Source organism: Pelmatolapia mariae, linkage group LG7 (assembly GCF_036321145.2).
Source record: "Pelmatolapia mariae isolate MD_Pm_ZW linkage group LG7, Pm_UMD_F_2, whole genome shotgun sequence".
Lineage (NCBI taxonomy): Eukaryota > Metazoa > Chordata > Actinopteri > Cichliformes > Cichlidae > Pelmatolapia > Pelmatolapia mariae.
In genome coordinates this window covers 23,101,672-23,245,850 of record NC_086233.1, presented here as the reverse complement: position 1 = coordinate 23,245,850, position 144,179 = coordinate 23,101,672, and the positions used below count along the sequence as shown (strand labels likewise).

The following is a 144,179-nucleotide window of genomic DNA, read 5'->3' as shown; positions in this document are numbered from 1 at the left end:
CACTATGTGTGTTATTTCTGCCAGCCTGTGGATAGGTCAGGTTGTACTCTGCCTGTATCTATCATTCTTTGCAAAAATAAACCTTTGTAATCCGCTACCACCAGGAAAATAGAAAAAGAAAATCACACGAAAAGAGCCTAGCTTTAACCAAACAAACTTGAAACTAGTGCTGGAATAGCTTGTATACAATGAAAGTGAAATACAAGGAAAATATACAAAGAAAAAATATACTAAGAAAGAACCATAAGCCTGCAGTTTTTTCTACACAGTGGTGCAAGATCTAATCACAGTTCAGCGCTGCCACCGAACAGGAGGCTTGAAGTGTTGAATTTCCAGCTGAAAACACAAGGAAATCCAAGGCCCCTGTGTGACTTTAAAGCATGGCATTATAGAACCACAAAATGATCAACACTACCAAACCACAGAAACCCCACTCTCTCCATGCATACGTACACACACACACACCAGCACTGGCACCGATCTCACCATGACCAACAGCGGCAGCCCTTAAGCCAATCTGTAGATCCAGGCGCCATGAAATTTCAAACACAGCTGCCCCGCTTGGATTAGAATTCATTGTGATCTCTGTTGAAAGAAGACAAAATTGGTATTTTTACACCAAATGCAGCTCATCATTCCATCCAGCTAAAGACATCCTTTCATAGCCGAGGCCCCAAAACAAAATCGGGCTTCACTGGCCCAGAAAGGACAGCTCCCCCTGGGCCATGTCTGAGAGGCTGGTGGCTAAGTTGCTTTGACAGCTACATGCTTTAACAGATGCAGTTCCCATCCAGCGAGGCAATCTCTTTGGGAGCAGATAAGCTACGGAGAGTTGGTGTGGCTACAGTTACATGGGTTAGGGGGAAGCAAAAGGTGACTATGGTTAGCTTGTTCCTAGCCTTACTGCTGGACAGAGCATGTCTACTGTCATTGAGTTCATTATAATTACGATTGTGACCTCATGAGCAATATAGAATAAGCAGAGGGGAATGCTGCAAACTGGATATTAGTCAGTATAAATGGCACATTGATCTATGGACAACACATTCCAGGAGCTATAAACATTGCTGCAACAGCAATCAGTTGTGCATCATGCCAAAGTACTTTGCAAAGTGTGGCAGTCTTACACCCCACCTACAGATTGGTTTACAGGGCACTTCAATCCCAAATCTAATCACAGAAGCAACAATAGCTGCAAAGGGAAACTAAGCAAGAGGCATTTCATATTCATCTCCCTTGTGTCAGGTGGACTAAGTGCCAGCAGTACTCAAAGGGCCAGCGAGGAAGCAGGTAATGCTGCTGAATGCGAAACAGGCTTAGGTTACAGAGTAAAACTGAAATCATCGATCAGCCCTGCCACACGGGGATCGTAACTGTGCTGTCTGAGATATAAAGTATAAATCTTTCTGACAAGAGGAAGTGAAAGAATTAGGAAGGGTTTTTCGTAGTGAACCTATCACACTGAAGACACATCACCTGAATGTAAGTCAGAAGAAAGACATTTTCGTTCACAAAACCTTAATCGCAGTCCTTAAAAGCTGCTTATAGAACAAACTGTGACACAGAATAAAGCTTAACTCATATGACATATGAATTCCCACAGTAAATAAAAAATGTTCTTATTTGCTTTTATTTCTTTTTTAATCCCCACCACACATTCAAGTTCAATAAATACTCAATTATGGCATAACGTCTAAGCTTATGCCCTCTATGAAAAATTCCCCCAAGTCTGACGAATAGCCTGTTCCTTTCCCAGCCCCAACAAACAGCGCCATTCACACTGGCTAAATCATGTGAAGCATTGCAGAGACATGACCAGTTCCTAACCTCATCTGTGTGGACTCCACTGTGCCTTAGGAAAAGAAATGTGAGTAAACAGAGCAAATCAGAACGCAGACCTTTTTAACATGACACTTACGGAGTCGTTGATAGCCCCAAATCCTCCCTTTCATAAATGAAAGGCAGGATTTCACTCTTTGTGGGTGTGGGAGCATTCACACACCCTCAAAGAGAAAAAAATCTGGCAAAGCAAAATATATCTGTCTGTATTGCTGATTGTAAAACATACAAACTAAACGAGAAAAGTCAAATGCTACTCTATGCGATACGAAGGCTAGAGGGAACAGGAGTTTCTGAGGCGCTTTCGCCAGCGCCTTCTTCATCAATTTTTCATCTGGTGTCACCAAAAACTTGGAATTATTTGAAAGCCTTCAGGCCCCACGCTCATGAGAGTGCCTGTATGCGTGTTTCTGGGAGAGAAAACACCAATTATTAGGCGTCGCGTCACGATAGAAGCTGTGACCTGTCAGGGCACGTCTTGCTACTTATCTGTCACCGCTAGTCTGTTCAGCGTCTGCGGGTGGCTTGGAATGGTGTCTCTCAATACACATATTTGCTGTTCAAGCATGGCTTGAACAACAGAGAGGTCAGCCATCAAGATGACCCTGATTGTCAACCTCAAAAAAGATGCTTTAGAGGCTTTTTACCCCAGAGCCAGACAGTCAGAAACTCATTCTTAGCAATTATCATGTAGCCGAAGAGCAACAGACAGTGATTTAGCACAAAATCTTTAAAAACACAGTTAGTTTTTCATAATAATGCCTAATTGTGATAATTTCATGAAAGCCAATTTTACCATTTTGAAAAAAAAAAGGTCTAAAATTGAAGGAAAAACCAAGCACTGACGCATTTCTGCAGCTATTTGCTGTTTTCCAAGCTATAAATCATGTTTGTGATAGAGCATTGAGAAACTGGAATGTGAGAGCCTGACAGTGATGGAAGTGAGCTGTCAGACAGGGCGTCGGGCAGCTGCCACACAGGGTTGATCAGCCCTATGACACACTGAGAGGCCCAGCCTGTGACATGCCGTGTGGTCCAACAGGTTATGAAAGCAGGCAGGATGGTGTTGGGGAGACAAGAACCAGGGGCTGTCGGGAAGAGAAGCAAAGACAAGATGTCATGTTCGCCATGTCGACGAGGTACCACCATCTTTGATTTTGCTGCAGTGAGACAGCTGTGAACAGGGTCTCTGTGTAGCAGTGGTAGGTGTGTAAGTAACGCATTTCAAAAGCTGAGGAGTCTGTATGCGTCTCTATACAACTGTTTTGTGTGCTTTATCAGAAAGCAGCTGATCTCACCATTTCTAACATATAACACACATTCAAATGTTATAAACTATGGAGTTTGAATTTTTTTTTGCAAGGCAGCAATTTGTTGTACATACTACAGAGTTCAGTTTATTCTGTTATCTGTTATGCGTGAAGTATTAACTGTCCTTACAAGGTAGATTTGATGGCCAACTTCTGAAAGGCCTTTAACAGATCTTTAGTCAGATTATTTGGGCAATAAAACAACAATTGTGCAAGAAGAGAAATTTATCAGGGTTGCTCAGTGGGGTTCTTGATAATGATTCTCATGATGCTGAGAAACTGAAAAACGTCTTTGTTTTGTGGGTTTCTGTTCAAAGGCAGTATTCACAGAGCTTGTTTTCCAGCATCTGTGGGGCTTGCCAATAGCTTTTTCATGGCACAACTGATTTTATGTAAGAATGGCAGGGGGAAGCAAATCGATGTCTCTATCGCGTTATTTTGTGACCAGGCTAAGTCTGGTTGCATTTAGAAAGTACTCTGAGTGACAGCCGAGTAATAAATTGGAATAGTATTGTGTTTTTGCAAGCACATTTAGAGAACTTCCTATACTCATAAATATGGAAGACAAGATATGACAGTTTTAGTCAAACTTTTACCTGTAGGTGTACAAAAAAAGAGAAAAAAGTACTTAAAGTCTTTCTCCACATCAAACAAATCAGATAAACACGGGGAGGAAAACTATTATTTCAAATAAAAAATCGAGTTTCTGTTTTGTTTAATGGACGTCTGCCCTGTCAACTTTGTTTCCTAGACAATGATGAACTTTATATGTTGACATTTTTGTCTTTTTATATTCATATTATCTCTCAGAATGATAGGATTATGAAATTATTAGGTCACTGTGTTACATTTGATGCTGTTAAAATAAAAGTTATTATTTAAATAATAAATGCTGATGTGGCGAGATAATCAGCAATCAATTAGATGATGGTAAATAAAACAGAAAATCATTGATCAATAAAACTGCCGCATCAGGAGCCATGTACAAGGCATAAAAAGCTAATAAAAAGCACTCATTTTAAAAGCAAGTACATAAACAAATTTAATACAGTGTTTTAATTCTTTGAATTATTCTATTTTACTTTATTTCAGTTTGCTTTTTGTTTTAGTAACATTGGTATGTTTTAGGGTTTCTCTTCATTTGAAAATACTATCTAATCCATGAAACTGACATTCTTATCTAAGCCATTATTATTAATTATTTATTGTGAGTTGTGTGCAAATTGAAACTATATACATATCTATATTAACTTTAATACTAATATCCACCCATCTATCCATTTTCAAAAGCCCAGACCTCCCTCTCCCTGGCCACCTTCTCCAGCCTTTCCAGGGTAACACCAAGGCGTTCCCATGCCAGCCAAGAGATATAATCTCTCCAGCGTGTTCTGGGTCTGCCCCGGGACCTCCTCCCAGTGGGACATGCCCAGAACACCTCACACAAGAGACGCCCAGGAAGCATCCTTGTCAGATGCCTGAACCACCTCACCTGGCTCATTTTGATGTGAAGGAGCAGCAGCTCTATTCTGAGCCCCTCCCAAATGGCCAAACACCTCACCCTATATCTAAGAGAGAGGCGCTTAAAAGTAATAATAAATAAAAATAATAAAGATAGCATGCCACATAGGGTTTTATGGTTATATGTGCATTAACATATGTCCATTAACATATAATATAAACTACTTATACAGGTTTATTAATTTTTTTCCATTCTTGTACAACCTCAAACTCTAAAAGAGTGTAACGGTTTTCCCAGTCTGTTTTCATCTCCACTGTGCTGTATTATAATGTTATTGATTCACGAGTCCAGAGAAGATTGATACATACATTTACAAGTTGTCATGTTAGGTGCGATTCAACTAACCCAGACCTCCAAGAGGACACCATAATGCAACACTTGGTGAAAAACAAGTGGTGTTATCAGGACCATCTGTTGGACATTTTCCAGACACAGCAGAACTAAAGTCATCAATTTTTCCAAATGATCACAGCACCTTAGGGCTATGTTTAAGGCGCCTCGTGAACTTTGCGATGGGGGCATCCTCTCCCCCACACATATTCTTGTGATACTATTATGCACGTACTGGCAAAGATCTCATACAGTTCATCTTGAGTAGATAAGTACTATACAGTGAAGTCATGCACAAACAAACAATGCTTGCTAAGATTTGGGGACAAACACAGTCAACGCTCAGACACAGACAAATCCTGGCTGTTCCTTTCATGCCCTGCGTGACTGTTTACCTAAAATCCATCCCTTGTTAAATCACAGCCTGCTGCTGACTGAAAAGTTTAATGATACCTGCAGGCTCTTATGAATTAGTATCTGCTATTAGAAGTCATTCATTTCTCCGCTCTCAGTCTTTCCTCATCCTGCCTTGGAAGGGTAAGGGTTGAAGTCGCGGTCAGGACCCCTAAATGAGGTTGCCGTTCCTGTCTTTCCACCAATCACAAGACTGGCTTTTGAGAATTGTTAGAGTAAAGTCAGATGCTGTACAGCAGAAGCATGATTATACACTGTGCCAACAGTGCAACACACACATACACACACTGTGCTCCAGATATTTTCTAATATTTAAGTACTAAAGCATCCTGTCATGTGCATCTAGATATCAGATTTCGCATTAATCTAGTCACTGACAACTCGTTGTATCCAAACCAGTTAGGCAAGTTCATCCCTAAAGCTTCCTAAATGATTTCATTGATTAGCAGAATATGCATGCTGGCAGGAATTAGTTTAACAAAAGTCCCATTTTGAGACAGTCTGATGGAGTTCTTTAATATCATTTCAACATATGAGGGTTATATGAGAACTGATCTTCACAGCAAATTTGCCATATTTGAACTGACGTCTTCATGTCAAACAACCTGAAGAATAGAATGAGGGATGAATGTGTGTGTGTGTGTGTGTGTGTGTGTGTGTGTGTGTGTGTGTGTGTGTGTGTGTGTGTGTGTGTGTGTGTGTGTGTTGGGGTGGGGGGGGGCATGTAGACTGAATTAGCTTGTGGCAGAGTGCCTCATGCAGTAACAGACAGGAGATCAATATTTACAGACACTCCCCATCTTTAGACCGCATTCATGTTAGAACGAACAAACAATCCTTACTGCAAAGGTAATGCCCAGCCCACACATTATACTACATGTTCGCACAGACAAAAGTACACTCTCTTTCTGTCCTCCCTTTCCAACCATACAGAGACACTATGCCCTGAGACAAAAGCACAGGTAAAGGTTGACAAAGGGTGTCTATGGGTTCTTTGGAGTCACACACCCACTAGCCGTTGTCTACATTCACCCTGCAATTATCTCCTCACAGACCTAATTCTGGCAGTTAAGTGGCTGGCTAAAAGCATGTGTACACAAACAGGGCCAGAGAGCAAGGCTGTGAAGGGGCTTTATCTGTCAGCTCCATCACACACCTGATAGATGGCCATCGCCATGCCTGACAGGAAGCTATTCAATCTGACCTCACAGGTGACTTGAACTACAAGCGTAATGCATGCTTGCATACGCACACAGTCACACAGATACACACGCAAAACAAACAAGAGAAATACAGGTTAAGATAACCTGCCAATTATGGATCATAACAAATGGCCAAAGACAATTTTTGCACACTGCAATTTTGTCAGTCAGTAGCAGCAGACAGATTTGTGGGTGTCAGCAGTTAATACAAATGCGAGTGTTTGTTTCTGTACTCACTTTAGCCAACTTCATTAAAATCCAAATTAATTTAGTCACTGTCTGTAGTGGAAAGGCATACTTGGATAAAGCACACACAGCATGGAAAGAAGGGACTGGAGCACACTGCTGAAATCACAGCCTTTAAGTGTGCAAACAGTCTAACTAATGTTGAAATGTTCATCTGTTTGCACAGTTAAAGGCTATGAATTAATCAATGGGGTCTCGGTCCATTCTGTACTTTCTAAAAGTGCTGTCCTTCAGCTGAGAAGCACCTGATGCAGCCACACGTAGCTGGAAGATGGAAAAGCCTAATATTATTAGAAAATGAACACAGATGATAAAAAACAGCTTATCCACAAAAAAAACTGAGAAGCATACACAAGCTGGCAGAATGGCTCCACCACGTCCAGCCTCAAATTTGTCCATGAGCCAGTCATGTTACCCTGGCTAAAGTGAGCAAAACCAGCTCTAATGGGATGGATGAGAGATGTAACTTAAGCCAGTGTGAATGGACTCATTGTTGCTTTGGCTTAATTAGGCGTGACAAGCGAGGCGTGAACAGATTCCCATCATTAGGCCCCCTAAAAAGCCCATTAGAATCAATGGTCCACGCTCCGGTCAGACTTTCTGTCTACCAGCCAGCCAGCCTCCTGCCCCTTTTGCAGAACACTGGATAAAGTTACAGCCACCCAGCCACGGCTAACTCAAACAAGGCAACTCTATAGCTGCGGCCCTAACACCCGAGATAATGCAATTGACGCCATGTTCAAGGGAAAAGGGGAGGATGATGAGAGAGGTGGAGACATGTGGTTATGGCTAAAGTGTGCAAGAAAATGTGTGTACAGGAAAGTGCATGATTAAGAGAGTGCGTGTCCAAAAAATAAGGCAGTCTGCATGACACAGAACTGTACCAGACAACTGGCAGCCAGTGTGGCTGATAAACTGCAGGGATTAGCAGGCACTTCTGGAGCCCAAGTGGCCCTATCAATACAGGACCAGGGCCATTGATCTGTTGTCTGGCCGGGTGCTGGGGCTAATTCCTGGACCTTGGCTATGAGTGCTCCTCACTAGGGAAGTGGGAGGAGGGCGGAGGTGGGAGAAAGTCTGGCTTTCTACTAGTGGCGCCATCCACAGACCCGACTGGATTTGAAGGCTCAGTGCTTACTATGTACCAACTCAATAGCCCCATTGCCACAGTGTGACTGATGTAGGCTCATTATTCTCAGTCTATAATATTAATTGTAACATTCATATTGTAAAAATAAGTTAATTTTCATTTCAGATATATTTTATGTAGACAAACCAACCCCGGTGTGCAACAAAACCACAGAAAAACTGAAACTCAAATAAAATTTAATTGGCAAGTTTTAGAATATCAATAAATTATGACTACTATTTGTCATGCAATGGTGATACTCTGTGATGTGCAATTCATTCAAAGAAGTTATATCAAATTAGAATATCAGAAAATCAGAATAAATCATTGATTTATTAACATACTCAGAAAAAAAAGATTAATTATTTGGTAAAAGTTAAATTTCCTTCAGTTTCCTGAGTGTTGTGTAGAAAGAGAATTGTGCTCAAATAAACTTAAATGACCATATTACATCAGCCACAATATCACTTAAATGCACAAAAGTACTATTATCACGATATTAGAGGTTTCTGTAAGTAAATGACTCTTTCCACCTTTTCTTGAGCAGCTGGCGGAGCAGCCTTTACCTACACCCTTAAGTAGATCCCATCCTTCAAAGGTATGGTGTGAGTGAGAAGCATGGGGTGTTTTTCGAGGTGCGACTGAAGAAAGGAAGAAAAAGAAAGAATGGAAATGGAAGTTAAGGATGGACAAAAAATAAGCAGCTGTTTCTTTCCTCATCATGTGGTGCATATATGTTACTTTCTCTTTACTGCATACTATTGTTTTCACCACTGAAAGCACACAGACAAATCTGACCAACCATGACTTGCAGCAGTAAAATGTGGTAAAGCCGATTAGTGCAACATAGATGTAGACAACATGGAAAAATATTAACAGTAAAACAAACAGAGTTGAGTGAAGCATGACTTTATTACTGTGGAAAAAGAGAAAGGGGGAAGAATGAATAATAGACTGAGTTTAATCCTGCTACCTCATTTGGTACTGCTGAAGCCAGAAGATAAGCACCCACTGCTTAATATTTAATGGCTGAAACTAAGTGACTACCTGCCTGTCTGTTTGACTGACAATTTTATTCTGCTGCTGACGTTGATGGCATAATTGTACAGCTACCTGAGATAGTGAAGCACACACGTGGCACATCATATATTCATATACGGTGCATATGCACGCACAAAAGTTATTTCATCATTTATTATACATGTATTATTATTTTATTAAGTTATTGTATTAAATTTACGTTGTGTTCGCCTTTCAGAATCTAACAAATAAGACGAGCAAGCTTTGTGAGGCTTTACTCACCCATGGTGAGGGCTTGGTAAAAAAAATACCAACATGTTCACAACACGCTGCTAAAATAATAGGTTCGGTGTGAGTCCTGGTTATCCTCCAAGTGTTGTGAAATTGGTGTAAGCACAATAATCTAATGATACTAGACTTTAGTGGCAACGTAGTAGTAGTCAGGATGGTTCACTACACTAAAAATGACAGAATGAAACAGTGGAAATGAAATTTAAAGGGTTTTTTTTGTTTTATCATTTTGTTCTTTGAAGCAGTTTTCTACATTTTACTCACCCACTGGCTCCCAAAATTAATGACCTGGTCTTCAAGACAGGAGCGGCATCATTGTTAGGTGGGAATATGACCTGACATGTTGGCCATAAATTCTCCGTTAGATGACGATCTTCAGAAGTGGATGACTGTACTTCTTGTCAATAGATCTATTCATATTTGTTACTCAGTCTCTCATGAGTGGAGAATGAGGAAAAACCTTTGTCTCGCAAAGTTCACAGGCGTTATCCTTTGGATACCATTATTGTATATCATTATATCAGTTTTGGCATGCTTAGCTGTTATACCAATAGATCAATTAATTTTACATCAGCTGATGGCTCAGCTTTAACTCTTCTAGAGCCAACTGACTAGTGGACAGTGCTATCTAAGCTGTTTCCATCTACACAGTTTCTACTTATATGCAAGCTGCTTTGCATTCCCGACTGCTTCTTTTCTTTTCTTTTTCTGACTCATTCACTGTCATGTCTTTTGTCATTGGTGCCTCCTCTGTAAAAGAAAATATTACAAAAATATTTCCAAATTAGCTCTGTGAATTTATAAGACGAAAGCTGAATGTATAATTGCCAAGGTTTAGCCCAAATGTGGCATGGGCCCCTTCAAAATTAAAGTACACAGTTAGGTCCATAATTTGTTGGACAAAGACAGTTTTTGTAGTTCTGCTTCTGTACACTAGAACAGTCAATATGTTATTAATGTGCAGACTTTAAGGTTAAATTCAAGAGGTTTTACAAAATGTTGCATTAACTGTTTAGGAATTTCATTTCCCATTATCATTCTTGTACAAGTTCATTTGGATTTCATCTGTCTAATTTTTATTTTTTATTTTTTCAGAACTCTTTCAATTGTTTTCTGGCAAAGTCTAATCTAGCCTTCCTGTTTTTCAGTATAACCAGTGGTTTGCACCTTGCAGAAAATCCTCTGCATTTACATTCATGAAGCCTTTTTTTGGATTGTAGACCCTGACAATTATACCTATATCTATTCAAGATTGCTCTTTATTTAGTTAGATGTTGTGTTTCTGAATGTTTGAAATAATTCTGTCGTTGTGCGTTGTAGCTGTGTTTTGTGGTCTTTCAGTCCTATTTGGTGTTGCTGAGCTGGTCAGTGGATTCCTTATTTTTAAGAACATGCCAGATTGTTGATTTGGCATACATCTGAAATTCAGATACCGCATGACATGAAATAAGAAGGGAACACACCACACCTGATTATGAAACTGCTGGTTAGTCAGTTGTTAATTTTGAACCTCTGAAAATAAAGGTCTTTGTCTTAAAATAGCTGTCATTCCTGAACAGCTGATGCAGTACGTTTTTAAAACCCCTTTAACTGAAGTCAGAACTTCAATCACATCTTTTTGGCCTAAAGTCCACTGTGATGGTGTACAGAAGCAAAACTGCAAAAACTGCGACTTTGCCCAATTATGGACGTAACTGCAAGAATGTTCTCCACAGCATACAACAAGTAAACTGCTTTATGTGAGGCGTCATGTATTTATGGATGTTACTCTCGATATTAACATGTGCTAACTGATATTTCAGGTGAACAACCACATCTCTCTATTGCAGACTAAATTGGTTGGATATGAAAACAGGTGGGGCTTTTAACACCTAAACTTTACAGCTGAATGCCGTTATATGGATAGTATATGGTAAGAAGAAAAGTATGTGTTTTCCTCTTATTTCAACCCCCATTCCACCTTGTCACCACTTTCCCTCTTTCCCCCCCTCACTGCCCTTACTGGGTCATCTCCATCTCTCCATCGAGTCTCATCTTTCAGTAGAACCATCTCCCTAAAATCAACTCAAAATAACTTTTCACCTCCAAATTCTTTCCAGAGACATCCGCTACCTCTCGGCGCCCTTTTGAGAGAAACCCCATTCATATTTGATTCACGTCTGAGCAGAAATGGCAGTAATGTCTCCTGTAATCGTGACGAGTGTAATCAGGCGGGCTTTTGATGGGCTAATGCTTGGACTCGCATACCACTAGTGTGTCAAGAGTGATATTTTATTTGGCAGTTGTGTCACATTTTTTCTAAAAAGCTTTTCTTTGATTTCCAGACAAAAAGCTCATAAGATTCACTTGACATTTAGATCCATTTTTCCTTTGTTTTTGGCCTTTTTTCTGTCATAGCAGGGGAAAAGAGTTGGTCTCTGAAAACAGATTTCTTTATTCTCGCAATGTATTGCTTTTTATTTTTTATCTTGGGTTGAGAATTTATTGCAATTGTTGCGTTATATTTAATGTGGCTGAAGGAATATGAAGGTATACGTATTCTACAGAATCCTTTTTGGGGCTATATTTAATTTTGAGGTTTTTCTATCAATTTGTTCTTTAAGGTACTTGTCTCCTCTGCCAGTCTGTATCACAATTAAAAATAATGGGAAAACGTTTTAACCCACCCATATACAGCCTTAGATGCTCATGAGTGCAGTAGAGAATTGCAGTGATGGATAAAATATCTCTGATTGATGGGGTTGTAACAATGCAACACACAAAAAGAGTAACCATTTCAGCCCACTTACACAGACTGCTTTATTTACTCTTTTTCTTTTATTCCTTGTAACAGTATAAGAAGGTCTAAACCATTTTCTATTTTTATTTTTTTAGATCATTTAAGGTGGTTAACTTATCCTCCAGTGGCCTTGCTGTACTGCATGCAGGAGCCCTACATTACTTTGGTATTACCAAAACCCAACAGCACATTATTAAAAAAAGGAGATCTTCTTACAGGTGAAAAAGGTCTGTGAAGACTGCGAGAGAAAGTGTGGGAAAAAAATGTCAGCGCTGAAATGGCTTTAATGTGTCGTATAATCGCAACAAGTGTGAAATCAAGCGGGTTTTGATGGGCTAACTGTTAAAGTGCTCCCCACTCACATGTCAGGAGGGATATTACATTTGGCAGCCTTGTCACGTTTTTCGTAAAAAGCTTTTTTCTGGTTTGCTGACAAAAAGGCGCTCTCGAGATCCTGACGACATTCACATCCATTTCCTTTTCACTTGAGTATTAGGGAGGCGGCTGCAGCCAAGCAGATGTTTAAGACCCAACCTGCATTGATCTGGGGAGGGGATCTGCTCTAAATCAATGGGAATGTCTTGACTGACTTTCCTTCTTCCTGCACGGGAAGAAGAATCATTTCATTGAAAAGAATCATTTCAAAAAGACCAACAGACAGTTCTGAGATGAATTTATTCCCCACAGATTGTTTCTGCCTCCGGCCACAGGCACCGTGTCATGTGCACATACCTGTATGCACATGACTTTGTACATGCAACCATTTAAGTTCTTGTCTCCATGCTGTTTGCTGTGTGTTATGAGGCCTGGGATCTTTCTAATCAAACCTGACACCAGACCAGAGGCCCCTTATGTCCCTCACTAATTTCACCAGCAAATGCACACCAGCATCCCTCCACCAGGCTGACAAGGGCCAGACTGGGGGCTCCAATCAATAGGCTCTGATGATAAATAGCTTCCAGAGCTGTGCCAAAATGATTACTTCTCAGCCATAACCCGTGCAGAGTCAGCCAACCTGGCCAAGCTGAAAAAACTGGATGGCGGTTCACCCTGAGACTAAAACAATTTCATACTTACACATTCAGAGACACACATGCTGAAGAGCCATAAACAGAAGTGCCATCATAACGATGAACGTAATGCTTTGATGTGCTCACTCATTACCTAACATTTCTGTAAAAATAACCAGTTTCTATGGCGAAAATTCTGAAACTTGCCGTAAATAAAAGCAGTGGCAAGTTTTATATTTCATGAGGATTTTTTCATTTAGAGATAAACCAGGGGGACATGAATGTTCCAGCCTAAACAAACTCAGGATGCCAGAGAGTGTGGGTCTTAAAACACATTTCCACCAGAGATCAAGTGACTTCTGATTAGTGCTAGTTGAAGTCCTGGATATCCTCCTCCTCAAGTTCATCCACATTGATTAGACAATTATGCAGGGAAGTCAACCCAGACTCTGAAAGAGATATATTACATCCGCTTTCCACGAACAAAAAATGTGCTGCTTTTTTATCCATTAACAATAAATTCAGTATTGCTAACGTTACAGGGCATCATCATTCAAGACCAGCTCTCCTTTGAAATCTTATCTACTGAATTTTCTGTGATTTTGAAAGATGCAATCCACTGCATTCGCCATATGTATTCCTGCAACACCCAAATGGACCCAGGCGTGTCTCTTCTATCCTAAATCATCAGCTTCATTGATATAAAAGAAAGACGTGTTTACAGAAAAAGGGAATGAACTCCATCTCGTAAGGCCGTAAATTTTTTTTAGCACTGACACATAGCTAACACCTGCAATGATTTCCCAAATGGGCCTTTGATTGCAAACTGGGGTTGCTCACCTTTTGCGAGACGTTTTTTTTCCTCCTTTCATTTCCCCCTGCTTTTCGCCGCCTTGTTCGACTTGTTGGGGAAGATGTTGATGAAGAATTATGTGGTGTTTGTTTTAGTTGGGAGCTAGAACATATTTCATGGTGTTAAGGTCATAAGGCAAGTCAAATTCTATGTGGTGAGGAGAGGAAATATGAGCCTTTAAAGCTCTTTAAGTGATTCCCTCACTGTCTTGGCCTTGGGGCTAGACTGAACTTGTTTCAACACACCCAAACTGAATAAGACCCAGAGCTATACATCGACAGGGAAGTGATTTGTAGGTGGTTGTTTGGGGGGTAAAATGGTGGCAAACTTGAAGCACAGCATAAAATTATTTTGGGGCACATCAGTGACTAACACTCCAGCAGTTACCTGATGTAGCGTGATCTTATTGGTTGGGTATGAACAGAACAACCCAGTACAGTGTAGATGTCTGTAAGTACAGGATGTTTTTTACATGTTAAAATCTGCTTCTCAATAGCCCTCTTTCTCCCCCCCCCCCCCCAATTAGAGTTCATTTTAGGGACATGACCTTCAGAGTGATAAACACCCACTAATCCTAAGAAAAAGACAAACAAAAGAAGCATATCTGGGAAATCAAGGTTGGGATTTTCCTGCTGCAGGCAGTCAGAATATCAAAGAAATTGGACAGGCTAGTTTAAAGAAAACCAATCCAGGGACATGATAAAGAGTGAATGCATAACAGTAGTGTAGAGACTGGTTTCTGTGTCCGTCCAGAATCCCTTGTGCCCGTTTTGGACCTCCTCCAGATCAACTCAGATGAGTTCTCAGGGAATAAAAAGGAACATCGCCCCAGTGATCACTGCATAAGGGAGATTTGGTGTTACTAAGAGAAACAAAATTACAAAACAGCCCCGATCCTTACAGCCTATCAGTTGTTCCTCTTGTGCCCCGGAGTGAGAGCCTTGTGGTCAGCTCATTAAGGGATTTCACACATGTGATCATATTGTACATGTATGAGTGATTGGAGGCCATGCATGGGAGTCTTTTTCTGTTGCTCCCCCTTCCCCTCTGGTCTGCTCTCTGTCTTCTTCACCTCATCACCTCTCAGTGTCTTTGCCACAGACAGGGAAGAAAGCCATGAAGACCATTGCAGCCTGATTTGTTTAAGAGCCTGAGTTTTCCCATGAGGTGTCTCCTTGTGTGTGTGTGTGTACGTGCACCTGTGGGGGACGATGAGTCAGTCAACAAGGAAAAGAGACCAAAGATAATACTAGATATATTTAATTGCATGGCATGTTTGGCATAAGTCCTCGGTGAAGTGGCAGCCCGGATGAGACCCACGGCAGACATAGTGCACGCATACACACACAAAATCATGTATGCACGCATTTATCCCTGGAGTGGGTACCTCCTTGTCAGGCAAGTGGTGCTACGCTTTGATCTTGACACTGTGGGTCAATCCAAGCCCACCTCTCTCTCTCTCATCTCTTTTTTTTTTCTCGCTGTCTCTCTTACACTTTCTCCCTCTCTAGCTGGCTCTGTCTCCCTCCCTCTAGCCGTCTGGATGGCTGGCCCGACGGCCTTGGGGTGTTTAGGTTCTGGAGGTATCCCAATTTCCTCTTCTAATCATGACATCATCTTGCCTAAATAGGTTAAAGATGTGGCCAGGATATTCCCCGCTTCCTCTTTCTGGCTTTGCCAGCCACACCAATAGACACTATTAATTTTTTGAAAAACAACAGCTGCTGGAACAAATGGAGGAATAATGCATGTAAGAGCTGTTCTGTTGAACGGTTAAAATCATGCACAACTGTACTCAATATGTTAACATTTTCAGAATGGGCTGTTTTTGCATTCTGTTAGTGTTGCGGGGTAAATAGGTTTTAGTGCGGTCCATATTCAGATCATGAGGTAATCCAATAGTCCATCCGTTCATCAGCAGTTTGAAGATTGTGTCCCAGCCTCAGACTTGATTAAAGGCTAAGGCTGATTAGAGGTGAAGAGTAGCCGAGGCCTGCCTGGCCTGTCAATAGCTGTTAACTTCACCTCCACCAGCTCAAGTAATCACACCAAGAGTGGTTCATCTGGCTTACTGAACATCTTCTCTTCTCTTCTCTTCTCTTCTCTTCTCTTCTCTTCTCTTCTCTTCTCTTCACTATTTTTCACCTCTTTGCTACAACACTTTACTACATTAAGTGAGTAATGAGAGAAGCCCAGATTACAATCAAACTCTTCATGCTCTGCCAGGCAAACATCTGTGCTCCTCCATCAAGCCCATTATGAAACAATGTTAGTGGAATGGTTAGATCCAAAAAATTCCAGCTGAGCAAAAAAAACCTTTAACTTTACAGGATAAGCTCGTTCATATTTTGTGTTTGTGCTTTAGCTGAATGCTTTCTTCGAATATCCACATGTTCTTTAATGTATATAATTAAAGCAAAGCAGTGGTGTGAATTGTGTAATTAAAAAACAGGGAAAGACGTGGAAAGTGAACTACTCTTTTTAGGCTCTGAATTCTAAGCCAAGTGAAGAGAAATTGTAATTTTTTCCATGCTGCACTCTGATACCTTTGTTGTACTTGCACTGTGTAAACAGAAACCTGGATGCGTCCACAGGTGTGAGATGACTGAATGCTCAAACTTGTCACAGTGTTTATTGTGATTTATTGTGGCTTCTTCTTTTGTGAATACATGCAACTGAATATGTGCAACTGGTACTGCTGGAAGTGACATGCATACTTATTGTGCTCAGGGGGAAACAAGATACAGTAACTGCCAAAACTGTGGAGTGCTATGACACAGGCTTTTATCGCAGTCTTATAGTCTTCACTCTTCTGAATAGGGGTTAAAATAGTTGGGGTATTCCCATAAATATTAATTCTACTCTAAAACATGGAATGTATTGTCTGGTATTTTCTGATAATATTTTTTCTCTAGTGGCAGCTTACTGCTTTCAGCCAAGTTTATACTAACTGTATTGCTCTAAAGTCATGCAACATAATTATAAGGAAACTCCTCCCAGATCAAAGAGGAAAAGAAAAGCACAAAGCAAAAGCACAGCAGTTAATTCCATTTCTAGATCTCTACCAGGTTATCTTTGCTGTTTAAGTACTTAGGAAAAGATTATTGGGTTTCAGGGTCATATTTTGGTTCTTTATCAAATTAAACAGGATCAACTTTGCTTGTATCCGAACATCCGGGCTTCATGAAAGTAAGGTCACCTGCATCCTTGAATCCACTGAAAGGTTTCCATCACTGTGAGCTCTTAACATTCCTATCCACCTGTTTCTGCTAATTAAAGAGGGTCTCATGGGCACGAAGTTGGGAAAGGTTCATATCACATCCTACGCTTGGAAACCTGAGCCCTGAATTTGAAGTCCACAGAGGGCAGCTTTCAACCCAAAGTAGGTCTAAAAGGATGTACAGCTCTTAAAGCGATTTCAGTCTTCAACACTTCTCTCCTGAATCCAGTGTCCTAGACTGTTCATTACCTCCCTGAAGACTTTAAATAAACTCTAGAAAGCGCAACACACACCAGGAAGCGTAAGTAACCATAGAACTCCATGTTGTCATTTCATTTATATGACAATATCAAGTATCTTTTTTTTATCTCTGAATTTCATTAGATTTTAAAAGACACACGCCCAATGATTCAGGTTAGACTTTTATCTTATGCACATGATTTTATCCACCTTAATGTTGTTTCCATTCATCTCTATACTGTATGTGAATGTGAAGATTTTGACACCAAATCCTGGAGCTGAGTCTCTCTAGAGCTGTGACAGTGTGACACGTTGCGCTGTGCTAATAAATTCTTTACAGCTCTTAACTGCAGGCAATGTGCAAACCATCTTGGAATTATTTTCAGACCATTATCTATAATTTAAACCTAATTAGTTTAGCTTCACTGGTGACTACCTTGAAAGCGTTAGACTATCTGTGATTTCATTATTTACCCTTTTTGTTGTCAATGTTGTTTAAATTAACACCTCTTTAGCATACAAGAGGCAGTAATTAGTCAACCACAAGACTAGTACAAAGGAAACTTTTGAAGATTACGTGAAAGTCCCCCCGTTGAAGGCTAGCGCTGCACTATTTCGTAGACTGGCGAGGAATATGGCACAGTGTGTTTCACATTAGGGAATAAGAGAGTGACACTGTGCTTGAACCTGGCATGTAGCAACATTTATGGTGGTATGAGAGGTGGTTAAAGTCAAACTCACACAGCCGTTTTTCATTCTTTTAACTTTTTCATCTTTCAGCAAAGCATGCTCTGTGATTGTACCTTTGTGTGTGTGTATGTGCGTGTGCGTGTGTGTGTGTGTGTGTGTGTGTGTGTGTGTGTGTGTGTGTGTGTGTGTGTGTGTGTGTGTGTGATTGCAATGAGGAAAATTGTTGGTGCCTCAGCAACACCTCTGGGATTTACTAGAACAACACAAACACTTATCCACCAAAATAAGCTCACCTGACATTTGCAAAAGACAGTTTTCTGAAGGCATTTCATTAGAACTATAAACGTACCATAGGTTTGATGACCAGTTAGCATGTGTATTTGTGCACTTACGAGCATATCTCTGCTTTTATTTGCAAAATGAGAAAGGTGGGAGACGTGGGGAATTGGATTCCTTCAAGCCTGCTGTTCCTAGTCAGTGCGGCTGCAGACAGCTGGGCGCCCACTACAGTTAAGATCAGAGGCCTTGATAACCTGGGCCCTGATTTATGGAGAGCAAGCGGCCTCTGCAATCACCTAATGAGGTAGAGAACGCAGAGTGTTTACATGTTTATTAGACAGCCAAAACCAGCTGGGGACACTATTTTCCACCTTCTCTGTTCTTCTCCTTCTCTCTGTGTCTTAACAGTTCATTAACAAACTGTTGTTGGAGAGCAAGTGATAGTTGAACTAAACAATAAGTAAGGCTAGCTGATGAAAAGAATGATGGGGGGGAAAAAACACTTCTTTTTTTATTGCTGCCAGTGAATAGTCGCCTGTGAAGAGACACTTTCTTTCTTCCAAGTTAGTGTGCCTATTTTGTTTCCACAGCGAAACTGTGCAGCACATATTTTGTTGGTAATTCAGTTCGTCTATATATATAAATTTCACCATTGCTCAGTGGAAATGAGATCTTACGATCCCTGCTGCTGGCGAGTCTGTTAAAACAAAAAGGAGGAACAAGCATGTTAAACTAAGGCAAGATATGCATGTGAATTATATGTGTTTCCACACGCACATCCTCTAAAGGTTATGGTAATAAATGATAAAATAACACACCGAGATAAACAGCAGGGCAAACAAAGACACTTTCCCATCAGCGCCTCCGTAATCCCTCAGCACCTGGGAAAAACTCATTGCTGCCCAAAAACGTTAACTCACAACAGATCTCCTTCTTTCTCCTTCACTCAATTTTTTTCCCCCCATTTGGCCTTGTAAAACACTCACAAATCAAGTTCACTTTACATCACAGTTTTGTAATTGTTGTTTTTGTTAGTGGGACATGGTTATGAGGGATTCCATTGCTCGTCTTTCACCGAGACATAATCCCTGCTGCTGCTTGATTATTATTGTTCTGGGCTGAGCACAAATGGTGAACACAAGCTACGTACGGTGTCAGAACCTAACCCGAATATAAAGGAGATCCGCAGGGGCCTGGGCTGTTCTAGAAAGGACCTGCAAGACCTGCAAGATGAAGAGGTCAGTATAATCAGACACACAGCGGCTTATGAATTAAATTTACTTAACAATACTTTTATTTCTATAGCCTCCTGACCCAGGATTATATTACTCCTCATATCTGAAAGTCTCACAACATTGCGGGAGAAGCGCTACAGAAATTCATCACTGCGTGTTTTCTGTTGGGCCAGTTTCTGTCACTTACAAGTTTTGACAAATCCATGCAGTGAAAGTTTTTTTTATTCATTTCTACAGTGAATGCTGAATGCATTGAAATCGTTAAGCAGGAACTATGTATTAAACAAAGCATGTGTATACTTAATATAAACGTAATGTCCACTTTAGACCAGCTCAAATATTCGATAGCACAATAAGCTAATCACATGGCAGCAATTTAGCGCATTTAGGCATGTAGACATGGTCAAGATGACCTGCTGAAATCTGAAACATCAGAATGGGGAAGAAAGCTGACTGAAAGTGGCATGGTTGGTGGTGCCAAATGTGCTGGCCTGAGAGTTTCAGTAACTGCTGATCTACTGATCTTCCACCAAAACCATCAATAGGTTTTCTTTAAATTTATTTATTTATTTATTTTTATGTTGGGGTTATTTTGTTGTCACATCCAACAACAAAGTAAAGAGAAGCAACAGCTGATCAGCCAGTTTGGGAAATGTCAAGAACTCTTTAAGTTTACTCATATGAACTCACAAAAATTGAACACTGAGTCTTGCGCAAAGGTAGCAAGACCACAGAAAGATACAGCACTGAAGAAACTTTATTACTCAATTAAAAATGAATAAGTGCATAATAGAAAAGTAGCTCCTTAAAGGAAAACTCTACCTACCATTTTTGTACAAAGGTACCCTTTTGCTATATTAATATAATAATAAAATAATATTAGTACATGAGAATGCCAATATTATTCAAATTTAAACTCTATGAAGGACACATGCAGTGAAGGGAACTTTAAAAAAATAAACTATTTTCTGTTGCCTACATTGTAGAGGGTGACTTTGCCTCCTCACCTAAGCAAAAAACTGAGAAAAGTGGGATTCAGCATGTGGGGAAGCCCTAAGGTCTGTGTGGTGGTTCAGCACGGGGAGAAGAATCACAGCTCCCAATAATTTCTAATGTGAGCTTCAAAGTACAGGCTGTGATCAGCTGACCTGCTGCTTTTTGTGGATTTACACAACTGAACAAGATACACACAATTTCACAAGCTATTATGGTGTCCGACCCCTACAAGACACTATACTGTCTATACTGTTTTTACACTAGACAGCTGGTATAAAGTTAGAATTCAGTGAATTAATCTAATCATCATCATCTTAAATGCAAATTCATCTCTGCTACACTAACCTAACACTGACCATGAGCATCACAGCCACTGTGCAACAGTCCAACACAGTGCTTTACTGTGAATTGAAATTACCTGCCACTTTAAAAAAAAAGCCACTCCCTTCATGCTTCCTCCTATCCAATACCACTAGCTATTCTGAAGTACCGCAAACCCAACATACGGACCCTGCAGTCCTTCCAGCCCACTTCAAATCCCGAGTGTAAACACTATAGATGATACCATTTAACCAAAAGTAACAAGTCTGCTTTTAAAATGTGACAAGTAGAAAGTACAGATATTTGTTTTAAAATGTATGGAGTAAAAGTAAAAGTTTTTCAGGGAAATAAATACTCAAGTAAAATACTGATACCTGAAAAAGTGCAGTTAACTTCCAACCTCTGGTCTTATGTGTACTCCCACCATGTACACAATCGGCTCTTCTGCAGAGAAAATGGTCCTTGGCCTCAGAAGTCAGCAGTTAACAGCCTCTGAGAAGCTCATTGCTTTCTATATTTGATATAACAGACACACTCAGCTACAGTTTACAGGAAACCTGGTAAATGAAAGAAACCATTTTTAAGTTGGGTGAATAGTTGGAGTGCATACCATGTGCCGAAATGCCCTGAGCAGCGCAAGGTGAACAGATGTTACAAGTGTGTAATCGGATGATTGGGCTTTCACTAATTCATGGCTGAGACGGTTTAGGCTGAGCCAATGAAACAAACAAATGCTCGGCACATGTGAATATTCCTGCTGGAAATTGCTGGAGAACTACTTAGCCTCATTGAGTCTAATTAAAGAATGCCAAGGGTGTCCAAAACTGTTATCAAAGTAAAATAAAAAAAAAAAAAAAAGGTTTTAGGGCTTTTTCAGCAATCTAAAACTGAATACATTTTTTTGTGATTTTCCATCTAAGCCCAGCTCTCTTATTTCTCTATGATGATCAATTAGTTTTGCTCATCTCAGAAAATAGTAAAAGAATCCTCTGGATGAGTAAAAGAATGAGAAATATTATGGCAAAGATGCACAAAAATAAAACACATCTCTGAGTGATTTGAATGGTGAACCTTCACCTGAAAGAGAAACATGTAAGCAGAGCAGCTGAGTGCTTTTAGGGACTCACAAAAACTAATAGCATAATAGATACCCTCCGAGTGGTAACAAAGCTCGATCATCAAAGTCTGTTATCTCGTTTTCTATCTTATCTCTCCTCCTTTGCCCTTAGCTGTCGACCGGCCGGCGCTCCATACAGCCCCAGTCCTAACAAATCACTCATTTTTTATACAATTACCTCCCGCTCCCTTCCTGCGCATGGCTGGGTGCAAGTGTCGCTCCGTCTGCCTGCCCATTGTGTGTTAATTTTAGGCCCATTATTTTCTGTAACAAATGTGCAATGGGCAGAGTCACTTTCACATTAATAGTTTGCACCCAGAGGGGAAGTCTTCCCCCTCATCATGGATCAAAGGTCTTCTCTATTGTATCTAACTTCCTGTTTCCCTTTTTAGCTGATGTATGTTGTTTTTTCTCACTCTCCCAAACTGGACCAAAAAGACTCGAGCAGTTTTGGACATTGCTGTGAGTGAAAAGCACGAGCAGATGCCCTTTAACCCTCTTGGTGATTGCAGGAGAGCTGTCAGGTGAATTGCAGAGCTAGGAGGAGATTAGAAGAGATCATAAAGTGAAAGTTCATGCTGATACCACAGATCCATGAATAGGAGGAAAGTTTGGATGCTATTGTTGTGCTGTCAGCAGAGGTGTCTGAATTTGACAGAATGCATTGTCACCTCTGTCTTAACCCCCACAGACTTGGAGTTAGCAGAGCTGAGAAGCAAAGATTACCCTGACATTGGTTTTTACAAGGTACGCCTTTGCCAAGTAAAATGCAGGAAAATGCTTTATTTTCATAATCCATTGTTGGCAGTACCCATTCACCGCGTGGGTGTGAAGTTGAAGCCAAGTGCACTTTTAGTCAAAAGAGATCAGCCTTACATATAACCTACAGTGAGACAGCACTTTCGATTGGTGATTTACTGTGTGTCGTGTCACAGGAAGCTGTACAGTGTAGCAGAATGGAAAGACCCTTATATCGCAAGGCTAAATAAATCTAATTTCATTGTGAACCAGTAACCCAGTAGTTGTTGCCTGTGATTCACAAAGACACATTGATGGGGAAAAAACATTCAGTCATAAGTCATATTTATATGACTGTAATTTACATTGTTGGGAATAGTAGCAGGACATGCCATGACAGTCAATCAGATGATGGCACAAGTTTTAACAAACCAAGGTTAATGAAGACATTTTGTTAACAAGTCATCGTGTGGGTGTTCCAGTTCCAGTTCAGATACTTTCATTAGCACACTGCTATGGAGTCTATCTATTATTATTATGTCTGTCACATCTCCCATTATAGCTGATTTAGGCTAATTTTTGTATGGGTTATGACGTAACCTACGTAAGTGGCCTACTTAACATTCATCTTTGTGCGTGGTGTTAATTACCTTGAAATCCTGGCCTCCTGTTTTATGATTTCCAGGCACAACAGGAACTAAATTCCGTGGATCCCCACTTTTATTTTTCACTTTTTTTACTTTTTTATTCCATTGCAATAATTTCAGCAATCTCCCTCCAGGAATTTGCTGACATACATGAGTCCTTATATTGATGCTCTGATTATTATTCTGTCACTGATTCCTTCAAAAACTGCAATGACAAAGTAACCTCAGAGTAATGCATAGGAGGAATACAGTCACAACCAACATGACATCTAGTTACACTTCCAAGGTTTCACAGGGGTCTGCAATTTCAGTGTACCTACCATGTGACCTGGACTTAATGCCCTATGTATAAATTCCCTATTATTCATACAACAAGTAAATATCAACTCCATAGTTTTGCCTCAAATAATTGAAAGTTTTGTACTAAATCACAATTGAAGCTTTTGACTAAAACTTTCACATTATAAGCTGCAATTTGCAAATATTTAAAATGTCCAGGAATTTCTGTCTAATGAAAAAGTTGAGCTCTTTTAGCTCAGTGGGTAAGCAGGCAATGATATGCTACATGGCTGGAGTGCAGTGGCCTTTTTTCTGCATGTCTTCTCTCTATCTCTCCCTACTTTCCTGTCTATTTTCAGTGCTCCACTAGCCACAAAAATAAAAAAAATGACCCCCCCAAAAAACGTCTATTGTTAGCTAGCTAGCTAAACAGTACTGATTTTGCTAGGAATCCTCCTTATGCTGGCACACAAATATTTTTTTTTTTTTATGCAACCAAGGTTTTCCACACACAGCTGAGTATTATATAAAAGATGAACCGTACACAAGTCACAGCAAAACAGTCAGGCTATCTGTGTTTGTGCTAAAGAAAAATGAATATAACAAGGAAGCAACAAGGAGACATTTCTCCAGACCTAGACATCCTATGATAAAGGCCACACATGGGTAAAAGTGATTGCTGATTGCTACAGGGATGACCTCCTGTGTTACTGGGGATGAAAGCTGTGCAAGCTGCCGGGAGTTTGTCATCTGTCGCCATGTGACGTGTCCATCTTAATGCAAAATGTCCCCAGAGGAATAAGAAAGGGACTGAGCCCTGCAGACTTACAGAATCAGCGGTTTGCTTGTGATACTTTATGTCAAATAGTCTTGTCTCTGCAGTCAAGGCTGATGATTTCACAGTATCTGTGTAGCGAGTCATAGCTAACTCTCGGCTAGTGGACATTTAAAGCAGTCTCCTCTATTCAGAAGCTGCTGAATACATATTTCTCTATGTAGGCTCTCCTTCAAGGGCAGTGCCCATTACTAGGCAGGTCTCTCTGTTACTAAGCAAGTCTGTCCGTTACAAACACAGGTGCGGCACTCCATTTGTTTGAGCTTGGCAAGGTTATTTGGTCTTTGATGTGGTCAGGTGAGACAGGTAAACCCTTACACTACATAAGTACAAAATGATTTAGAGCGAAGTGAAAAAATAAAGGTTTGCTAATTTAGACGGTGGGACCTGCTTCCAGTTTTATCCTCAACAAATGGTATATATAATGGAGGTCTTAGAATATATTATAGCCCCTACTTTAATGTAGACAAACCACTCATCACCAGTGTTTAGGTGAACAATAACATATTTTTCATAGACATCTACACCGCTACTGCAATCTGTGTTTCACAGGTTCTGACTGCTTGTGACTGAGTTTTACGTACCTCAGAGAAAAGTGCTTTGCATGCAGCCATGTGAGGACTGATAGATGACCATTTCTAAGAAACGTCATGTGTAGTACAGACATTTTCTTTCTACACCTTGACACCACCCACAAGGTAGACTTTGACAAATCAATTATGCACGCAAGGTGATTCAAAGACCTTACATTTGTTTATTTAACTATAGGTAAATCCACCTGGATGTGAATTTCCTTGACAAATTCATGCAATAGAGCCGGACACTGCCTCCGTCTCAAGCCTAGGTGCACGTCTTTTTGTGTTACCCGTGAAATGATGGGTTGTTATAGCTCCGCTGGGCTCTGCCTGGAATGAGCAGACAAATTGACTTTATCCTTTCTGTAAAGTTCAGGGGTCTGACAAACAGACAGAAACACACAGATGGGGAAGAATATCTCTGAGCATCTGTATGTCATGGAGTCATGGGGCATGTTTAGAGATTATAGAGCAGGGTTGAGACACAGTGGGGGTTAGGGCTGTGTGGAACGGAGCAGACTGAGTAGGGGGGGCAGGTCATTGTGCCTTCAGGCAGGTGGGGGGGGTAGGCTCAGGAGTTAATTGGTAGTTTGGGGTTTGATGATGAATGGTGGTGACAAGTCTGCTTGGCCAGACCCAGTGAGCCCCTGCTGCATATTCACTGTGTCGCAGGGCATTGCAGCAACTGTCACAGCTCACCACGCCCGAGAGATAGAAGTAGCGAAAGGGGCAGGAAGGGAAACAAAGACAGAAATTGGTGGGAAGAAGAAGTAAAGGAAAACAAGTAGTGCAGAATAACTGCATGCTCTTACCTTTTGGATCGAAGCCATGTGCTACTACTTGAGGTTTTTTCCCAAGTCGGAGCCGTTAGAAGAAAGAGATGTGACAGTTTCAAGCTAGCTAATAAGTGTGGGTGAGTGGGTGTGAGCTTCCATAGAAGCATGACGCTTAAGTGACTCAGTGAAGCCCTGTTCCTAATTGTGGAAACTATTGTAGCTGGGGTGCAGGTCACCCCGGGCCCCAGGAAGGTTATACTGGCCCTCTTAAACCTGTTGTTGCCTGGCGCTCACATAAAAATTACACCTCGTAAATATGGACAGCTAGGGAGTGTGTGAAGCAGGACAGGGTCGATTACTTCTCTGAACCTTGCCCTTTGAACTTGCAGTCACCTTGGTCCTGCTGCCTGTTGGGTTGTGCACTCACAGCCTGCATGGCAGACTGGCAGACAAGCAGCAGCATTTTTATTGCTTAGGTAGTTGCTTTAGCACTTGAAGTAATTCTCCAGCAGAACAGCTCTGCATTATGTATCCCGTGTCCATATCTGCTTCTTCTGTGTGTCACACTTTGTGTTTCATTTACAACCAGAAAACACAAGAGCCAGACAAAATCCAACCAAAACTATGAACACAGCTGGTGATCTGATAGTTGTGACAAGAAAATCTACTGTATTGCTGCTGTTCAGTGCTTTCCAATTTTACTGTGTGATTGTGTGTGTCCTTCTACTCGTACGTGTCACTGCAGCCTGAGCATGCCAGATCTCGTCTGATCTTGGATGCTAAGCAGGCTTGGGTCTGGTTAGTACTGGGATGGGAGGCCACCTGGGAATACCAGCTGCTATAATCTCAGGTAGCCTTGCTCAGGATGAAGAGTGGAACATCCTTAAATCAGAAAGTTAGTGGTTTGATCCCTGGGTACTCCAGTCAACATGTCAGAGTGTTCTTGGGCAAGATACTAAACGCCAAGCTGATCTGGATGCAGTCGTGTGTGTGAATAAGGTGCTTGGGCGTCAAAAAAAGCAGCTTTTATGAATGAAGCTTCAAGAACTCAGAGTAAAAAAACACTATATAAGGGACATTACATTTACAATGTAAAAGATGGATGAAGCTACCATGATGTTCCTCATGTTCTGACATGATGAGGAATGGCAGGTTTGTATGGTGAGGTCAAATGTACTGCATCTTAAGAAAATACCACCAAAAAATAACACAATAAATCTCACAACACAAGTGCTTTGGGGGAGACAATAACATGACAGAGCAGCTGCAGGAGGGATAAGTTAACAGTAAAATTTACAAAATGGAGTTATTCCTTATTCAATAAGACACAAAATGAGTGACTAAGCCTATAAACTCATCACCAAAGTTTTCACAGAGGTCTGGGAGCAGAGGGTTGTTTTCCCAGAGACTTCCATAGGAACACAAGTGGTCATAAGTATCGCCCCCTGGTGGCCATTAAAGAGAATGCAGAATGCAGCTGAAAACTGCCGTTTGGGAGCAATGGAGAAAACTAGGGTAAATGCTAAAGGTTAGCTAAATGTTGTAGCAGTGAATGCTAGTGTTTGCTTCTTTGTTTCTTCAACTAAAACCACAATTGTTCACTAACCATTGTCTTAAGTTAACAAAATAGTCATTTTTGAAAAAAAAAAGTTATGTCACAATACAAAATGTTACCACTTTAAAGGAACAGACAGCAGTAAATTGAAATAGCTAGATATCCTCTTCTCACACGTGGCAATCAATTGTATGAGGTGTACATGTGCAGAATACACCTGTTCTCATATAGCCTCCTTTTTGTCATTGCAGCTGGTGTTACCTAGGGGGTATAGCCCACAGTCTTTGTTAGTCTGATATTGTTTTAGGGCATATTCATTCAGTTTCAGTCTTTTAGTTTCCATCTATCTCGCTCTTCCCATTTTCTCTTTCTTTGGTTTTCCAGGAATCTATGTGGGAACAATAGCTGTACAATTAACGTGAACCAGACACAAGAGAGCCAGCGTTTGATGTTCCTGTCGAGTGGCTTCCTCGCTGAGGGTAGGAAAGCAATGTTTGTCTGTGCTTGAGCTTCACGGTGTTGTTTTCCTTCTTTCTGAAGTGTGTTAGCTCCCAGATTATTAAAATTCAGGCCATAAATAATAGCTGATTGCCGCTGCAATATGCCAGAAATAATGTTTACAAAGCCAAAGCCCTCATTATCTCCCCAAGCCCTAAAGTAGGAAGACAAGGAGTGGGAGGAAAAAAAAGAGAAACATGCTTTTAGCCTCCTGTATGCTCACTTTTACTCTGCTCTTCTTCACTCTCATGTCCTTATGTACCACTTTCCCTCTGACTTAGTGGGAGGAGAAAGACAAAGCAAGTTAGAATCATGCAGATATCTGACTAATGGTAGCAGCAGTAATGGAAATACTTTCCACTAGTTACCCTTTAAAAGCAAAAATGAATTTATACAGTACTTTAATCTTCAAAAAGGGTTGGGGGGTTTTGTTTTGGGTTTTTTTGCAGGGGTGAATATAGTGCATAATATGAAACAGTGCTCCCAGTACACAAATTATCATTTCTAACAGTTCCATTTGTGGTCGCAGCAGTAGTCTTACTGTTTCACCCCTTAAAAAAAAGTGAGGAAAAAAATCAACAAAAGAAAAAGCGCCTCTATTGTATGTTGTCTGTTAGGTTCAAACGCTGGACCAGTAGAGTATAGCTAAAGTGATATGCTATTCTTTCATCAGCTTTCCCCATTATTATTGCCCGAGGTCAACAGCTGGATGGAGGAAATTGTGACTATGAACTGGCCTGAATGTTCATTTCAATTCTCCACCTCCAAATTCACATTCCAACCTGCAAACTCAAGGGTAAGATTTTAATCTCTTGTGTACTAATTCAGTGTGCGCTCATTTTCACCCAAATGTGCACTTTGCAGTGTCACAGCTGGCTTCAGGGAATTCAGTAATTAAGCAGAGGCAGGAATATACAAGCGGCATAATATACAGTTATAACATACCATTTTTTTTTTTAATTTATATCTATCAGCAATTAGTACTGGAGGTCAGGTTGTCTACTGAGTACTAAAATGTAAAGGATCAAATTTAAGCCAAATCTATACATAATTTTGTATCAAATGATCAAAATATGATTGCACACCAAAATACCGTGCCTCTTTCTTCTGAATTTCATGTCTTCAGACCTGTTTTTTTGCTGGCTTCTAATGGTTGGACATTCTCCAGAGACATCATTGAAAAAGAGTAACACAGTAAAACGAGTGGGGGGGGGCTCCATCCGCTGGAGTGGTTCAGCCAAATAAAACCCATGGACATGAGGAGCGCAGCCAATTTATCTTTAAATGTGGTCATGATGAGAAAGGACATTCAACTGAATGCATGCTTTGTAATTGCACAATGGCCATTCTGGGAGGAAAATATTGGTGAGCTTTTGGTTGCCTGCCCTGGCAACTCAAGAAATAAGCAGTAGCACTTACATGGGAGTGGAGGCCAAGATCATAGAACTTTTACCCCTAGAAGTGTCACAGGTTGATGTAGCACATTTACACACACAGATAAAATATTTCAGAAATATGTAATGGGCAAAGTTTTGAACATTACTTTAATTTCATAGTAATTTACCAGGATTTCTCTGAGCTGTGGCTGCTACAACAAAGAGAAGATGCAATTTGGAGCCCAGAGAAAATACAAAGCTTTTGAGAATATTGTGTATTGTGTGTGAGTATGGGTAGGAATAAGCACGTACACTACGCACACATGCACTGATAAAATATACCAGCATACACTTGCACATTCGCAAACATACAAACAGACTTAATGCATACACTTTCAGTGCAGCGGTGGCAGGTGCTTGTTCTAAATTTAGTTGTATTGTCAGCGTCTTTGATCAGTGGGGCTGCTGATGGAGGTCGGTGAGGGCCATGGTGTGTTTCCATAAGAGATGAGGGAAGTAGACAGAAAGCGTGTCACATGAAAGCTTGTTGCTTTGTTGGGAAAGCAAAGTGGAGGGAGTGTATATGGAAGTGTGAACTAATGGGCAGGATGTTGAACCCTCTCAGGCAAAACATAAACAAATGTTAATCCACACTGATACACGCAATGTCACATGTCCTTCAAACACAACGGAACCAATTAGGAGATCCACAGAATGACAGACTTCATATACTATAAATATATATATATATATATATATATATATATATATATATATATACATATATAAAATATTTATTCATTCCTCATTTTCCAAAAATATAATTTTTGCCTTTATTACATTCTTATTTTTTCAATCCAAAGAGTATAAGATTTCTATACTACAGAAAAGCTGTTTAATTGGCACCGTTGGCTGAACACAGGAGGTTTCCCTTCCTCAGGATATCAGTCTTACTCAATACCATCTAGAACAGATGTCACATAAACATGTGGAAGATACTGTTTTGCTTGAGTATGGTATTTAAAAAAGGCATCTTTGCTTAAACTTTCCTTTTCAATAAGGCTACACTGCTGAAAATGTCACTTTACAGTTAAGTGTTTCACTTATTTTACAGTCTGCTTACTGTAATCAATAACAATCAATGCTCAAAAAAATGATGGTACTATACAGCATACATGATTTACAGTACTGTTATTTGTTTGATGTCTATTATATGTTCTTTCAGTGTTCCAACCATAATCTCCTAAATAGTTTATTACTCTAAATTCTAAAAGCATTTCCTCAGCCGTGTACGCTGACTTCAATTTCTTTTCTTTCCTAAACAAGATAAACACTTCCTCTACTCGCTGGACTGCACGGTGCTGTCGTACTCCACATTTTATGAAGATGGCAAGAGGTGATTTAATGCCGTGGGAGTCTTGGGCATGTCTGCCCATTGCAAGCTAAACTTAAATATAGCAATCTCAGCCATAAACACCGGAAAGCAAATTACATATCCCACATCCACAACTATTAAAGTCAAACACAAATAACAATAACAATATTCTAAATATATGATTTCTATTTTAACATGTAAAAATTCATTTTCCCAAATATTTTATTATACTGTGAAAAAGACTTTTCACAGTATAATAAAAAAAGAGTTTTCTTTTTTTTTTTTTTGAGAAAAATAATTGTTTTTGTTAGGAATTCAGCAAATTTTGTCATCCGTTTCATCGTAATACTAAGCAGTAACAACAAACCACTTGTTGTCCCAGTTGTTAGGAAACAGTAAGAAAACTGAACTTTTCCATGGAAAATGTAACTTTTTACAATCACACGCTTTTCCTCCTTTGCCCCCAAATGAGCCACAGCGAATTTTAATGAGAAGCAATCCTGTCACTGTCCTCAGTTGTCCGCATGAAAAATGGACTTTACAGTCAAATCAGTGCTGACAAAGAGGAGAGGGATAACTGATTGAGGAAAAAAAAATGCAAAGCCATAAGCACAGATCATGGGAGCTCATGAATAGAGGTAGAAGAAGTAACTTTCAACCTGAGTGTTTTTACTCCATTTTCCGTCTCTTTAAGTGTGTCCAGGATTTTCCATTTGGCTGTCGCTTTAGATCTGCTTCTTACCTTCAAAAACTCCTCCACCCTTCGTGGCAGCTAATGGAAATGGTGTGGAGGTGTGGCACTCAGATGGGATAGGTAGGATGGTTATAGTGTCAGAGTGAAGGAGATCCTTCAAATAATGGCTTTTAGCAACAGAAAAAAATATTTCTAGCCATCTAGGTCAAAGTATTGCAACATTATTGTGGCACTTTTTTGTGTCTATAGCTACAAAGTTTATCTGTGAAAAGTGTTTTTGTGTTTCTGTCAGTGTCTTCCAGCAAGAAATTAGAAGTGAGGTTCTTTGCTTGTGTGAAATAAAGTCAGTAAACAGGTTTCGGCGAGAACTAGAGCTGAAATGCAATAGGGCAATCGCTGCCAGCTGCAGCTCTCTATTTGCAGGTGAGAGGGAGAGAGGATAAATCACAAGTCAAATGCCAATACGCCATCGGGCAAAATCTCTCAACCTGATGAAGCACACCAATAATCAGATTTGGAGACCCATTTTGGGAGCACGAGATCCGGGAAAAAGGGGTATCTTTGGGTGATGATATGAGCAGAACAGACGGAACAAGGAGCACTTTTTCCTGACTGACAAGCAGCTCCAAACAAGGCTGTTCTTTGAGGGGATAAGGGTGAGGGTGGGGGTGGTGCGTGGTCTCTTCCCCAGACGTGATCCCAGCAGCTTAGAAAAAACACAGAGGAGGAAAAATGAAGTTCTTTGTGGAAGACCGAGGATGCACTGGTTGATTTGCGGGTCAGATAAGGGTAGAGAAACTGAGAGTTTGACAGCTGAATTAGTCTTGGCAATTTTTGCAGTATCATACATTCATGTGATTGTGTGTTTGTTGTAGATGCGGTCATCTGAATGTATGTTTGTCCATATTTATGTGCACATTTTGCTTTCGTCTTTGTACCTTCTTTTACATGCTCATTTGAAAGAATTGCTCTTCTTTCTTTTTTTTAAGCAAACACAGATTGTATGCACTGAGCTTTTTCTGTTTATGAATACCCAACCGGTGACAAATGTGTGTGTGTGTGTGTGTGTGTGTGTGTGTGTGTGTGTGTGTGTGTGTGTGTGTGTGTGTGTGTGTGTGTGTGTGTGTGTGTGTGTTAGCGCAAGTATTTGATCTCCTGGTTTCTCAGTCCATACAAACGCAGGCGTAGAAGCCAGTGTAAACAGTTGCTGCTCTGTCAAGTTGAACGTAGAGCACCTCAGGTGTCATTGCATTTGCGTCAAACTCGGCCCTTCTTATCACACACTCGCCATCGCTCGGTTTGCCGCTGACTGTTTTCATACATTTTGTAGTGATGTGCATTTACCTGTAAAGACTCCATGAAACGTGAGAGTCCTCGTGAATGGGATTTGTAACAGTTTAACTCATGATCCATCCATCACAGGCAGAGTGTGTTTAGACAGAAGAATCTTTCACACGAGTCATAATATTGTAGAAATTTGCTGTAGTCTGAGCTTCATGAGCGGCTGAACGTAAACCTGGAGAGCTATGCAAATCACCCTGCACTGTCTGCTCCTTCAAGCAAAACTCAGGTAAAACAGCAAGTTCATGCAAAATTGTTGATCTCCGTCTGCCACGCTATGAGATTTCGCTGTGAGTGTGTATATGTTAAAATAGCCATAGTGTGCACAGGTAAGCACGCTTCATATGTTTTACATATAATAATGCTGTACCAGAAAAGAACATGCCACCTGAGCTATTAACATGATTAAAAGAATTTGTTTTTTATTGGGGGTTTTTGTTGTTGCTTTTTTTAATGCATGCAGGTCCATTAACTGCACAGAATAGTTGTAATTAATTTCTAATCAAACTTTCAAAATATTTGCATTCTTTTTTTTTCTTTCTTTTTTTTAACCAAAACAGGTTAGGACTGTAGTCTAGCAGCTTTTTCTGGCTTGACTATTTAGGCTATTCTACTGACCATTGCATCTGGCTTCCTGGCTCCAAATTTGAACCATTATTCTCTGAATTTGAAGTCCAGATTGAACGCGTCCTGCTACATCTCGTTTAATCTGCTGATTGCTCGTCGCTCGTTGCAGTGCTGTTTAGTGACGGGCGCCGGGAAACTGGAGGCGAAGCCGCCGTCTGAAACTGTGGTAATGCAAAGTAACTGTCCCGCACAGTGACAATGTCAAACAGAGGAAAGGCTTTCATGATGATGTCAACGGGCCGGCTGTTTTTTTGCGACTCTTGCTGATCCATTCTATTGAGCTCTGTGAATGAGAGAGCAGCAAAAGCAGGAGGAGGAGGGGGGGGGGGCAGCAGGCTACTGTAATGTGGAAAACACCGGTGCATTTACAATGAGGGACGTCAATATGCTGTGATGATTTTCCCGTCTTTCAGGCTCAAATCGCTGTAGTACTTTGATGTTATATATTTTGTTCAGGTGTTTGCAGCTGCAGCGCAGAGTGAGTGCCTTTGTGCCTGTGTGTGTGTATGGCAGTGTGTGTGGGAGTTTGTGGCAGCCGACCACTGTACAGTCATGTATCCTGCCGCAGCGGCGCCAGGTAGGGAGCAAGTACAGTCTGCACCGCGCTGGAGCAGAGAGACAGCAGGCCCGAGTCCGATAGCGTAAGCTCACTTGAACTAAGCCTCAGTCATCTAAAATGTTGTGAAGACGAGACATCAGGCATGTATTTTTTTTTTCATTCATTCATTCATCTTTATGCTTTAAAGGACTGACCAAAACTAATCGAGCAGCATAATATCCTAATATTTTTGAGTGATTTGTTGCTGTGCGCGTGCATTGTCATTTCTTGATACTGAGAGCTAAAACTTCATTTCATTTCTATTTGAAAACGATCTGGCAGTGAAAAGGCGCCTTTTGCCGTTTCTCTCCCTCTCTCTCTCTCTCTTTTTTTTTGACAATGCAAATAAGTTCGCAGATTTTTATTGACTTATTTTATTTCTTATTATTATTTCTAAAATTCTAAATTAAGTTAAATATTTGTATCGTTCTTGCATATGTTCGTTTGCTTGTGATAAGTGTCCTATTTTCTAGTGGAATGTTCACATAATATGACCTAATTTATTAAACAGACCAGTTTGAAATTATCTGCGTTATTTGTTTATTTGTTTAAAGGAGTCTGCAATGAAAGCGCGCGTGCCTTCCTGTCTCGCAGTTCCCTAGCGCCATGCAGTGGCGGGAAAATATTTTCAATTGGATTTAATTTAAGTCTAAAACTGTCTTGATGTGATTTATTGTGTCACCTTGTGAAATTCACTCCATCCTCGTTTCTCTCTCTTTCTTTCTCTCTGTCTATTAACCCACTGACAAGTCTAAAAATCCAATCATTTTTAATTCCCCCCTTTTTTTCTTAGTTGACTCGTGTTGTTGGAAGATTATAAAACAACTCTTAAAATAAGCGATTGTTCCGCGACTTTAAACTCCCGACTCTATCAATTTGACCCAACTTTGATCAAAGATTCAAAAGCGTTTCCGCGCAAAATCCGTTTCAGGCGGAAGACTCTAACAGCTTAATTGGGACTATCAAGTAAAATTGATACAACATCCTCTCGCTCTGCTTAAGATACCTACAGAAAACTGTGACACTTTTTTCTTTCCTTTCTTTTTATTTCTTTCGGTCTAATGACCCCTGCAATTTTCTTCCACCCAGACTCATTTGCCGGCAAGAGGAGGAAATATTGCATGGGACCATTTGAGGAGATGATTTTTCTTTGAAACCATTTCTCCAGGTCTCTCCAAAGGGGAGTTTGAAAACATGTCGACCCCAATTAGCGCTTCAGACTTCAGACTGCACACCAGAGTCAACGAGGTTTTTTTTTGGGGGGGGGGGGGGTTCCGCATTAGCACAGACTTACAAAATTTTAATTTACATTTTCATTGTCCGTATCGTGATTTTTTTCTACATGCTTTTTAGAGATATTGAATACGACATTACTTATTGCTATTTGTTGTATCTGTATATTTTTTAAAGTATTTGAATTAGAAAGCTAGTTTTTCTGAATTAATACTTTTTAAAAAAAATTGTGCAACAATAATACCTTTGGGAGGAATCTTAAAACCTGTGCGCTAAACTTCGCTCTTAAACGTGATTTAAAATTTTTTTTTAAAACACTCAAAGACAAAACAAAATGTAGAATTAAAAGAATTAAACATTATCACAACGTCATGGAATAAAAATAAAAATAAAATAAAATCTCATAGTTTTCCGACCGAATTTTGTTTACATATTTATTTATTTATTTATTGGGACAGACACGCACTATTAAAGTACCGTCACATTTGTTTCAAGGCATTTCTTTCTTTCATGTTGCTTTCTTTCTTCCTTGTAGGCCTTGCAAAATATTCCACAATAATGACACTAGATTTATTATTACAGGTGAAACATATATATATAATACTTTTTTTCCTGAAATTAAGATGGCATACTAGTTAAAATAAAAACCCACAAAACACACTGCAATATTGCAGCACCATTTTTGTTTGAAACAAAAGGGTAATTCAAATCACCATTCCTGCACCCTGACTTCTCACCCTGGCTTGGAATTATGTAAGCAAAAGAAATGTGATTATCCATTATGTCCATTTCAATAACGTTTCATCAGTAATGATACCAGTATCATAGCAATCATTTGCCCCAGTTGACTATTAATCACCTTCCATTAGGGTCTCTTACCAGGCTTTCAGAGCAGTTCCAGGATCCCAGTCTATGTTTCAGGATAAATTAGTCATCAAGCCAACCACAAAAATACAATAAGTCACTGTCTTTGTGTTCCTGTGTGTCACTCCTGCATACTTCTGTGCAAACGCAGGCATTGATTAAAATATGCTTCCCCACTATCAGGATAGGACATGGGACAGTATCCCAAGGGATCACAAAGGTTCGTGTGGGCAGAGCGACAGACAGGGGAGAAGGGGGGACTCATGTGCAACACTTTAAAAGAGGCGGGTTCTCCATCTTGCTTTGTCAGGAGGCCTGCTGACATGGGGAAACATCTGCTGCGTAGAAATAGAGACTGATGACTCAAATTATGTGCAGTCCGAGGGGCTGCCAGCTTCCAGAAGATGGGGAATGAAATGGCAGAGAATATGTAGACAGCAATCATTCAACTGAATGCCCCGAGATATGTTCCAACCCTACACAATTCAACTCTTCCTCATACGTGGACTGTAAAAAAAAAAAAAGAAGAAGAAGAAAAAAATAAATAAAGAGATCCAACACAGCTAAATGTTTCTGTAAAGAGTGAAAAGTCAGATGATAAGCAGGTATGTGTTCACCTAAAGTTGGAACACAAAGAATGAGGCGCACCTCAGCTCGCGTGCTTACTGGGACGACCACAACAAAACCGGGATCTGCAGAGCTGTTTGCAGTCTGTCTCCAATAATGAACCTCTCTGCTGCCATTTGATCTGGCAGCTGAGAAGTCTGCCTCTGTCTACTGCATGTTACTTGTTGTGTTGGTCCACTTGAGCAAAGATGGAATTTTTAGGGGCACGTTTCACCTCTTGGTTTAGTCTCCAGCAGCAGCATGCCGATGTTTTCATGATTAGGATGGCTAAATTAGAACCAGAAAAACCATAAACCAAGACACAAAGCAAGAGAGAAACTATTAAGTGCCAGAGAGGGGATCAGCTCTTTCTGTTACTGACACCGTGCCAATGAGCTTTTGTTTTGAAAGGATGAATATTGACATTGTTATTGTAATTATAATCACCACATACAGGGCTCATGGCACAGGGAAGGACTCTGTTCCTTGACAGCATGCCGTTGTTGTGATCATCAAGGTGACCAGGCATAATATTGGATCTAAGAGTGTTTCATCAAATTTCTCCACCATAATAGTGTTGATTTACATGCGACTGTGAATCCTCTACATGAATAACAAAAGGAAGCTGAAAAGGAGGGAAGCGGGAACGCGTGCTTATAGACTCGGTTTCAGTCATGCTAGTAAGCTGATTTATCTTACCATAAGAGGCAGATCTTAAGAAAATGCAAAGAGAGAAAGCTAATGGATCATTATTATGTGTTCCTCACTCCCTATCTTTCAAATGACTGCAGGGCTTTGCAGTTCTGGCTTTGATTCGCAGCCCATTCTCCTATATGACTTGAGTGGACTAGCTGAGCTAAGACATGATTTCCAGAAGATTGCAGTGTAAGTGCCTCTGGCAAGACCTTTTTATTTATTTGGCACTTGATTTTATCCCACTCTCTTGTTTTTGGGAGACAGGGAGTAATAGAGAGCGAGAGGACGTTTCTTTTTACTTACATTGTTTTGGTTTTAAAGGATAAAAATCACTATGAGATAAACATCACAATAAATATTAATAGCTGATAGTTTTGTGTAACCATCTTCCACATGCCCGGATTATCGAGTTACAGACATCTGGGTACAAATATCCGGTGGCCTCTAACCAGTTTGTGTAAGTTGGGCCCTTTCATTTCTTCAATAGTTAGACATATCATACAGAAACATGTGCATACTGTACATGAACAGAGAAGAGTTTTCAATAGAGAGCGCTGTGGCTTACTGGAAAAAGAAAAGTAACTTTCACAGTGCACTGTTTCACTAAAATCTTTAAAATGTGTCTGATATGAAATGGAAAATGAGCAAGCAGAGCTTTTTCACATTTTTAACAGGATAATACTGCATTTAATTTTATTGTCTTTACACACACACCTGTTGTTGTCTCCTCCCTGCCTCTCTGTCTGGTTGTCACTCTGATGATCTCCTCCTTTACTTCCTTTCGGCACCACTTGCCAGGAACACTTTGCTCTATCTGCTACACTTGTGCACAGTCCTGCTGCCAGATGATTGCTAAAAACAATGATTAATGATAAAGTAAAGCTCAGAGAGCTTTTTTGGGGAAAAGCACACTTTTGGGATGTGACCGGTTATAGAAAAAGAATACATAGAGTTTTTTTCTGATGAAATATGAAAAATAAGACGTATTTCAAGAAATATTCCCTAGAAAATTCTCCTGGTTACCTCCCTTTTCAGTTGTGAGCTGCAGGAGTTCTTTCACTGGTGGGCAAAAATGACCATTTTCATGAAAGTGACACATCCATTTTTTGGTGGAAAAAGGACCACTGCATTCTGCCGATAGAAAAGATATACATACATACATAAGAGAATAAAATTCTAGTAAGTTTATTTATGGTTTTGATCTTGCCACAGTCTACAACTGTGGTGGCCCCCTGGACACATACCCAGCATGCCCATCAGATAATCCAGCCCAGATCCTCTAAAAGAAGAAAATTTGCATTTAGTCTGGTCTAAACCAAACTTGCAAATTGTGCTGTATTTATGTTTTCCTAGAAATATGGTTGCATACATAAAGACAAAAGGTCATAGGATGAAATCATTTCCTACTAAGCATGGAATCTTCCATTTACACAGGGAGTGTTAGTGCACCTATAAATCAACAACGTTTGGATCTGAATAAAGGATTCAAAGGATTCAAAGGATTTTGTTTTCGCATGCGTGTGTACTCAGATCAGTGTGTAATGACACAGAACTGGTTCAACGTCATTTGCTGTTTGCTTGCATGTGTTTGTCCTTAAATACAATAGTCTTCATCACCGTCTGTATCGTGATTTGTTCTTAACTCCAATAACTTTGTCTGTTCTTATGTGTTTTCTTGCACGCATATTTATGTCTCTGCTTGTCATCTGCGTGTCCTAAATGCTTCCTGATGATGGGAGGTGTCATAGAGGACATATTTTGTGCCACACAGGACATGTTTTGTGCAAATGCATGAGTTGTGATCTCTTGACTAACAACTCTCCCTTGTGGGCACAGAGGACATTGCATTAGCAATGAAAGAGGTTTGAACACCTTTACCTTTCATCACTGTTTCAAATCATGCTGGTTGTGCCTTCTAGACAAGTCCCATCACATCGTCCGACTGCTCCACATATTAAACACGCACACAATTTCAAACGGATGTCTCAGTTGCAGATGTGGCATTTTGCGAGCAGTCTAATCCACATGCTCTAACAAATACAGATAAAATAGCTCTAAATGTATTAAAACACAATAAAACATATTGCTCGTGTGTGTCACTTACAAATACAAAAACTAATAATGCACGTCTTAGCTTTGGTTGAATTAAGAGCGGTGCCTTTACCATCCAATTAAAGGTTACATCATTGTACTGTATTTAACTAAATAATGATTAAAAAGCACGATACTCTACAACCAGCAGCAATGCAGTCGAAACAATAGGCTGTCGCTAAAGAAAACACTGCAGTTGCTAGGCAAAACAGGAGTGTATAATTACCAGCGTGAGTGGCAGTTTTCCATCAGCGTACCTAACATTGAAATTCACTGTGATTCAGTCCCAGGTGTGCCGTTGTTGCGTGTTTACAGCAGCTTCAAACATGTCTCAGCCAATAGCAGCTGCTGAGTGGAACCTCCTCTTAATAATTAGGTCAAATAATTAATGAAATAATGAAACAATGAGCCTGGAGAGGCCGTGTTTTACATCTCAGAGGCGTTGATAGGGCCTCATCGCCATGCCAAGTGGGGGTTGAAGTGTCCGATGGCTTATTGGTTTTAAGAATCAGCCAGATGCACTATGTCCTTTTGTGCAGAAAAAGATTTTGTAAAAGAAAAAAAATCATGAAAGCATTCGAGAAATGTTCTACTATCAGTCAATAACTGAAAAAAAAAATTAGCAACAGCAGTGCTTTCTGTGATGTGATGACTGATGACAAACATCTGTTACAAGATTACAATTTATCATCAGTGACTGTCAGATTTGTGTGGAAAATGTGACAATGCCAAATGTTTCAGCCAAACACACGAAAGTCGCACACCCACGCAAACTCTCATAGCTGTCACTCTGTTATCTGTCAGCCAACAGCTGCGTTAGTTTTGATATCGTAACCAATAAATAACCACCAAAAAAAGGGACAAAAAAGGTCGTGCACCCTTTCCTGTAATTACTGATTATAACCTGTGAATAACCAATGACTCCTCAGCTGCAGGTACATATATGCAGTCTTTATCTTTTATATTGCATAATCTTGCTTAATGGCTGTCCTCGTTTAATTATTGCAACATGGAGTGTCTTTAATTGATATTTTGTTTCCAAATATACAGAATGTCAATTTCAATTTTTGTTTGACCTGTCAATGTTGCTAATTATGAGTTATAATATATATATAATAATATCATAATAACAATGAGTTCATCTTTTCCTTACTGCCTGTCTGTGGTTTCTTTAATCCCACTTGCCATTTTTCTGCACTCACAAATCTTTAGTGCACAGTCCTTTTCCTCAGTTTTCTCCTAAGGCTACATGCCCCCCCTCCCTCAGCTTTCCTGGATTGTTTGTGGCACGCAGTTGCAAGTGGATTAATGTCCTTCAAACTTTTATGCCCGACATAAATGACAGATTGTGTCCTCTCTAGTGTTTTGATGTGTGTAAGAGGGGGCGCACACATGTACTGCTTTGAAGTCCACAGAGCTTTTATCTTCCTCTGTTTAGATTGGCTAAAGTGTTAAGTGGAGTTCTCCTTCGGCTTGAAGGATGTAATGCCCCACAGTGAGAGATTTACAGAAAGGGAAATTGCAAACTCTGTGTGCTCGTTTTGCGGCCTCTTTTTAATAAAAACTATTTATGCAAATGGAAAGTCTGGAGATGGAAAGCAAATTCAGACAAAATCAGATGTTTCCAAAGAGGCTGCTGTACTGAGTTGGCAGATGTTCTGTCGCTTCAGCGGGGACCCCATAAACAAAAGCTGTTGATGGCTCTTCGATGAGTGTGAGCTGCGCCAAAAGCTGCATTTCCTTGGAGCCATCTGGAAGATGGCTGACAATATGCTCGGCTGGAGCTGGCCGAGCACGGGAGAAAGGAAAAGTGAGGGCACTAATTAAAATGAATGCTTATGATCTAATAAAGAGCAACAGAGCTTTTCAGAAAAGCCTTCCCCATTATAATGAACTATTAATGGACAGCAGAGGTGTCAGGTTAAAAGAAAAAGAAAAAAAAGAAAAAGAAAAAACCTGCTATGTGTTCTCACCTTCATTGCATTTTTTCTGATGTCAACAGTTTATGAAGCAACATAACCTCAAAAACTAAAATAAAATTCATCAGCTGTATGTACTGTAAGTTGATGATGATCTATAGCTCATGTAGGATCGATGTCAACAGAACAGTAAAGATTTGACTTTAACAAACCTATTCAGGAACTCCCAAAAAGCCCATCCTCAGAGAATGCTTTATCAGGTTGGTAGCTTTTGCACTTATCCATCAAAAAGCAGTATTTGAGAAAGTCTCACTTTTGATACATCAGCAGATTCAGTTGTTTAATCTCATCATCAATAACCGAGCAAACCTTCACACACGCCAGCAGGATAATGATGAATAGTTCTCGGAAAGTTAACATTCCTGGAACTTTTGGTGAAAAGCATCTATAGAGATCGTATCAGTGCTCATTATCCTCACGTTGGATGGTTGCGATCCTGACCTGTACCACCCACAAGTCGTGTAGTCCTCTGAACCCTCCATGACCTGGTGGGCATATTAAAAGCCAGGCAGACATAAGACCTACCACGTTGTCCAACCCCACAAAACTACCGCCATGACAGACACCAGACAGACCAATAAGGTATCCAAGGAGTGTGTGCGCATGTGCGTGCGTGTGTGTTTGCATTTCTTTCTTCAACCATAGGAAGATCAGTAGTGTAAGTAGCAGCTACAAAGCTGCGTGAAGATACAGCCGCCAGCTGCCTCCACTTTAAAAGGAGCGAGCGTGTCAAAACAGCACATGGCTCTGCCCTGCACTCTCACGGGTCATCTCCAGTGACAGGCTGGCTGTAGCACTGGCCCCTCTGTGCACCTCTGCACTTTTTGTGCTTTTTTTCCGAGAACTGGGAAACAGAATGGTCAATTTTTTGTTAAGACACACATTCACAGGAACGTTTGAATTGCTCTAAGCGCAATAACAGTGCTCTGCAAAGTAGCTGCAGTAGACATAATGATCAGTCATTCTGGTGAACTTTAAATTGCACCCAATTTTTCGCTCATCACATGGACTACTCACATTAGTAGTATTTTCAGCTAGCACACTGTGAGTCAGCCAGCAGCATTACCTTTGTGAACTCTTTTCTTGAGCTTTCATATAAAGGAACTGGTTGCAGGCACCTATCTGCTGCTATAACTTACTGCAAATAAAGTCATGTATGTGTCGTTCTTAACACATAGCTGAATCTGTCAATTTGGGGAACTGCAGATTTTGTAATACCCCAAACATGTTTTAATGCCTGTTAGTATTCAGTAAAAAAGGGAATAAATACAAATTAAAAATGCTATTTCTGCATCCTGTTTCATGACGGCAAGCCAGAATAGGTCTTTATTAAGCAACCTTGTGATGTCATGTGGTGCACTGTTGACATAAAATGTAATTGACTTCTAATTGTGTAGCACTAATGTTATGTCAAACCAGACCCTGGCCTCCTTTGTCCAGTGTGTAGGCCATTTGGCTGCAAAAAGGCACTTGGAAAGCCAGATAACAGGTGAATGGCCATGGCCTAATAGGCCATCTGTGGAAAACACATTGCAGTCAATTAAGAGTCCACTTCCTCCAGTTGTCATGGCCATTACACAGCCCCACCACGACAAGTGACTCTTCAGTGGCTTTTACTTTTCAACTACTCGCTCTTTTTCATTCACAATGTCCTCGAGCTGCCCAGTTCCTCAAAGAGAGACTTTTTTTTCTAGTTTTGTTGTCCACTATGCTTTTCTAGCTTCTTTTGAAATGCAATTTTTTTTTTACTTAGCAATATTATGTGACCCTGATGGTCAAATACAACCTCTTTCACAATCTCTTTTTCTCTCTTGTCGGCACATATTCTCCCTTCTAGATCATACAAAAAAGCAGAGCTCTTACCTCCCTTTGAGAGGACAGCCTTTAGAATCATTACATGTATCCAATGAGCTAATTTAAAAATCCTTGTCTGGAAATGTATTTACTGTTTTTCATACGGCCTTCCCAACATTTAACACACAAGCACACACATACACGCATGCACCTTTACAGGCAGCCAACTCTCCCACAATCCTGCATTTTTCACTATTTTCGAAATGTAACTTTATAAAAGAAAGCATCAAACCTGCAGGTTTGAACAGCAACTTTCAGCAGTTCACAGCCGCATTAGCAAGTCTAATATGACACACCTCGAGTCACGGTACAGTGACATTTCCTTCGTCAGTTCATTTTTGTTTTTGAGTAACACTGACGCATGACAGTTGACGTGCAGAAAAAGCACTTCTGTAATGTGACAAAATCGTATTGACGTTAATTCCTTTTACAAAAGGAATTTAATCAGCTCTTGTGTTTGCAGGTGTGAGCTGAATACACATTATAAAACTCGACCGTCTTGTTGAACAGGAAGGGCAGACCGTGCGTGATAGTCAATCAGCACTGAGCCGTGCGTTATTTTCATTTGCTCTAATGAACCAGTCAGTAAACGTCGCTTTCTTCAAAGGTTATTTGTAATCTTATTTCCACATTCAGTTTTATTTCCAAAGAGCCTGGAGAGCTTGTTGTCATTGCGCAGCCTTAGATAATCCTTGGGTGTTGTGAAAGACGGATGCTGAAAAACAATGATTCACACCTCTTGACAGCAGCGCAATAAAAGGCTTATCGCGCTCGTCTCACAGCTTGTTATACGACGCTGTCAAATTATGATTGCTCTTACTGTGCACACACTGTTTACACCATTTCACGTTTGAGCTGTTGCTCTACGCAGACCTACAGCCAGCATTTATGTGCGTAAAAGATTTTGAATCAATGTATATCCTAGTCAGAGTCACACTTCCATTACCAATTAGTTACTGTAAATGGTGAATCCTGAATCCACTGCTTGCCTTTTTTTTTCTTTTGATACATTCTGTGCACATGTGCATTTGAATTAAACTAAGCATGATTAAAGTACTCTGTCAAGTAAATGAAGCAGACATAGTCATCAGCCATTCACATTAAATAATTTAGAAGTATATTCAGCAAGTGCAACTGTGAGTCAGCCTGTAACATGACTTTTTGAAACTCTGCCATTGAATTTCGCATTATGAATTCAGGTTGTAGTCCTGCAACAGTTTGGCAACCTGTCCAGAGTGTATCCTGCCTCACAGATAGGCTCCAGCCTCCCACAACCCTGAATTGGATGAGAAGAAGATGGATGCATGGATGAGGGTGTATATCATAGCAGATTTGGCTCTGCAATTCTTGGCACATGTTGGGGCGCTTAATACATCCTTGTCTACCTGAGTACTGTTGCTGACCATGTCCATCCCTTTCTGGTTTCTTTAACAGCTGTGTGATGCTATCATGTTAATATGGGCCAAAATCTCTGAGAAATATTTCCAGCACCTTGTTGAATCTAGTACACGAAGAATGAAGGTAGTTCTGAAGAAAAAAGGGTGTGCCTAATGAAAAGCCTCGCTAAATATCACCAGTAGAATAAAAAACAGTAGCATAACGTGTAACAACACAACTTTACTTAGATGCAGGACTTGTTTACATTTAACCATAAACTGGATAACCCAAAAACGTGTGAATAGTATGGAATAATGTTTAAAAACATGACAAAAAGTCTGTAGTTTGCAGTATTCGGTATTAAAGGACACTGAACACAACTTCATTTGCAAGAGTTTTAATAATTTACTAAAAAAAAGAGTGTAAAAGTAACAGATCTCTCCCACCAAAGTGGATCTGTTTGATATTCAAAGTGATGACAGATGTAACAAATTTTTGCAAACTTGCCTTTGTACATTTGTGTATACTTACTTGGCAATTTAACCTCTTGGCTGTAATTAAATGAGTTTTGCACTGTATATCAAAAAAAAAAAGCTCAAAGGGAAAAAAATACTTTGATATGAATTAAGTGAAAGTAAACCAACCAGCATTAAATGTACAACTTTAAGAAACTCCAAAAAACACATCTGAAAAGTGTATATACAAACATGCTAGGAATCTAACAAAGAGCAGACTGAGGGAAGCTGAAGAGAGACAGGCCTTTCTAATGGTTTTCTTGACATCATTTAGGAGAGCCAATAAAGTAAAGCATCATTCGGAAATGTTTCATAATCTCGCAATACCGTGGTTTTTTATTGCCTATTTCAAGTTTTTGTTAGGAGAATAGGAACACTTTATAAATATACAGTTCATAGCGTATCCCCTGCGTGAATTTAATTTAACTTAAATAAAAAGTTAAAATGTTCAGCATCCGTAGAAAACAAAAAGAAACTAAAATGCATCTTTAATAAATGCTCAGACTGTGCCCATCCCCAGTAACATTAAGTGCCTGCTTGAAAGAGGTAATATATATTTATGTATGTACACACATATATATATAGATATATATATGTATATATATATCAAATTCTATGACATGATATAATTTGTATAAATATGGCGTCTTTACAACTGCATTAAAATGACAAATTTTTATTTCAGATCCCAAGACGATTAATGGTCGAATGGGAACAAAAAGGCCTTGTTTAAGTTTCTCATTTTCTCGTTTTAAATATTAAAAATAAGTCTCGATTCTTTGTAAATGTATGCCATACATTATAAACAACACATGTTACTCAACTGTACAAATATTTTCCATCGTGTTCATATCTACAACACTTTGGAAGGTACGAGGGGGGAAAAAAGTGCCATTATCAAATAGTCCCCCCTTCTGGAGCGAGTGGGAGTTGCTCCTCTCAGAGTGAAGGTAAAAGTTTCAGTAACCAACCAGCAACCGAGACACAAGGAGCTCAGTTCTATACAAAAAATGTAAAAACACCTTCGATGTAACAAAGACACGCACTTGTGATCTCACGTCACTCTGCTGGTTGTAAAACACGTCATGTGGAGTCATGTGACCCTGCACAGAAGTCCCTTTTGACAGATGAGGGTGTTTAAAAAAGAACCGTACGGAGCTTCTCTGTAAATGTCATCCACAGATGCTTCAAAACACACAAAGAGATGCTGCCCATGTGGGATATAATGGTTTGTTTTTTGTTTTTTTCTTGGATAGGCATAGTTGGGATGGATCTGTCCGTGTTCCCCGAAATGTTCACAGAACCATTTCTGAAGGTACACCCTGCACTGGCTTTCCTCTGCATCGCAGCTGAGTGACGTTGCTGTTGAAAACATTTCGCTCTTCTTTTATTCGTTACATTCCAGGCATGGGATTGTCTGGCTTGTCCTGTCCTTTATTTGGCCATCAATCCATGTGTACCTAATACAACAGAGGAGCTCTGGTGCTCTCTGGTGGTCGGAAAGAGGTGTAGGCACAGGAGAAATTATGCTAACCCTCGGCCCATGACTGCTGTCCTGGAAGTCTCACAAAAGCTAAAGCATGTTTAGGATGGCATTGTACATCTGGACTAGTATGGCCAGGTGGACGGGCAGGCAGGATTGGCGATCTTGAGTGGCAGGGGTACACGTCAGCCAAGAGAGGGCATTGTACTGCTCCAGCACAAACCTATGAGTGGAAAATATACAGTTTTATCGAGGAGCAAGGTAAAAACTGTTGAAGAGGAAAAAACTCCTGTTTTGTCTATGAGATCACAACTAATTCTGAACTTATTCTTCACACTGACAAAAATATGCAAACATCTGCCAAAGGTGATAATTATGAACTTTTCAATAAATATAAGAAGAAGGCTTCATATTTTCAGGCTTTATGCAGCTTCCTTCATCTGAATTGTTGGTGCTAATATGAAACATATAAATTTCGCACGCCTGTCGATTTCATTAGCATTTAATGCACATAATGAAGTTACCTGAGCACGTCAGAAGTGGTCTTTGAATCCAAGGGGTGTGGGGCCCTCTTAGTCTTCTCTGACACGATCTCATCTGACTGTGTTATGGAGATGTGGTGGTGAAGAGAGGCCTGCGGGCAAGAAACACAAAGCAGTTTAAAGTACTGAAGTTTGACTGTAATGAGAATCTGTATGACTTTTTGAAGTTTACCTGAAGATTTTATAAACAGATCTATAAACAAATCAATACATTTCAGGTTTGTGTCTCTCTGAGTTTCTCCCTCTGTCTCCAATCCTGAAAACTTTACATTCATTCTCAGTCACACTTGCAGTGTTGTGGGTACCTTGAGGAAAAGCGGACACTGTTTCTCAGCCTGCGGGCAAGAGGCCCAGAACCAGTGAGGAAGTCCGCTCGCCTGTGCAGTGGAGACGTAGTAGCCCAGAGCCAGCGGCTGCTGCTTTAGCTCCTCCGGGGGATTGTCCCTTGACAGCAAGCGCTCTCCCTGGCTCTGCAGACAGAGAGAATGCCAGCAAATAAATATTACCTTCATTGCAATCCGGGGTCATGGCCTGTATAATTTATTCATCTGTCAACAGGCTATATTTCTGAGCATGTGCACTGACAGCTGTGGGCTGTCTTCCTTAAACGGAACTGCGTACGTTAGCATTTTATGACAGGCAACTCTTCATTTTTCAACCGAAATAAAACGGTTATGTGTAAACACAGCTCGTTTACACTTTAAAATATACGACAGTCGCTCTTTTTCTTTTGTTACAGGGTGCCACTTGTTTCAAGCCTCTGCATTTTCTTTCCACTGAACCCTGACTCACCCTGGTGTGCTGGAAATGGGATCCCATTCCCATCCCAGATGGAGACCCAGGCGAGGGCACGGGAGAGGTGTTGGGTGAAGAGTGGAGGTTCAGCATTATGCCAATGCCAATGTCATTCTCCAGTTCATCAGGAAAGGGAAGATCAAACATGTCATCTGAGGAGAAAAAGTAAAGTAAATGCATACTTTACTCATCAACAACAGCAACTATCTGTGGTCATTAAAAGCCTACTCAAAGCACACAGCAGCACATAACTGAAAACTATTTTCAATGTGACTTTCAAAGCACAAGGACGCCACCTTTTGGTACAAAAAACACCATTGTATTTATCCAACTGTTCAAGGTCTACTACTAAATAATCTTATTACTCTAGCATAACTGCTATCCTGGGAGGCATTACCATTATTGTCTTCTGTCGGGTAGGAGCTGGACGCCAGCTGGGTAGTTGAAGAAGTTGGGAAGACTAGAATGTGTGTACAGGAAGCATCCTGAGGTGTGTTTAGCTGCGAGGTCTGCAAGTTCAAAGCAGTGCTGCGGCCAAACACAGAGCCCATGGTAACCGCATCTGGATCCGCATAAACAGAAACACACAAAAGGTGAGGGGAAAACTTAGATTATGTCATGTATTTATTAGCTATTAAACTAAAGTGGTCAGCACATGTGTAATTATTTATTATAGCTGAATACAAACATTTGTTTACGCACACTTTATCTTATTTGCACACTGGTGCAATAAATTTCTGTTATTAATCTGTTACTCTGACTGTTGTGACGTCTGAACGCTCAAGTATCCGCTATTATTAGTGCCACGGCCATAAACATGACAGCTAAACTCATAATTTATTATGCTAACTGCTAAAGTGGGTGAGCTACTTACCAGGCATGACCACAAAGGAGCCCTGTGGCTCCAAGGCGACCAGGCAGGCGCTGAGGATTGTTGGAGAGTCAGCAGCTGAGATCCCACACATGCGGCACGCCTCCCTCAGCTGGCGTCCTATTGAGTGGAGGGAGTGCTCCCCAAGGAGTGAACTCCAGTCTAGTAAGAGGGAAAGAGTGGGAGATATAGAGATGTAGCATGAAAAGCAAATGTTTTAAGAGAGAGCAAGTTATGAAATGTCTTTCCATTATAAAACGTGTGTCTATGTGCGCGTGTGTGTTTGTGCACCAGTCTATGCCTACATCTGTAATCAGTACAGGTGGGTAACACGAAACTCTCCACTGAAAGGGTCAGAAAATTAAATTACGATAAAAGAATAAAAGAAGAGTTCATCAGAGAAGTCTGTGCTGACTGAATGGCCCAGTTTTCTTTGCTTAAAGCTAGAAACTGAGCAAGTCCACTGAGTCCCAGTGTCCTTTCAGTGGATTATATGGAGCTCAAAAAATTAAACACTTTTCATTCAGAGTATAGCGTCGCATCAGTTAAACTTCTGGGATATTTATGTGGTTAAGCAGCAGAGGGGGTTGTTGATCAGTTTCAGCTGATTTGCTGTTAATGAAGTTAAGAAAAGCCGCACTAGAGGGGCAAGAATGGGACAACCCCTAAAACAGGAATGGTTTTACAGGTAGAGGCCTCTGGCATTTTTTTGTCTCCTCATCTTTTCTGTTTTTTTCACTAGTTTTGCATTAGGCTAGGGTCAGTGGCACAACTGGTGGCATGAGGTGATACGTGGACCCTACAGACTTCGCATAGGTACCCTAACTTCTCCAGTTGTGTCTCCCAACACAGTCCCAGGAGCATGGAGGAGATTCCGGGAGAAAGGAAGTAATTCTAGAAGAGCTGGACAGGGTCGTAGAAGGTCCTTTACCCATCAGCAGTACTGATATCTACTACTTTGTGCAAGGAGGAACAGGATTAGCACTGCCAGAGCCAGAGCCCTACAGAATGACCTCCAGCAGACCATTGATATGAACGCCTCTGATCAAACAATCAGAAACAGACTTTCTGAGGATGGCCTGAGGGCCTGACGTTCTCTAGTGGGCCCGTGCTCACTTCCCTGTGGGGCATGATTGGCATTTCCCATAGAGTACCAGAATTGGCAGGTACACCACTGGCACCCTGTGCTTTCCAGAGAGAGCAGGTTTACCCTGAGCACATGTGACAGATGTGAAACATTGGGCTGACTATAACATCATTCAGCATGACCAGAGCTCAGTGATGTCCTGGTCCAGGTCTGGATTGTGGAGGCCTGGAACATCTTTTCATTCCTAACACATTGCCCAGTCGATATCACTATAGATATTTTAAATAGATATTTTCTCTCATTGAGATCTGATGTGTTTTCTAATTATCAATTTCATTTTTTTCAGCACTGTAATATTGATAGATGTACAGTATGAAGAGTAAAGGTCAGTTATACCCTAAATTAACCCTCAAGACTTTTTACTGCTATCTTGCAACAAACACTATTCTACTGCACACTATACTTCCTCTGCTGATAACCTCTGATAACATCAGAAAGTCACTCACCTTTAAGCTCCCCGTGGCCTAGTCGGCCTAATCGACCAATAACAATCCTCCATGGCAGCGATGTCATCTGAATGATGCCAATGCACCACTCCCACAGCTTCTGTAGTCCCATCTTCCTAGCTGACACCTTAGGACGGCGGGCTCTGAAGTGAGAAGAAATCATGAAAAATGCTAGAAACCACCATGTCACACCAAACACTATGACAGGACAGGCCTTTCACTGAAACCATTTCTCACCTGTTGGGCACATCAATGTTGATAATACAAGTCTCTAAGAGCTCTCCTTGCTGGTCAGTGCAGGAAACAAGCAGCCAACGCTGGTCATGTGACAGGCAGTATCCTACAAAGAGCACGTTGTATTTGGGAGGCAGCTCTGCCCATATTTCTCCTGGTTCTGGCTGCTTGGGACGGCTCGGACCGAGCACAAAGGGTGGAGTGTACAGCTGCAGTGGGCTGGGGTGCTACATTAAACAATTAGGATTTTATTAAAAAGGGAAGTTATGATATATACTACAGTTACTGAAACCACACATATCATTGAACTGTTGTGCTTACCTCTGGACTCTTAAGTACCGAACTGACAGTGGAAACTGGGCCAAAACCAGTCAGGGACTTTATATGTGTTTGCTGGGGTAGTAGACGCCTGCATTGAGAGTAACAAGAGAAGGCCAGGGAGCGCAGGTGTTGCAGGTACAAATGGCTCTCTCCGCTAGCTGGCTGGAGGAGATACTGGCACGGCACCACCTAAAATACAAATGATGCAAAGAAATGTTGAGGATGGCGATCAAAAGTGAATTCTGCTTTATGCCTCGCAATTATTTTCTTACCTGTAGCACCAGTGCGGGTCTTGTTGTTTCAGGCAGTGTCTGCAGCATCTCTGTGTAGCAGCGGAGAAGCCCTAGCAGCCAAATGCTACTTGACTCTACCTCGTCACCTTCTTCCTCCTCCCCTCCATCGTTTCTCGCTCCGCTTGAGCTCAGGAAAGCGTCCACTATGTAAATAACGATAGCTGGTGGGTTGGCATGGCTGTCCACTGAGTCAGCCACAGTGGGGATGCCTATTCTAGACTGCTCGGAAGAGCTGAAAAAAGAGCAGAGGAAACAAGCTTCAGTGTAAATAAGCTGGAACAACAGCTGAGATGTTAAAATTATTCTTAATCTTACAGTTCAGGGTTTTCTGCTGGTGTGTTGGCTGGTGGGGTGGAACCAGGAGGTCCTTTGGAGTCACTGGCTCCTGCTTGGGTCTCTTCTGTCTGGCCTGAAGTTGCTCCAGTTGGGGCTGAAGCATTTACTGAACTGGCACCACCTGTAGTTTGTTCTCCTTCTTGAGTGGAAGAAGAAGGCTGAGCTGAGGATGTGTTGTTCACAGGCGGCTGGGCTTTGGGAGGTAACAGAAGACTGCTGTCCAATGGCAGGGCAGAGAGCTGGGGGCCTGAAAGCGATAAAAAGAATACATGCTCATCTTCACTCACTGAAGATAAAGAAATATACAGATTCAAAAACAGAGCTAATGCAATCCAGTTAGTTTACTCTGTTCAGGGATTCTCACCAAGCTGCTGCTTGCAAGCATAAGCATAAAGTTTGAGTTTGTTGAGGTTGTCAGTGTGCTGCTGTCCAACCCAGGGTCCAGTCAACCACTGGTCCACATCCAGCTCCTCTAGCTTTTCTTTCTCCACATCTTCTCCCACGCGCACGATGCCATCTCTGGACACCTTGGCCAGTGGACGGTGCTTCCCAAGACGGCATGTCTGGAATAGGAGTTGGGAAAAGGACATGAAAGTCTCAAAGTATGTACAAATGAGTTGAAATCGGACCGTGGCTCTTACTGGGAGTTCAATCTCCTACCTCATAAACAGCACTCAGCTCCAGAAAGAAGGATCGGGCAGCAGACAAAAGCGAGGGGCTGTTGGGACAAACCACCATATAAGCAACATCTCGTTGCCCACCGTAAGGTTCCAGCAGCAACTTCTCCCAGAAAGGCAACGCCAGCGGGGACAGTGCCAAGAAGTCCCTCTCCCGGTCATAACCCAGCAGCACTGTAGGAATGGGCAGGGGCTCCGGAGACTCCTCTGAACCTAAGAAAGGAAAACATTGTGACATCCTTAAGATATATATTATGGCACAAAATATACAGGTAAAATTCAACACAAAGCGCTAGCTGTTCACGTAACCACAAAGAATGCACTGACTCACCATAAGAACCTCTCCCGGCCATCTTATGAAACTGCTGCCAGGTGAGCGGACCCTGAACATGCTGGATGTTTTCCCAGGTCCGTCCGGTTCTCTTTTTCTGGATGGCATCCTGCAGGAAAGGCTGCAAAGACAGCAGCATGCGCACCATATCCTGTGACGACAACATGCTCATATCCACCACTTTCGAGACACACGCACATATACACACATACACACACAGAAAGTGTACAGATGCACAGGCGTTAACAAGATTGTGAACACCAAAGAAAGAAAGAAATACATAAAGAAATACAAAATACATCATAGTTTACATATAAAAGCAGCCCAGCATGCATAATAAATATCTTAATTTAAGGGATTTTATCATAATTATTTATCATATTAGTCCACTCTTTAGAAGCCAGACCACAATTCTTACCATTAGTGTGAGGCCAGGAGTGGAGAGCGGTACTTCTGACAACAGATAGATCTACTTTCCCTCCTGTGGGGTTATCCACATACTGAAGTCCCTGCTCCAAAGCATTGTAGCAGGCCGTACAGGCATCACTCCCATCTGCCCACTGTTTTTCAGACATCCAGCTCTGGAGGAGTGCCCCTTTGCGGCCGTGGCAGGAGCAGCTCAGGGGGAGATGAAGTGAAGCCAGAGAAGAAATTGGGTGGGAGCACTGTTCCTGTAAAAGGACCATGACCGCAGGAGAGGCAGGCGCTGCATCCTGCGGTCGCTTGGCCTTGGAGTCTCCCATAGTCGGGTCCCGTCTGGAAAGTGCTAACCTCCTCTCAGCTGCTCGCCCTACTTCGGAGGTTCGACCAAAAATGTCGAGCTCGTCCTCCAGGAAGAGGCCTGTTCCGAGGGCCAGTCGCCTGTTCACGATGGCGCTGAAGCCACACATGCAGCGATATTGATCTTCACCAGTGGAATCTGGGATATAAACCCCCACGTCTGCTCCTTTGACATTCTGGTTGCAGGCACAAATACAGCAGCTGTCAAAGTTGCGATCCTTGAAGACACTGAGGACAGAGTCTGAGAGGAGGAGGATTGTGTACAGGCTGTGGGCCTCAGGCAGAGACGGGCCCGGCCGAGCTAGGGGCTCTACAGAGCTGAGAGGCAGGCTTGTAGAAGGGGTGGAAACTGGTGAGCTAAGCTCAGTACCATCCTGCTTTACCGAACCCTGTCCAGAGCTTGCAGTGTTAATACCCCGTGGTGTACGTGGAGTTCTTGGGGTGGGCACAGAGAAGCGTGGGGTGGCAGGAGATGGGAGGATGCCAGTAGTGGTACTGGTAGAGGCAGTAGCTCCACTCATCGGCACATAGTCCTGGTCAGCGAGGGGAACACTGGGAATATTTCTGGAAAAAGAATCGAAAAAACAAAAACAAATAGTAAGACAAACAAGATTAGTGTAACTGTCTGGAAGCATCTCTTAAAGGTCGTGCAGTTTGTTCCAAACACAAAAGGAAATCCTCAAAACTAAGTGATATCATGCTTAGAGCACTACACTCTTTCCAGTGAGGCTAAAAAGTGCCCACAAGCCATCCTTTCAGGAACTGCATGCTTTAAAAAAAACTTTAAAATGAACTCATTAATTATCCTTGGCAGATTAAAATCCTTGCCGCCAGGGGGCAGCGTTTCACCAGCGTTGAGATGTTTTGGACGTGTGCTTTTCTTTAAACTACCCATTTTCCCCAGGCTTTTTTTTTTCCCCTGGCCATCATTGCAAATAAGAATGTGTTATTAATGACCAACCTGGGTAATTAAAGGTTACAGTGACAGGAACAAGCTAAAACTACATGAAAGTAAAGCTAGGCCCTAATTCTCTCCAACACAATAAACAGATGTTCTACACATAAAGTCAAAACAGTTGTGTCTTTGCATTCTGTTGACAGCGTTAGTTAATTTCAGAAGCTTTAAACTATTTTAAACACACTGATTTATAATTACAAGACAAGCACAAGATGAAAGTCATTTCACTCTCTAATGTGATAACTGATTACTCACATGTATCCATCCTTGTTGAAGGCAGAATTCTGGGGATGCATGACCGTGGGGAAATGTTCCATCTTGGGCAACAAGGACCAGGAAGGACGGTAATAACACTGTTCAGGAATCTTGAGTGGTGGAAGATTCTGGCTGGGTAGGCAGGCTAGTGGAGCAAACATGGAGGAGCCTATCAGCGGCTGGACAAAGAGAGGAATAAATGTTTGTTATTTACAAGTATAAAGACATGTTTCATTAGGCTGAATAAGTGGTTAAAGAGCAGAAGTTGAGGAAAAGCTTCTTTCTACTGTAGGTGCAATTAAAAGGGCTATTTAGAAATCAGGCTTGCAAATAAATCAACTAAGACAGTATTTTTCCAGATTTTTGGAAAAAACAACTCAGTGGCAACATTATTGAATGTGTGTCCCCAGCATCGTTAGCAGTCCCTACCTTGAGTTTCAAAATTGTTGCTTATCTACTAATCACAGATTTTCAAATTATAAATACCTCCTGAAAATCACTGAAATGAATAAACCAGTGATTCCACAAAATTAATGCATCCATCCAGTTCAGTTCTGCTTATCCAGTTCAGGGTCACAGGAGGCAAGAGTCTACAGTCATAAATCTATATGCTAATTTTCTTGAAAAACATAAATAATTTCTTGAAAGAGCAGAGAACTGCAGTTTTTACCAAACATCCCCTGTCTGTGGTACTCTTTTGACCATTTAAAGCAACAGGATGGCTTGGGGAAACTACCCATGTTCATATTAATATGTTTTTAGAGCAAACAGAACAGTGACATTTTCTCAGCTTTAGCTGCGTAACTGACATGTTAGCAAGATATTCCTCAGTGCTCTTCTGTTTGCATTAGGGACTGCATTAGGATTCTAAGAAATTGTTAAAAGCAGATGTTCTCCTTGAATTATTCACACGTTTAAACATTCAATAACATGTCATAAAAAGCAGGATTATGACAACAGTTATCTGCTTTAGATCACTATGTATGTCAACTCATCAGGAAGTCATATTCACTAAAATCTAATATTTATGTATTTCAGTCTTCCTTCTCATATCGAAGCTGCTCTAACAATATGATTTGCTTGGAGTAACTTGCTTGTGTTGTCAAGAAGATGTACTCAGTACGGAGCAAATGCATTCATAATGCATATGATTAGCATTCCCAGCTCGTCGAACCTGCAGTCAGTACAGCTCTCTAACATTAAAAGGTATTAGTGAAACACTTCCAGTGTGATATGAGCTAGCACCAAGTCAGCCAAGTCAGACATTTAAATAATAACAAGTAAAATGGACAATTTATCTTATTTCCATCCATCTGTGCACTTTTCTAAATTGACGCCTGCTGCAAAAAGCTAATGACATGTTTTCATACTAGGGATCAATTCAGAGTGTCAGATCTAACAATCTTAACTACCGCTTTTCCTCACCTTGATATCCTCCTGCCTGGGACTACCAATGTTATCCTCCACCTCCATCCTGTGTTCAGTCAGCTGGGTGGAGGCCGCTGTAGGAAGGTGGTCAGCTGGTCCAGTGGGCGCAGGGGGCTCTTGACTCGGGGTGTCCCGATAGGTCATGATGGGTGAGAAGGCTGGGTGCTGCTCTAGAGAAGGCGGGGTGGGAAACATCCGCTGGAGATCTGCTACTGCTGAAAAGAAAAAGAGATGGACAAAGAGACACAGAGAGCAGGGGGAGGTAAATAGATGGTGAGTGGAATTAAGAATATTTAACACCAAACTAATACCTGAGGGAGCTTTTGAGAAACTAGATACTCATCAGAGTGACTCACTTGATGGATAAGGTACTGCAACTCTTCCTTCTTTTCCAATAGGACGATCTTCTGTTGACACTGGTACCTTAGTTGAGTGCTGGTTTGGGTAAACAGTCTAAAAAGTATTACAGGGTAAATTATGTGACTAAAAAACTTTATTCTTTAAAATTCTTAAATCGTTAACTAAAAAACGGTTTATTTTCTAATATGATGTTTGGAGTTTTGTTCTTTTGCTTGTTTGTTTTACATAGTGTCTTACCACTGTTAACATTGTTACAAGAATATAGATAGAACATTATATTTTACCCCCGGGTCTTCATCGTCTTCATCAAGTATGTTGTCTAGATCAGAGATGTTGACCACTAGATCTATTTCTCTGGTCAGAGAGGGATTGGTTTTAGCAGCTCCGTCGTCCTGGCCTGATTCGTCTAAAACAACACAAAACATCGTTAGACTGAACAAAAATACTCATGTGTGACATGAATTGCTGTACTGTAGAACATGTAAATTATGTTTATGTCTGTGATTAGGACCCCCACCTGATTTTGGAGCAGAGTTAAAAATGGACATAGCATCTTTTCCATCAGTTAACGCTCCATTGCTGGTGATTTCTTCTCCCTAGTGGAGGGATTCAAACAAAATGAGAACATTGGCAGGTTATGTTCAGCACAGATTCAATAAAATATGTCGAGAGCCTCTCTTCATTATTATAATGTACGCTTTGTGCTACGAAATGCCTTAGCCTGATAAAATGCCACATTCTGTAGCAAAGAGCACAAAGCATTAGCATTTTAGCATTTTCAATATTAATTGTCAGTTTCTTCCTGTTAAAAGGGAGTTTATTCTTCCCACTGTCACCAAGTGCTTGTCATGTGATTGATGGGGTTTTCTCTGTATTATTGTAGAGTCTTTGTCTTATAATTTAAAGTACCTTGAGGCAACTGTTGCTGTGATTTGGTGCTATATGAATAAAACTGTATTGGATTGAATTAAATAGAACCTACTTTGGTATGTCTCAGACAAAATGATGGGTTAAAGTTTACTGTTCACTCTCCATTTAGCTTTTTTTGACTTGTCCACCCTACTAGGGGCTTATCCAAGTCTTTAGCTGCAAAATGCTCTTTTATGTTCACCCTCTGGCTCACGGTTGTTAAATTCATTTTACTACATGAGCTGCATATATTTAAATTTGAACTTAAGTAGACTAGACTTCTAATTACCTATAAAGACTATAACCTATAAACCTTTTTTTAGTGTTAAGAAGTGTTTCAGAAGTTCATTCTGGAAAAGTTTGGATTTCGTGAACTAGTTTTCTAAAACTGGTACACATTAGTGTTTCTACATTTGACCAGCCTTAATAAATTATACAGACATGTTATTGTAGCAAATCAGCAGGGTCAGAGAGTTACAGTCTAAGATATACATCTGTAAACTTACAGAAAATGGACTTCGTGTCTAGTCATAATTATAAAAGATTTAAATGCCCTTTTTTCACCGTAGACCCATACTGAATAAAATAGCGAATTCTCTATTAATTCATTCTTAGTGAAAAGACACCCAATTTTCTGTTTGTTTGTTTTTTATGGTGTGTCTATTACTTATTTTGGTGTAGCATGGCAGGTCAGCAGTGAAGTCTATTGATACGAAGGCTGTAAAAATGACGATGATTCAGATCTCTGGACCCTCAGTTTGGACTTTCATGATGTGATCAGTTTTTAAGCTTGAAAACCAGAGGAAAATCTACATTTATACTTTACGTCTTTGCAGTAGTCACATTTTGCAAAGTGGAATGGATGGCCTGGTTTTGACCGCTGGGCTGTACCTTTGAAAGCCCAGACCTGGTTGATAACTATGTCTGCTGTTTGGGTGACTGGACAGATAAGATTGATAGCTTTATTTATTTTATTTTTTACTCTAAACAATTACCTGTTACAGTACGACCGATGGCAACTGTAAAACTAAATTAAACAACAAAGCTACTATAAGACCTCCTTGCATACAAGGATTAATTATGCAATCCATAATTAATAGATAAATATTGATTTTAACCACGTTACATTTTCCCTGAATCCAGTTTTTTTGTTTGTATTTGTATTTTCAAACTGTGTGTTGTCCTACCTTGGCCTTCTTGCTGGGTTCTCGCCCTTGACCCTTTAATCTCTTGGAAGTGGAGAAAGTGTACTCAATGTCTCCTTCCTTAAAGTCATAGGGATCATCCCCATTATCCCGAAGTGCCTCCACACCTGGCTGCTGGAACAGGCCCAAAGTTTGGATGTGTTGCCTCACTCGCTCCTCTGAGATTTTAAATCTCTTGTGCGCCTGTGCGTATAGTCTAAAGGAGACAAAAAAACAAGTTTATTCTTCTGCGTTCTCATGTACCATACAAATGCACTAAATTCCCAGTATTATATTCAGTATACTTCCAAATATTATTTCCCCAACACTGGTGCAACTCTCCCACCTTTTAAGCGAAGCTCCCTCGATGGTTGTGTCTGTTGTCACTTCCTCTAGTTTATCAATGGGGAGTTCAGAGGGTCTAAAGTCAGTCTTATCAGTCCTGGGAGTCCTGAAGCCTCTCCACCAGCCAGCCCCACTCTCCCTCTGCCTCAGCAGAGCTGCATACACAGCTGTCTCGCTAGTAATCACCCCCAATCCTGAAGCACCATCTTGACAGACGGGCATATCCACAGGCCCATCCATAGCCTCTGGGTCTTGTACCCGGGGATGCGGGCTAAGAGTGGGTGGAAGTGGAGATACTGGTGAATGGAGAAGGGACTCAGGGGCTTTTCTGCCATTGGAGTGGGGCTTGGAATACTTGCAGGTTGGCAGAGTGGCCAGGGACTCTATGGGTGGATCCAGCGCCACGAGGCCACCGAGCTGGGGCCCTCCTGGAGAGTCCTGTTCCAGAGGACTCTCCTGTGTGACAGACAGACGATGGTGGAAAGGAATAACAGCTGGCCTCTTGGACTGTTTGTCACCCTTTTCTGTCTTGTCACTGGTCTTGTGTTTGGGCAGGGAGGGAGTGTACAATGATGGGCCAGAAGACTGAGTGGGGTTGGCACTAGTTTGGGAGTTGGCAGTGGACGCAGTGGTCAGATTTGACTTCTGCTGCTTTAACCTGAAACAAAAATAAATAGCAATCTACTTAAAATTCTATGAAAAGACTTCCAACTAAATTATATACCTGAAAAGTCTGTTTTTAAACGCATCAGCATGAAAACAAGAACACCTGAATCTAACACATTTGGAACAGCTTGGGTGCAATTCTGGAGTACCTAGAGCAGCTGCAGGGTGCTCTCGCTCCCAGATCGTTGAAATCCCACGTGGTAACTCTATTTGGCACTTCCTTTCGAGGCGTTACTTCAGTTGACTGATTCGGTCTGCGGGGAACGAACAGATCCATGAGGGCGCCAGCTCAGCTGCATCACTGCACTTCAATTATAATCCAGCCAAAGTCAGGGAGTAAACTCCAGATTTACTTACACATGCTGAGGCTGGTTGAGATAGCACTCCCTCCAGGCCTGATGGACCACCTGACAAGTCAGCTTCTTCCCAGAATGCTTTGGGCTGATGCTGGTGATACTCATGCTGCTGTCTGGTGTGGGCACACTCGAGGCTGAGGTTACGAAGCCGCTGTCCGCTGAAAAAAAAAAGAAAAAAAAAAGAGTGAAACACTGTCAATGTAAAACTGTGTAGTTTTAACATTTCAGCATGTGTGTACAACGCTGCGGCATGTCTGTGTCCCTGTTACCGGAGCATGGCTGCTCTGGTGATGTTGGTGGCGTCAGTGGCACGCTGCAGTGGTTCAGCTCTTTGTTGAGGCCCTGAGCTGTGGGAACAGGTGGAGGCTGCTCCACTGGTAGGTCTCCTTGGGCAATTAGCACGAAAGCAGCTGGGTAGGTCATTCTTACTCCACCTGAGAATACAAGAAAAGAGGATCTGCTGTTATAGGATACATTTAAATGCTGGGTTAATTTTTTAAATGGGCACCATTTCTAGATATTGCTAATAATTAGCCTTACATAAATAAAGACGCTGTATAATGTCTGGTTCTTTTCTGTTAATGTAATTACCCACTTTCGTACTCACCGGTCATGAAAACATAATCAAATCTAAAATCCTTTTGTACTCACTCCTTCAGTATTATTTCTGGCTTTCCTCTTTAGATGCAAAGCAGTTTTAATTGTAATCAGGTCAAACCAAAGCTGTGGAATCAGACTGATTAGACAAAGCTGTTAGAGTAACTCCCCGGGGTTTTTTACCTCAACTTCACTTCACTATTCTTCCTTTCTGTCAGTCCTGCTCTCTCCTCCCCTGCCTTCCAGTCACTTCCTGACTTCTGCTCTTTGATAACTGACTGTAAGGATCATTGCAGTATAAGCACCTCATCCACTAATACCTCAGCTCAAACTGCCTGGGAGTCTACATGAGGACAGAGGGTAATTAATGTGATGTTGATCTCTTGGTGTTTGCTCTAGTTCCTTCTCATTCTGAAAGAACTGCAGTCCTCTTTACTAAGTACTGCTTCTTGGTAATATTGTATGCAGGATATGAGTTTCATTGCAGACTGACTGCACAGCAAAAGTTTTTTTCTTTCTTTTTTTTGCATTGATTAGGTGACCCTAAATCCTCCCTTAGTTATGCTGCAATAGGCCCAGGGTGCTGGGGGTTCCCATAATGCACTCAGTGTTTCTTCTTCACTCACCTCTTTGACTGTCTATCTGTTTATATACCACTCTGCATTTAATCATTAGTTATTATTATTTTTTGGCTCTCTTCCACACCTTCAGCAGGCCTGTCTCCCTCCCCTTACCCCCCAGACAATCAGAGCAGATGGCTGCCCCTCCTTGAGCCTGGTTCTGCTGGAGGTTACTTCCTGTTAAAAGGGAGTTTTTCCTTCCCACTGTTGCCAAGTGCTTGCTCACAGGGGGTCATCTAATTTGGGGGGTTTTCTCTATATTATTGTAGCATCTTAGCCTTACAATAAAAAAATCTTAGCCTTACAATAAAAAGCACCTTGAGGTTAGTGCTGTTGTGATTTGGTGAACTGTACTGAACTGACTTGCATACCAGTTTAAATCCAATATCTTTTTCACCACCATTGCTTTTCCATACCTACAACCACCTCCACCGCCACGTGACTGTTGCGATCGTAGGCCTGGCTCGTTTCCTCTTTTTCCTTCTCTCCACCTCCCTCTTTCTGCTGAAGTACCATGGGGTAGAAGTAGCTCCACTCCTCCATCAGCTTCCGCACTGCTGGATCACTCATCTTATAGGCCTGACCTGTAAGAGTGCCGCTCAGACCGTACGGACTCAGGATCACTGCATAGATAAATTAATAATGTAGAGAAATAAACAAAGTTCACACATCAGTAGCTCTGAACCATTTTATTATTTTTTTCTGCATTGATTTTTATTTTCTTTGCACAGCAAACCTTTAGTGATAACTGCAATGCTGAAATACTTACTCTTGGTTTGTGCTATTTATGCTTCTACCACTGGTAGAATTTGACTTTTTACACTAGCAAATCAAGTTTTTATACACATAACACACCAGAAGCAGCACCTAAAATATAAGATAGTACTTTTAACAAAGCAACCTGAAAGTACAGTATGTAAAATACTTTGTAACCAACGGGATCCTCACTAGGCTATTTAACCTCTCCCTGACTGGTGCCACTGTTCCCACCTGTCTGAAGGCCTCCACTATCATTCTTATCCCCAGAGAACTGGTATAGACAGCCTCAATGACTACAGACCTATAGCCTTTACATCTGTAGTCATGAAGTGCTTAGAGCGGATAATGTCTCAGCACATCAGAGACTGTCTACCCTCTGTCCTCAACCCCCACCAGTTTGCTTACAGAGCAAATCGGTCCATGGAGGATGCCATCACCATCACCCTTCACAGAGCGCTGAGCCATCTGGAGAACAGGAAGAGCTACATGATGATGCTCTTTGTGGACTACAGCTTCCTAACCAGCCGGCCTCAATTAGCCCAAATCTAAACGTCCTTAAAAACAAAGAACTCATAATTTACTTCAGGAGGCACAGACAGGTCCACTCCCCTCTGATTATAAAGGGAGAACAGGAATCTGTCTCCACCTTCAGGTTTCTGGGCACCCACATCTCTGCTGATCTGACCCGGACCGCAACACCAACGACCTGCTAAAGAAGGCCCAGCAGTAGCTGCACTTCTTCAGTGTCCTCAGGAAGAATAAGCCTGAGCAGAAGCTGCTGCTGGTCTTCTACCACTCCTCAGTGGAGAGCGTGCACTCCTACTGCCTGGGTGTTTTGGTACACAGGGGCTACAACAAGGAAGGTTGCTCATACAGTGATTAACACAGCCCAAAAAAATCACTGTCTGCCCTCTGTCACCCCTGGAGGCCCTCGCCAGATCCTCCTCTCTCAGGAAAACCAGGGCCATCACAGGTGACAGCACGAACCCCACTCACCACCTGTTTAACCTGCTGCCCTCTGATCGGCGCCTCAGGTCAATCAGGTCCCACACCTCCAGACCCTAACCCTAACACCCCCAACCCTTCCAATGGGCCATTTGGACTGTTAACAAACACTGTTAACAAAGCCATGGTCTGAGTAGCCCCCATCACTCAGGCAACTCTATTCAGACCAATTCTCTCTTCTGTTGTGTGCCTTTTTCTTGTTTTTGTATAAATATCCTTCCTGATTGTATATATTTCTCCCACTTGCTAGTTATTCCTGATGTCTGCTATTTATATTTTATTCCAGCACAGTTGGACCACCAACAAGAAAGGGCTAATCTATTCTATTCTTATTACATACTGATTTGTATAATGCACAAAATAGTGTCACACTCACAAGACCAAAAATAACTATTATTTGTGCATCACAACAGATTTTGCTCATTCATCCAAGCAATAAGCAGTCATGTGTCTTTGTTATTACAACTGTGCGGTAATGCTAAAAACACATGACTGAACCACACTGCTGGTCTGAGTGATGTTTCATTATTATAAACAGCATGGGCACAATTGTTTATTCAGAAACAACTCTATGGGCTACCAACAGTGATCGCTTTTATTTCACTTAACTGTGGTTTCTTGAAAGTGAAAGCAAAAGCGTTCAAGTGTGAAAGATTCAAACGCTTCCTCGCTACCTGTTGCTGACTTGACAGCTACAGTCATCTCATATTCATTAAGGAAATTAAGAGACTTCCATTTTTACATAATAATAATCACACCTCTGTTGGATATATATCGAACATGAGGATTGCTTTGTTTTACATGCATAAGCACTAGAAGAAAAAAACAAACAAACATCGGGTTTGTGGTGTTACCCTGTACTGGTGTGACGGAGGTCTGCGCGAGACGGATGTGGTGTTCTGTGATGTGGTACGCAGGCTGGTGCTGGGCAATCTCCACACTTGTGCACACGTTGCTCTCTCCATGGAGGAAGAAGGAGAAGGAACACGACAGGTGTTCGCTGAGGAGAGACGACAGTGAAGATTCAGATGATGGAATCAGGGATGAGCGTAAACAGCGTAGAAATGTGGTGGCGCGCTCACTGCATGTGAGTATGTGTGTGTGAAGTGTGCTGACTACAGAGACATGGGAGCGAGTAAAGGTACACAGCCTGAACAAATAACAACACAGTTCACGCAGTCCATTTTAATTACATGTAAATTTTTCAGTGTAACACAATTAATTTTAAATTCAATTACAAAGTCATTACGTTACTTGAGACTGAATAAACCCAAAGATTGGATCTTGTAGAAAAAATGTTTAAAAAGTAAAACATGAAGTTGCCTGCCTTTTAGGCCACAGAATAACAAATGAGAGCATTTCTGCAAATAGCAATTTAGAGAGCAGCCTCAGAATGGATCTTGGTAAAAGCCTCGCTGAGCTCCACCTTCATTGATCATCTTCATCAGTTACCAGATATGCTCCTTATTGCAGGTATAAATCCTCATTTGCTTATGAGTGATTGTGGTGACTACATGTTTACATTATGCAGCGCTCTCTTTATTACACAGCCTGGGCATAGTTCATCATATTTTTCTTTTTTTTTTAATCACAGAGGATAATTGCTGGGGTCTTATTACAATCTATGTACCAGTGGGCGGGCTGGACATCATCACAAGTACCTCGACAGCTTCACTGATGTATATTTTTAATCTTTAAACTTCCTTGCTACCTTGGTTTATAGATATCAGACTGACAATAAAGTCAGCAGGTACTGTAATCTTCTTGCGATTACCCTGCTGCCTATGCAATATCCCTTCTGCCCCGAGGGAGCTTGACCTCCATTTGAGTCGTAATGGATCATCAAATTCAATAAAATGGCCAGCTCCACAGTCACTCATTTGGGCAGAGCTTAAAACGCAGTCTAGGGAGACGGCCTCCAGATGGCGCTGAATGCACCCTAAGACAGAGCAGGCCAAATTTTTTCCGCTTCATAAACGTTCCTGATGCTCGTGGAGAAAAAAACACATACCCTCCTAACAGCAGGTGGTTTGAACACAGGTCTGTACAATCAGAGGAGAAGAGCAGAGCTGAAGCACATGCATATGCATGCACTGGGCTGCGACAAACGGGCGCACAGGCGCATGTCGCCTCCACACCTACAGGCGCTGCCCCACTGTCTCCCTCACGCACGCACACACAGACAGACAGACACACACAGTTCATCTTCTCTGCAATTCACATCTCTGCAAGACATGACTCAAAATGATTTCAATGTCACTGTCCTCCAACCTTGTCCTCACTGCATCATCCCACCATATGAAGAGCTATATATAGCTGCATGGGGAAGTTCAGGCAAACAGCTGCAAGTCATGAATACCGCTCATGCACATATGCAACTACAATTATCACAGATCTTTAGTGTCTCCACTCTTACATGCTTTGATTCTGAATGTGTTCACTCTTTCACATAGTTTCAGCACTTGGTTGGATTAGTAAGTTTTTATTTATTTATTTATTTAAATATTTTATGGTCCATCAACTGTCTGATTGGCTGATTGACTCTTGATTGGTTAACTGTACACAGTCCTGCACAAATAAAATAAGGCTGTTGAAGGCTGTTTATTGCCCTCTTATGCTTGTAATTTATTTTATATCATTATTTATATATACACAAAAATATGACTCCCTTAAGGACTCTTATAGACAGCCGAGATCTAATTGCAGGGAATCACTGTAGAGGAATATCTCTCTTTATCTGTCTGTAACTCAGACATTGATCCAGCATAATTAAGGGCTGGATCCTTCTGATATCTCAGCTCAATTTACTGTGCACTGATACCGACTTGTTCACAATGGGGCAGCCGAGTAAGTGCACTCGAAAAAAGTGAAAACGTTGCAGGGGGACGAGGAAATATTTGCTTGTGCAAAACATGCCGACCGGTAAAGCAATCAATGAAGCCAATAACTAGTGCGCAGCAATTGCAACAAAGGAACTCTCGTAACGGCAATAAACATGCGATCATATGCAAGTCAGGGAAAAGCAGAACTACAGAAAGAGCATCAAGCTGTAGGGCTGACGCAGCTGGGAGATTGATGCTCCCTGTCCTTTTACAAAGGGCATTTTCCTGCACAGTAAGCGAGTGTGAGTGTGTGTGGACGCACTGGGCTCCTTGCATCCTCTGGGGCATTTGTGCAGTCGGCAGGCATGTGTGTGCAAGAGAATGGGAGACAGAGATGCGAGGCAGCTCTCTGTGCTGGGCTGTATGAGTACAGGTATTAATAAATGAAGAGGAGTGATGGTTGAGACTTGCCTAAGGGCTGACAGTACAGGAGGAGAGATAGAGAGAGGAGACAGAGAGAGTGAGAGAGGGAAGGCTGAGAGTGGGATGAGAAGAAAGAAGCGGGAGCGTGAGGGGGAAGAAAAGGGAAGACAGAAGGAGAAGAAGATGGAGAGAGTGAATTAAAGCTGTGCATGGGTAAAACTGAGACAAAAGGGGGGGTGGGGGACGGAAGGATGGAGAGGAAATTAGGAAGACAAGGAAAAGAAAGATGGAGTTAAAATGAGGAGTGAGAGCAAAACAAGTGTGTGAGAGAAAGAGGAAGAAGTGAATAATTCAGCGCCACACTCTGCAATTGCTGCACACATATCGATGAGATCAGAGTTTTAATGGGTGGCTACTGAGCATACTTTTATGGTGAAATCAATCAGGAAATGTAGAGTCAGACAACACAAAGAGACACACTGCACACTGTTTGTGCGGTTTCATGTGCATGTTATGTGCCCACAATAAGAGGTAACGGCATAAATGTAGTTGAAGCGAATGTATTACGTATGTGCAAACATGCAAATGCCTTATGCATGCAGAAAGTGGCATTAAATGCAAGCATAGCTAATGCAACAACGACAACATACGGTCTAAATGCTGCACGCATGTTTGAAGGGATTGTGTTTTGGCTCGTGTGACAACGTGTGTCTTTTTACCCGATCACAACAGTACCAGCCAGCCAGCCAGCAGGGAAGCTGGTTAATGTCTGACATGCATCATGGACTTGACACAGACACACATCTGTGCATATAATCACATGCACACAAAATAACAATGTTTATCTCGGTTGTTGGGCTGCTCTCATGTCTAACCCAGGAGACACAAAGATAAAGCAAGATTAGATTAAAGGAGATACAAAACATTAAGCATTACAATCACAATGCGCAAGGCACACAAGGCTCCTGTTTCCACTCTTAGATGCACTCCCAAAGCCTATGATGTGATAATTATGTTTAGATATAATCAACTGTAGTTACATGCACAAAACACACATATCAGTATTTTTCTTAAGATTCTCTGAAATCTAGAGGGATTAATCTGCTTAATCTGCACTCATACTGTTTTGTCTGTTACCAGCAAAACTGAGAGTTAAACTAACAGTCACCCTGTTCCTTCTCACAGTCTAACCTTTCCCACACAGTTGCACGAGTGTACACATTCCTCTGGTGCACACAGGCCACTGTGGAGGATGTTTGCACTCCTGTGAGCTCTTGTTAGGAGCGTGTACACACATGCTCCGAAAGTCCTTTCACTGCTGAATTGCTGAAATTACGGCAAACAAATCTAACCAAGCCACCTACCACACATAACGCATAACAGACTCAGGCGTATGCTGCTGCATGTACAACACCACTATTAAAAGTAACATAGGGGCACATGCGGTAAGTTTGATGTATTATTCAGCGGCCCCTGGTGAGTGGCCTTAGCTAGTGTTGCTATCACAATCTTTGTGTTCAAACAATCCTCAAATGAAAAGGTGTGATGTAGACAAAAAAAGCACAAAGATTGAATGATTGTTTTTGGTTTTTTTTACAGAATCTCTGCAAACGCTCAATCCAATCATTACCAAGTGGCTAAAAAAACTTCAATGTGAGCCACTACAGGCTTTTACTTCATATCTATGATCAAATTAAAAACAGAGGGAAGGGGTCTGGTTTTAGGTTGTTGCTCTGATGTATCACCATCCTCTCTATTGATCTGTATGTTTTTTTTCTCTCCTCCTTCTTGAACTCTCTCACATGCTCTCTGTGGTTTCTCACCTGGTAATATAAGAAATCTGGGTTATTGCGCATTGCATGTTCTCTGCATTTTGTCCATAGGGAGGCTGAACACGCACGTGGAAAACGTTTCAAAAGGAGAAAATACAAACCTCTCAATAATCCAAATGATTAACAAGCCCTCTGATGACTGGTGCCGCGGTCAAACTTTACAACTTAATACCACACTTAATTCTGGAAATGATACTATCAGTATCATTGTCTTGTGTTAAATTAATAATTTTATGGCTCACAGTGCATTTAGTCAACCAATGAGCCATTGTATAGACTTTTAGCTAGTTCATGAAAAGAAATAGAGACAAGAACATTAACATAAAGTAGTCAAAATTCATGACTGACTGCTGAAGTTTAAGCGATTAAGCTTTAATCGCTTTTGTTGTCAATTTTCACTACAAACAGTTGTTTCAGAGTCATTTGCAAGCCAGCCATTATTTTTCTCCAGTGCAATACTGTACCGTGTAGTAAAATATAATAATTTGGCTCTAAAATAAGTATGGAAATACAGTGGCTCAGAAACAGTTGCATGAACCTTTGAGTTTTTCCTGCATACAAAAAAATAATAATAATAAACTCAAGCATTGTGGAACTTTTTTTCCCCGTATTTTCCTGGTAAATAGACTCCAAAGCTACAGGAATACTGCTGTAATTATCATCTGAACAACAGCTCTGAACTTCCCGCTTCCACAGTCCTGGTCATGTGGTCTAGCTGCTAAATCTTCAACACTCATCTCGGTCAAAAACACAAACAATCAAAGCCTAGACTAAAATTCGATTTGAAATTTTGCCGTTCATTCACTTTTTTGTGCTCGCCCGCGCAGCACTGAGAAAAATCGACAGCAAATTATTGGATGAATAAGTATGAAGGCAAAAAGTACTGAAAAACTCCCAGCAGCTAAACTTTAAAGAACTGATATAAACAAATTAAAATACACTGATTTAATTTAAGCAGCTAATTCGCCTGAAATGATCCCACATCTGGGATGCAGACTTCCTCCCAAATGCAGTTTTACATATATGATCATTTTTTAACCTTTTTTTTCTAATAGCTCAAAAAACAAAGAATATATATATGCAAAAACTTCAAAGCTGATCCTTTCCCCCACTTTCACATTAGTATTACTCTCCACACAATAATGAGGATAAAGAATGTGTTACTGCGTCTGTTGCAGTGAGGGAGGGGGTGGTTGCATACTTACAATGAAAATAAATTAGGTCATCAGATTGTTTATATTTGTTTTTGGGGGGTTTTACTAACTTGTTTGTGTTGTTTGTGAATGAATGTGACTGAATTTATTTATTTTTAAGCTAGGACTCCATAAAACCCAATTCCAGCCTCGCTCCTCTCCTGCTCATGCAGTTAACCGTGGCATCTGAACTGTGCATAAACATAAACAAAGACTGGTAAATTATTTCACAGGCTAAAACTGAGATGTAGCAAAGGTACATGGAGAGTTTTCAGAATGTGAAGGATAAGAGATGACTCCTTTCATTTCTTTATGTTATGTTTTTATTTCTGGAGATTCTGTGACCTTGTGGTGTGGCCTAACACCAGATGTCTGTTGCCTAGGAGATGGCTCATATCTCAATGTCACTTATCCCTTAGGAGAGGAGAGGAGAGGAGAGGAGAGGAGAGGAGAGGAGAGGAGAGGAAGAGGGGAGGACCTGCAGTGTGTTTTAAAAAGCTTGTTCTGTCAGGTCAGGTAAGAATTTCTGAGATTTAAAAAAATATATATTTAGGTAGGTGATGCAGCTCGTGTCTGTTTTATAGCCATGCTACACTAAAATAACCACATTATTTATGCATGAGTATATAACCATTAGTGAAATTAAAGCACCAATATTAACAAGCATACTGTGTACTGCACTTGACATGCATAGAATTGACTGAACTAATGAGAGAGACAGACTCTAATACAACCATTCAGCCGTCTATAGTAATGATTAATTTATGACCCCCTACTTTCACTGAGCCCCACCACACACACTGAGCCTCCACCCCACTCTTCCTCCCTCTCACGCTTCTCCTCTCATGCTCTCCCCTGTAACTCTCTCCCCTCAGCGTCTGATGCAATGCGTTACCAACCCAGAGTGCTTTCCTCTCATTCAGACACAAAGAGAGCAGGAGTGTTGGGTTAAGAAAGGAGGGGTTGACGTTTGTGTTGTTGTTGGTGGTGGTGGTGTTGGTGGGAGTGGGGGTGGGTGGGAGGAGTGGGTTTGGGAATGTTCTCCTGGATGCGCCGATTCCCGCTGTGCCCCAGGGACACATACGAGATAAACACCAGATAAGCCTGACAAAGGCAGCAGCGCCAAGGCGCAGGAGTTGGCACGAAGAGGCAGCATGCCATTGATATTAGCACCAAAGCGCCCCCTGTTGGGGATAAAAAGGCACAGAGTGGAAGTGAAGAGGAGACAAAGGAGGTGGTAACACAGCTGAGGCGGGAGGTCACTGTACGCCTAACTGAGCAATGTCCCCCTCATGGCACGAAAACACTGATGGCCAGAGATCTGCAGGGGTTTTTAGGACTCACACTGTCAAGTGTGGGGCAACAGTGCAATTGTGGGAACAAGGGATGGTTTCTGTGTGTGTGGAGAATGAGGGAGGGGGGAGGCTGTGTGCTGGAAGTGAGCTGTGGAGATTTGTGGCAAGTGCAGGCACAAAATGTACAGACATCTATAAAACACTTGTATTTGTTTGTGTGAGCGTTCAAGTACATTTCTCTCCGTCTCCGTCTCTGTCGTCCCTCGCAGGACTTGTAATAATTCACAGAAAGAACAAGTCAGGATTGGCATAGCAGGGGGGCGTACCAGCTGACAACATATTCAAACAGAGCTGTCGACCTCAAGAGGAATTACATGATGTGCAAAAGTCACACACACACACACGCAAACACACAAAAAGCACGGCACATGTTCAAACGCCGAATGTGTGTGTATGTCCACTTACAGTAGGACACACGTAACAGCGTCTTCACACCGCCCTACTGCCCACATATAATTTAAATAATCTCCAATAACGAGATATGTGATCACTGCTAGCTCTACTTACTAAGATGTACTGTTTGCATGGGTTGTTGATTTGTTGTATACTTGTACGTCATTTGTATATTGTGCAGTTTTATGGTGCCATCATGGGGTCTACAGAGATAAATTTATAGTTTTGCTAAAATTGGGCATCTTACATTAATATGCAAAAGTCTTGCGCAAACCGTGATTTATTTATATTCTGCGTCCAAGGAGCCACTTTCCTGTAAGTTTCTAAAGTGCTCTCTATGCCTTCTTTGGACACTCATTTGATTCATTATCGCTTGAGTTCTTGTACACGACCATTTCTAGAGGAATGTGTTTTGTTTGTGTTGTTTGCTCGTCAGTCTTTGACTCATGAATCATTTAAGCACAAAAAAAACACCTAACTCAAGAACGGAGTCATAATCAGAATTACGTTTTAACGCCAAGTTTGCCTGGTACAGAACACTGGTAGAATGTAGTGTCGAAGAGTGTCTACACATAACCCATTTTGAATTGTATGTTTTGTATTATTTGTATTTGAATAGTATATTTGTATTTTTGTACTAACAAGGTGAATCCCAAAGAGCAACTCACTGAAAATTATGCAAATCTTGGCATGGTGTGGAGTGTATTCTTAAAAAATTTGCGGAAACTGGAAATGTGAAGGATAAAAGAGGAAACAGCTGGACTGAAAAACTGTCTGCGGCAGATGAACAGAATCTGAAAGTCATGTCCTTAGGAAACAGGAATAAAAATCCAGCAAAGACCTGACACAGTACTTGAGAAATGCACCTGACCCTTCAGTTGATCCATCTACTGTTCACTTAAGCCTCATCAGAGATGATCTCAATGAAAGGGTGTCTGTCAAGAAGCCACTCTTAAGGAAGGGAAACAGGAAGAAAAGGCTGGCGTTTACCAAATTACACGAGAAATGGATTAAAAATCAACGGCAACAGGTCTTTTCACATTTTCCAAGATCAAAACTTTTGCACAGTATATATGGATTATACTGAAATCCACTCACATGAACTGTCCCTGAAAAAAATCCATATTTTTTTTAAATTTACCACATCATTACTTTGTAGTCGCCCTTTTACCAGAACAAACGCAAACGTATAGCATTTGTAAAAAACAGCTTTTACCAGATGTTTCAAATTATTACAAAGTCACACATCAAAGGCTCTGACTGGACTGGAGGATAATAACATTTGTTGGGGGGTTTCTTGTTTACAGCAAGCCATAACACATCACCAGTATAACACATGACCTCAAAAAAAGAGGAAGAAGAAAATGTTAAGAATCTATTGCCAAAGCTGCATGCCTTTATAGCTGGACTCTTCTGCCCTGAATGCATTACCCCATTGGGAGAAGTTAAACAGGCCCTTGGAAAGCAAACATCCCCTCTGAAACAAACCTGTACTACTTCCAAACATTTGAACCAGAGGCAACAAAAGGTTTGCTACACAGTATCAAAGTATCTGGTAGGACGATGGAGCCAAGTTATATGCTCGTGGAGCTCAAGCATGGCCATTTATACTTCATTAAAATGATTAACCAATAAAGAAACAATTGAATGACGAAATTGTTGCTGTTTTTTTTCCTTTTTGGTTTTTTGTTTTGTTTTTCCAGCTGAAAGTTCTGAAAACAGACATTTTTCTGTCAGTTAGCAAAATCTTTCTGTTTTATAATTACAAGACAGCCTGGCCAATCAGCTACCAGAACGTTTTCTGTAATTTTACACATTTATTTCTTACAATTTCAGCCCAAACAGTTGTGCTGACAGACTTCTATTATTAATTACAGCAGATTTTATTTATCACATAGAAAAACCGAGCAGCATTATTGAAATTGCACTTCTTTTCTTATATTAATGCATCTCAGGGATTAAATGTGTCAATAAACTTCTTTACACTGACAGAAATGGGGGATTTCAGCGCTCTGGCACATGTGAGATCAAAGAGAGCTTTATGTGCACATGATGTACAATGAGTTTGGCATCCCTGGCTTAACGTTTCTATTTCTATTTCATTTATAGTTTTTGTTTTCAATTCACTTTAGTTCATTGTCCCTCAGTTCCTATAAAAGTTACTGCTACTTTAGACTCTACCCCCTCCTCCATGCACCTCAGAAGCTGCGCCAGAAACTACTACTGAGCCAACACAAGCTGCCAGACCAGCTTCAGTGCTCATTCTAATATGTTATTTATAAGCATTTTTAAAAATATTAGAGGGACGAGCTTGTTATAGAAGTTAGAGGTTTTATCTTCATATGCACAGTGGAAATATACACAGCAACCTACACTGTGAAAATTGTATTTCGCCGATCTTTCCCTTCACAGAAAACAATTCTAAAAATTCTAATGAAAATAAAAATAAATAAGAAACTTTGGAAAAGAAAGTGGAAGTCATACATGTGCAAACAACGAAAAGAGTTCAAAAGACCTGTGCTTGAAAAACTGAGTTGTACCTCAACTTTGTGCAAGTGTGCAAACACATCTGTATAAATCAGTGGAGCAGCAGATAGCAACAGTCACAGTAATACTCAGCAGTCTCATTCAGGAGTCTGATGGCGGTGTCACAAGCATTCACATTCTCTCCATATTCATAAAATCATTCAGCGAAAAAATCAAAACATTCGCATTCCGAATTATATCTGATTCCTCCATTACTTTATCACCGATACATACAGTACATTCTACCAGGAGTGCTTTTTGGTACAAAGATGTCACCGTCGCGTCAAGCTTTCTCACAGTGTTTCACAGATATATGCAGTACAAGTGACACACACTCCTTGAGATGTCACGCGGCATGCCTCGCTGAGAGGCTTCCACCTGCTCTAAACAGCTAAACCCAAGTTTGCCTCAGCACATCACAGCAGAGTGCACTTGTGTCAGCAACTTTCTACAGGAAGAGTTTCCTGTGCATTTGTTCCTTTGCGCTACGTTTGAATGACAATGCAATTTACAACTTAACAATGTCCAAATATATTATATAAACGCATGCATGATTTGTGCGTGTGTGTGCTCATGTGTGCGTTTGCTGCAGCTATGCAATATAAAGCAGATTTCCAAAAGGAGCTGTTTGACAAAGCCACTTACTTATCCACTCAGCGTTTGAGCGCTGCTATGTTAGAAATGTAAAGAATGTTGCCTCCTCGCCAGCAGGAAAAGCTGAAGTGGGCCGACCGAGCTGTGTGAGGGAAGTGTAATGGCTGCAGCAACAAGTTGAACTACTGTCATCACACCCACCCCTCTTTTTACTCTGTTTCAGTCTCAGTGACTGTCTCCCACACTGCCTACACAGCTACACAGCGTGATCCACAACCCTTCCCTCACCCTGGGAGAGAGAGCGAGGGGGAGCTGTGAGAACTCAGCTATGCTCTCACCTTCCAACACTGCTCTAGTTTTTAATAGTCTCACACCACGGGCCAGCTGCTGAAACATCAAGGACAGACGACACTACAAAGTGTGACACAGCTATTCGCACAGCCAAGCTGTGTCACGCTTTGCACACATGCATTTCTCAGAGTCAAACATACATGAAAGAGGAAAAAAGAAGAAGAAATCCTATTAAAAGTAACCAAATGAGATGTGTGCATGCACTTTTGTGCCAAGTGTTCGACTTACGTGTTGCCTAAAGACTTCTCCTCCAGCTCGTGCGGCTTGAAGAACCATTTTCCAATCCTCACGAACCCCTTATCCGTCAAACATCTGCAGCGATGAGCAGGAGAGGAAGGAAAACCCAAGGAGAGAGAGTAAGAGAGCCGTCAGTTTTCTCTCATCATCAGCAAGCAAGTGATTGATTAGCTGCAACATCTGAATAGCACTGTGCGCTTCAATCAAAGCATCAAGTAACAAATAATATTGTTGTAAAGCTGAAAGGGTTTTTGAGTTTGTAAAAGTGATGTTCAGAATGAACTTTAAGGCTTCTGCATGATAGCGTGCAATTTTAATCATTTTCAGCCGAATAGTTTCACAGTTACAATTATAAAAAAAAAGTTATAATTAGCCAAAAAATGACCTTGCAAAATTTGTATTAGCTTTCTAATCCTCCTGTCTTGAGCCATTTTACTTTGGCTCTTTGCGTCTCAGAACTGTCTACTATTTTACTTATTACTAGTAATGCTGATATGTAGTTTGCAAGTGCAAAGGGGAAGGAAGAGTAATTTTCTGCTAATCTGTTTCCCCAACGTGATTTGCACTTTTGCACATGGCTTGCCAAAACCACTTCTTTCATCTGAACAAAATATGATCACATCAAAGTTCAGTTCAGTCATCACGCTCCCTGTTTGGCTGTGCAACCAGCTCTTTTAGAAGTTTTTGACTCGTCTCTGTGTGCAGGTGCCAGTGAATCCCCCGCTGAAATCTCTGACCTGGGTCAAGGAATTACAGAGTGATTTCAAGAAGTCCACCTCACTCACCCAGACTCAGCTATCCAAAGCTTTCAGTCTCCAGCTGTACCATCTTTGGTGCATTCTGATTAATACATTTTCTCATCTGATCGTGCCTTTCCATTACATATAAGCTATTTCTGAGTTTTACAATAATATTCATAAGGAACAGATTACTATAATGACTGTAGCGTATGTATGTCTCTTTTCTCTTCCTAGATTTATTAATCAATCTGGATGAAACTTGCTACATAAACTGGCTGGGGTACCAGGACCATCAACATCTATACAGCTTTTGGGAATTATATTTATAACACTGACATCCTCACAAATTATGCATAATATATGTAGTTACTGATCTCAAAATGAACTGTATCAACATTGCATCTCTGTGTATGTTGTTGTTTGTAAATGCATTTTGGCAAACTATTTCTTGACTGAATTGTGTTGTCACGTCACATCATCGCCATATAAAGAACATTTTAGCATACAACTGCGTGCTAAAATGTAAAATGAGGCCTTGCCTTTTTTTCCTTTAAATGTGGGGAGTTGATATTTTTCTCTCATTTCCCTTAACTCTATCTTGACACCGCTGTGTTACCCATATCTCAATTTACCTGCAACAGTGACTGCCAAAAAGTGTGCAGGAGAAAAACAGCAGGAAAAACCCCCAAACACACTTTTAGCCTTTTTTTTAATCATCTGGGAAACTAATCACTTATGATTACGCTGTACAAAGTGTCGCTATTGCATTTTATTTATGATCATATTTCTGATTCTGCCCACTGCGTTGTCTTTATTGGAGCCAACCAATACATTCATCTTCAAGTAGATCAAGGGTATGGGGATCATTTATGGTAATAAATAACAATAAAATAGCATCCATCCATTTGAGAGTCGGGCTATAAATTTAAATCTATAAATCTGGTGGTTGATGTCACACTTTGATTCTTTATTCAGCAAAACGTCTTTACTGTGATTGGCCGATTTCCTTGTGACACTCTCTTACAGCTCTTATTCTCATGCCAACTTAACGAGCGGCACAACAGAGTTATTGTAACATCTTAACTTTTACATTAACTTTAGCAAAAGTTATATTTCTGTCTTTATGCTATTTAATGCTTTAAATTAAAAAAAACTGCTTGTAAAAGAAAAAAACTGAATAGTTTTTGATGACAATAATCATAATTAAAATCAGAGCTATAATATCGGCAGCCTGAGACAGAGGTCAGCTTGATCTGCAGAATATAAAAGAGAAAGTGGAACTGATACCTTTAGTGTTGAAACAGTGAGCTATTTAAGGAGTTAGCTTCAAGGTAATAGGAAGGTTAATTCAGCATGCCCCCTATGATGATCACTGATGCTTCACTTAATAGAGAGCAAATATGTGCTGCTTCATTTAACAGATGGCTCTGACTCAGAAAGGAGAGCTTTGGGTACTTGAGCAAGTGATTCAGCACTCAGTTTATAATTCCATTAAGGTGAAGCTCATGCAGGAAAACTAACGCGCTCTGTCACTTTGACTTAAAGTTGTTTTTTTTTAATTTGTTTGTTTGTTTGTTTGGTGACTTTCACAATTCAATTCCCAAAACAGGAAGAAATACACCCCTATTTTGCATTTAGAAGTCGCTGTGTAAATATTTAGGAAATGGGAATCTGAGGACATATTGCACTATTATTTTACCCCTATCGCTTTGTTGTTGCACCTTTGAGCTGGGTGCAAAGGTAATAAAAAAATCTAATCTACATGTGTGTAAAAGGCTGAGCTGGCATGAAGCGACGCTGCTGTGTCAGACGTGAAGCCCTTCTGTGTAAACTCTGGTGGCATTACACCAGCTCGCTGTGGTTCAGCGTAAACAAGCAAAGGCGCTATAAAGCGGGGTCTCCGTGAACACCAGCATGGTGAAATCTCTGTGTTAAACAGGACTGCTCATTATTTGCCTCAACAGGCTACACTTATGGGTGCCACAGTGGAGTTATCCAGCAGTAAGCTTGTTGTTAGACACCATTTATTTACATTTATTTACAGCTCTCGCGGTGGACTGGAGAAAGCGCTGATGGTTTTACCTTTCCAGCAGGTTGTGTATGGCCTTGAACAGAAGGGTTCTGCACTCGTAGGAAAGCCCACACTCCCACAGGCCCTCCTCACCAACTGAAAGAAAAGGAAACAAAGATATTTGTCAAGATTTCTTTTCTTTTTTCTTTCTTTTTTTTACTTTTTTGTTAATGAAAATTAGTAGTTGTATCAATCAACCAGCCATGGAGCGACATCCACCAATTTCCAGCATGCTTAGCCATAACCAGTCACAGGCCTAGCTTGCAACTAGCACATCTTTTGCTCATTTGCCTCAGCTCTATCTTGGCACCGCTGTGTTACCCAAATCTCAACTCACCTACAATAGCAACTGCCAACAAGTGTGTAAAACTGCAGTAAACCCCCCCAACGCACACTTTTAGCCTTCAAACTATTCACTCATGAGTACCCTGTACATTATTATTTATTATTTATAGCCATTTTTTCGGATGCTTTGCTCTGCTGTGTCCTTATCAGAACCACTCAATGCCCTAATCTTCAAATAGATCAACGATATAGAGATAATATGTTCAATTACCAGCCACATGCTAACATGCTGTTAGTGGGGAAGCTGCTCGCTGTTGATAACAACAAACCCAATCAGACACTTAAAATCACCCTCAGCTGACTGATCTGGACATTATAAAGAAGCTAATAAAGGCAAAGTACAATAAAGCAAAGTGATTAAAGTTAAAGCTACCCAGAGCCTCGGTATGAGCATCAAAGCTGGTGAAGCTATAAACATAGTGAGAAATTATGTACACTTGACACTTGTTTTGTTATCTAAATCTGTTGCACCTCTATTTGCTTGATGTAAGGTAAAATCTCTCAAGCAAAGGCGCGTGAGCAGCAACCCATTTTCAGTTCATTTCTTTTTCCAGTAGCAGACTACTTAACTGTATATAAATGTATTCAGTTGTGTAAGTGAATATGTTTTGCAGTTACAGGCATTACAGGCGTATGCATGGAAAAAAGCAGAATTTGGTTTGTATATGCTGTCAGTCATAGAGAGGAGAAAGAAAAATCAGTATAAGGAGGTCACACTTTGCAAAAAGATCCGAAACTGGAATCAGCCAAGAAAATTGTGATGTGGCAGCCGTGAATCGGTGCATCTCTAATGAGAAAGTATTACATTACTGTTATCTCAGTAAGTAACGTCATTTACTGTGACAGTAGGACATCTGCACACGCCACCTTGACAATAATAAACAGCACATGGTCAACACGTTAATGAAATTTTGTTTATGGATAACTCTGTCAAAACATGCTGCATGTGCTGATGAGATAATTTACACATCATATTTAAAATCAAGATGATGCCCGTGTGTGTGTGTGTGTGTGTGTGTGTGTGTGTGTGTGTGTGTGTGTGTGTGAAGACAGAGAGTTTCCTCGGCTGTACAGCTGTCACATTGGCTGCAACGACGGCCCAGTCAAACCCCATGCAGTTGTCAGCCCCTGTTAGCCTGAGAGTGAGAGCATGCCTGTATCTATAAAGGCTGACACACAGGCTTCGCCCTGCTCAGGTTTTTACAGGAATAAAGAGTTTTAACTCAATTCACTTTTCCTTTAAAAACGTGTCTGAAGACAAATTAAATCAAGTTTGTCTAAGCAGCTTGGTCTGCAGTATGCTGTGAACAATCCTTCTGCCTCCTGATTTCTTTACCCCCCACTCCGGCTCCCACCCAAAACCTACCCTGGCACCAACCCCCACTGCCTTCCTCCCCAAAAAAAAAAAAAGAAAAAAAAAGGAGACACACTCTCACACACACACTGACAAATGCACACACAGCGGCCAGTTAACAGTGTTTCTCTTTGTTCTTTGCCATATACCTGCAGGGCTGCTGGAAGAACTGGAGGATTGTGGGTGGGTGTTGTGTTTGCTTATAGGGTGGTGGCAAACAAACCAAGCATCACAGAAATACACAAGGAAAAAAAAAAGGAATGAGAGACAGAAGCAGAGGCAGATCGCCGGGGGGATGGGTGGCACAAACCCCAGAAGAGGTTTCCTCTTTCTCTCCTCTGTCTCCTTTTTATCTCCTCCCTGATTTTCTTTCTTTTTTTTTTTCGCCGTGTCTGTCTTTCTCCATTTCTGTTGCTTTGTTGATATTTCCCTCCTATTTTTTTCTTCTTCTTCTTCTTCTCCATACCAGAGTGAATGAAATTTCCTTACTCGCCAGAATTACCCTGTAACCATGGAAACGCTGGCGGTGAGAGCATGGCGCCCTGGCATTCAATTTCAGCACTGGTCCCTCCCACCCCTCACCCCTCCTCCTCCTTCTCCTCCTTTTCTCTGTTCTATTGCTTCCAACACCCCTCCACCGTGCCCCCGCGTCCCCCCCACCCCTTCCGCCCTCCCACCCACCCACCCCTCATTTACTCCTGCTTCAGGGCTCAGACAGGAAGCTCGCTCATGCCAGCTCTTCTACAGAGGAGAGAGAGAGAGAGAACACCATGAGCAGAATGCCAAGTCTCCACAAAATCCAGCTCATTAGCTCTCACTGTCTCTATATCTCCCCCTCTCTCTCCCGCTATTAAAAATCCCACAATTTTTTTACCTTCCCAAACTCTGGCAGTCCTGTACAACCCATCTTCATTTACTCTCCTCATGACCAGCTCCATAACACGCTCCTGACCCCTATTACTCCAGAACTATGTCACAGACTCCTCAGCCTCACATTTTCCAGCACTTCCACCCAAAAGTCAACAAACTGAGCCACCATCTAAAAGGAAACATTGCCACATTCGCTCCCCTAATGCATGTAATTTTGTAGCTAATAAAAGAGAAGAACGTGTGTAGCAAATCCCAACGGTAGTGCCAGCGTACGCTTTAGATGCCAGAAAACACGCGATTCACACTGGACGCTCACGTTTATAGTGTAGTTGTCAAAGAGCCAGCTCACTGCGCCATATCAACACAAGGTGTGACAAATCACTGTTGCAGGGAAACAAGGTCAGGCATCCACACAAGCACATGCACACGCTATTAGTGTAAATATAGAAAAAATGGAGTGTGAAATAAACTAGCAGTGATATCAAAAAGGGGATGAAGAAAATACCATGAAACTGTCATTTCACCAACAGTCGGCCGATGACCACCGCTACCTTTCCACTTTTAACTGCCTGTTTTATTGGAGGAGAAACACGGAAGGCCTGATGAAGAAGCACACTGTCAACGCTAAATGCACAGCTAAGTGCAATACAGCTTTACAGCATCATGATCAATCATTCATCCCATCCCTTGCTACAGGGAACTGCATCACGCCTGAAAGATTTTAAAGGAGCTGGGTGCAATCGACCTCGGTCTCCATTAGATTAAACTGACTCATCAGTTTTTGTTTTACTAGGTCTGACTAATTAGCACTCAGTTTTTAAAGAAGCAGATGCAATTAAAAGCTATTTTCACATTGATTTACATCTTACACTCACTTCAAATTTATGTCGAAGTAGAAAGACAGTAAAGAAAAATGAGGGGAAATAACTGCAAAAAAAGAGTGTGTGTGCAATCTACCTAAGTAAACAGCAATAATTGAAATTATATGTTTAATGATATGATATATCATGCATGCTTCAGGATCTCTTCATTTTTCATTACGATGCATTCTTACAATAATAGAGAGAAAACCCCAACAATCAGATGACCCTCTATGAGCAAGCACTTGGTGACAGTGGAAGGAAAAACTCATTTTAACAGGAAGAAACCTCTAGCAGAACCAGGCTCAGTGAGGGGCAACCATCAGCCGAGGGTGAAAGGAGGGAGACGAGACTAAGGCTGTGTGAGAGGAACAACGAGAAAGTATTTTTGCCAGAATCAAGGCTGACTTTTTTAAACCCTTAAATTCCAATGATGACAAACTGTAAGCTCCAATATAACTATATTCCCTAAACACTTCACCCGCAGATATCATACGACGTGAACAGCATAGCCAAAGTACAAGAACTGCCCCATTTAAAGAAATGTAAACTCAACACCACTGTTCATTTGGTCCCTAGCAACAGACGTGCCAAGTGTGAAGTAGAAAAGTGAAGAGCACATAAACAAACAGCGATTCCTTCTTTTGTTAGTGAAATAAGAGATGAAAAATGGGAGTAAATTCTAACATCTGAGAAACTGGAGGAAAAAGTCAAAAATAAAAATCATGTGGAAAAATTACGCAATTAGCAAAGCAGCTGCTGTTAATCATGGCAATCAGGCAATCAGTTGCTCAACTAATACCTTTATGAGCGCGTGCGTGGGTGCAAGTCTTTGTGTACATGCATGTAACGTGAGGTAACATCCTCACAAATGCATGTTTATTTCACGCAGCCTTGCCACCCTCAATCCTCGTGCCACAATGCTCTTAACTGCTGCGCCACGTCAAACACAAACAAGCAGTGATGGAACTGGGTCGCCACTACCACTCTGAACACTTCTCCCTCTCTTTTTCTCCATTCCACCCTCCGCATCTAACCCCAGCTTTCCACCTCCATCTGTCCATCAGTCCCTCTTTTTTCTCTTTGTGTGCTCTCTCTCTCGCCTTCTCTTTCAGCTCCTCAGACTGTGTTGCCCTGGCACCACTAGAGGGACTGACCGCTCACTATAACTCTGAGCTAATAAACACAAAGACGGTATTGATCCAAAGTCTAGCGGTGACATCACGCTGCCTTTCATACGGTGACCATTTTCCACGCTTGAAAAAGTAACACGTTACTGTAATCACATTACATTTTGTCTGCAATCTTTCAAATACTGTGGGTAAAGCACATTATGGTTAATACTGAGCTCTTTAATGATCCCTCGTGCTTTGTGAAAAAAACCATGTGAGCCAACTCTGTGGCAAAGATGGGGCTAAAAATGGCAGAGCAATCTACAACTTTCTAAGGTTTGGAAATATGCTGTATAATTCAAATGTATTGTGCAAAGGGACCAAGAACGTGAAGGTTAAAGTGAAGAATGCTGGATACGCCCTTATTAGTATAGGGATTTGTGCTGATATGTAGACATAATTATTAGCACAAATGTCACTTGGCAATTATGTAACAATGCGTCTCATGACAATGCAAAAATAATGTAACGAGAAGTGTGGCAGATGACTTCCTCCAGCTGAATTACTTCATGAAAAGAAACAAAAGGTGAGGTCTAATACATGACTTTCTTAAGCATTGTTGTTTCTCCCCCTCCTGCTCTCTGTCTTGTTTTGGATCAATAGCACCAGCAGTTCTGCTGTCCACCGGTGTCTGTGCCGTGCGCACACTATGAGCTCTCACTGGGCAGCGTGTGTGTGTGTGTGTTTATGTGTGCAATTTCACACAAACCCCACTGCCACTTTACTAATTAGCTGGCCCGCTGCATGTCTGAGCAGAGGTTGGTCTCTGTTTACTCTGTGTGTATGTGTGCAAGCATCTATGTGTGTGAGTCTGCAATGCCTGGGTATGCATGGCAACACAGTGTGTGTTTTCATTAATATGAAAGAAAAGAAACATTACAAGGCTGCACAGATGGGGAGAAAGTGAAACAGAAGAAGACGTGGCACAGAGGGAAAAAGGGAGGAGGACGATAACGACACATCTCAGAAGAGGATAACAAATCTACAAATGTGGGTTGGGGATGGAGGCAGTTTTCATAATTATCCCCAAAAAAATCATTTATAACTGTTCCCATATTTACTGAGGTTTTTTTTTGTAGTTACAGAGTAAAAATTTATAACTGTTTTACTACTTTTTTTTTTAACTATTTAAACATTTTTATTAAAAGAAATAATTTGAACTTTAACTGAACTTCACCCACTCAGCGGACACTTCATTAGGTACAACTTTATTAGGTTTAACTGCTTATTAAGGCAAATATTTAATCAGCCAGTTACACGGCAGCAACACAGTACATTTAGGCATGTAGACATGATGTCCTAATGACCTGCTGAAGGTCAAGGTGAGCATCAGAATGGGGAAGAAAGATTATTCAAGTGACTTTTAATTAGGTAATATTTGTTGGAGCCTGTCAGGCTGGTGTGGATATTTCAGAACTGCTAATTTTCCCACACAACCATCTCTTGAGTTTACAGAGAATGGACCAAAGCAGAGGAAATATCCAGTGGGTGGCAGCTTTTGGACAAAAACGCCGCGCCAGAGGTCACAGGATAATGACCAGACTGCATCGAGCTGATAGGAAGGTAACAGTAACTCCAATAACCACTTGCTACAAGGGAAGAGAAAAGCATACAATGTGTTGAATGTCAAAGCAGATGTTAGGAAACTGAAGCTACAATTCACACAGGCTCTTCGAAATTAGACAATAGAAGATTGTAAAAACATTGCTGAATCTCATGAGCCTTGAGTTTTGCTGTGACATTCAGATAGCAGGGTCAGAGTTTGGTATAAACAACATGAAAGCATGGATCCTTTTACGACCACAGCGTACCCGTCTTCTGATGGATGCTTCCAGCAGGATAAGGTTACCAAAAGACTAAGAATACTGAGGGTTGCATATAGCTGTAATTGAACACAGACAACATCTACAGCGTGTATGTAAATGTGCTGATGTCATGAAATGCTCACAGTACAGTTTATGACAATGCCTGGCAGTCACACACAAGTATAAGCGCTAACGCTTGATGAGGTCTAAAGATGTCACCCAGGAAAATTAAAAGGCTGTGAAAGCAGCCCATTTCAACATGCCTGCAGTGATCTTTTAGATCAGCACAAACACAAAGTTCAATTCTTTTTTATTCATGTATTGATCGGCACATTTAGCCCATGACGCTATCCCACTTCAATTTATTTTTCTCCCCTCTCCACATAAAGGGGAATATTCCAGCTAATAATGTGTGATTTTGTGATATGACGCAGCAAACCTCTATCTTTTATATTTCTTATTTAATACTCACACAGACATCATAACAATAAAAACAACAGTGTGCAGGGAGAAGCCAGATGCCCACAGGGGATTACTAACAGCGCTTTCCAGTACAGTAACAGTAGTTTGCTGTCTTTTTGCTGGCTGGCGATATGGCACTGCTGCAGCATGAGCCAGAGTTTATGCAGCTTATACCCTAAGTATAGTCATAAACAAAGAAAGAGAACTGTCCATCACTGTTCTCCTCTTTTTCCTCTTGCGCCTTATTGAGTAACCAGATCTGTGAAAACGCAAATCACTCCCTGTCTCCCCCCTCAGCCGCTTGCTCGGAGCCAGCCCAGCCATTCCTATCATTCGCGAGCCCCATTCATTCATAAGGTCTCCTGGTAGATGAAAGGAGACGCAGCACTGGTCCACACTGCCAGAACGTGTGTTTTTTCTTAAGCTGGAGATGAAAACACAGTTCTTAATTTGTCAATTAGGAGGTCACATCTGAGGCATCCAAACCTGCTACAGCTCACAGGTGAGGCGAAGCGAGAACCTGTTGCAGTATTGGAAACTTCTCTTGTTTGTCTTTAGACATACTGTAATTTTCTTGGGAGCGATTAGCATTGCTAATTCTTGGATAATTAAAATATTAAAGGGCCTTTTTTTTTTCCTCCACAGCTTTTCTGTTTTACATGGTCAATTTTTTCCCCCCTGCATGAGTTTGACATGGTGTGGCTGTCTTACGTAACAGCAGCTAGTTCTCTTCTCCGGCCTACTCTTTCTGGTTGTAGGTGTGCAAATGTGTTAAAATTAGCTGTACAATTTAGGTAGAAAGGAATCCTGCGTGCATTTCCATGATAACTGGCTGAAAAGCAGTGCTATTTTTTTCATTGTCTTCAGTAAGCTACATGATGTGAATGACACACGAGAATAAGATGAGAGGAAATCAGTTAAACAAGCAGCAGCTGACATTAGTGGCACAAAGGCTCGGCATCGTACCATGCTTTCTTTTTATCCTTGTAATACTCACATTGGTGCTTTACTGTGAGATTTACACATTTTAAAAGTTATTATGTAATATGCTTGTAGGATCACAAGCTTCAAATCCAGCAGAGGTTGTTTAGATGTGAGGTAACAAACACAACAAGGATTTCTGAAATTAAAAGAAACTTGGTTTCTGTGCTTGCTGTTTGTTTGCAGTTGGGGTGCTTTAGAGATCAACACCAGGTTTCTACAGCCATACAGCTCACTATGTAACATTAAATTTTTTATCAACACACGCACAAAAAAGGAACATATTTCCTTTTCACCTGATTTCAGCTTCATACTGTGCCCTCAATCCCTCACACACTCTCATGATCTAGTGACACCGTTCTCCTAAACCCGTTACCGACACCTGTCACTTCAACGCAACGGACCAGATCTCTAAAACACCCCGCTAACAATGCAGGATTCAGAAGGCGGTAAACAGGAAACGCTGTGGGCTTTTGAATTTTACAGCTTGCAAATTGTTTACAACCTTTAAACTGCTGGCACAATGACTTCTGTTTCCCTTATTCCACCCTGGACAGTTTAGATTTACAACTTCTGGTTAAAGCTTTAATTGTCAGCTGTGCGCTTATCATCATATTTCACTGAATACTGATTGTTTCCCATGAACCTTCAGGTGAAAATAAATTTTAACATAGTATACGACCTGAGGAGAAACACCTTTATGATGTTTGCGTATGCAAATTCATAGGAAACAGACAAAAAGAAAAGGAATGTACACATGGAAGGCACTCAGACCCAGGAGGTTCAGAGAGAGAGCGAGGGGGCAGCAGTGACAGCGAGGAGGAGGAGGAGGCTCTGAGAGAGTGAGGGGATGAGGAGATGGGGGGAGAGAGAGATCTGGAATCAATTAGGTGACTGAGCTGAAGTTGCTTGCATAGTTGTGGTGGGGAGTCAGGCGGAGGGGAAAGAGAAGGGACCAGGGTGTGAGTGTAGTGCCATGAGCGAATGTGTCTATATAAACACAAGCTCGCAAAAATAAGTGCAGTATGCGCCCGCTTGTTTTGATTGGACGGCATATCTAAGTATGCGTGTGAGCCTTTTTACCTGCTAGCCCTGACATCATCTCTTTAACCAGTAAAGTCAAGCCGCAGTAAAGCCCCTCGTCCGCTGAGCGCTCCGGAGCTAAGGTCAGAGTGGGTCACAAGAACGGATGGCTGGCACAGACCCAGGCCATGTCAACACAGCAGCTCTCACTATTCCCTTACGCAACTTCCCCTCGTTACTTCTGCGTGCACCAGATTCACACAGTGTATTCCTGCGCTGGCTCTGACACTGGGGGAATTTGACTCGACAAAGGAGGGAAAAAAGCAGCAACACTGTGAACTTTGTAGTCCATGTTGTTAAAGAAAAAAAAAAGAAAAGCCATGGTTTGTGAATGGTTAAACATATGCAGAGGATAAAGTGAAGTCACAACCTCAAGTAACGCCAATTGAGGTTTATTCACATGATTTCAAAAGCATGTTGTGCAGCGTCACTGATGGCCGGATGTGAACCCTCTGAACAAGAAAAAAAAGAACATCTTTTTAAGGGTATTTTGCAAACCTTGGATCAAGGATAAAATGTCTTTTTTTTATTTTTTAGGAATTTGGAGGAAAGGATATGTATAAAGAAGTATGCCTTTTCTATTACACTAAACTAAAGCAAATCCTCACAATTACATATACTTTAAACTTTTTCTGTCAATAAAAGCAAAATAAATTTAAAAAACACACACTAGCGCTGTTTAAATTGGTCAAAAAGAGCCTAAGCTAGGTTGTTTGAACTTGGAGTATGATATGTATTACAGTATTAATATTTTCAAAATGTTACACAGCTACAGTTCAGCGTCTGGGGTGTTGGGATATGAAGTGCTTGTGTACATTAGGTCAGGAATAGATGGTGAAATGTTACAACTGCGGACTGAAGAGGGCTCGGAGAGCCTGGAGCACCTCCGCTGGCAAGCAAAAGGCATATTGATGAGAAGAAGGAAAGTTCAGAGAGCAGAAAGTAAGAAATGAAAGCACAAAATGTGAGGGTTACTGTGTGTGTGTTTGTTTGTTTGAAGGTTCAAAGTAGACAGTCAAGAAAGTCTGAGTGAAAATTCTCTGAGAAGTCAGCCTCAGTGTGAGCGGCACATTTTATATACTCAACAGGGGGCACGTCGGAAATGGGAAAGAAAAATAATATTAACAGAAACACAAAGAACATCTTTAAATTCACAAACTGCAACCGTACGCTAAAACTGAAAGACGCCAGCTGCTGCAGCTCAGATTTTCTCATCAGCTCAACAAAACAGACTCCAACCCATCACTCATTCAAAGTTAACCGGCGATCGGTTTCTTATGCATGTTTCTACATTTGTCGGCTTCTTGACTTTTTTTTTTCATTTATTTTTAATTCAGTAAACAAATGTGGCGCATACTGTAAGCTTCTTGATTTATTTATCATCTCACCAGTCAGCCTGGCGCTAATTTGAAGCGATGCTGTGTATGATTCTGCAGCTTTTAATCGGGAAGAGCTTGTTGACACCATAATTTATAATTTACAGGATATTTACCGTATTAATGTAGAGTCAATGGTGCAATCAGAGTGACTGAAGAGGACTAAGCCCAGGCTATTATGTCAACAACAAGAACAATATAAGATTTACCACTTTATCTCTAATATAACCTGCTAGAAAAAAAATTGGGCTGTAGATGTGCGTTTATAGGTTTAGTGCATTTGTTGGTATAGAGGACAGAGAATCAGGGGAAAAGACCGAAACACAGGCAGGAAATAGGAGATAAGGAGCTGGAAAAAAAGCGCGGTATGTAAAATGCACTTGTGTTGGTGTGTGCATACACACGCTGGCCTCTTGCCAACCCTGACAATCAAAAAAAGAAAAAAGAGCCAAGTCTGCGGAGAAAAGCCAACAGATTTATCCCACACCCTTATGTAATTTGACAGTCACTTAGTTCTCTCAAACCAGTACAACACACACACACACAAATCAACGGCACACACTAATCTTTTGATGTCTAGGATGCAGATGATGGATGGATGGATGGATGCTAAGCACTAAGTGCCAAGTGTTGTCCCATAAGTCAGTGGGAAATATATAAATGAATGAACGGGATGTGGCGTCCGAACTATTTTTCACGCGCTGCAGTGAAAACACATTTTGTCTCTGTGGACACACATAATGACAATTAGCCTGTTAGGTTTTAGCACAGAATTAAAAGCAAAAAAATAATAATGGAATTGAAAATGAATCCCAATCAAATCTGCGTGCGTCAGTGTCTCTGCTGAACCGCATTAAACGGCTATTAATCAAGACAGATAAACGCCTGTTTTCTCAAACGTCTGGATTATTCCTGTATTGACTCACAGATCTTTCATCTGCATTTCTCTAAACCTGAATGTTTACCATCAAAACTGGCCTGTTTGAGTTAGCACTTTTACACGATGTCTCTTGCATTCCTTTAGATATCCTACTGCATAAAGAGCAACGCACGGTGACTTTCTCAAGGAACTGTGTATTCAAATGAGAGGTGTTTGTACACGTAGCTCACTGTGAAGTCTTTACTCAGGGATAATTATTAGCCAAGCATATTATTACACTAATGTGTATTCCCTTCACAATTTCAAGTTTATGGACTTCAGACTGCTGCATGAATAAACTGTCAATCATCTCATCCATGCTTGCTGTCTAATGCATCCTCTAAGAATTAATCCTATTTGGCTGAATACACAGGAAGCAATAGCAACTCTTTCTATCAGCCCGCACAGCTGAATGCGGTGTTGATGCCTCATATTTACAGTTTGCTCTTCATATAAGCAGATGCTGATGAGCTATTGCACTGTTGGTCTGTGTGACTGTAGCGTTTACACCTAGATTTATGCCTGCTAGCGTTAAATAAAAGCATATAAATGTATAAAAGATACACAGTTCCACAAAAAAAGATTAAATTAAATACCGACATGAGAAGTGGACAGGGCAGAGTGTTAAAGGGGCTGCTTATAATGTTCAGCCTTCAAAGAATTATGACCTTCCTTTGCGGTTGCTCTCAGCTTTACAAAGCTGCAGAAGCTTTCTGTTCATTGCTTGGCGTGAAGTGGGTATGGATGTAGGACTGACAGGTCCTGAAGGTTACAAAGACAGTCGAATATATCCCCCTGCAACATCGTGTCAGAGAGCGAGTAGTATTCTGGCAGGTTCAGTGTCCAGAAAACCAATAAATAAATACCTAAAAAACAAGTTGAAGGTTTGATAATAAATAAATATTCAGTTCCTCAACAGAAAGCCTGCAGCAGTAATTGAAAAGCACACAACCAGATTACTAAAAAGCAGAGAGGCAAAAGTTTTGAAAGGCCTTTGAAAGTGGTTTCATTTTTTGCCTGTGCAAGACTCCACCCTCTACCACCCACCTCGCCCAGCTGCCACTGTTGTTGAGCTCCCATAATTTATTTATTTAGGTTATTAATTGTGGTGTCAATGGGAAAAGTTGTGGCAGCTCAAATACAGACAAACAAGGTAGACTTCGAGTCTCCACACCTCTACTACCACATTTACTTGCTTAATTAAGTTTCTTCTTCTTCTTCTGCTAACCAACTAATCTTTGATAGCTGCCCCTGACGGCGAAGCATGCCTGCGCTTGTCCGTGCTTGTTTTAATCCACGCAATTAGGAGAAGGTGAGCTCGCTTTGGGCTCACAGGTTATGGTGTAAAAACCACACACAGCCTGTTCACACCATATCGGGGAAAAAGATATTGGCAAACAATCAAAAACAATTTGTCTGATGTCCACGGTTTCGCTGGAAGTGTTTGTGAAGTGGGACGCTGGAGAGTGACTGCAGCTGAAGGGGTATTTGTTTGTTGTCAGTAATGCCTTCTCAAGTGCATGAGGTCTGATATTTTGAGAGTTGCTCAGGTAGAGGGAAGCACTGCCTTTTGATCCCCATTCATCCAGGGTGTATCTGCAGACTGTCAAAGTAATGTGTCAAGCGTCGAGCAGCCAGTTGTGCTGGGATTTGTATGAGTCAAGCATCGGTGCTACAGTAAAGAAAACAGTTTATCTTTTTGTTTTTTGAGACGGCTGAGGATTAAACAGAAGTAGACTTTGAATAATGTAGGCATAGTATCATGCAAGCAAGTGTTCATTTATAATGACTTAGTCTGGTGCACGGAAAATAAAGTGTGACAAGCATTTTAACTGATGCCTATTAAAATGAAACACCGGCAGATTAAAATATAAGAGCATTTAATCTTTAGCACTCGCCAGAGTGGAGAAGCTAGCGATGTAAGAGGGACCATTTCTGTGTGTTGACCCTCAAGTTAAGCCACAGACACTTGAGCACCTCATTAGAAGTGAATGGGCTTCGAGGTGGGAGGCAGGGCAGCCATGGAGAGGCTTAGCGGGCCTCCACAGAGTTTCCTAACTGCCACTAGAGGGGAGGCGAGAGAGAAAGAGTTGGAGAGAGACAGAGACCGAAGCGCTGTCTCTTTCTCTCGAGGATGTTGGAGAAATGGACTGCTCCTCCTCCCTTTCCAGGGAGCATTCATGGCAGTATTTGTGCTGGTCCCTTGTCTGGTCCACAGAGTTTAGGAACTTATGAGGAAATATTTCAGTGAAGTATTTTAAAGTACTCTCAGAGATCAATAGTTAGATGGTAAAAAAAAACAGCCCATCAGCAAATATGCCTGGTCTCTGAGATCATCACACCACTATTCATCAAACTGAATTAAACATCTCAGTGGAGCCACACGAGGGCTGCAGGGACAGAGATGCTCAAATGGGAGCCATCAGTTTACTCTAATGAGTGTCGGATACACAGGAATCAAGTCTTTATTCAGTTTTAACCATTTTCTTGCCTTCATTGCCAGGCACTGAGACGCCACCACTTATCAGCTACCTTAAGAACAGCGGCTTAATTTAGAGTTTATTAAATATATATTGCAAGAAAAAATGACAGCATTTAATCAATAGCTTTCAAAGTGGATGTGGTTCATCATGGACATCATGGCACTAAAATTACTGCAACCATCAACTTTTGCCTGAAACGGTTGTTCCAAAGACACCCGTCTTTGAAATTACCAACCAAGTCCACGACCATTCGCCGTCAGCTGCCGCTGTCTTTACACAGATTTCGGTGATTCAAGATGATAATAAAAAGGCAATAAAATGAAGTCAGTCTGCTATCAGTTAGTAACTGCAACTACATGCAATTTGTTTCTCACAATATGACAATAAACTATCATAAATTGGCGGAAATCACAAATCTGTTGTTGTCTAAATACACCGAAATTCACATTAACTACTTAGAGTCCACCCAGAAACTCATAAATCTGAAACAGAAATTCCTTCATAGCGATGTAGTTGCTGCAGGACAGCAATTTAACTACAATCAGTCGGCAACCAGTTCAGCTGAGTCCTCATTTACAAAGAGACGCATCACAGATGAGTTGTACTCATCGGCACAGACTGGCTCACAGTGACTGCAACATGTTGGCAGTCGACCTTTAGATTTTAAATGAGATCAGAAATTATTTGCAAACCTTCACAAATCTGTCTGAAAGTGATTGCAATTTTATCCAAAACAGTTTAGACATCTTTGTAGAACGTACAACATAAACTATGTAAGCGGCCGATACCATTGCCAGCATTCATGCTTATGTGTTTCACCTGGTGGTCGTGTCATGCAGTGCGAGGATTCCTTCCATGATCCTCTGCTCTTTGTTTTTGTCTTTTTTCTTTCACTTCTTTGTAAATTCACTCACATCAGTTCTTTCAATCTCTATCCAGGAAATACTAACATCTGCGAGTCCTTATATTGAGGCTAGGATTATGGTTCCTTATACTGAGGTTGACAATTATTGTGCACTTAATGATCCATTCAAAAACTGCAGCGGAAAATTAGCCATTACGTTTATTACTTAACCAGTGCTTTTTGGCCTGCAGCCTTCATCAGGGTCATCAAGAACTATATTGCAGACAGCACTTTAAATATCATGCTGTGTAGGGTATCAGAGGAGCTTGCATTTATGACATACCTACAGTTTAGATTTAGCATAGAAGCATAAATCCCCTCTGAGGCCAAATGAGATGAAAATCTCCTACAAGAGAGTTGGCCATGGCAGGAATCATGAGTCATGCATAGCTAACCTAGCACAGCCCAGTGTTAAAAATCAGGAATTGGACATGAGTATAATAGTTTTTCTTTACTGTGCCAGAATTGTGATTATAGCCAAAAAAGATGCACACATACTGATGATGAAAAACTACAGCTTCTAAGGAATCTGTGGGAATTCATTTTACAGGCAGTGACGTTATTCCCAACTGATTACAACAAAATTTAAAAAAAATGCATAACAGTAATAGCATAATATACCAAAGTAGCTAAAAATACTATTTAATTATTCTTCTGGCCGATGTGTAAGTAGCCTATGGGCATTATTGAACACATTCCTAACAAAGAGCACATGTGGAGGTGTTCAGTATCCAAAAAAATGTAGTCTCCATGATTGGTAATTGTTTTAACAAGCAGCTCTAGCCCCTGTAGGAGAATCGCAGGCTATTGTGGAGACATTGATTGTCTGTTTACTGCAACAAAATCAGCATTTCTCTGCTTGTGATAAAAACGCCAAGGGAAAAAATCAATTTGGCCATTGCAGTCACTTGATGCGGGCTGAGAGGCCTCGCAAACTGCAGATATCAAAGGCAGCTGGCTCATCTTCAGAAAGGAGGCTCGAAGGAAACAACAACAGCATTCATACCATCTATTTTAAAATATAAGCATATATAGCTTCATTTTTGAGTCATGTTTGCTGTTAAACAAATTTGGCTTTAGTCTGCACTGCATAATACTCGTGTCCTAAAGCGAAACAGAATTAATCTCAAAAGTCACAATGGAGGAAGATTTGGAGCAGTGCTATTCTTATTTATTTCTTTATTTATTCGAACAAAGCATGGTGTCTTGTTGTTGTTGTTTTCTGCCTTTTGTTAATGATGTCCCCACAGTCAAGTCAATTCTATGCATGTAGTCTAAAATAAAATAAATAAATGAAAACACAAAATTGCTTTAAAATCTGTACAACATAAAACACCACCTACTGTCTACACCAATACTTCTGACACCACAAATAAACTTTTAATGTATCATCTCAAAGCACACAGCAGAACACTGAGAGAGTGCTTTGTAGCGAGCTACATACCATCATATATGCCATTCATTTAATTTCAGATGTTACATGTCAGACAAATAAATTCACACTTGGAGTCACACTACATATATATACATATATACACATCTTTACATATACACACACACACACACATATATATATATATATATATATATATATATATATATACACACACACAGAGAGAGAGAAAGAGAGAGAGCTAGCATTAGCTAATGCTAGTTAGCTAATGCTAGCTAGCTTACCTAAATTTGGCAGCAAACTATTTCCATAATATATTAATCATATTGTATAAATTATTAAAGAAAACATCTGAGATGCTTACCATTTGTTCCAGAATAGTGTTAAATATGAACCAGGGCATTTTTTTCTTTTTCTTTTTTCCCCAAATTGCAATGCTATGACATCATGAGAACACCATTGGTCAGTTGCAATGTTGATCCTGAAGCAACATTATTATGGTCATGCAGGAACAACACAAACATATATAGATAGATTTCTTGTATCTTGTATCCATGCATGCAGAAAAGTCAAAAGTGGAGTTTAGCAACTGTTCTAAGTGCCACTGTCTCCTTTTATAGTACTGCCACATCATCAAATAAAGCGCAGCTAAAGTTCAACAACCTTCCTCAACTTAATCATAAAAAACTGATTCTCGGCACAGCTGCCTTTGCGAGGAGTACACTGGTGAAAAATACATAAACAAAGCTTTGTTGTTTTTGGGGGATTTTTATTAAATCTGCCGTATATTCCATAGCAGCAGCAAACTGTTCATGTCTTTGAGGTCAGATCGAAAAGTTATACCGTGTCCACATTTGCCCAGATTAGTTTAATCCCACAATTCCCTTACAGCCTCTCTTCTTTCTCTGTCTGCTTCTGTAAAACTCCTTCTCCCAGTCTGTCCTTCATTTTGTCTCTCAATCTCTTTTTCTATCTAAGACACACGTACCCACACAACAACACACACAGACACACACACACACACAAAGCTTTCATTCTTTCAGTTTGCGGTTTTTCTTTCAAAACTGAAAGGTTGTGAAGGAAAAGCGTACACTCCCACCCCTTCTCCGTGCAGCTGGGAAACTTCACCCCTACCGTCACATCGCTCTTTCTCACTCATACTCACACACACACACACACACACACACACACGCACACGGGGTGAGGAGGTCACGGGCCACGCCCTGAGAGCCCACAAGGGGAGGAGAGAAGAAGAGGAGGAGGGAAATCAGAGATTCTCTGTCCTTCCCCACAAATTTGCAGACAAGTAAACACGACTGTGGCAATTTTTTCCTTGTTTCCTAATTCATTTTCCCTCCTCCCTTCGTGTGGCGTGTGTGTGTGTGCCTCCATCTGTCAAGTAAAAGCCAGAGGATAAAGTTTCTCCCCCCACGAAAGCATGTTTTTCTTCTTTATGTTTGGAATTTGCAAGTAAATTTGTCCATCCTGTTAGAAACAGTCATAGCTGAAGAACAGACTGATCCTTTCTCACATATTCGAGATAAGAGAGATGTGAACAGGAGGTGTGAAGTGACCAATTTTCAAAATGAGTGTATGTTGTTGTTGCTGGCAGCACAGCAAATAAGAAACCAAAAAAGAAAAAAAAAATGGAGAAACATGTGCAGAACACCACACCAACTGCATATCTAACGGCCTAAAGAGAAATCGCAGATGTTCTGCTCTCCCTCCAAACAAACCACCTCTTTTCTTCTTTCTGAAGCATGAATTCCCGTCTCTCTCACTCTCTCACACACACACACTCACTCCCGCTGTTCCTCCCCTCTCTCACTATATGTATCTCTGCCTTGTCCTTTCCCTCCCTCTTCATCTTCCCACTCTTCCCACCCCTCCTCCTCTCTTTTTCTTGCTCATGTTTTTTTTCTCCTATGATGGAATTGCTGCTTTCCACATGTGACTCACTTTTTCACCAGCCAAAGCCAGACAGGGGAAAAAAAAAAGTCAAAATGCATGTGTCTTATTGCCTCTCTGACTCTAGTAAGTCCCTCTCACTAGGTGAAACAGCATTCCTTCAGGGGCCTCTTATAACCTCCATAGGTCTCCCTCTTTCAGCGAGGTTGTTTCCTATTGAGACATGTGTCAGCCAGCGACCTAGTTCACTATTCGAGCAAAATTTGGGAGGCTAATTATTCACCCCCTCTGTTCGAGTCTCGCTTCTGAGAGCTGCTCCTAAGACAAACCCTGAAGGAATAAAGAGAAGGAGTAGGCCCTGATTGGCAACCGTACACCCACACCTTTTATTTGCCAAGGAACTAAGCGTGCTCGCAGATATTCGCCACCTTAACATCACAGAGAGCAACCCCGAATACAAGGGAGGAGAAAGGAGGGGGGAGCACAACAAAGCTCCAAAAGGAGGAGGGTTAGCAGGAGGAGGAGAGATGGCTAGAAAAGGAGAGCGTCAGTGCATAGAGCTAATGCCAAGTAAAACTTGTTGACACAGAAAAGAGGCTACCAGGGAGTCATTTAAGATTAAAGATAGATTTAATTTCTTTTTTTATTATTTTATTGCTTTATTTTTCTCAAAATCAAACAGTTTTAGATGAAGTGACAGCAGATTTCCTCTGCTGTGAGCCAATAAAGTGAAGTTGAGCTTTTGCCTCTAAAAGGACACATTTCAGTACAGTCATATTATTGAATCTAGGGAAAAGGCTGGTTATGATAAAAGCACGCTTTGCAATGTATGAAAAATGTAGCAGGTTACTGTTCTCGCCATGAATATCTCTCTTTGAAACCGCCCCATAAAGATCTCTTTCCACACTCACAGAAGTGACTTTTATCGACTTTCTTTCATTCACTTCCTGTCTGTTTTATTTTACCCCGGCTGAACCCTGTGGCCTTTGTCTCGTTAGTCTTTAACAACTTCCACCTTCGATTTGCCAACTTCTGGCTGTAAGTCGTAAATATCAAGAATTTTCTAAAGCTACTTTTCAGACGTGAACTCCTTTCCATTAATCTGATGGCATCAGAACATGTCGCTTTCATGCCTGAATGCACATCGTAGTCACTTTACCACAAACAATCTCAACAGCAATCTTACTACAGTGAGTCTAGCCTAGTAATATTTGTGTGTCACTTTGAACTTGGCAGAAGTTTGTTTAAAGAAAGGCAGACACAAGATTGTGACTGTGCACATGTCTCTCTTACATTCTTTCATCTCCCTGAAGGCACAACTGTTTTGGAGAATACCCTAAACGGCAATAACATAAGAAAAGAGAGAAAAAAAAAACACTTTTGGCACGTGATATCCTCTTTCGGTCTTCATCTGCCCAAACTTATCTGGCAGAAAACCTCAAAGATTTACCAAAAAAGTAGCATGTTTATTTTCTACACACGGGTTAAAGTCTGAACATTTTAACATTTCGTCTCCTGCATTGGTTCATCAACATCACAAAGACAGCACAAAACAGAGAGTTTGCATTTCTTTAGTGGCCAGAAGCACACAAGCACACAAGCACACACACACAAAGTCTTCCCCAAAATCCCAGCACACCGCAAAGTTGAGCTTTCCTGGTTCACTTAACCCTGCAAGTTCACACTAAAGCTTGATTTAGACTTCTGCGGGGAATCTACGTCCTAACTTACGATGTAATTGGAAGCAGCTTTTAGCCCTACGCTGTAACCTTTCACGCCATTCAAGTCATCGCGGGCAGCATCGACGCAACATGTAGTTACATTTCTCAGGAGGTGCACTCCTGATTAAGGATTAAAAGGAGTTTCGGGTAATGTCGATTATGTCGGTTCTTTAATGCTGTGAAAGGTCAAGTTTACAGGATTCACAAGTAGCGAACTTAATCCCATTTTTGAATTTTAACTGGAGTGAGTCAGTCTTCTTGCTTCCAGCTGATTTTAGAAGTCTTTCTTTTGAGTTTCTTCGAAGGCCTGCTGCATTAGACAACAGCAGAAGCCACCTTTGAGCTCCTCCCAAAACAACAAACGAACAACAGCAAGAACTTCATGGGATTCTCATAAGCCACAGCAAGCATGACGACAGGATCAATCGACATCTAACAGCTAATCACTCTGTGTTCCTCGCGTCAGGCAGGTGTGCTGTCTCACAATGTTTATAAGCCACAGTTTAAAAACTGGTCTGTCTCTTTAAGTGTGTGGATGTCTTCTCACAACCACACACAGGATGTGGCTTATTTAATTATCATAGCAATTAAGAAAACTCTGACCTCATTCACTATATGTCACTTGAATTACCGCCAAATCTCCAGAAGAGTGCACAAGATCGAGCGAGTGCTGTAAGTTATGCTTTTAGCAGAAAAAGTATATAAAAATATACACCATTTCAAGGGGGTTTAACAAAACCTATGTGGAAAGAAAGCTCCACTTTGAAGCCCACATTATCAGGTCGGAAGCACACTCTCTGCTATGCGCACTGGCACCTGTTTTCTGCGACAGCATTCAACATTCATCCAGGGAGGACTGGTTCATCGTGTTTGCACACAGCTCTTAAAAAATGTTGCTGTGTATGCAGGGATCACTTCGGCACATTGCTGAGCAGGGAGAGCATTGTCGCGAGCTCTTCACTCCTCCTCACTTCTTTATTTTCCACTATACATTATCATTATGATGATATGGGGAACAATGGCTCGGCTAAAACAATATGCAAAGAGAAGAGACGGGAGAGCAGAGGAGAAAGAAAAGATTATATCTGCTCAATCTTTAGATTTTATATACAATAATAGATCTGAGTGCCATTGTAGCATAAGGTTATGTATTCAGCTGCTCGCTGCCGTCATTAAAATGATCAGGTGGTCACAGCTCAAGCTAAAAAGTGAAGAGGCAGCACTTTAGGATCACCACCTTGAATCCTGGCTGCAATAATCAGAGAGGTGAAACAGATTCCAGTTGGCTAACAACTGCTGCCGAGATGCACTTCAGCAAAACGCTTAATCTGTCACTGATTCGAAGAGGGTCTTTAGCCGACCGGCTACATGCTGCAGGACACAATAGTGCTATTAGGTATATGATGCAAATATCTGTCTCTGTGTTGGAATGGTGCCACAGATTGCACATCTACTCTGAACAACCTCAAAAAACAACACATAATGAAACTACTTGACAGGACACTTTAAACACAGCAGTACTTCTTATTTAATCCATGCAAAATCTTTCAAATGTTTAAAACACACACACACACAAACACCCAGAGTGGTGCAGCGCAATAAGTTTGCAAGTTCTCATTTTATCAGCGTGGGCTTCCTCCCACAGTTCAAAGACATGCTTGTTCGGTTAATTGGCGATTCTAAATTTGCCTTAGGTGTGGATATGAGCGTGTGTTGTTGTGTCTCTGTGCAGGGTGTACCTAAAGTCAGCTGGGATAGACTCCAGCTCCCCTCACCTTGCAACTCTGAAAAGCAGTTAATAAAAGCTATTCATCACACATTCTTCAGCTGATAAACAACAATTCAGAAAGAATTTTTCCTAAATTGTCAGTATTTCTTTAATGAGACGGCTTTTATGTTTAGCCGAAGAGACTGAAACTGTGCAAATACCTGCTCTGAATTAATTAAGTTATCTTATGTAGTTCCAGCAGACAGTAATCTAGTTTGCACATTAAAGAAAAATTGTAACTTTGAAGTTCACACTTGCTGTCTCTTTATTCTTCTCTAATGCAGAGAAATAACAAGTACAAATGTTAGAAATGAGGCAGAACCAGGAACTGTCAAAGTCCATCACTTTTAAAAGACGTGAGCAGTGACAGCTGGAACAAACAAAGCACGTATCTCAGTTAAGGATGACATTTGTTCCATTACCAGTCACCTCATTGTTATTTCAGGTGGGATACTGGTGGAAAAAACATGCTCCAGTTCATGCTATAGTCAATTTTGAGGTTTTGGGCTACTCTATTCTGAGACGTCTGTTGGATGTTTGTGTAAATTGGAGCATATCTGCATGTTTAAAGACGACATTTCAGAAAACTTGATGATAAAAAAATATTTAAAGTATGTGGGGAGGTTTTATGATGATTCTTGTTGCTTGCATGTTATTCTGTTCCAATCAGAACCTAGAGAGGTTTCACAGTACATAGCTTTAAAGACTTTTATGTCCAGTTTTATTACTATCAATATTTATAGAACATCTTATGGCGTAAAATCGATTTTTTTGAATTTATTCAGTACTTTTAGATTCATGAAGGTGATGAAAAGATATTAAAAACCACTGACTCCGATATGTTAACAAACCAAGAACAAGAATCTATCTGGTTTTTTATCCAGCGTTCAGATTCTTGTTCTGGAAAAGTGAGCACAGCGGTGCATATTTGGATAAATAATACGCATCATTTGCACATTAAAACATAATATTGCAGAAAACTAATCATAAAAAAAATATTTTTTTCTTATTTTATTATATTGTGCCCCGTTCACCTGCAGTGTCTCCCCGTTGAATTCCTCCAATAAAATTATGAGCTTGCTCCATGTGTAAAATGCAAATCCAGGACTGTCAGGCAGAGCTGCGAAATAACCTGGAAATTGTGTATGTATGGCACTCTAATAACTGTGCATTCCTGCCGGCAGCTCCATAACAGTAATAACCTAAATCTAACCTGTATTTCTAAAGCAGGTGGCAAGTGGTGAGGAGGGTTTGTCTCCACAGGCCAGATTATGAGTTCACAGCCAGACGTGGACAGATAGAGGCAGAGGTTAGCCCTCCTTCCTGCTCTCTTCTACGACACACACACACATTTTGGCAACCGTTTTTTCACAGGACAATTACCTTGCGACCTCTGCCAGCCCACACGCACATACACACTTGTCCAATTACGGACAGAGTAAAGGAACGATAACAGTCACAGTCGAGCAATACACACACACACAACCTGTCATGATGCGTATACACACTCCACAACCCCTCCAGCGCCACAAAATATGGCACTCTCTTTCTGAAGGGCACAGCAGCACCCAGCTGCAGCATTCAAACACACGAGACACTAAGACTATCAGACTCCCCGTACACATTTGGCACAGATTTCCCCGTTTCACCTTGTTTAAACCAACTGCCTGCAGTAATGTCCGATTCACACACACTCACACTCTTCTTTCTCTCTTTTAATTTCATTAAGTCTGATTATTTTCTCATAAGCATTTCTACTCTAATCCACTTGTTGGGTCGCACATCTTTGTAGCAGCAGCCAAACACTGAGCTGATAATGGATATGCACAATTGAGGGTGTTTTTAAAATTCACTCCTGCTGTGGCTCACACATTCACTGGTACTGCAAAAATATGCTGAATGATGCTGATGACATTTGGATGTAAGATAACGGTATGGGGGGGATGCTTTACACGTAATACCTGGAGTATATGGTGTATAATTATCTCTCTGCCGCCTTGTTTTTCTTTGCTCTTTAGTTTGTGGTCTCTTAAGATCGTTTCTGAATAAAACATGTACATAATTTCCTTGAGACAGTGCGGTTAAGACGCTCGTCTCTGGAACAACATTCACCCCCAGCTAGGATTGATTCCAGTCAGAGTCTTTTTCTGCTGGATCCCCCCCACCCCTCCACCCTCGACTCCTACTTTGTATTCCCCTCAGCTTTACTACAGTTTCAAGAAAGAAAAGGAAAATTCAGGGTGCTGGAAGTCGTCCTCTTAGTTAAAGCTTAAACAACAACATATAGATTTTCAAGTGTGAATTTCCAGCAGGAGCCTTAACGCCAGGGAAATGCAAATATCATAAATTTGCCTGATTGGGATGCACGTTATAAATATTTCAGCAGCCTCAGATGAAATTATTCCGATCATACAGCATAGATTAAATTGCAAACACCTGCTACACCCGCTTAAGTGAATATCCCTCTAACTCTTCCTCCTGCAATCACCTTGACCACATGCTGTTTTGGTGGCACACCGGAGCACCGCCTATGGTGTTATCAAAGTCATCAGCCTTTCGTTTTCCGCTGCAGAGTGTCCTAACTAGATAACGCTCCACCCACACACCCTCTTCAGCAAATCCATAATCAATCCCATTATAGGTTTCTTTGTCCGGTTGTTAACCGAACACATTTGTGGGCTGATAAAGCAAACTGACATTTTCATTTTAGTGATCAAGCTGCTGCTTTTATACGGAATAATTTGTGACCGCAGCGGCAGAATAATTTGAAATTCATAAGCCCACTGTTAGGGTTCCAAGGTTCAGTGGCTTTACAGCACATGTAACACTTGTTACCAAGTCTTTTTATAATATATATATATATATATATATATGTATATATATATATATATATATATATATATATATATATATATATATATATATATATATATATATATGAAAGCCATGTTTGATACTTTTATGTGTTTGTGCCAGGAGAATGGAAAAAACCATGAAAATGTCTCTCTATGAAAGAAATACACCTACCAGGGAATGCTCTTTTTTGATCCTAACCATCACATCTGCACTTTCTTTGAGACTGAACAGACCTTCTTTTTTTTATGCTGTAAAACATAATCAGCAGTGAAACAACGTAATTTAGGAGGTTTAATAAAAACTGGGCCATTACGCAGATACAAAGATGTGACTCAGATGCAAGTTTTTTTTAAGTCACAGTGGAGGAGAGGTAATGACTCATCCTCATCCAACTACTGTGGGAAAGTCATTCCACCACAGGAAAGGAAGGAGACTGCAAGGCCACTGCAGGGAAAGGGATAAATAATTAGACAATTGCACCAGAGCAGAAAGCGAGGTGTCTAGGTCACGACCTGAAAGTACAAGTTTTGTTTTTAAAGTCAGTATGTATAGCCACGGCCATAAATAGACACAAAGGACAATTCTGACAGCAGCTGTATGGATGAAAAGAAGGAAAAGGTTAGCAGGATGCAGGAGTGGATACAGTGTGATTTGGGAGCTGTGGCAGGCCGAGATGATTGCTGTGATTTGGGTTAGGCAGGAAGGAAGGCATGAACGTGGTGAGGCTGAGAAAAAAAGTGTCATCATTATTGACTGTACTAAAAAGATGGTTGTACACACTCGGTCTTCACCACTTTTTTTTCAATCAAATCTTTTCGACCACAAAGCAGTCATACCAACCCTGCTTTATTGTCTGAGTAATTCTAAATGTGACATTACATACATTACATAATTCTTAAAACTAATGATAGAACCATAAACTCTTTAGGAAATCTCACAACTGAAATCAAAGACCAGGTAACCCAAAGGGTCGTTTTCACATAGAAATTTATAGAATCCAACAGTCTGGCAACCTTAAGATAGCATGCACTTCCGTATCATTTATACATAGTTTATGATTAAATATCCCGTCAGCAAATATTGCTTCATCATAGCTGACTGCATCTCAAAAGGCAATATTTAGTGGTAAGAGTAAACAGTTCTCTTTGATGGAGGAAAAATGACTAAATGCATTTACCGAACACAGTCCCTGTCTTCTTATGGGAGCATAAGAAGACAGGAAATGCCATTCGTCATATCTCACGCAAATGTTTAAACTTTTCACTTGTTAGGTTTACACTTTAAAAATGAACCAATCACAATGGACACTGAACAATGACGTTGAAGGGTAGCCTATGTGTTATAAAGTGACGCCAAAGGGAAGTGACCAAGCGTCAGCATGTGATGCACTGGGAATGAGACTAGGACCTCCTTGATCAAACAAGTCTAACAGGAATGGCAGGAGGCCCACTAGTGAACCCTGGGGAACGCCTCCATGTAAAAAAAATGTACCATTGGACCAGAATAACAATATAGTCTTCTTTCAGCTGTGCTACAGTAGATCATCTGTCTCCATTTCACCCTATCCCTAGAATCCTCCTCTCTTCGTGTCCTCCTTCACTACATCTATGTCCTTCTCTCTCATTCCCTCCTAACACGCCTTCCCTCTCTTCCCTTCTTTTGTATTTGGCCAACAGAAGCATAGTTTCCACCGGCATCCTGTCGGCCAACTGGAGGCAATCATTGTTAACCCTGGGCCCCATGGTGGGGCCACAAGCCAGTATACTCCTAGTGCCAATCCCAAGCCTGGATAAATGGAGAAGGTTGCATTGGAAGGGGCATCTGGAGTAAAAGCTTTGCCTAGTTGAACATACAGATCATCAATAAATAATAATAATAAAGCAAGTGATTAAAAAGTCCGGGGAGTTATAAGAAAATGAAACCCAGGAATTCACTGTTAATATTTCCAAGACGTGTGACTCCTTGTGGAAGATAGAGCTCTGAAAAGCAATCCCACTAGTCTGAATCTTTCATACAGATTTATACCGACTGTTTAATCATGAGAAAAACTTATTCCTAAAAAGATTTTCACCCCTGCCTCTTGTGCTCTTGCTTTGACTTCAAAGCAAAACAAAACAAAACAGTAAATCTGAAAGCTTTCACTCCAAAACTAGGTTATAAGAGTATAACCACCATCAAATTATCACTTTCATGTAACAGATTTACAGCAAATATGAGCAAACCAAACCGTTTCTTTGTGTTTTGCTTCAAGAGCGATAAATCACCTCTTTAGTTTAAAGACCACATGGGGTATTAAGTTTAAGATATTATTTGATGTACTGTCTTGGTTTGGCTGAGTAATTACCGTAGTAATTACAGTGGACACAATTTTGACACATTTTTAGCCGTGCATCCTTCAGAACTGAAACATTTTAACCAGCGCCTCTATGCAGAGCAGCTCTTTACAGGTCTATGAGCCATCACCCTCACACTCACTCTCACTCAAACACACAAGAGTGGCTCGAATCATCTGTTTAACACTTGTGATTACAAGTGTGAACGTGTGACTTAAAACCCACCTACTGACTGCCAGAGATTTTAACCATTTGAACTGATCTTTTCTCACTGTGGCTGTGTAGTGACATGTTGGCTCTCTGTCATGACTTACAGGGACATTTCAAGGGAAGAGAGCCATCGTTAATGTCGAAGATTTTTCTTCCCTCGTCTGGCATATCAAAGGTGGGGAAAAAAGACCAACAGAACCAGACAGTAAAATGCATTACCTCGTTCTTGCATTATGACACTTTGACTAATGTGTTGTGGTTTCATTCAAACCAGTTCTGTCCCTAATCATCTCAAGGTATATTCAAAACACCAAGTGCTGCTGCCTCACAGCAAGTGTCTTTTGGTTCCCTGAAATGTAAGTTACACCAAAGAAACATCCACACCAGGTAGTTGATGCTGCTTCATGAAAGCTTCCTGGTTAATTCTGTTTAACCAGGAAGCTTTTCTGGTGCTATTTACAATTACGAGCAATTGTTATCGAGTAATTCATGCAACAATTCTTTTAAAGATGCGACCGCACTTTCAGCTTTTGTAATAAATTATTTCATCACCGCTGTGTCCCGCAAACAGACAAAAAAGAGAAGTGTGTGTTTGTTTGTAGCTGCTGTAAAGAGACAGTGCCACACACACACACACACACACACACACACACACACACACACACACACACACACACACACACACACACACACACACACACACACACACAGGCTTCTTTGTGGCTCTGTATGAGTATGTAAATCTCTTTGGTAGGTGTTGCTTCTGCTGGATGATCATAAGGTCCAGATTGTGTATTCAGCCACCACTTTGACCATTATGCATGTTTAAGTATGTGCATATGTGTGTGCGTGTGTACACGACAGCCTGTGTGTTTGGTTTGTGTGTATGTGTGTCACTTTCTCTTTGGCTGTGCTGGCAACACGCTGATGACTCAGCCCATTCAGCACACTAATCCTGTTTCCTCACAAACTGTACTCAGCCCACACTGGGTTTTATTATGCTGTATACATTATAGGCCAATGCCGTCTGATTTTAGGACAGCAAGTCACCATGAGTTGAACAGGATGCTTTAATGCCTGTCATTTAACCAAAGGCAATACCACAGAGTGCTGCAGTATAGTGAGGAAGTAGAAAAAGATGCAAGGCTGGATCTAACAGTAAGCTGCACATGCTGTTGGGAGTAACTCAAAGCCGCAATTAATTAAGACTAAACAGCAGGTTAAAATATCCATCACTTTGAATAGTCGGAAGCGCATATCGATATATTTTTGAATTGGGTTACTTTGTGTATATTTAAACAAATGAGCTCAGGGGAGTCGGCTAAACCTGTCCTGTTACCTTAGATCACCAGAACATTAAAAATATTAAAAACAGCTACTTGGTGCCAGCCAGTGCCTAGCAGGACAGCCAGAGCAGGAGATGTCTGTCCTGTATCAGAATGAGTTTGTAGCGCTGTCCAGCAGTGGGTTAGAAAATTTAAGTGTGAAAAGCACTTAAATCAATTCTACTTACGTAGAACATAAACGTTACAGTGTTTGCTTAGACAACAAATGAGCAAATATAATTCCATCTATTTTTCAACCCTTTAAGCCAAATGTATATATACATCAGTTTTTGAGACTTCTACCTCATCAGTGTGATTTCCCCCCCCCAAAAAAAACTAACAAAATAAATTGCACAAGACATTTTTAAGCAATAAATTACAAAAAAAAGCTAGATGTAGTAAATATGATACAAATTAGAACTAACATTATTAATATTATTATTATATCGTTTTTTATTTTATCAGATGGGTCAAGAAACACTATTTTCAAAGAATTCAGGTTTGCTGCCAATTAATTCATGGATAAAGGTTGCCTTAGATAGTCCTAAATTTAAAAAAAAAAAAAAAAAAAAGATTTTTAGGCTTTTTGAGGTAGTGCTGTACTTCTGGTGACTTGGCTCCACAAGTAAGACAGGCTGCCACTGTTTTTGGCTAGCTGACATTAGGTTTTTCTTAGCCTCAATCTGGGACTTTACAAGAAATACAATCACTTTTAGACACAAATAACTTTGTTATCCAGTTAAATTAATAACACTTATTATAATGTTACAGACGGGCTGGACTCCTACCTTAAAGTTATCATTTTATTTATAGTCATTAGCCTTTAGCCGCTACCTCAATGATAGCACACCAGACAGCTTAGGGCCTTTTCACACTGAAAGCAGCATGCACTACACCAAAATGCTCTACATCAAAATCCACTACGCGCTACCTGTACTACGTTGTTTTGTGGCCACTCATAGTCTACAGACGTAGTGTATGGATAACTAAACATGTTTGATCTGGCAAAGCGCTTGTGCCTGATGCAACCTTCCCAATACCAACACCGCCACTGGGAGTAAACGAGCTTGTGACCACCTGATGCGGGGTTTGCAGCTTTCAGGTAACTGCTAATAGTTAAATGGCTAACACTGACGTATGCACAGGCCAGGTTAATATTTATAATACCTCTTCAGTACTTCAATGTTGCTGAAACTGAAGCTTCATTGACCTTTCCAAGTGTTGCTTAGTGTTGTAAAGGTCAAAGTTCAACTGCTAGTGATGAGACAAAGACGGTAACATTGATATCAATGCTGCTGTAAACGAGTTTCTAATCGAACAGTAACTTTTAGTTTTGACAACCAGTGAGTAAGGATGCGAATGACATGTTGCTTCAGGTTTTTTTAAGCAAAAGATAACAATAAAGGTCAAATCCAATCACTGTACAATTCTGTGTCCCTAAATTATGTTTAATTACTTGACAGTGACTTTCAGGAACGTTTCACCTCAAGAAAGACAATCTGCTTTCTTCTAAATTCACTAACACCTACCAGCATGGGTACATTACACGCAAAATGCTTTAACAAGATGACTTTCCCAAGATGATGTATTTGTTTAAATGATCTAAGACTCCTAGCTCCTTGCCTGTTTTTACACTGTTTACAGGGTGCTACAGTTTAGTTCAGCTATTCCAATTAAACTCTACAGTCAGTCTCTTTTTAAGCTGCTGCGTAAGGGATGTTAAGCATCATCGTCTTCTTAACCATTACAAGTCTGATATAGCTTCTGAAAATTTGAAGGATGACAACCTCTTTGAGTGGAGCAGCCAGCTAATATAAAAACATGTCAGAGCACACTGCTTTAATATCTGCTGTATGACTCAAAACATAAATACTCTAAATAGCTCTAGCTGTTCCATCAAATGTGTATGAATCAGTCTTTTTTTTTTTTTTTAAATGAATTCTTGGATTTTAAATTTTGTTATATGAATCTGGCAATCATGTCCATTTGGTAGTATAGCCATTAAAAAAACATTTAAAAAAGAGTTTAGATTTTCTTTTCTTATCCATTCGTCCCCTTGTTCCAGATGGGAGTAAGTACGGAATGGCCACAATCTTTGTAGACTATAATGGATTAATCCCAGTGGCTCTAATTATCCCCTCACTTTTCCATTAACACCAAAATAAGTATGACATACATGGTACCCTGGAGATTCAACGTAATAACTTTTATCCCCTATTTTTATAACTGTTCTTTTCAGCTGTAGTGAACTTTTGTTTAATACTTTGGTTTACGACTAAACAGCTGCAGCACTAGTGACATTTCCACCAGCCCATATTGTTATTTGCATCTAGTTTGCATTAGCGGTAATGCAAACTAACTGCTCAACTACAAAGGTAGGCATACCAGCTTAAGCTTCATTCAGCAGTGTGTTGAATATATGAAGGTGTAAGGCTTTTAATGGGGTAAAAATGAAACTCTGTTGGATATTTTAGACTGGCTCGGTCAACTAAGAAGGAAAGCAAGGCGAGCAATGTGATGTGAGAAATCACATGACTTTCGCATGTGACAAAAGTGAGGCCAGAAGTCAGAGCAGTGAGTAAGCAAGGCAGAGAAAGAGGCGCAGAAAAGGGAGAAAGCTAAGATCAAGCTTTTCCACTGTGAACAGACATGCAGGTGTGCAGCTTTTTTAAGACTTCTTAAAACACTGATATCCCCTGTGTGTGTTACAACTGATTCTAATTTGGAAGAAATCCAGCTTCACTTTAATTAACAATTATCAACCACTTCTTACACCTCAAGTGCTATTTTCAATGCTTAATAGGAATTATACATAGGAGACCTGTGAGATTTTACAAATAAGAAGTTTTACTGCCTTTCAGCACCTTATCAATATAAAAAAATGAAATATTTATAGTTTCAGGATTCAGTTAATCACTATGAGAAGAGTGTATAGACTACAACAGGCTGATGTACAATTAAAGCTATTAACAGGCCATTTGTGAACATAAACAGCCAGCCAACACTGTCACCAAAGCAAGCCTTGCCACTTGGCAGCCATCTCTAAACAGCTCTGGGTTCTTGTTTGGGTAGTTATGTTGAATCTAATTCAACCTGAATATTTAGAAACAAGTCTACAGTTAAAAAAAGAAAAAGCAGAAATATCACCATGTGACTTTTGCTGTTGATTATTACATTAACACAATTTTTTAAAACAAAACAATGGATGTTTAAATGTGTAAATGAGGCTTTATCTTTTTTTCTTTTTACATAACAAAGATACGATCATTAGATCAATTTGTGCCTTTAAACACATGTAATGCAGAAAAAATATATTTCAGACTTAAGAAGTAAAAATGCTTCATTACAATTATTTTTTCATTTTGTTACTTACTTTTGCAAAATAAGGTTTTGTAAAAATGTAAATATGTTGTATTTTAGTACATATAAACATGTTTACACCGTATATAAAATATAACAAATGTACATTTTGGTCATTTTCTTTCTACTACTCTAAAAGAAGGCCTCCCAAAATCTCAGAATATACCAGTGCATGAAATATTACCTTGACTTTCTTTTAAAGCAACATATAAAGAAAAATGTCTAACACGTGTTAATGTGCAGGATATATCTCTGCATTGAAAAATAGACAAATAGTAATAAAATTCTTAGAACAGTGACACCACTGCAACAGGAAGAAATCAATAACCATAAAATGTAATTAAAAAGGCTTAGATTGTTATCAGCTTTATTGGACCTTAGTGTGCTAGTCAAAGAGAGTTATTATCAGTGTTTTAGGCTGCCATTAGCAGCTTGTAAATTGGTGAGGTAATGCTAAAATTTCACGCTCTACACGCTTGTTTTATGGCTTCAGGTAACTTTTTTGCTCCGAAAGCCTAAATGCTGCCACTGTTCTCACTACACTGACTCAACGTGTTTGCGTGATCGTTATCAGCTTTCATAGATCTTCTTAAATCGATGGCGATGGGGAAAAAAATACCATTTTCACAAAGGCCAGATTATATCGGAGTTGGATGATGTGAGTAGATGTAAAAGTAGAGTTTGGATGCTGGCAGTTTGGATGGGGGAGGGGAAGCAATGAAAAAAAGGTGAGTTTTCTCTGTGTCAGTGATGCAAACGTAACTCAGAATGTACAGCGTATCTTTCTCTCTTACACATGTTTGTGCAGAGTAAAGGGCTCTCCCCAGCAGCGGTAAAAACATCTGTCAAATACCTACTGCAGTGCCTGAAAGGCCTTTTCACGTCAAGTCAGCTTTAATAGATAACCAAAAAACTGAAATTTTCGCTACTGCTTCCACCTCTACATCCAATATTGTCTATCCCAGCTCCTGACTCTTGTCCTGCTGAACCAAACCCAGCATAATCCCTCTCCTGTTTCCCCGTCCCTTTCTTCCACAGGCTCGGTCGATACGTTAGACTTCCACACACGTGCACAGCGAGATAATGCAAATGTTGCTATAAATAGGGACAACAGTGCTGACAGTAGCACTCTCTCAAGTGAGATATCTCGGTGTAATTTTCACCAGCACACGCCGCCACACATAGTCACGCTGGCAAGAAAAATCTACTCGTTTGCTGCGCTTCATCATAGTGATAGTCCTGAAGCAGCATATAAACACTTGAGATGCAAAAGCAAACACAGATATGAGCTATAAGGGGCTCAGAAATAGGACTGCTCCACACAAACCGGATCAATATGCCCTAAACATCTTACACAAATGTGCAGCCGACTAAACAGCCTGAATCTGCATAATACTCAGGTCTGCTATATGAGAGCCCCTGCGGCTCTTGTATAACATACAGGCATTATGCCACACTATGAAACCCTGCGTTATTGTGTGTATTTTATCTAACACACAACACATATTTCACTACTTCTCTGACAGTTTTTCATAAAATCCACTAAAAGCACAAGAAGACTGTATTCCACATGATAACTCCCCTCTATATAAAGCAACTACAAGCCCGTAGAAGCTTACAACCTCAACTTCCAGAGCACAATGGAAGCTGAGGCGAAGACCGATGGGATGGAAAAATAATTGAGATGGATAGAACACAGGAGCGACCCTCATCCTTCATCGCTTTCATCCTCTTTCTCACCTTCCAGCTCTTGATGAATGACACCAGTAAGGTTGGGTTCTTCGCCCCACCAGAAGATCCACAGCTCCTTGGCATCGGGCTTGATTTTGCGTCGCCACACGCACAGCAGGTTGGACTGCACGCAGCGCATGAAGCTGCGCAGAACCGGGTCGTCCTGGGCCGGGGCGGATATCACGGGCCCGTACTCCCCGCCGCTGGAGAACCTGTAGCAACGCCATTTAATGCCTGTCAACTCCGCCTGGAAGAGAAGAGCAATTAAAAGAACCTTAAATCTTGTACTTGTAATGCAATGTTAATACTTAGAGTAAATAATAGAGTAATTTCCCCGTGGCTTCAGTGCAAACACAGTTAAATGCAATGTAAAATAATTAGTTCATTTATAAGTTAATTTAGCAAGTAATCTTTTTAACAATTCTTTAATCATTTCACCTTTTTTTTTCTCTTGTTCTCTGGTGCGAGCCTCACCAAAGCGAGCGGATTTGCCGTTTCACGCTTTTGTTTATACTTCTGCATTGAATATTTTTGTATTTCTGGCCAGACATTACAGGACGCTGTCTTGGCTTCAGTTAAAAAGCGACGGTTGGTTTTCTTCTTTTCTATTTTTGACACCGATATGAGTTTATATCAGGAGGAAAATTAACAATCTTGCAGTGTGTTGCACAGAGAGCAATCTACTGCTTGACAACAACAAAACCAAGAAACTGATTATTCCATGATTGAAAAAAAAAAAAAAAAAAAAAAGGAGGCAAAGACATACACGCACACAGAGCAGCAGAGCTGAGTTGGAGCATGTGAACGCTTCTAGATTCCTGGGAATCGTTAGAACACTGACATGACACATTTACACCCTTGGAAATGAATGCTCTTCCTAAATCACGCACAAGAAAAAGTCATTTGGAAACATCACAAACTTTGATAGGTTGTGCACAGCCCAGGATGGGAAGGCTCTGCTGCATGTGATTAAAAATGCTCATAGTATCATAGGTACCGATCTAGCGAACATCAGCGATATGCTAAATGACAATGCCCAACCCAGCCGCAGCCTGTTCACCCTGCTGCCATCTGGCAAGCGATATAGATGTATCCACTTCCGTGCCACAGAAAGTAGTTTCTTTCCTCGGGCTGTGAGATTACTGATTTCATCCTCCACACTTCAACACAGATAATAGCTTTACTTTTCATGACTAAATTATTTATTCATTCTTTTTCATTTACTTTTTGTTTTGTTTTGTTTCGTTTTTTTGTCGGCAGCATAAATGAACTACAGCTGAACATCTTGCAGAATGATGATTAAAATGATCCTGAGTTTAATAAATGTCATTTTTTTAATCATTTATTAACTAATAGTTAATGTGCAATACTGTTGTAGTGAGGAATTCTAAAAACATCAGCTTCTAAAAAAAACATTATTATATAGAAGATGAATTAAAACGAGCATTATGGATGAAACCATTAGGTGTGGTTTTTAACAGTGACCATATAAATTGTGTTATCACATCAGACATTACTGATTTAATCAATATCTGCACATGTGCCGTCCATTCATTTTCTATTTTCGCCGGCTTCCTGTTTACAAGGCTATGATCGTTGCATAAACAGTTAAAATTATTTAACGTCTCCCTGTTGTGTTGTTGTAACCTTATTTAATCGATGCTTTCACTCGCCGCTCTCGCCACTGCTGCTGCTGCTGTAAAGATAGCATAAAGAGTGTGTAACTACTGCAGAGAGACGAGCTGGAGAGTGACAGGGAGACGTAAAGGATGGCCTTGAGTGAAATGCATGAATGAACTACTGCAGGAGTGGCGGCACTGAAATGCAGGCCAAGCCAAAAACGAGAGAGACATGAAAAGAGGAAACAAGTGTCGGGTTCAATGGTTGGAATCTGGCCCAGCAACTGACATCTTCTCCATTGAACCTAATGAGATAAAGGGTGTTTCTGTCGCCTGCTGCAGACTTGCAACTTTGGAAACGTCTCCTCCATCAAAGCCTGACAGGAGACATAATCCTGTCATAATGCTGATTTTTTTTCTTTAGGAGCACACACATAGTGTGGGTAAAGAAACCAAAACACACAAATGTCAGTGATCCTGTGATGATCATGTGTGCTCCGGAAACTATATTCTGATCTTTGTTTGTGTTTTCGTGTTTGCATTCGAGCATGAATGAGCAGAGTGCACAAAGGCATTGTTGAACAGGACAGAGATTTGGCAGGCAGAGGGAAAATCTCTGAGTGTGCTGTGCTGCCCTCTTCTCCTCCCCTGTGTTCACCCAGCTGTGAGGATCATGTTTGGCACACTGGCCCAGGCACCAAGCCATCCAAGGCCAACGAAGGGAAGAAAAATACTGACCCACTTTAACGCAGAGACAGGTAGAAAAGAGCAGCTCAAAGGAAATTAAAGCCCGCGGTGTCTTTGAGTGGGTGAAGAAAAGCAGGCTCTACGGTTGTGATGATTGTAAAAAGAGGGGACAAGGAGGCTTATAGAAATGTTAAGTGTGTTTGCAAACTGGCGACTACTCTCTGCACCCAAATAAGAAGCTAAAAAGAGAAAGCAAGGACTCTGAGGAAGGGTGTGTATATGCTCAAGTATTCCTAACGAACATATCCACATTACCTACTGGCACACGTCCTAAAATGTGAGCGTACAATAAAGTATGCATTTGGCACACAGGAACATCCTTGCAGCAAAACGAACCCATAATTACGAGCGCGTCCCTTCTATAACGACAGCGCGTGTAATAGAAGATATAAACATTGGCGCTGTGATAAGCCGAGCCCTAAAATTAGCCGTGACAAGGTCAAAGATGCTGTTTGTCCCAAAGCAAAGAGGAAGACATCTGCTTGCACTGCCTCGTCACTCCCAGTCAATGTCAAAAGTTCCTCCACTGTTTGGCACAGCTGTCTGCTGCTTCTACTGAATCAGGAGCTCTGAGATGATGGAAGCAAAGTGTCAGAATATATATTTACAATGGCGGCATACCAGCGAAACGCACGCTCCCGTGAACGGATTCTTCAAACGGCCCCCTTCAGACATGCTCCCCTGAGAAGTCTGCACAGCAATTTATAGCAAAAGTTGGAAGAAGACACCTTAATTTCTGCCAGTATAATTCTAATCAACTCAAGGCGCTTTAGATTTTAAGGTAAAGAGCCAACAATAACACAGAGAAACCCCCAACAATCAGACAAAACCCAATCTGTGTGGAAAAGGCTTAGGTTTTATCAAATAATCAGCTTTTTTGGTTTGTTTTTTGTCTTTTTGGGCCAGAGTGCGCAAAAAAGGTGCTGTGTACTTCTTGGCCATGTGGCAAGTGCTGCTGAACTCCTGTGGAGGATTAGCTGTGGCACAGTTGAAGGAAGGGGGAACAGAGCTGCGCTCACACGCTGGCGGGCACATCCAAACACATGCCTGCGCACAAACACTGGCATGCACACACACCGCAGCTGTGATGATGTGCAGACCAGAAGTGTTCGGAATAAAAAAAAAAATTACAAAAAAATCACTGGCATGCATCGGGAGGCGGACATATTTTCCGACTGATGTCCAGTTATTTTTCAGACGTGACAGCTAAGATCTGCTCATCTATCTGTCTGTGCGCGCGTGTGTGTTTTCGTTCATTTATTGGCTACGTGCGCGTTCATCAATATTGTGTCGGTGTTTTTCTTTAATATATGAGTTGTACACGGAGGCAGTGATAGCTACACTCTTGCTGGATGATAATGATCTCTCAGCACTCTTCACCTTCACTATCAGACCTCCGAAATCAGTAGTAGTGCTAACAAACAGCTAATTCTCATATTTGTATGAATAAATTACCACTTGTAACACATAAGAGAAAATCTGTCAAGCATGTGAATTCAACTGATATCACAACTGAGTCTGGAGACAAAGAGCGGAGCTATTATTTGCTACTCCACTGACAAATCAGTGTTGCTGAATAAAATCCAGTTACAAAGGACAACAAAAAAAACGGTTATTTGACTCATTTAAGTATAATTCTGTCATCGTCGCTCTTTAAAGGAATGGGGGGTTAAGTTCCTGAAGTGCACACCAAATCAGAGAATGGATTTCAACAACAACAATGTGCTGTATGAGTAGAGCAATTTTGGTGCTAAATGAGGCAAAACTGTAAAAACATGTTATAAAAGAACGGATTACCCAATTGGGATTCCACTCTCATCAATCTGAGAGAAATTAACTAGGACAAAAATGTCCTTTTGTGCCGTCGGCGCACTTGGTTCGACTGTCAGTCTGCAAGCCGGCAAAAAGAGCACAGCAAATATGTATTTGAAAGCAGCAAATTCCTCATCACCCTTCCGAGTAGAAAAGAGCAAATCAAAGATTATTCCAGGCTGCAGTCTCTGTCTATTTTAAACACTACCACGGGGAGGGGAAAAAGGCAAAGGGGTCAAGAAAAAAGATGGGAAGATTTTGTTTCACTGTCAATAAAACCCTGCACTCCTCCGAGCCCCTTGTTCTCCAGGTTGGCTGGTTCAATTTCTGATTGAATGCAGGACCAAAAACAAGAGCTTTTCCTTCAATTGCTAAGACGGACCAAAGCCTTGACCTTACTCTCACCTCTATTATCTTTCTCGTCTTCACTCTCCCGCTCATCTCTCAGCACTTTCTCACCTCCACAGATGCCTATGTAATACATCCCGGCAGGTGTGTCTCATACTTTTTCTCTTTGCCTTTTTTTTTTAAATTTATCTTTTTATGTGTTTTTTGTTGTTGTTTTTTTTTATTTGTCTAGAAAACACAGCTTTAGCTTTAGCTATAGCTGCTTTAAAATCTTCCCACCATTCGCACAATGGGATAGATTCAATCTTTTATCTTTGAAAGCTGGTGTCGGACAGAAATCCAAACTTTAAAGCTGAGAGTTTAAAAGGTATTTCCTGGAGAAAAAAAGGGGTGGGGGGGCTCAGAATAACAGAATCTGTCTCCAAACCAGAGGTCAGCCTCAGTGCACCAGTCCCGTGCTTGTAATCACAAAAATATGGAAGTCAGTGCGTTAATCTTTAGCGCACTGTGCTTGAACACAACATAACTTAAAGAGGAAAAGAGAGAGAGAGAAGTGGATCCCATTTCTAGAGATGTTTGTCATACTGCAGCTCAAACAAACTGGAACTCGTGCGCATATGTTGTTTAAAGCCCGGGAGCTTTACAATGAACAGGAAACATTCATTACTCAGATGGCAAAGCTGAGAGGAAAACACACTTGACATAGACTTTTCAGGAACATCTCCGCAGTCTGAAAATATTTTCGCTCCCCTTATTTTTCTCTTGAAAACTTGCAGACCTTCTGAGTGGACCTCTTGAACTCCCCGAGTAGTACTTTGATGCAGGAAAACACACACACACACTCCTTTGGCCCAATCCTAGAAAAAGAAAGAGGCGTGTACTGACAAAGCATTCAGACATGACTCTGCGGAGCACTTCTTTTCACTTTCAGGACAAACGACTGCCGTGAAAAGCCATAGCACATAAAGCCGCAGAAGACAGAAGAGATCTTTGAAAACACGCGTTTACACTGAAAGTTAAGAGGAAATATATTTAGTCTTGGTCGACTAAATATATTTGGCAAATGCCTGAGCTTCTAACAGGAACGCAGCCGATGTGATCATCTGAGAGGATAAGCGCCTAATGCTCTACCAAAGCTGACAGAAAGCACACAGAGAATGTTGTCTGAGAGAGACGCCACTTCTTTAGGAATCTCAGCGCAAGAGCCTCGCAGGCTGACAAAGGAGCCACTTTAGGCGATTGAGAGACAGCTTGGCTCAGCAGTTTTACCTACTCTGGCACATGCCGAACACTTAGTCTGTCTTAGAGCAGCATAGCTTTCTCATCAATGTCAAATCTGATTAGCTGCTTGCCAAGCTGCCAATATTTGGGGTGTGTTCAGATCGCTTGTGATGCCCGTGAGTCTTTAGATAAGACTTGTTGTCTTTATCAGACAAACACAACAGCATCCATCTCCCTTTGATTGAATGTCAGAGGACTTTATTTGCTCTCTGAAAACGAGTCCTCGCTCCTTTAAGTCAAGTGTCTTTTGATTGGCTGCCTCTCGCAAGCAGAAGGTTTGATGAGCAGGTGGGCAGGACTTCTGCGCCTGAGATGATCACAAGCATATCTGCCCTCACTGACATCACACAGTAGAAAAAAGTAGGAAAAAACATACGCTGTATACGAATAAGAAGCAGTGGATTTTGGGTAATCTGGGTATTCTGGGTAAAGCCATGCGTGTCCCGTTATTTGGTAGGTGTGGGTTAAGAGAGTGTTTGGTTGTTTTAGGACCAGTGATGAACTAGAATCCTCTCCTAGGTGTGTGTAAACCGCTAGCTCTGTATCAGCTGGGACAGACTGTCGCATTCCCACAACACTAAGTTAGATAAGCTCTTAAGAAAACGTACATAACGTTGTTACATGTAAAATGTGAGATTATTTCACATCGTTTCTTACATATTGTACTTGGGAGTGTAAAGATTTTCATGAATGGTACTTGCAATAATTGGACTTTGTTTTTGTTTTCTTGACATGACAGAAATTAGCTGTGCATGCAGAATAAAATTAAGAAACTCCATCTATGGAAATCCCCTTTAATATTTACACATATTAATTCCCCTCATAGTCATTTTTATTGCATGTGGCTGTCACATTCAGGACAATGTGAACAAGATCACATCCTCTTATTCTCTTAGAACTGAAAGCATTCACGTTAAAAGCATGCAACTGGGAACGCACTGGATACGTTTGTGAAGGAGCTAAATGAAACAAAACGTAATTTTTTTTCCTTGGTTAGCCTCAAAATCAATCTTCAAATCAAGAAAGCTTTAATCTGGGGCATTATTGACAGTTACACAATACCTTAGTTTTTCCCTGCTTCAGTTCTCTCCACTTTCACGGCTCTCTTTCTCCACATGCTGCCTGGTTCTCTTCCCTGACATCGTCGGATAAAGAAATAGGTTGCCACTTCTCTGCTGTTCTGCTTGCAGAATGAAATCAGATTCCAATTTTTTTGTGCAGCCTGATGAGAAAGGTCAATTACTGATCTGTTTGGCTATGCTGCGAGCAGATGTAGTAGCTGCCATTCTTCTAGTATTTTCAGCAAAGTAACTGCTCAGTGATTGCTGCAGCATTGAGCCACACTTGGTTCTACAGTAGATGTCACAATTTAAAAAAAGGAAGTGAAATCTTACAACTTTAATGACAGTTTTTTTTTACGTGTGTGTTTGTTTGTTTATCGCTTCAGCGCTGAAATGCTGAAGCAGTCCAACGGAAAATCAAGTGCGGAAATTAAATATGAACAAAGACAACGTGAGCTCTGAGGCTGCGATTGCTAAGTCAACACCGAGAAGGCACCAGTTAGAGGAGCCAGTGGCAAAAATCAGAACAGGCAATGACTCCCCCTTCATCAATTAACCCGCTGAAATCAAATTAACCCACAAGGAGTCGCGCTCCCTTCTGGCATTTTACAACACAAATGAAGAGCGATGCACATTACTGCACTTGCGAGGAAGCGAGAGCGACACCAAAGCGCCAAACAGGTGTAGAAAAAAGGCCTCTGGGACACTAAACAGATGCCTTTCCTCTGCCTTCTGCCACCACCTTTACAAGCCCCTGCAAAACAAGGGACCGTCATTTGATCTGTGCTCTGCTGCAGCATCCAGTCCTGGGAGGTGAGCAAGCCAAGCGACCTAATTAGAGCAGTGAGAGTCCCCAGGGCTGAGTGACAGATAGACCTGCCAATCACGCCGCGGAAAGCCTCCATCAAACCCTGACTTCTCACCTGACACAAAGAGAAGTAGGAGGTAGGAGGAGCAGCGGCGGAAGACCAACAAAGACAGCTGGACACTGTGTACAGTAGCAAAGCCACATCTGAAAGACAAGATCCCCTGCCATTTGCAAAATGAAACAACACAAGCTGCAGCATTAGGCTGCTTTCAAAGCATTAAGGGACAGACTAAAGCAGTGGTCCAGCTCCGACTGAATTATTAACGTGCAAATAAATAAACCAGCCCCTGCTTTACTAGTGTCTCTGGTGTAACTTAATTAACTGTGACAAGCCACGGGGAGGGAGAAATGAGCAAAAGACACAAAAGACAGAAAAACGGAGAATCACAAGAGGAAGAGAGAGAAGTAAAAACAGTTGCTAGGCAACATACAACATCTGTAGGAATTCAGCAAGATATTCAAGTTTGGAGATTTCTGTCTCCAGGGTTACAGTGAAAATATAACATTACAGTACTGTAAAAATCTCAAAATCACAGAGCCGCATGCTGCACGTCTCTCCTGAGCACAGCTACACCTCCCAACACTTCATAACAACCACCGTTAATAAACGCTAAATACATCATTAATTAGTTTTTTTAATTTACTGTTAATTACATTTTTGTTAATAGTTATTTGGTGTTAATATGCAATAAAATGTTTACAATATTAGATATTATTAAGCTCAAACTGACATTTATGGCACTTTGTTTAAGAGTGTGTGGGGGTTATATGGCACATATACAGAATACAGTGATATGCCACCAAGGGAGTCTAATATGTGACGCTGGATCTCAGACCAGTCTCACTATTGCTGGGACAGTTGTGTCACAGCTGCAACACCAAAGGCCGCCTTGTGTGGATCTTTGGGACGCCAGTGGCTTTGACAAAACGGCGGTTTGACACCCTGGGAATGAGCTAGGCTCGCTAGTGAGTAATGACATCTTTATTTTAAAATGAGCAAAGCTATCTGCTAATCATTAACAACTAATTAGAAAATTGTTTTTCATTAAAAATATAATAAAATAAACTGTTTGTTGGCACATTTCATCTCAGTGAAAATTTTAGTCTTTTATCAGATATGATACAAGACATATTATAGGACAGCTCAGTCAAATTAGTCGAATGAATGAATGCCAAAGTCTCAGATTTTATATTGTTAATAATAATTAGCAAGTATTATTACTCATCATATCACTATTTACAGCTAAATGTTATTTACAATTTCATTAATGCTGAACTTACAATAGATTAAGAATATTTGTTATAAATTACAGCATTACTCCCCCTTACCCCCCACCCCCGCCCCGTACAGCTGGAATTCATGAGCTCCAATGTGACTGAACATTACCGTTGTACAGGATTACACACTGAGTTTTTGTGCAGCAAGAATGACTTAAATTGTATTAAAAAAAAAATTACTCAGTGCAGTAATTGTACAATTAGCACTGCATGGAGGCTTTTTGAAATGCCTACAAGTAGTTAATAGTCTGATTGTTCCTGAAATTGGGCAAATGGAGCATAAGCAGTATGAAAAATATCTAATTTGGCTTGTAATTTCCTGCATTGATTTTTTTCCCCCCCCACAGGGATGCCGTTTCAGATAAAAAGACAGCCCTCCATAAGTCAACATGACTTTCAGTTGTTTCATCACACACCAGATAAACAGAATATAAGGAAGGAACCTGGAAAGCACGAAACTGCATGTGGGTGAGTGGGTGGAGGGCTAAGGCATTGCCAGGCCATTAGTATCTCAGTAGGTCACACCTGAACAGGTTGCAACCTGCAACTCACCCGACTGCTGTCTCTGATCCATTGTTTTGCTTACTAAGTGGGCGTGGTAGCCAATCAGAGCTTTTACACTAAAAGTCCTCTGCACTCCAGCACATGCACTCACACAATCTTATGTAATCCCACTCAAGCCCTCCTCTTGCATCCATTCACTCTTTACAACCCGATACAACAACAACATGGCATGTTCGCGTCTTTGCATGAACACTTTCAGCCCCGTGTCTTCACGCTCACTCAGTCCTGTCTGGTAAATATTCCATCAAACCTCTTTGTGCTTCGCTATTACGCTGCAATGTCCATTTATTCCATAAAGCAAGCCAGGACTAAAATTGAGCTGTACAAATTTTCATTAGCATTTGAAAAATCATGAGTGTCTGCCTAATTCAAGATGAGAGAGAGCGCGCCGTTTGGCAGAGCAGGGAGAATCAATGCACAAACGGTCGTGAATCAACAGTCTGCACATAATGTGTTTGTTCTCATCAAGTACCCGTCTGATTGGTCGCAGATAATCTCTCAATGGAACATGAACACACGATAATTAGAATTTGCAACAGCGCGGCAGACAACATTAATGTTTTCTCTCTCCCCTCTTGTTTTGCAGCTCTAAGAGAAACCCTTTAACCTAAGTGCGCTCTAACAGCAATTGAATCCCAGCCAGCCATGATATTGGCAAAGCTGTCTGGCTTGCAGAAAATATTTGCCCAGTTACAAGCAGGGCAATATCTCCCTTAAAAGAAATTCTCTTTGTCAATTGGCCTGCAGTCAGGTGGAGAGATAGCAAACAGATCTCCCCGAGGAAAGCCCAGCACGCCTGTGTGATGCTACATGAGACCTGCGGCATCATAAAACAAAAGTTTGACCGGATTCTGGAATATGTCTAACAATTAGGTACCGTCCTTTGGAATTTGTGTTGAATCCAGATGTGGAGGAGCAAAGTGAAATTCATGTGTAGCGGAAAACAGCAGAAGTAGGTGGTAATGTGACTCTGCTGGGGATATCTTTATTTTTTTTAGATAACAAATAACAACTGAATTGATGGAAACTGCATTTACTTAGGATCTATAATTAACTACAACGTCAACTTGTTTTAGGAAAGTATGCATGGCTCCTTATTTTCTAAAGCATAAAACATTTAAATCATGGCTTTAATGTATATCAAGAGCTGTTTTGCATCATCCAAGTTACAACCTCCAGGGCTGAAAAATGAAGCCAACGCTGAAGTGCCAAAAACTGCAGTGCCTCCAATGTCCATTTGTGGTTGGCTCTAAAAGCAAGTCAGTCCCCACAGACTCCCATGTTAAAATGTCCAACCTTACAATAGAGTTAAACGTCTTTATAGCATGGTAAAATACAGCTTTGGTCTTTATAGCTACTTTCCCCTTCATAACAGCTGCATGAAACTGATTTTTATTTATAACTGGCCCATTTAAATTTCATTACGGCTGAAATATATGCATTACTAGAGGTGGGACCACTCTGAGTGGCAGGTAGAATAAGTCTGAACTATAGCTCACAGCTGTCTTTGTGCTCTTTTGTATTATTTTTAATGTAATTATCGTACAAATAATATAACCTACCGTGTAATACACAGTATCCATTTAGTCTAAATTGTGTATATATATATATATATATATATATATATATATATATATATATATATATATATATATATATATACATATATATATATATATATATATATATATACATACATATGTGTGTGTGTATTTTTCTTCTGTGAATAAAATATTTTCTTGTGCAAAGCTAAGAAAATGTTGTACTTTTTATCCCAGTGTGACCGGAAAATGGCAAAAGCGACACTATACAATGATGTTTTCAATACACATTTCTCTAAAAGTCTATCAGCCTGTTCGCCAACCACCTACCAAACTTTCCAGCTGTCACGGGCAGCTGATGGCACCAGCTACTGCCCATTCCTGCCAATCCTCCTTCCCCTCTCAGACTTCTGTCGCCCTACACACATGCAGGAGCACCAGCGGGCGCTAAGAATAGAACACAGCTGGCACTGCTGGGCTTACATATTTCACACTCAAGCCACCATGCTCCAAAATACTCCTGCACCATCCTGTCCCATATCCAGCTCTGGGACCGGCGGCGCTTCCTTCCCTCCCTTCCCGCCCACTCTGCCTTTGAACCGTTCTTCACCTCTGCGGCAGGTCCCTGACAAGCCCTCCGCTCAGATAAGATCCATGACTACGCTCGAGAGTATTTACGAGAAAAGGGATGTGTAGTGAAAACAGAAGTACGAGCGAGGAGATTCCCGTCTTCCTGTTTTCAACTCGTACTCTACCCTATTTCTGTAACTACTACACTGCTCATTCACAACTTATTTGAGTGCAGCATGTGTTTCTGACACAGAGCATGCCCCGTCCAGGCAGACAGGTGGGCCACTGCTTGAACAAGACCTATTGCCATGACAAAGGATTCCCTCTGCGGCGGCGGTGGCAGATTAGTGGGAGGTGTCGCACAGAGACTAGGTGAAGCCAGCGCTACCTGTCTGAACTACAAGCGAGCAGTCTGGAAGGATCACTCCTTAATGCTGTCCTGGCTTCAGTGTCGCCCTTAAAAATCTTTGTATAAAAAAAGGTGCAGCGCATTTATTTAAACAATGCCAGCATCTGATATCGAATGCCTAGATTAAGGTTTGTTTACTCATCATTTCATCTGACAGATCCTGATTTTGTGGTCGTCTTTTTCTTATTTATATACACAGAGATTTGAAAGATGCTAAATTTATACTGACAACTGTATGTGTAGACAAGCCTGGAATGACTTAATCCCTTGTGCTATACACTTGCATTATTCTATAACAAAACACACCAGTGAGCAGTTTCTTCCTTCTCTTTTATAATGTTCACCAAGGACAGCGTGGAGTGCCTTCCATTAAAAACATACACAAATCCACAGCTTAACGTAGTCTTAACCAAGTTTAACACTTCATATGTCGTGGCTAATGCTTCTTAAAGAGAACCATCTCCACAAAAAATTCATTTTCCTTTACCTTTTCTTGCTTATTGGCTAATTTATTCTTTAAAAAACACTTGTGTTTACACAAGGAAACAAGTCATTCTGCGTGCTATCACTGCATGTCTTTAGCTACAGTTTGATGGTAAAATTGTTACTAAAGACTGGTTTATGGCTACACTCCCATGATTTTGGCGGGTAAATAACTGTGACTGAGACGTTCACTGAGCAGGCCATTTACAGCAGAAGAATAAACAGCATCATGGTGACACTACATCTAAGTTATTACTCACATACTCCTGCTATTTTTGTATGTTTTGCTACTTATTAGACGTAGGGGGAACCTGATGCAGCATAGTTTCACGTAGTGATAGTGTATCGATACAGGACCGACAATCCCAAAATACTCTGGGAATACGATGAATAAGAGGGATCACCTCATGTACCACCATCCTGAGATAATGTTAGCCAAGGAAACCAAAAAAACATCCAATACCAGCACAATCGCAACCTTTCTGCAAACAGTTGCAGTCTGACTTGGACTGACTGCAACCACTCTCAGCGAGATTGTCGAAAGTTTGCAAATAGTTGCAAGTAGTTTATAAATACAGACTGCAGGCATGTTGCCCTCAGTCTGAATGAATCTTTGTCAATGAGCAGAATTCAAGGGGACTCGACTCAATTGGCTGCCAGCTGGTTGTATTCTGGTTATGTTACTATAGAACAGGAGTGTTGCTGAGTGCAATTGTAATAGTTAATAGTGAATTTCTACACAGACAGCAACGGACATGTGATTTTTGACATCACAATTAAAGTTATCACAGTTAATTGCTCTATCATCAGAAACAGATTGAATGTAACTGCCAACTTATTGTTTTATTCAGTTGTACACTGATACCAGTCTGAATGTTTTATTCATTTATAGCAGGTTCCAGTGACAGCGCTGGTATGCTTGACAATCTAATCTCATTTTGCAGCAAGAGAAAAACTGAAGTGACATAACTATCTTTTTAGTAAAACAAATACTGACAAAGTTTAACTCTGAGGACATAATTTGCAGTTTAAAAAACAAATGATAAATCTCTGAATATCTCAAAATGTTAAAAATCGCAATAATGTCTATCGTATTGAGAGGACCGACAATCTACTACTACTAATATACGTAACATTATTTACTAATAATTATTTATATATATATATATATATATATATATATATATATATATATTAAACAGCTATACATTTTTCATTCTTAGAGTGTACCAAATGCCAAAAACAGTAGTCTTGCTGTATAGTTCCAACACACAATTCAAATGATGCCCAGTTTAACAATTTCTTGGCTCAGCAGACCACGACATGCACACTATCCAACCACCCGCTCTTTTTCATCCCTAAGCAACCTTGCAATATTCTCTACCATTAATAACAAGCAGACGCAAACAGCTTAAATTAAAAAGGCACCGCTCCTGATTACCTGCTTCTTCTTACAAGCCATGGCTGCTCACCTGCCATAAATCAAGACGCCGCTGTTAATGCTATTCCCTCAGCCTCATCTCTTAGCATTTTTATGTCCACGCCAGACAGTAGCATCATCATTATACAAGCAAGATCTCTATTGGAATACAGTTTGGCTAATGAGCACCTTTTAGTTGATCACATTAGACCTCTACTTGAGGACACTTAATTACCAGTGTTACACTCCACGTGCCTCTGTCGAGGGGGACAGGAGAAGTCCTTTAATTAAGGTCTCTCCATTCCACATATGTTTGCACAAGCCTGGGATGTAGAATACATTCACACCCCGGATGAAGGCGACGAGGTGCATGGTGTGTACGCGCATGCAAGAGTGGGAGGAGGACTTTAGTGTGCCCGTGCACTTTTGCGATACATATGTTTGAGTGTGGGAATGTGGGTGTTTATTTTTCTTAACCCACCCCCCACCACCACAACCACCACCTCTCTTTTTGTGTTGCTGCTTGTGTTTGTGAAAGCATCTCCGGGTGTGTTTGTCTGCCTGTGTGTATAATATGACGGGTGTTTGAAGTTTGCCTCCAGAGTCTGCATGCTTTACAGTGTGCCCAGTGCAAACCCACACACACACACACACACACACACACACACACACACACTCACACAGGCTTCCTGTGTTGTGAGGCTCTTAACTGTCTCCTCCTTGCGTTTCATATTCAGGCTGGGACTCAGTCTTATAAGAACCTGCCCAGTCCACAGAAAGATGACTGTTCCCTCTCCCTCTCTCTCACTCACTCTCTTTCCCATTACATTCTCCCTCTTTAATTTTCTCTCGTGCTCTGTCTCACTCTTTCACTCTCAGTTTCTCGCTCAAATAGGCTGAGGCTAGCAGTCAGGAAATGCACATCAGTCATAATACTTTCCTAAAATGAAAACAGATTCTGCTTCAGTCCATCAGCCTCTCCCTCTCTCTCTGCTCGCTCCTTTAGCCCAAAACATTCCTGTTTCTCCTCTTCTCCCTTTCCTCCACCCTTCCCTGTTTCAGTGCCACTTCGACTTAGCTCACCGTGTCACCTCTTTTTCCTTTCTTTTTTTTTTTTTTTTTTTGCCTCCCACCTAAAAGGTTCTTGTTTGCTTTCTGTCACAGATGGATGATCTCCAGCACACAAGACAGTTGTTTTGTGGGTTGTGTGATTGCAGCAATCTCAAGAATCTGACACGGGCCACACGGAGCTCATGACAGTAATCCTACCGTGCCCCCATGAAGTTCCCACATTATGGGAGCTTATGCTTCCTAAGGTACCCTTGTTTTTTTACTGGTGCAGGTTGCAATAACAGTAAGCAAGTCGGTGTGAGCGACAAGGTTAATGCATGCTGGAATGCTGTTTAACAGGCTGTCAGAGCAGGAGCGCTCAGCGATTAGCCACTAGAACACAACCTAGAGGGAAAGATAAAAAAACACAAACATCCCACCTCAGAGCCAGTTTTATTGTCATGAAAAAGAAAAAAAAAACCTGATGCTGCCTTCGACTGATTCATAAAATCAGAAGAATAGGAGTAGCTGGTTCATCTAATCTACAAAGCAATAGTAACTAAGCTTCCACTCTACCTTTGTAGCTTTGTAACAGTTACCAGCTACTTTCCTCTAAATGGTTGTTTCCTGATGTGCTTATAGTTCAGACAGAAAGACCTCATCTCCAGCATGCCTGCATCTAGTGGTGAATTTAAAAGCATCATAAGGAATGAATGCACTGCAGGAGACCTGTGGATGTTAAATGTTATGAGTATTTATATATTCTACATTATGCTGTAGATCTTGTATTTTAAGTTGTATTTGTAGCTTTCTTTTTTTGAGTATATTATATATTTATTATATTGTGATTGATTACCTTGGCCAAGCCTCCCTTGTGAAACAGATGTAATTTCATTGGGACTTCCTGGTTAAATAAAGGTAATAATTACTCTCCTTGTTGATCAATACTCCATCCACTAATCGATAACCGTTTCTGTATTAAAGCGACGCCTGCAGGAAACAATAAGCGCGAATATGCTGAAGTTTTTGTTTGCTGATTCATTTCATCCCCTTCAGGTGATATTAACAGCACCTCAACCTCCACCTCTGCCGCATTTTGTCACATGAGCATCAAAATGCAACTCTTCATTGCTGTCTCTTTGTCTCCATCATCCCTTCTAACCAGGACACTCGGTGTCTCATTAGTGTTTTGTCCCGTCTTGGACTTCCCTGCATGAGTCCTGCCAGTGAGCAACCACTTAGGCACCAGCCAGTCATAAATATTCTAAACAAGCCAGCTGATGGATGGTCTCTTTCTCCCTGCATTTGAAAGGGATGTTCACGATGGCCAATAATGCCACAGCGAGTGAATGTAAGCTCTCTCCCCCGACACACACCCACGCACACACAAGGGAATATCCGCGAATGACACGGTGACAGAGAGGCAATCGATGTTTTCTTTTCTGACAGGCTGACTTCTAGCGTAATGCCAGTGTTTCTGTGCGACTGCAATCCAAACAAGCGTCTCAAATAGCTCGAGATTCCCCCCTTTGTTCCAGTTACAGACACCAATATTACTCAAGTACACAAGAAAGAAGAAGTGATGATTCATTTTGACTTTCTGTGCTAACTACAAAGTCTATTCTTCCCCTATCTCGTTTTGTGTCGTGCTTTTTAAATCATGACCATACTTTGTGACATGTGCCTCTATAACTTCTGTATGTAGTGTAACAGGGGCCCAACTGCTGTTGCAGGTCGACAACCTGCATGATCACCTAAAAAAAAGCCCCCAGGACCCATATGTTGTTGTGGTTCTCAGCGGCAGTCTGCGCCTGAGCTCAGTCTACTGCATGCCTTTCCACTTGGCTGCCTGTTGTAGTAAGACAGTTAACTCGCTGATTGCAGGATGAAAAACTGTGAACGCACCGCCGCTCGGTTCCCTTCCACCCTCTGCAAAAATGCTGCTGCCTGGAGAGTCAAAAACACCTTGTTTTCAGTGTGAAAGTGCTGCTTCCGTTGTGTGCCTAATACATGATGCTGCCTGTCAAGATCTCTCTTGCTTTAAAAAAAACCCTCTCCTGTGAGACAATTATTCCACTAATTCTCATTCTCAGATCTTCTTCTATTTCCAATTTATGAGCTAGGTAGCATTTTTTTTTCTAGCAGCGCCATGCATGAAACTATTATTTTCTGAAAATCAGAGTTTTTTTGGGGGGGTGGTTGTTTTTTTGTTTGGGTTTTTTTTTTTTTTTTTGCTTTATTGTCTGGCTGTAGAGATATCTGACAGTGGCAGCAGCAGGGCTCCTTTCCAAGTTAGTTGCTTGGCAATGCATTAGAGTTCCTGCAAGATTTCCAGTGAAATGATTATTTAAAGAGGGTGGAGGATAATGGCCACTGTGCTCTTCATAGGGAGAAAAGAAATTACTGTTTATCTATTGTTTACTTGCCAGATACATGCAAATACACAAATAATTGACCAGTCAGTTGTGGTAGCATTTGAACCCTGTGTTTTAAAGCGCCACGAGATTTGGTTTGGTTTGAAAATGTGATAGCAAAGTTGAATTATTCTCGTTAAACCCTCCTTTTATGATATCAGGCATACAGTGATGAAATATGCTGTTTATTCCGAATCACTAACCCGTGTTAATGATTGCCTAATAACAACATCAGCGATTGGTTCACCTTCGTACAGCAGACACACATTAAAGCGTGCCTCCCCACTGTCTTATGACTTGTCCATCACAGCCGCCTCGCGTGTCTGTGACGAACATGATTTATTAATACCGTACCAGAGAGAAGATGTTGGAGTGGCAGTCCTCAAGGCTTGCCCCGTTAGCCACCCAATTCGCCGATGTAGTCATAATGGTCCGCCTTTGGGGTCGTCAGCGCAGGGCATGTCGAAATCCTACATCGGTTATCAAACACCGAGCAGGGGCTGACAAATCGGTTCCCTCACGAGTCTGCCCCCCAAAAATTTAAAAAATAAAAAATAACAATATATATATAAAAAAATTAATTTAAAAAAATAAGCAGGCTTATAACCTCACAAGAGGTCCGGATAATAGGCTCGGAGTGGTCGGATGGGCGTATTCAAAAAGAAGTGCAGAATGCATTAAAAAAAATTAAAAAAAAAAAAAAAAAAAGCCTGAGTTGTAGTGTTGATATATCCAAGCGTGTGCGGGGGATCACAACATTGTTACAATCCAGGTCGGGCGATTCCAAATCTGATCACTGTCAACAGCCGGAGAGCGCACAAATGTATCCATTTCAATCCCGAGGAAGATCCGCCTGTTTCCAAATCAGTCTCTCCGCGGATAGTTTCATCATTAAATGACCGTAATCCATTTGCAGGGGGGGGGGGGGGGGGGAAACGACTCCCTTTTCTTCCTCGCTCTGGGAACAGCCTACCTCCTCTCCTCTCCTCCTCCTAAAACAAACAAAAAAAATTAAAGAGTCAAAACTTCTTGAAATATAATCGCTGCACTGCGAAACAATCAAGTTGAGGAGCACGCAGGATATCTGATTCCGTTTCCACAAGCTGATGCACCACTTGTGATAGTTTTCGAGAATCGCGTGTGCTATTTATAGCCGTCTTTCTTGTCACAACCGTTCCTCTCACAATAATGTAACCCCAGTGTGCGTGTCTCTCACAAACACGCACACACACACACACACACAAACGGGTGGTGCGGGCAGGAATGTTTAATCCCTCTGTTGCTCTTGAATTAAACGGGAGCGCAGACGGAGAGGTCTCTAAAAAAGAAAAAGCTCCCCCCTCCACACACACACAAACACACACCAACCAACCAACCAAGTGCTCCTCCGCGGCAGGACGGACAAAGTCGAGCGGGTTCCTCAGTTAGCCTGAATCATGAGTCAAAGCGTTGAGACAAGAAAAAAACTATTCTTGTAGGGCTCACTCCACCAGCAGGAAAACGACAAACAGGCGTCTGTGCAGACGGAGGTTTGAAAAAATCCTTCCTTCCTTTCAGCTTTGTATCATTACGAAACGTCCTCTCGCGACCACAACAGCCTCAGTCTTGCACACCAGAAAAAAAATACATATATCAGGTAGGATTTCTTTAAAAACGCACAGTTCAAGCAGAAGTGGCCGTCCTTGTCTGGCGCCCGTTGCTGACATAAAGAATATGTTGCATGCTGCAGATATAAAGATATTTGAAATGTCTCATAAAGCACCACCTCGGCATTTAAAAGCGCATCCTCCTGTTTCTCTTTCGCTATTGAATTAAATCCTCAAAGGCGTGTTTGGTTTCCTCGGCGGCGACTCCTTGCTCATTGTTTATCTCTCAGACGGCGTTATTATGCAGCTATGGAAGTGTATGCGTGCGCGCAGCCCCAATGTGTCACTCTCACCCTCCGTGTCTGTTTGTTTTACGCCGAGCGCTGTGGCGTTTCTTCGCGCACGATCGTCCAGCCCACCGCGCATTGTAATGTAATGGCGGTCGGAAGCGTACTACCCGAGACTCGCCTTTTCCATTTGGCCAAGTTTGTACTCACGTGATCAAAGTCCAGGATTACAGTAGTTGAGTGTATTTGATATTAGAGGCGGACGCGACAGTCGCCGAGATTCCTTTATTGTTGCCATGTGCGCTTTGTTTCTGTGATCTTTTGTTCTGCCTGAAACGCGCAGTGAAGGGTTATTATTTTATTTATTATATATATTTTATCACTGCACGGTGTCATTCTGTGATGCATTGGTTACATAATGTATCTGTGCTCTCACAACAGAGGATGTGACAGAATAGAGGTCAGAATGACTTACTGAGCACACTGTGTTTCATAAGAGATATCTATGTAGGTTAGTCTTACACTCAGCATGTGCATCACATATTATCTGAAAACATTTCTGAGGCTTGTCTCACGCGAAAAAATAAAAATACTCAATAGGACTCAAACCAAAGATTGGGAGTTATTTAGAGTGGTTGTATTCAGGGCCGTAGCCAAGATTTAAAAGATACACAGGTTATCATGAGTCAAGTTCACCATGAACCACACCCTAGCCCCAAGGCCTAAGACGCCAGAACCAAGGTCATGTTGAGTTGGCTGTTTTACTGTATATCTACTTACTACTATATTTCAAGTATTGTTTTAGTGTATGGTGTCAAAAAAGTTAAATATTTATTTTTAAAAACATTTAAAAATGCTAAAATGCATTTTGAATATATTTTTAATGCTAAAATATAATTGTTGCTGTCATCAATGAATTTTCAAATGTACAGTTTTACAAAAAAAGAAAAAGAAAACAGTCAAGCACTTTCTTTTTTTAAATTAAGATACCGAATTCCTGTTAGTTATTAAGTTATTCGCCTGGTGGTGAACAAACTATGCTGAAGGGTGTTTCTTTCGTCTCTTTGCTTTTTACATTTTTATCTATCGGGTGTTATTAATGATAGATCAACAAATAGCTAATATTGGGAGATAATAGTAGCCTGCTGATACTACATTCAGGCTTTCGCAACTGGGCAATAGTTTGCTAAAGCTTTTACTATACATTAAAACAGCATTAAGTGAAAGTACCTCTGTAATTTGCTTACAGCTTTACATATTCCAAAACATTAAGGCCACACATTTGATAAATGCAGGTTTGAATAGAGATTTGTTGGTTTCCTCTCAAGATCAACAATTGTGTACATGCTTAGCAAATTCTGTCATTGATGCTTTTTTCTTTGTAATATGTGTAGTTATTGTTTTAGCATGAAAATTGATCAAATAAATAATTTGAAAAGAATCTCATGCTATTGTTACATTTTAATTTCAAATTTAAGTAAGTCAACAAACTCACACCATCACAAATACTTACTCGGGTTTCCAGGGAGAATACCAGAGACATGAAATTGCCTGGAAATATTCCAATTTTGCTTGATTTAATCTATACAGTGGAAGCGCATTATAATAATATGTACTGATTGTTATTCCGTCAATGCAGTGTACACAAGTTATATTTATATTACAAGTGTACTGTTAGAGATTTTGTAAACTCCATCCATAAACATGCGGTTCAGGTCCTGTGTCAAGCAGTCTCCTTTGAGGCTTAAGAACAAAGCATTATTATGCAGACACTCTTTCCTTGTACTGCAGAGGCCATTCAGAAGTCAGCACATAAAATATTTGTGTTACTGTTAGTGACTCACATGCTGTACATACATTATATTTGTTTGGGTTTTCTTTATGGTTGGATATCAAAGTTAACTGGATTCAGTCTTTAATCTTGCTCAGCAGTTACTTAGTTATGCTAACCTGATGCTCTTTTTTTTCTGAAAAGAGAATGTCTTTTCTGACTACACTGAGGTAACTGGGCTGCTCTTGCTCAAAACAGAAGAATATGCAGACCTTTGCATGTGGATCCCCCTAGAGGCCTTAAGATTCAATAGTTACTTTATTTAGCCCAAAAGCTTTTCATCTCTCCGCCCTCAGAAAAATGAAATATGTCATTGAACACTGACCTGATCTGAGTTTTTCATTTGGAGTCATATAATGATTTTTAAGTGCTTACACACTGCAAAACCACCTGCCCGTGTATTATTTTCCCTCTGTTGAACTGAGATGTTATCTTTAGATAAAAAGCAGCTGAGAAGGGCCACCAGTGTCTCACAGCCTTTGTATGACTCATTAGATGCATTCTAAAAGTGACTTATATGAATAATATATATAAAAAGAAATTAGTAATATAAAAACAGTATTTGTAATAATACTAACAATGACTGACTGATGTAGTGTTTTGATTAATGTAATCATCTGAGGACACGTGATGCAAACTTTTCACGCAGCAGCTTTGGGAAATTTGCAGCCATCTGAACCTTATTTGAAGTGTATAAACAGTTGCTCAGTGGCACTTCCAGGCTAATCAGAAGATCCTTTCCACACAAGAGACGTTACCTCTAATTCCAGATCTAACAGAGCTATTTATGGATGTCTGTATATTCCCTTTGTTGCCTTATGTTTCCAGTGAAGATCGCAATATGCTGACTTATTTAGTCCATCCTGACACTGGTTCAGTTCTCACATTAATCACTACGTACAGCTTTATGTATTTGAGAAAACAGCCAGAAGCTGGTACATATTGCCACAGACCAGAAGCCTTTAGTCTGGTGATTCCTCTTATATCTGCGCAAAAAAAAGAAAAAAGCAGAGAGGGGGCAAGATATGAATCAGATGGATGAGCGAGAGGAGCTTAGCCTGGTGATTATTGATCCCTTTGCTCCTGGAATGATCCAGAACTCATTTGGACACTTTTCCCCCCTCTTTTGTTCAATACACCCTTAAAGGCTTTGAAGACAGTTTGGCCCACTTGGTGTGAAGCTGATAGGATGAGATGCTATCAGTTTGAATAAATCTATTTCAATATGCCACACATTTCCCCTTTGTCAGGCCCCTGCTGACCGAGGAGAAAGGAAGCATTACTGCTGTGATTAAAGATAATATGTTTGTCCGGACAATCTGTTTAGATGTGCGGTGCATCCGTGTGCGCTTTATTCAGGACGTGTGTCTCCTGACATGTAAAAGGACGCTTTATATCAGTCAGGACATCAAGTTTTATTAAAGCTCCTAAAAAATGTGGTTGCAGTTCTTAAATATTTATCAGTGATATTAAATATTCACGATGAGATATAACAGCCAAAGTTTAAGTTGGAAAACATCCTTATTAGTAAGATTTTTTTTGTTGTTGCTAATACGCTTGAAAAGGTTTGCACCACATGAACAATGTCAAACAAAGACATTTCCTATAACTGTGAAACTGCTGTGGAGCAAATAAAAGTTGTTCACAGAAATCAACCCTGTCCCCTGTAATACCAAAACAGCTCTGACTCATGTGGGCACAGACACAGGACCTCCCATGGGAATGTGGGCAGCAGAGCCTTTGGATTCGTTGGGTGGTGAGATATCTGTGCATCCCATTTGTTCTGGCAAATCTCATGGTCACTTGATCTGATCGGGATCTTTGGAGTCCAAATCAGTACTTTGTGCTTTTTGCTGTGTTCCTGGAGGCAGTACTGAGCAGTGTTTATACGGCGTGCTGGGTCGTCACCCTGCTCCGCTGCCGAGGCAGCTGACACTTGGGGAAGGGGCTGCCTTTGCCAGGGTGGGTTAGGTACATGTCAAAAAATAACATCCATATCCACTGTGTTATTTTAGTCAAGTTTATAATCAAGAGTAGCACACAATTGATTAAAAATTTGACATGTTAACGAGCGTGATTGTAAAATATATACTTTAATTAGGCTATTTATTTAATATGAGGGCCAAAAATGGTCACATAAGTGAAATAATAATTGTCAAATAATTGTCATCTTGTTAAGCCACCTCCATAAAACTATTTTCTTCTGCTCATCCAATTTAAGGTTATAGTGGTGGTGGACACCCCAGCTGTGACAGGGCGAGAGGCACGGTACACCCTGGGCAGGACACCAGTCTGTCGCAGGGCTAATAGAGCAATCTGTGCTTTCTCCACACAAATTTCCCAGTCAGCCAGCCAGTATATTAAAACCCACAACCTTCTTGCTGCGAAGCGACAGTGCTAATCACTGCACCACCGTGCCATGTTTGACCACCCACAGGAAATGTATTTTAAGGTTGTGATACAGCTTGCACATGTAGTTGATTGCTTTTGATAAGGCAGAACTAGAGAGATTCCTAGCCATGGATTTATACTTCATGAAGACGTTACTTTGAATGTGATTGTGAAAATCAGTTTTCAGGGACAAACACTGCTGTGTTTTCCAAATGTTTCACACAAAGGCCGCCATCCACATTATTATTAATTCAAGATGAGCATATTGCAGGGGATTATGGGCATCAAAGGGAGTTCATCATTCACAGCCAGAGAGGAATGTGTTTCTTTTGAGAATGAGCAGTAGCCTCGCAGTATCTTCATTAGCGATTGATGAATTACCGTGTGCTGAGTTAACATGCACCTAGCAGCAAATCCTCTCGGTAAAATCAGATGGGATTCTCGCCTCTCTTCGTGGGTCCAATACCACTCTGGCATTTCCTGGAGCGCGGAGAGTCTGGCTGAGAAGAATAGATAGTGTGCATTATAATGAACATGGGCTGACACCGCCTCATCCATCATTTCACCCGGGAAAATTATAGCAGTGCCAGAGAGAGAAGGAGAGAGAGGGACTTTAAAAGAGGGGATGTCTACAGGTCTGACTTCTCCTAGGCTGTCATCGGCTCATTGTTGTTATTGTTTTTAACTGCTCAATCTGATTTTGCTTTGACTCTTAGGAAGATACTATCTAGCTGTTGGGCTCCACTTCAGGCTACTGCATATTAACTTGGCCATCATAAGCCCAGAGCCAAATATTCTAAAGACAATCCATTTTAAACGATTTGCAAGCTTAGTGTCTGCATTTCTAGGCACGTTGCATGTTGGTCAGTCACTTGATCCATCACTGGTGTAAATATCTAGAAGACAGTAAAAGCATCACCATCAGATTTTGCATACACATTTACTCTTAGAGGATGAATCCTAATGACTGAGAGGATACCTTTCCTTTTATTAGTGCACCATCGGATTATTGAAAGCCAGGTGATCAACATTTACATTATTAATTGGCTCAGTTATTTTATACATACATTCATATTTCCAAAAAGATGAATCTTACTGTGTTTATTAAATTGTCTAGTGACTTACCTGTGCAGGTATGAATATGTCTAGGAGAGAGGGTAGTGGGCAATCCTGGAGAGTGAGAAGAGGCCTGAGGAATGGAAAAGAAGTGTACCGGTACTGATTTTTTAAAAACAAGGCTGATGTGCAGAGTAGTAACTACAGAGGGATAAAACTGAGGAGCCATATCGTGAAGTTATGGGAAGGAGTTGTTGAAGCTCGGTTACAAACAGAGCTGACAGTCAGTGGGCTGAGAAAGAGCACTGCAGATGTGATGTCTGCTTTCAACACTTTGAGAGTGTTGATGGAGAAGTATAGAGAAGGTCAGAGGAAGCTGCACTGTCTTTGTGGATCTAGAGAAAGCATATGATAGGGTGCCAAGAGAGGAACTGTGGTACTGCATGAGGAAGTCAGAAGTGGCGATGGTGAGGATGATGCAGGACATGTATGAGGGCAGCGAGACAGCGGTGTGGAGTGCAGTAGGACTGACACATGGGTTTAAGCTGCTCTGTGCCCCTTCTTGTTTGCTGGTAATGGACAGGCTGACAGATGAGGTCAGACAGGAGCCTCTTTGGACTGATGTTTATAGACAACACTGTGAACTGTAGTGAGAGTAGGGAGCAGGTGGAAGAGAGGCTGGAAAGGTGGAGGCATGCACTGGAGAAAAGAGGAATGAAAGTCAGTAGTCAAGTAAGACAGAATATATGTGTGAGTGAAAAGGAGACAGGTGGAAAGGTGCAAGGAGAAGAGGTAGGGAAGGTAAATGAGTTTAAATACCTGGGTTCAACGATCCAAAGCGATAGACAGTGCACAAGATACCCAAAGGAGAGAGTCCAGGCAGGGTGGAGCAGGTGAAGACGAGTATCAGGGGTGATTTGTGACAGAGTGATAGCAGCAAAGACTGAAAGGAAAGGTTTACAAGATAATAGAGAGACCTGGTATGATGTATGGCAGAGCTGAAGATGTGAAGATTAGAAATGAGTCTACCAGAGGGACAGCTCAGGTGGGCAATTTGGAGACAAAGTCAGAGAGACGAGGCTGAGATGGAGGCAGATTATTTTATTTGATCATATTAAGGGATGCAGGCCAAAAGATTTTTTGTTTATTTTTGTTTATTTCACTTCTCAGTTGTCATTCTGAGCCCCACTCCATCATGTAGAACCACCATCATCCATATTTTATTTTGTCTGATGCTTTGGTTTAATGCTTTGCTTTCTGTCTAGCGCTAATTTGCAGACATTAGCATGTTAAACATTATGCTGTTCCTGCTCAGCGTCAGAGTGTTACAGTTATTATTATGAGCTAGCTTGTGTTAGCATTTAGTTCAAAGTCTCACAGAGATGCCAGCATGGTGGTTGACTCTTCTGTTGTCAGTAGTAAAGCAAATAATTTCAGTAACTGCCACTTACTAATCTTTTAAAGGGTTGCAAAGCTGACGGCTGACTTTTGGGAAAAGGTGGCAGTACAAACAGGTCACCAGTCCATTACAGGGTTGACAGAGAGAGACAACCATTCATGGTCATTCATTTGCACCTAGAGCTACTTTAAAATCACCAGTTAGTCATTGCATATAGAAAGGTGATGAATGAAAGGAAAAAACAGGATCCTCTGCTCCATCTGTGTGGGAATCTGGAGGATCTGGGGATTTTGTTTGCATGGTTTGGGTCAGATAGTCTCCTTAAAATGAAGGGTCACTGTAAAAAAAAAAAAAAAAAATTAAGTAAATTGCCCTGATTGATTACCTTCATCCCATCATGAAACATCCCTACCCTGATGGAAGTGGTCTCTTCCAGGATGACAATGGCCCCATCAATATTGCACGAGGAGTGGTTTGATGAGCATTAATATGATGTGGATCTTATGCAACCCAGCTGAATGTCCATGGGAGATTTTAGCCTGATGCGTCAGACAGCGCTGTCTACCACCATCCATCAAAGCACCAAATGAGGGAATGTATTTCATGAGAGTGATCCTCGTTCTCCCTCCGCTTGACTTCCAGGAACTTTGTAATCAGAGCCAAACTCCATTAAAGTACTCTGGGACTCATCATCTTACCCATGCAGTTTATTCCTGTTTTTCCTTTAATTTGTCCTCATGTGCGGGACTTTGGACTGTGGAAGCATCTACATGTGAGGAAACAGAGCGGCCCTATCTGACCTGCTTGTCTCTTAAACCCACTTTTTTGCAGTGAGGGGACAGCACTGCCTGCATGTTTTAATATTTTTCTGTTTTATTTCGATTTTTTTCCTACTACTAAAGGCAGCACTGTGCCTTTCACCAACAACATCTCTCTGTCCCCTGCGAACCCACCATAATTCATCCTGATACCGGTGCCGATCTCCTGATTAGCTTTTTTTCTGAATGTGCAATGAGACAAACTTAAATTACACACCGAAAGTCGAATTATTCTTATTATATGCAAGGACACAGCGGAGGAGATGGTGTATTTGTGTACCTGCGTGTGTGTGCCTCTTTGTCTCCCCGCGTGTGCGTTTTTCATCTCAGATCTCGAGTGATTCACTCAAGCACGCTGTGAAGACTGTTGTAATGGTGTTTCCGCAGCATATTGATTTCACGATGAGCAGATGATGTCTTTGTAAGATGACTCAAGAGATGGGGAAATTAGATGTTATCGCGCAACAACAGAAGATGAGGAATCATATGGTACGTTATCTGATTTTTAGAATTACGTCGAGCTGTCACACTCACCGCTGCACAGGGTGTACGCAGCGAGCCTCTAACGATGCAGAGAAGGTGATTAGCACACACAAGTGCGAGACGGTAAACAAAATATAGATTTTAATTTACATTGCAAATAGCAGCTGCAAAGTTATGCAGGGTAGAAGATAGCCCGGAGGTTAGAGCGAGGCCTTTAATCCTCAGCGGCCACTATAGAAACGTGGTTTTGTTGTGGAAGAGTATGGCTGGAGTCATGTGTGGCGCTTTCATGTAGAAAGATTACCACAGATAGTGGGCTTTAAGTGACCACGCCAACATTTCCACTTGGCTGCACCCTCTGATGCCACCTGAACAGAATTCAGCAGGAGCCTTCAAGCGCTCTCATACATAATGTATCGCTGAAGGTCTGCTCAGTTTTCATGTTCTCCTAATTCATTTCACAAAGAGAGAGCAAGAGAGAGCTCTGCCAGCATACAGAGCACACAGACTGTATCACACGGTAGTGCTTGGCAACACTGATACCAAGTACATACAGGACCAGTATCACTGATACCAAAACCAATATTCTTAACCTATAAAGGAGGCTTATGTGGGGGCAAGCAGTGTGTCATGACTTATGAGATGAATCATATCATCAACTTGCAAATTCTGAACAGCTTTCAATGATGACTAAATAACTGTGAGTTTTACTTTCCACAATAATAAGTCGACAAAACACCTTTTAGCTTTTCATGTGTTTTGAAACTGGGTTTGTTAGAGACCTGGAATGTAACGTGTCTGTCTCCAAAGCACTTTGGGTCAACTTCTGTTCTTTTAAATGTGCCATAGGCTATAAATAAAATAGACATGACGGCCAACAGAAAAAGGTGCAGGCAGATTTCACAGTGTGTCTCTGAGGTGTATTTTTTCCATTTCCAAAAAGGTAATAATTTATTTAAAACAATTAAGTGAGCTATGCTGAACGTAGAGGATAGCAGTTCTGTCATGCTAGTATTGAGCCAATACCAATACTAGAGTCGGATGTATGTTAAGCCAATAAATACTGAACCACATGAATAAAAGGCAGTGTTGTCATCATTTATCAAAATGAAGACCCTTATTTCCCTGTATATAGCAGAATGTAGGTCTTATAATGACACCATATAGATTTCCTAGCTGTAATAGCTGATGGGTTTTTTTTTAATGATTTAGTGTTGATTGCTATTATTATTTCACCCCACATTTTCAAATCAAATACTCTCTTTGGACTTTATTTTCAAGTTGAAAATAAATGAGCAACTACACAATAGCAACAATGTGCTAATACCCCCTTCTTCCCCCCTTCAACACTTGTAGCAGCTTAATCCAGCAGAGTTCTTCACGCTCTTTGTCTTCACATTTCCAAGAAACAAACTGATATTTATTAGCTTAACGCTCAGTGACACGGCTCTGGCCGTGGCCTTCATTTTTTATGTCGCCTCCCCTTATTTTCTTTTGTGGCCGTGATTTGATGTGCTGTGATTGTCTTTTGTTTCTCTTTTGCTCACAGCATAAAATCATTCATGAAAATCAATCCAAACACGACCCGCTCTTCTATTTTTCAAAACGTAGCCTTCCCCTGACCTCAATAAATCGACCGGCGAACGTTAAACATTTCAGTTGGTGCCCTTAAAATGGCCTTTCCACAAACATAGTCCTTCACTAAAAGGGGGGCACTAAGAGCCGTGTGTGTGCATTTGTGAGAGAGAGCGAAAGAGACAGAGTTGTGTAGCAACCACCACTTTTTAGGCTTTTTTTAAAATGCTTTTACCAGTAGTGGGATATAATTATGGCCCAGTTCTAATCATTTTAATTTTGTCCATTCGTTTTAGTTGATTTTATCTTAAAGAGAACAGACTTTTTTCCTGCCCTTTTATCTGAGAGTCAAATGAAAAAACACAGGATATTTCTGGTGTTCAGAGAAATCATCATGAATTTAATAAATGTGGTTTTAAAGGGAGCTATTTCTGTGAAATTTGGTTGACTGGCTATGGTAAATGGGCTGGTTTTTTTCACTCTTGCGTAATGATACTTTGGCATACAAACCAGAGCAGCCGGGGATCGAACCACCAACCTTCCAATTAGTAGACATGCCCTAACCCAAGAGAAGTCAGTAGTAAATATGTGCTGTGCAACATGCATGGACAGACTTGTAAAAGGCTTCCAACCCCACCACTTCTAGATCTTATGCAGTGTAGCTCTAAAACCTTAATTATCTTGTTGATTGAAACCTATATCATCATTCACTAAACAAGAAGCTCATGCTTTCCATAGCATCTTATTGTAATTTTCCAACTTTTTCAAGCTCAACACACACACATACCACAGCAATGCAGCAGCATCCTTTTTCCCTCTTCTTGTTTGGGGCTTTTTACCCTTTATTATGACAGGACAGTTTAGATTTAAGACAAAAGCTGGGAGAGAGAGAGAGCAGGAAACAGCCTGGGGCAGATTCACACCCGGGCCTCTGCAATAGCCTTATGGCACATGGGTCATCTGCTCCAGCCAGGGAGCTAAACCGACACCCTCACTTTCAGGCTTTATTGGGCATGACTGCTGCTTTAACTCCAGTCCACCTACTGAGTGTTTCATAGCGCTCAGCAGCGCAGTCTGCTCGCAGGCACCAGATATCAACCAGCAGCTGATTGGATTTTAGTTTGTTATCCACATGTAGCAAACCTGTGAACACATCTAAGCTTTGTCCAGTGAATGGGCTTCAAACATTGGAGCCTTTAGCAGGGCAGCTGCTTGTCAAGGGGCAAGCGCTTTAGAGAAACCACACAGAGTGAAAGCTCTGAGCCAAGATGGCGGCCTTGGCAGCGTTCAAGTTTAAGTTCAAACAGGTTATGTATCTTGTGCATCCCAAAAGAGGGAAAGTCGCACACCTTACTGTCAATACAATGTTTTTTAATATGGGATCATGAGGAGCTCAGCAAAGCCAATCTGAGACTCTGAGGCACAAGGTCAAAGCAAGAAAAAAAAGGAAGGTTTTTTTGAAGACAAGAGGCCCAAATAGGGTACTCATACTCTTCCACTTTGTACTCACATGGACTGTACAGTTAAAGCAGGAAAGGGGGATTAGGGAAGACGTTATGACAAGAAATGAAGGCATAACACCACTATCTCTGCTTTCAACTCATATTTCAATGAAGCGTAATAATGCACATAAGCTCAGAGAACACGCACCAAGCAAAAGAGTTTGAATTTTACCTCGTAGCAAAAGCCACGTAGTGTACACATGCAGACAGCTAAGTAAAGATGCTGTATATTTTTAGATGTCTTTCTAATGCCTGACATAATTTATATTTGCCTGTTACCTTCTGTTTATGAGAGGAATGAAGCTGGCCTAAAGGGGAGATAAAACGTGTTCATTTTGGAAACTCTGGGCTTCATCTAGCTTCAGTATATATTTTTACAGGAATTGCATGAAAGTAGCATAATTAGTCCAGAGCTGTTGTTTAGATCATAGCATGATGTGTTGCTCTTTGAGACCTTTTCGTCTGCCTCACTTTGTCAGACAGGTTCTATTTAAGTGAGGTTTGATGGTAATCAGGCCTGGGTGTGGCAGTGACATTGAACTCAGCTGTCGAAGAAAAAAAATGTGGTTAATTATAGCTAATTTATGATTCAGCAGGGGAAGGGCAAATACTTTTTCCACGTAGGCCCAAGTTGGTTTAGATAGCTACTGTTTTAAATTAAATCATCATTTAAAAACTGCATTTTATATTGACTCGTGCTATTTTTGTCTTATATTAACACTTGTTTGACCATATGAAGCAGTTAAATGTGACACATGTCCAAAATACTTAGCTTGGACAAATACTTTTTCACGGCACTGTACTCCCAAAGAGCACAGAGAAGTTAAAACTTGAGCAACATTTGGAGTATAAAGAACAACTTTTTAGTCTTAATAAAATGCACCAGCGAATGTGAGTTTTATCTGATATATATTAAAAAACAAAACAAAAAAACCACTCATGGCGACAATGCAGTAGAAACTTGCTTTCTTCAAGGGGTTTTTTATGGGGGGGGGTGGAATTCTGCTTCAGACTGTGTGGATATCAGAGTGGGTTATGGGGGTGTAGAGAAGCAAATGAAAGGCTGGGAAATCATGGAGAAAAACACACACACACACTGAGACAAGTGAGAAGGAGAAAGGGAGGTCTTTTGGCCACTTGTGGCCTTCGTAACCCAGGCACAAATCATAGAGGGACACGGCAATTGGAGTGACAGATGAACAATGCTCCCCTTTTCCAGCCCCCTGTGAACAGGCCCATCCATCACAGCGGGGGGAGATTAATTCAATTCATCAGTGTTTTGTCTCCACGGGCCCCCTAATGCCACCTGATATTGCTCAAAGGGGACTTATAAATGTTTGTGGATTTGATGTGAGCTTTGCTGCTTGACACCGAATTAAAACATTACTCTTTACTCGTAGCAGTATACAGTTTTTGCCAACAGCCTGCCATCCACCTCTGCCATAATTCTGATCAAGATTAATTCTTATGAAGACAAAATTGTTTGCCAAAGGCGGCCAACAAGAACATTAAGTAGAGTTTGCAAAGAGAGGAGGGCTTTAGTAATGGAAGATTGATGGTTGCAAAAGAAAACACAGGTCAGGTAGATTTTAAGGCATTCAAGATGTACAGCACCTTGAGGCATGTTGGCACGAGACTGCCTAAGCTCATTTACACAATGACCAATTTGTCCTCTACAAGAATGGGAGTTTGTCTCTGCTGGCCAGCAAATACATTATTCACAAAGATCTTCAGAGGCAGAAGTAATGTTTGTGTTAAATTTAAAAAAAAAAAGAAATAAATTTCAAATTAGGCTTTAACGTTGCATTAACACAAAGCACTTAAAGCCAGACTGAGTTTGGAGTCATGAGGCTTATGGACATGCAGCACAACAGAAAGTGTCTGAGGTTCAGTTTACAGGGTCAGATATTACCGTATGTAACAGAGTATAAGCTCACAGTACAGTGCAACAGCATGATTGCAATTGTGCAGAAGCAATTTTTATAGTTAAACAGCTTGAGCCTTATCCAAAAGTTGTGTTAGCGATGACACCCAGTGGCTGCAAGATGCACAACAAGCACAAGTGACGGCTTTTTTATTTTTAATAAATGTAAATGCTCAGTTTTGGTCTGAAAAGGCTTCTCGAGATGCAGTAGTTCATTACAGTTGAACAGTATCGCTGTGGAGATGCCCGCCTTGTTCACATGTTACAGAATTGGCATTGGATCTGTAGTGCGTACATAAAAACCCAAGTTCAGGTTCACAAATATCTTGCAGGTTCTATTTTTTGTTCCTTTCCATAAATTGTGATACAGAAATTTAAAGTAGGAGGCCCAGTGCTTGGCAAGAATTGCTGCAAGTTTTCATGGCATAGATTCATCAAGTTATCAGAAAGACTCCTTGAAGACCAACATGAGGGCATCACAGTCTCGCAGCAGCTGAAAGTAGCTCAGCTGACAAGCAGTTAAAGTGTACCTAACAAAGTGGCATGTGCATGTGATACATGGTAAAGGTAAACATGTGCAGCATGTGGGCTAAAGAATGCTTTTTAGAGCCTGAAAAGAGCAGACAGTGGTTTGGGGACTACCATATCACTTTCATTATATGTAATCACATTGCTTTTTATAGACTTCATCACTGCCTCATTTTTAGGCACCCAGTATGAACAAGTAACACCGAATCAGTCAAGAGTTACAAAACAGAGGAGCGCGTTGCAAACATCCTCACATAAGCCACAAACAATTGAAATTAGACAAGGACTTGTGGGAGTTACTACAAAACATTTCCTTTATTTAAGCATAACCCTCCTTCTGAGCCTGATAGTAGATTCTGCCTCCTCTCCAGACACACAGGTAGTAGGCCGTGCTCAGCAATCCCACTACAGACACCAGCAGGATGGCTACTACCAGGGCAATTTTCCACACTGCTGATCCTTCGGCTTTTTTGAAGTCTAACAAAGCAGAAGTGTCACAAATCAAATCTTAAGTGTGCAGGATGACCAAAAGAGGTCATGATTAATGCTGTTAGCGATCGTGTTAAAGGTATGAAACTTCAACCCACCTTGTTCCCTCACAAGAAATTGTTCTGGGGTAGTTGATTTCATCTGGTCCTTGGCTTCCAGTGTTCTGGCAACTTCTGATGAACTTTCAGGCATGCCGTCCTGGACTGCTAGAAACTGTCCATC

The 144,179-nt window shown here is 40.9% G+C and overlaps 1 protein-coding gene across 3 annotated transcripts; it reads right to left on the bottom strand.

The window, feature by feature from the left end:
• Positions 1-45,035: 45,035 nt before the first annotated feature.
• On the bottom strand, positions 45,036-128,675 carry LOC134630804 (mediator of RNA polymerase II transcription subunit 13-like). 3 transcript variants are annotated; one of them, XM_063478493.1, is made up of 31 exons: positions 128,443-128,675; positions 110,633-110,870; positions 77,416-77,500; positions 74,585-74,668; positions 63,722-63,867; positions 61,520-61,726; positions 60,156-60,320; positions 59,888-60,044; positions 59,680-59,784; positions 58,866-59,522; positions 58,523-58,736; positions 56,944-57,022; positions 56,711-56,832; positions 56,423-56,519; positions 56,064-56,281; positions 54,639-54,817; positions 53,064-53,989; positions 52,646-52,825; positions 52,298-52,527; positions 52,002-52,200; positions 51,617-51,884; positions 51,281-51,533; positions 51,009-51,197; positions 50,691-50,914; positions 50,454-50,596; positions 48,864-49,022; positions 48,387-48,551; positions 47,987-48,141; positions 47,500-47,664; positions 47,177-47,286; positions 45,036-46,875 (listed from the first exon to the last, which is right to left on the bottom strand). In XM_063478493.1, exons 1-31 carry the CDS (start codon positions 128,512-128,514, stop codon positions 46,743-46,745), a joined length of 6,324 nt encoding a protein of 2,107 aa, XP_063334563.1. In that variant the 5' UTR covers positions 128,515-128,675; the 3' UTR covers positions 45,036-46,742. The 3 variants fall into 3 exon arrangements, with proteins under 3 accessions (XP_063334563.1, XP_063334564.1, XP_063334565.1); XM_063478494.1 differs by having other exon boundaries at positions 56,064-56,278; XM_063478495.1 differs by having other exon boundaries at positions 56,423-56,501.
• Positions 128,676-144,179: the final 15,504 nt, after the last annotated feature.

Bases quoted from the DNA above. Each gene is read 5' to 3' on its own strand.
- LOC134630804 (XM_063478493.1), bottom strand. From the start codon at position 128,514: ATGACTACATCGGCGAATTGGGTGGCTAACGGGGCAAGCCTTGAGGAC. The intron at 61,727-63,721 runs GTAACACCACAA...TTATCTATGCAG, and splicing joins CTCCGTCACACCAGTACAGG to TGATCCTGAGTCCGTACGGT. The intron at 59,785-59,887 runs GTAAGTAAATCT...CGTTCCCCGCAG, and splicing joins CTCAACCAGCCTCAGCATGT to ACCGAATCAGTCAACTGAAG.